This window comes from Mauremys reevesii, linkage group 6, assembly GCF_016161935.1.
Source record: "Mauremys reevesii isolate NIE-2019 linkage group 6, ASM1616193v1, whole genome shotgun sequence".
NCBI lineage: Eukaryota > Metazoa > Chordata > Testudines > Geoemydidae > Mauremys > Mauremys reevesii.
Window position 1 is genome coordinate 80289555 of NC_052628.1, and position 144179 is coordinate 80433733.

Sequence of the window (144179 nt, forward strand, 5' to 3'; positions counted from 1 at the left end):
CCCATGGAAAAGCTATCCCCAAATCTGACAGACTCACCCTTCCTTCTTAACACAGGATGGCTGCTGGCCCCTGTAAATGAAGCAGGTCCAGCGTCCCTGTGTCAGAACAGGTGCTGCTAGTCTGTAGAATTAAGAGGGTGGGGCTGCACCTGGGGCTATAAAGAACCACGGAGAGCCTGAAGTCTGGTCTAGACTACAAAATTAGGTTGGCTTAACTACATGGATCAGGTCTGTGAAAAATTTCATGCTCTGTGCAATGTAATTAAGATGACCTAAGCCCTGCTGTAGATGCCTCAGGATTGATGGAGGAATTCTTCTGTTGACCTAGTTAACACCTCTCAAGGAGGTGGATTTCTACAGTGACAGAAGAACTCCTTCCATCACTGTAGTAAGTGTTCACACTAAAGTGGCACAGCTGTGCCACTGTAGCAATCCTAGTGTAGACATACCCTGTGAGGGGGAAGACTAGCTGAGTCAGAAGTCTGTGAAAATCATCAAGAAAAGGGAGCTGCCTGAGAGTCAGGAGACTCCCTCCCTCTGCTATTCTCTCCCTGAAAGGATGGAATTATCAGGAAGCTAGAGGAGGGGGCTAGCTTGCTGATCCCTCTGAGCCAGAGAACCAAGGGCGGAGAAGGCAGGTGAGAACTGAAGGCTGAGAATAGCAGAGAGAGATGTCTGTTAGCTCTCAGAGCTGAAGGATGAGAGGGAGGCAGTACTGCAGAGCTGGGGCATGGTGAGGGCTCTACTTGAAGTACAGGACTACTTAGACTATTTGGATTACTTCTAGGGGCTCTGAAAGAGAGCAACTGAGTCATACATGTCTGTTGTACCCTGGCTAGCTGCGGCAGGGTGCTCCAGGAAGGGATGCCTTCTGACACCCCCATTCTGAGCAAGGTGCTAAAGTCAGCTTGGGCTCAAAGATGAGTCAGCCATTAGCAAACTGGGCCATTGCTGAAATAAGAGTCTGAGCATGGAGTTGAGAACTAATACATTACATCTCACTGTCAGTTTTTCCTAGTATTTCTGTACCCAATCTTGCTCTTGTTGAAGTTTAAAGGAATTTTGTTTTTGAAGGAAGAGTAATTGGAACCCCACTCAATCTTGCTTTTCCTAATTTAATTCCATTATTTCTTGTTATTCTTTTTACTATACAAGCCTAAATTCCTGTCTGACCTTGGTATTTATACCTTTCTGGTATTGATTATGTCCCCCATTTAGTTCATTTAACCAAAGTATACATATTTAGTGTTTTTAATAAGTACTCCTTGTTGTTTTTAGTCTTCTTTGAGCTCCCTACAGTTTATCAATCTATTTCTGGTAATAACTTGTTCTGGAACTGAATACAATGTTCCAGGTATGGTTGCACCAGAGCTGTACAATAAAGGATCATTTATTCTGTTCTTTGTGGCAATGCCTGTGTATGTATAATATTGCATAACTGTACTGACAATTTTGCTGCCATATCTCACGGAAACTTGTTTAATTTACTGTTCGCTATGACTATGAGATAATTTTGAGTATGGCTCATTTCCAGGTGCCTCCCTTGCATTGAAGATCCATTTGAAATCTCTTTCTCTCAATGTTGCATCTTGCATTTTTCATGTTAAATCTCTTTTTTTTTTTTTATCCTTCCTATATTTCTCAACTTGTTAGGTCCCTTGTGGCTCCCTGCCTTGTCTCAGTTGCTAGAGCTGTCATCTTTTGTAGGAGAAACAGAGAACCTTGAATTTATGTCTTGGAACCATTAGCAATGATCTTTTAGAACTCCTTGAGGATGGGTGAGGCCTCAGAGGACTGAAGAAGGGCAAGCAATAGTACATATCTTTTAAAAAGCGGAACAAAGAGGACCTGAGGAATTATAGACCAATCTGCCTAACTTCAATACCTGGAAAGATACTGGAAGAAATTATTGAACAATCAATTTTGTAAGTACCTTCAGGATAACAGGGATATAAGAAATAGCTAACATGGATGTGTCAACAAAAATGCCAGACCAACCTAATTTCCCTCTTTGAGAGGGTTACTGGCCTAGTGGATAAGGATGAAGCAGTAGATGTCATGTATCTTGATGTTTTTAGTAACGGTTTGACACAGTCCCACATAACAGACTCACAAGCAAACAAGGTAAATGTGGTCTAGATTAAATGACTAAGGGTGGGTACAAAACTGGTTGAAAGATTCTAAACAAAGATTAGTTATCAATGGCTTGCTGTCAAACTGGGAGGGCATATACAGAGGTCAGTCATGGGTCTGGTACTTGTAAATATTTGTATTAATTACTTGGATAACAGAGTAGAAAGTATGCTTATAAAATTTGTGGATGACACCAAGCTGGGGAGTGTTGCACGCCCTTTGAAGGACTGGATTAGAATTCAAAATCCCCATGACAATTTGGATAATTGGTCTGAAATACGATGAAATTCAGTAAAGACAAGTGTAAAGTACTTCACTTAGGAAGAAAAATATCAAATAATTGACTAGCTGGTAGTGCTACTGGAAAGGCTCGGGTTATAATAGATCACTGTTGACCTATATTCAATTTATGTGATGCAGTTGCAAAAGGCTAATATAATTCTGGGGTGTATTAACAGGAGTGTCATATGTTGGACACAGGAGTTAATTGTCCCACTGTACTCAGCAGTGGTGAGGTCTCAGCTGGAGTATTAGCTCCAGTTCTGGTTTCCACACTTTAAGAAAGATGTGGACAAGTTGGTGAGAGTCCAGAGGACAGCAACAAAAATGATAAAAGGTTTAGAAAACCTGACCTATGAAGGAAGGTTGAAAAACTGGACATTTTTTCTTAAGAAAAGACGACTGAGGAGGGACATAAGTCTTCAGATATGTTAAGAGCTGTTATAAGAGAATGGTGATCACTTGTTCTCCATGGCCACTGATGATAGGAAAAGAAGTAATCCACTTAATCTGCAACAAGGGAGATTTAGGTGAGGTGTTAGGAAAAACATCGTAACTATAAGGATAAATACTGGAACAGGCCCAGGTCTACACTAGTGGGAGGGTCGACCTAAGATACGCAACTTCAGGAAGGCTGTGTAATCCCCATCATTGGAAGTTCTTAAAAACAGGCTTGACAAACACCTGTCAGGGATGATCTTCATGTACTTGGTTTTGCTGAGCATAGGAGAGTGGACTAGATTAGTGGTTCTCAACCAGGTGTCTGGGTCCCTCAGGGGGGGCCACCAAGCAAGTCCAGCATTAGACTCGCTGAGGCCCAGAGCAGAAAGCTGAAGTCCTAGTGCATGGGGCTGAAGTCTGGGTCCCTGAGCCCCACCATGCATGGCTGAAGCCAAAGCCTAAGCAATGTAGCTTTGTGGGGGCCGTGTGACATGGGGGCCCCAGGCAGTTGCCTTGCTTGCTACCCCCTAATGCCAGCCCAGGCTTTTATATGCAGAAAACCAGTTTTTGTGGGCTGTGTCATTTTTATAACATGTTTGGAGAGGAGTGGGGGGCTCAGAAAGAAAAGGTTGAGAATCCCTGGACTAGATGACCTCTCAAGGTCCCTTCCAGACCTACATTTCTACAATGTCTTCCCCCTCCGCCCTTTTTTGAGTCATTCTATATAGACATCTGGTTGAAGACTTACTTGATGGTGCTCTTCTAGTGGAGAACATCTACATACTTTCAGGGTATATAGTAAACCTCTGTGCAGGAATAGTCTGAATTTAATAAAAATTAAGCAATGCATAGTTCAGCAACCATTCAGACAAACTGATTCAGCTAGCTGTATAGGTATTAAAACTTAATGCCTTTGTCTTGTTTTTAGCAACATATCAGTGGAGTTGTCATGGATACTGAGTTGAGCCCTGGTTTTGCAACTTGCAGATGTGTTGAAAAATGTAGGGTTTTTTAAATTTTCGTTGTTGTTTGTTGTTGTTTGGTGTGTTTGGTCTTTCTTTTTTTTTCTTTCTTTCTGTTCTAGTCCTACAGTTATCTCAAGGTTATGGGCTTGTTCCAAAGTCCCCTGAAGTAAATGGAAAGATTGTTCAACTTCAATGGGATTTGGATGAACAGTACAATTCTGCAAACTTACTATTTTAGGGTAATTCCCAGAGATCTGCCTAGTTTTACCATATCTTATTCCACTTTTGGAGTACTAATATTTTTTATCTACGTTCAAGTCTTTAGTGACAGGAGTTCATGAGGGGGAAGCATCTTGCTGTACTAGAACATCCCAAACTAAAACTTCTGGCATAATGAATTCTCTGTAGTACATCTCTTCCCCTGGTCCCTCATGTTATGTTCTTATGGTCCCTCATCCTTTCTACAGTAAAATATGCTCCACTACAAGAGGGAGGCAAACTTACCTAGTCATGAAATAGCAGCAGCAGTGTCTGAAAAGTCAGAGGCAAGCATTGCCAGATTAAACCTGTACTTTGATGAATGACTTGATTTCCCCTTCTCCCCCATCCTACCTTCCTGCAAATACATCTTGTGTTATGACTCTTAACCAGCTATATAACTAAAGTTCCTTAGGGCTACTTTCAGGAAAATAAGGCCAGATCTTCCGGAGCGGTGCACTGTGGGTAGCTATCCTGCCGCCCATTGAAATTCTGGGTTGAGATCCCAATGCCTGACGTGTCAAAAACATTGTCGCGACTGGTTCTGGGTACATGTCGTCAGCCTCCGCCCCTCCCCATGAAAGTAATGGCAGACAGTAATTTCGAGCCTTTTTTCCTGGGTTACCCGTGCAGCCGCCATACCACGGCAAGCATAGAGCCCACTCAGCTCACAGTCACCGTACGTTTCCTGGGTGCTGGCAGACATGCTACTGCATTGCTACACAGCAGCAGCTCATTGCCTTTTGGCAGCAGATGGTGCATTACGACTGGTAGGTGTCATCGTCGTCTCCTGGATGCTCTTTTAGCTGACCTTGAGAGGTTGGACAGAGGGAAGGGAAGGACAAGGCCACACTTCACTTTAAAACTTATTGAATGCCAGCTTTCTGTTGCTTGGGCAGTCCTCTTGGGTGGAGTGGTTGGGTGCCTGGAAGCCCCCTCACCGCATTCTTGGGTGTCTGGGTGAGGAGGCTATGGAACTTGGGGAGGAGGGCGGTTGGTTATGCAGGGGCTGTAGCAGCAGTCTGTGCTCATGCTGCCTTTCCTGAACCTCAACCATACACCGGAGCATATCCGTTTGTTCCTCCAGTAGCCTCACCATTGCCTCTTGCCTTCTGTCAGCAAGCTGACACCACTGATCATCTTCAGCCCGCCACCTGTCCTCGCGTTCATATTGTGCTTTCCTGGACTCTGACACTGTCTGCCTCCACGCATTCTGCTGTGCTCTTTCAGTATGGGAGGACTGCATGAGTTCAGAGAACATTTCATCGCAATTGCGTTTTTTTTCCCGCCTTCTAATCTTCACTAGCTTCTGGGAAGGAGAAGATAGTGTGAGCATTGCAACATTTGCAGCTGGTGGAGCGGGGAAAAAGGGAGAATGGTAGTTAAAAAGACACATTTTAGAGAACAATGGGTAGACTCTTTCATGGTAAACCTTGCTGTTAACGTTACATAGCACATGTGCTTTTGGTACAAGGTGGCATTTTGCCTCTTATTGAGGGTATGCCAGTTTGGTGTGAGAGATCACTCACACAGGGCCAGGCAACAGAATTTGGCTTGCAGGCAGCCATGGTAAGACAGTCTCTTGGCTTCTTTAACCTTCATAATGGGAATGGTTTCACACAGCAGCACCCTCATTTCCCATACCAAGCAGCCATTGGGTGGGCCATTTAAAATGGGTTGGCAGTTTAAAAGGAGGGGCTGCAGTTTTTGGGTTAACGTGCAGCACAAACCCAACTCTCTCTCTCACACTCTCTCTCTCTCTCTCTCTCTCTCTCTTTTCTCTGGGATGATCACTTTACCACTCCCCACACCGCATGGCTAACAGTGAGGAACATTTCTGTTCATCCACACGCAAACAGCCCAGCACCTCTGAATGTCCCCTTAATAAAGTCAACTTATTTCAACCAGGTGACCATGAATGATATCACTCTCCTGAGGATAACACAGAGAGATAAAGAACGGATGTTGTTTGAATCCCAGGAAACACCAGGCCCATATGCTGTGTTATGCAATGATTCCAGACTATGTGCTACTGGCCTGGCATAGTAAAGTGTCCTACCATGGAGGATGGAATAAGGCTGCCCTCCCTAGAAACCTTTTGCAAAGGCTTTGCGGGTACATCCAGGAAAGCTTTATGGAGATGTCCCTGGAGGATTTCCGCTCCATCCCCAGACACGTTAACAGACTTTTCCAGTAGCTGTACTGACCATGAATGCCAGGGCAAATTAATCATTAAACACGCTTGCTTTTAAACCATGTCTAATATTTACAAAGGTACACTCACCAGAGGTCCCTTCTCCACCTGGCAGGTCCGGGAGGCAGCCTTGGGTGGGTTTGGGGGGTACTGGGTCCAGGGTGAGAAACAGTTCCTGGCTGTTGGGGAAAATGGTTTCTCTGCTTGCTTGCTGTGAGCTATCTTCAATCTCCTCCTCCTCATCTTCCTCGTCCCCAAAACCTGCATCCCTGTTGTGTGCTACTCCACTGACGGAGTCAAAGCACAGGGGTGGGGTAGTGGTGGCTGCACCACCTAGAATGGCATGCAGCTCATCATAGAAGCGGCATGTCTGGGGCTTTGAGCCAGAGTGGCCATTTGCCTCTCTGTTTTTTTGGTAGGCTTGCCTCAGCTCCTTAAGTTTCACGCGGCTTTGCTGCGGGTCCCTGTTATAGTCCTTCATGCCCTTGGAGATTTTTTTCAAACGTTTGGGCATTTCATCCTTTGGAACCGAGTTCTGATAGCACAGATTCGTCTCCCCATACAGCAATCAGATCCCATACCTCCCATTCGGTCCATGCTGGAGCTCTTTTGCGATTCTGGGACTCCATCATGGTCACCTCTGCTGATGAAATCTGCACTCACTTGCAGATTGCCACGCTGGCCAAACAGGAAATGAGATTCAAAAGTTCGTGGGCCTTTTCCTGTCTACCTGGCCAGTGCATCTGAGTTGAGAGTGCTGTCCAGAGTGGTCACAATGGAGCACTCTGGGATAGCTCCCAGAGGCCAATACCATCAAATTGCAACCACACTCCCCCACCCTACCCCAAATTTGACCCGGCAAGGTCAATTTCAGCGCTAATCCCCTCATCAGGGGAGGAGTACAGAAATTGATTTTAAGAGCCCTTTAAGTTGGGAAAAAAACTGCTTTGTCATGTGGATGGGTGCAGGGTTAAATCGATGTAACGCTGCTAAATTCGACCTAAACTTGTAGTGTAGACCAGGGCTTAGACAGCCAAAGGATGCATACACCACTTCGTATTCTGATCTCTTCAGATATAAAATGCAAGGCTGCAGGCCGACATGTATAGGGAGTTTTGCTATGTATAAATTTAGCCCATATTTATCAAGTGTAATACCTTCCTTGTCTTATACTGTGAATATGCAGATTCATGTGTACACATTGTCTCATTTTGGACCACATGTTTAATGGAAGAGAGGATCAGTAATACAGCATTGACCACATCTTATGAATTTTGCCCCCTAATTTGTTGTTGTACATAATGTTACTGTTTATTGTTAGAGCTCGGGTTTTCAACATTAAAGGAAATAGTAAAAGATTATGGGGATACCCTGTCTGGTACTGCAGGAAGGTAACTAGGACCTGAACCCATCTGTTTGTATTTATTCTGAAATGTTGGATTCGGTGGGGTATTACCACTGTCAGTTACTGATTTGATGGTGTGGAGCAGGACTTTATATGTTTTTGGTTTTTTTTGTGTGTGTAGTGTAAATAAGAGATGGGGTTGGGCTAAATCTGAATTACAGCATTATTGAGAACATGGTTGACAAATTTGTTCAATAAACCACTGGACCATTTGGTTTTGCAACTTAAATTGTTCTCATCAAGCATCTAATATAGATCACTTTTTTAAAATAGCTTTAAGACATGACATTAAAATTAAACTCTCTTTGGAAAGAATTGGGGGTAAATGTGATAACTGCCATTGGTTTATAGCTGTAAATTGTAAAAATTGCAGCTTAAGATTTAAAAAAATACATAGAAGACACTGAGCTTGTCTTGAGAAATACAAATTGGACATTACGCTGTCAAATCTGTCTGGGATGACGTCATAAACAAGATTTTGTGGTATTTGGGTTATTTTCAGGGTACTACATAAACTAATTGTTACCACAGATGGAGCACATGCAAATATATTGGTTCACAGATTTCTACCCCAGTGTTACCAAAAAAAAAAAATTTTAAACCAAATATTTGGCAGTTATTTCCTCCTTTACTAACCTGTTCCATTCTCTGTATTAGAGATGTCACCAGCTATTGTAGGAGAAACTCTGAGCCCTGAATTCAGGTCTTGGCAAATAAAATGCTTTCCATTTCATGTATGAACTTTGTTTTCTTTTGTAGGCTTGTCTATCCGTTGTCATGTATATCAATGACAGTATAAATAAACAATAAGCCACAATCCTATTGAAATCACAAATGCAAAAGTGGTATTCTATATAAAACATTTGTATTTTTAGCAGTGAAAAGCACATTACATTTCTTCAAAGAAGAGACTGTTTAGAATAGCATTTCTCATATTAATGAACAACTGACATTTGCTCTACAACATTGCAAGGGGTAAATGCAAAGTCCAACTTCTAGCTTGAGTAGCTTGGCCAGGAGGAGGAATCCTTCCTCCAGTGGTTCCACTTGGCTGAGATAGACACTGTGGGATCTTTCATGCTTTTGCCTGCTTCCATCCAAGTAGATCCTCTAATGTCATCTGGCCAGACTAGGTTCTGTTTCCTCCTCTCCATTGCCACGCTCTGCCACTGCTAAGGGGCATTTTGTAAAGAACAGGACTGGATTTGCCTTTAAATAACATGGGGAGTTGTGAACTGGTTGATGAGCACCGAGCTGTAAAGCCTAGCCATCAAAACTGTCAGTTCAAGCCACTGCAAGTTCTCTAATTTTATTTCAAACTGAACGATTTAATACATTTTAAAACACAAAACTGCATTTTATTAAAGAAAGCTAATTTTTTTCACTACATTGTCTCTTTAATTTAAAACAAAAAAACTTTTTTTTCCAAAGTAATCCTGCTCCAGGGTGTTTTTCTTACAGTTTGTGCATGTTTGTATGTCTTACATTTCAGGCTTATGAGGCATAACTATTTCTTCAATACGTGTTATAGCATAGCAAGCGTTGCCATGGTACCTTGTAACATTTTTTCAATCAGCAGATGGAACTACATGGAGAAAAGTGTTTTGCTGGTGCAGAAATTTGGAACAGAATAATGCTAAAATAAACTTGTTACAAAAATTATGCCTCATATGATTGATACATTACTGGATTATTTGCTTTAATTTATCATCTGGCTCTTAAACATGTTCCCTCATTTATCTGATATTACATCAGAAAATTCAATAAGTCAAAATTAATACCAGAACGAATTACAAGCTCTTCTTAACCCTAAACAGCTTCCCCCAAAACATTTCTGAGAGTGTAAAACCTTTTTTGTCCCTACCGATGAAGTTAAAAAGTATAGCTAATGAACTGGATGGATGAGGATAGCGGTAAGAGAGAGCTTTTTACATATAGGTCAGTTCACATCCAGCTCAACTCAAACTGTCTGGAAATTTTAATCTTATGGCTGTTTGGTGGTCATTTCCCATGGGACTGGGACCAAAACTAATCCCTACCAAAATTAGTGCTGTTACCTTTGTTGGCAGTGTCAGCAGAGAGATCAAGATCTGAGTGGGCCTGGAGAATTAATTACTATTTTAAGGTACTCCTATGTCTCAGTTTTCTCAGGACCATTGTACAATTTTTTATGTGCTGTTTTGGTGTCTCAAGAACTTTTTGGGATGACCTGGTTTTTCATAAAATTTATCCAAAAGTTTGGATATTTATAACTACACAATGCTACACCACTATAGAAACTTTTGTATGTGCTGTTTCACTCTTGTTACATAGTGAGCAGGTGTTTTGAACCATCCGTTGTTCAAGGCCAAAGCTTGTCAGGCACCAACATCGCAAATTGTAACATGAGTCAAGGACACAGGCTAGCCAGTGCAAAACCCCTCCTCTGGACCCGCAAAAAAGATGGGGAGGGAGTTGGAGAGGAAGGTCGATAAGCACCTGGCAGTCCTTCTGTATCTCACTTTTTTTCTTTTTCATGGTCACCAGAACCAAAGATAGTATAGAAGTGAAGGACAGAGGTAGGAAAAAGGAGCGCCGAGCAAGAAATCAACCTTGCCTTGATCTATTCCATGGCTCCAGTTGGAGCTTTTTCTACCAGGTGAAGCAGATCAAAGGAAAGAGGCAGAATGCAGAGCACTTGAGTATTTTGTACCTCTAAAAAATATTGCCATGAAAGTGTCCTGGATTTGAAAAAAAAAGTCTCCTTAATCTTATGCTTGGGGTATGATCCTTTTAGGTGAGGGTTGAGACACACTGTCACATGATGCAACTTGCATGTTGCACTGACAATGTTAGGTCTCTTCTATGGTTAAATAGAGGATTTCAGTTTCCAGGGCTATCACTTAGACACCTTTCAAGAGCACTAAATATACACATGCACACACATTAAATGGAAGAGGGTAATTGCAAAGCCATAAGCTTTGCTTTGTCTTCAGTACCAAGAAAAAATGTTGGAAGCTGTTTGGATTGGAGATGAGACTGTCAAAATCAAATGAAATAGACTCAGTGCTTACAGAGACTGGCCACAGCTCTCTAACCTTGTTAAGATTCACAGTCATGAAATGCTAATGGCATCTCAAGTGAGGGAAGCCCTCCTCACCAGTAGCTGTGGAGTGGTCTGTGGCTGATCCGCTCTGCCCATCCCTCCAGTGGCTGAGTCCATGACTCTTCCCCTTGACGGATTCATATGGTAGAGGCAGGGACAGTGCTAGCCCATTGTGGGGACCCTAAGCAGGAATATTTTGCCCCCTCAGAACACATGCTGATAATTAAAAGATGTCTTCCCCACAACATCCCAACATGGAAGCAGGCTCCTTTGTGTCTCTCCACCAGGGAGACCCCAAGGGCTAAGGATGACCCCATCCAACCAGACCTGGAGCCACATGAAAGGATCTGCCTCTTGAGAAAGGAACTGGTTGATCTCTTCCACAACCCAGGCAATTGGGAGGGGGGAAACCATCACATTTTCCACTTTCTCGACTTATCCAATTCCCCATCCTCCAATTAAGATTTGAATGTACTGCCTGAACCCCTCACCATTCTCAGCTGTCCAACCACTTGGTCCCACTCTCTTCCCTAGATATGGATTTTAATTTGGGTTATTGCTGCCCTTCTGTGGATCTCTTCTGGATCTCTCTTCTGAAAAGTTCAGGGTCTGTGGAGACCTGCTCAGGTGCAGATCATTTGAATAAGTTGTCTGCACCCTTCTGGATCTTCATGAGTCTCTACTGCACTAGCCTGAGTGTCCTCATTAAATGGATCAGGTCTCTGTCGAGCTTCTGCTGTACAGGATTTATTTATGATTGTAAGCTATTTGGGGCAGTGACTTTTTGTTCGGTTTGTACAGTACCTAGTACAATGGGGTCCTGTCTAGGCACTACCACAATACAAATAAAAATAATAATAATTATCAGGATTGGGCTCTTTGTGTTTCTAGTTCTAATTTTTCAGTGACTTTTAGTGCGTGTGTGTGTTGCTGGATTGACAGCCCTGGAAAGTGATGTCCTCTTTTCATCCATAGTACAGGTGCAGAAAGGTGTCTGAAGGACAAGCTTCCCTCACATTGCTCTTCCAATGAACATCAACCCTGTCCCTGACCTAGGGGACGAAATTGAAAATGCAGGCTCTGAATCTCCATTACCTTGCACCTTGTATAGTCATTTGCACCTGGGTAAAATGAGGCATAATGATTATAAAATTCTACCCAATGAGAATAGGAGCATCTTAAACTCACAGGTGTAAATATCTATACAAAATTAAGGTACTGGAGAATCAGACCTTGTAGTCTTTATGCCCAACTATTCCTTCATCTCTCTACAGAAATGGCCTACAAAGCTGCTAATTGTGACAGATGGCTGAAAAAATGATCTTGTTGTTTCCTCAAGAGGGTGGCCAACAAGAAGGCTAAGGGTCTTTACAATGTAGTTTAAAAAGAAGCTTTCTAAAGCAAAAAGGATTCTGGTAATCCTTAAACAGTTTGTGCATCAGTGTCACTTTAATTGACTTCATTGGAATGATTCCTGACTTTAAGTGAGATGAGAATTAGACCTAAAATGTACTTGTTCCCAATTTTCATTTTTGCTATATTTTAAGGGAAAGTGTTCTTTTTCTGTTGTAACCCTTCTGCCAGTTAGAGCTGGCAGCAAGGGCTGGGTTCAGTATCTAGGGGTTCCTTTTCAACAATACAACACAAAACTGGCTCGAGCCCCCACGCAGTGACCTGGGACAATTACACACCACCCCCTGGGCACCTCTAAGTGCACTTCCTCTCTCACAAGCACAGAGTCTGAGTGTAGCAAAAAATCTTTTAACGAAAGGAGAGAAATAATGTGGCATTAATTTGGGGAAACACCACAAACAGGGTTCATAAACATAAACCATGAGCAAAAGACCCACCACCAAGTAAGTTGGGCAGTGCACTTTTCCCCTCAGGTTCTTAAGTCCAGCAACCCCAAATCCCTTTAACGTGCCTGTCCCTTCTCTGCATCGCACTCACAGTTGCTGTCCTTTGGACTGTGCAGACCTAGATTTCAGAGGTGCATCTGCAGAGTTCACCTCCCACCCTCTGTGTGTGTGTGGGGTGGGAGGGGGATAAGGAGGCACCTACTCGCTCTGGTGCTCAGGCACTCACTCGCCACAAGGCTCTGTGGGGCTCTGCTCTGGTACTCTCTGCCAGCTGCCCTGCTGGCCGCACCAAGGTGTCTTCAGGGTCCGCTACTTAACATGGCTCTCAGTGATTTCAGTGGATAGCGGAGGAGCCTCACTGCTGGTACACACTGAGCAGTCTTTTGCATCAGAGACACTGTCCAAAGCAGGTCTAATACTTAGACCTAGGTGTCAGTGAGTTTATTACTCCTGCCCCAATAACAAGGAGACGGGGGATCCCACACTAGCCAAAAGTGACCATTTGTGCAAGCAATCCCATCTTGCTGAGCACCTAGGCAGGGTGGGTGTGCAAATGAGATCAGCTCCTGAAGTCCCTTTCTGCAGCTCAACCTACAGTGAACTGTGTACGGAGCCTGACTAAAGCCATTGGGTTTCTGTGTGAGTATGTGAGTCCACCTATGCATAGTTTATCGCAGGATTGGGGCTTAACTACATCCATGATACAAGAGGAGCAGGGGGAAGGGATTGATAGGGGTTATAGCTGTGAGAGTATGTGGTATTCAGTAAGGGCTTGTGTAGCATGGTAGGGCAGGATATTTTTTTAATATCTAACCGTAATGCCCAATATTTCTTACGGGCACTACATCAGAAGTTGGTGTTGAGGATGGTTTTAAGGAGTAGGTTAATCTGCATAGACTATGTAGCTCATCTAGAGCTCGAGCTGTGATGAATATATCCTTTCATCATAGGAAATTCACATTTTTTTCTTTAGAATATAAATTTGAGTAGCTGGATAATTCCAGTGACTTAGTTTATCATGAGATAATTATATCTAAGGATGTTAGAGTTCTGCAAGTTTTTGTTTCTTGAAGAGGCTCAGGGCTGTGTTAACAATAATCACAATCACTATTTTTGCCTTACTGTCTAATTATAAATTGGCTAAGAAAACATGTATTATATGCATCAACTGGTTAGTCTCCAATATTAATATTTTTAAACTGTTGGTAGGTGAGTAGAATGGGTATAAAATATGCTTCATTAAAGTTCAATATCTCTTGTTTCTTTCTTCTCATCATTTTCCAAGACTGGCGATACCATCCTGTATCCTGTAAAACAATTCAATATAACTCCCAACAGGCTGTTTGTCAGAGGTTCTTCAGACCCTTTCAATAAACTCTGTGGCATAAAGCTAGGCAACTGGTGGTGCTCTTATTTCCTGCCCTGTCTCTTCCTAGTGGGTGGGGGTTGAAGATCCCGGCAGATCCTCACCCCTAGAGTTCACTGGTCTACTGACAGAGGTGGGTGGACAAGCCACTCACCCATTTGCTTGCAGATACCTCAGAAAAAAGTTAAACAGGTCTACTTTGCCAGTCTCCCAGAGAAGCAAGGAGCTCATCACCAAGTTGCCACATAAGGAAGAGATAATGGGAAAAACAGTCTTCTCTTGAAGACAATAAACATTGTATGGAGAGGTGATTTAGAAGACCGCTGGGCTGCTTAACTAAAGAGAAGAGTGTGTGGGAGGGAGATACTGATATGAAGGAGGATAGTATGATAGCTCATTTTACAAATTGAATGGGATTTATATGTGGTGTTCTGAATATTCATATATTTGGACCCCAAATATGAAAATTATCTGAATCTGAATTATGGATTAGGAGACAAGCTCTAACAAAATAACAGAAATACAAGGTGAGCTTTGAACCTGGAAACCTCCCACATGCAGCATGTATATATAGCAATATGTCAGACCTGAGTGGACCTGGAGAATGAATTACTATGTAAAGAGATCCCTTATGTCGCAGTTTTCTCCATTCCACAGTTTTTTATATGCTGTCTTGGTATCTGAATAAGATTTTGGGATGACCTGGTTTTTCATTTAATTTATCCAAAAGTTTGGATATTTATAACTACACAATGCTACACAATGTATAGATTTGTATGCCACAAAAAACAGGTGAATTTATCTAGTGTCATCGGGACATCTGGATTATTTCCCAGTTGCTTTGGTCTAAATCTTTTAGATAAGAAAATCAATGCACTAAATTTATATTTCAATCCTGTTCGATTTCCACCCAGCATTTATTGGGGTCATTATGGTGTCAGGTTGATAGTGAACTTAACTGAGCTGACAATAAATATTTTAGTGAAATAGGTATTACCAATCCACCTTTTAGAGCGAGTCTATAGGAATTTTTCCTATTTGCTCTTGGGAACTTATTGCGCTATGCAAGTTTAACCATTCTTGTTTGAATTTCCTTTAGAGTTCTTTCTGGTATCCATATTGGTAGGGCCTGAAATAGGAAATTATTTTTTGTCAGCCAATTCATTTTTACCACACATATAGAGTCAGGACAAGACAAATATAGTTTTTGTTCTGTTCAAAGAAATCATTTTTCCATTTTGAAATAATGAAAGGAAAATACATTTCATAGAACCAATGGAGGTTAGGAGAAATATTCAGTCCTAAGTTCTTATTTGTTTGTACCACACAAACTCAAATGTATTTTGTAGTTATTTAATCATACATTCTTCCAGTCCTACATTTAATATTTCAGATTTAGTATAATTTTATAACACAATATAGCACTGAGTTCATTATTAACATTCTGAATGCAAATCATACATTGTAGTGGATTGGTTTCCATTAGAACTACATCATCTGCCTACTGCTCAATTTTATGTTCTCTTTTATTAATGGTACCCCCACTATGCTATTATTCTGATGTATTCTTGGGTCAGAGGTTCAATAAAGAAGGTGAACAACAAGGGACACAGAGGACAACCTTGTCTGATTCTTCTTTTTATTGGTAATTCTTTGCCCTATTCTCCATTAACTTTTATCCTAGTAGAGAAAGAAAGTCATACAGTTACCCAAGTTGTCATATCACCTCCAAAATCCATTGTTAAATGCAGTGTCTTTAGGAAAGACCACTCTACTTTATCAAAGTCCTTCTCAGTGTCAAAGGATAGTAGTAGTCCTTTTTTAAATTCTGTATATCATGAATTACTCTCATAATTTTTCTAATGTTTTTAATCATTCAGTTTTCTGTTAAGTTTGAACCCTATTTGACCAATGTGTATTGACTGAGGATGGACTATGTCTATTTTTCTGGCAAGAGTCTTTGAAAATATTTTCATGTCTACATTAAGAAGCGAGATAGCAGCTTGTCTTTTGTAGCTTTGGTGGTATTAATATATCTGCCTCTTTCAGTGTATATGGAACCTCTTTATTCTCTACAAATCATTACCTAGAGTAGTTAATTTACCTGCAGTGATATCTGATATCATTTTATAAAGCTCTACTTAGGACGCATCTGGTCCTAAGAATTTTTCTGTTGACATTGATTTATTCACCTCTATAACCTCTTCTTCTCCTATTTGTCTTTCTAACTCAATCAGTTGTTTCTGAATTAACCCTGGGATGTTATCTTCATTAATATTATATTCCTTAATTTTTTCCATAGGCTCTTTATAGTTGAAGATATAAAGATTTGTATAAAACCTTCTGAATTCTTCAACAGTCTCTCTGGTCTTACATTTTCCTTTTTTTTTTTTTTTTGTTTACTTGTTTGTTTGTTTAAGATTGCTTGAATTTGACTTTTCCTTTTCTTTTCTTAATCTATAGGTGAGGAATTTACGAGCTTTATTCCACTGCTCATAATACTCTGTTTTAGCCAGCTGAGAGGCTCTTTAGTTTTATCTATAAGAATGGCATTTAGTTATCTCTCTGAGGAAGGGGAGAGGTGTTTAATATACTTCTAGACCCAGTTCTTGTATACAAAGGTTGAACATTTTCAATTTCTTGTGTTTTTGCTTTTTCTGCTTCCCTTTCTTTTTTCCTCTGGGATGCTAAGTTAACTAATCTTCCTCTTATTTCTGTTTAATATGCATCCTGGACAATGTTTTTAGATGTTTGACCATTATCATTAATATCAAAATAGAACTGAATTTCTGTTTATTACAGCATTGAAAATAACTGAATCTTTCATTGAAGTTATTCAGCCTCCAAGTCTTTTCTACAGGATCATCATTATTGATTTTTAAATAGGGTTGCAACCATTGCATGGTCTGTCCAGACTTGGGATATAAAATCTACTACCAAAAATGATGGAGCTGGATGTAGTCGATCCTGTTATCTAAAACTGCATAGTTAGGGGGGAAAAAAAAGTATAATCTCTCAGAGGGGTGCTGGTGCCTGTGGGTATGTCAAAGCCTACCTTGATGATATTTTTCCTTGACTTTTGGTACTATATTATAGCTTTTTAAAATTTGTATTAGCTGATTTAGTCATGTTTGGGGGGGTATTTCATTTTTTTTTACTTTGGTTTTAGAAATATGTAAGCAAGCAACAATTTTATCTGGAAAGACATACCATCAACCTCAGCCTGGACCACACAAGAGATCCACTTCCTAGACACTACAGTGCTAATAAGCGATGGTCAGATAAACACCACCCTATACCAGAAACCTGCTGACCACTATACTTACCTACATGCCTCCAGCTTTCATCCAGACCACATCACATGATCCATTGTCTACAGCCAAGCTCTAGGATACAGCAGCATTTGCTCCAATCCCTCAGACAAAGATAAACACCTTCAGGCTCTCTATCAAGCATTCTTAAAACTACAATACCCACCTGGTGAAGTTAAGAAACAGATTGACAGAGCCAGAAGAGTACCCAGAAGTTACCTACTATAAGACAGGCCCAATAAAGAATTTAACAGAACACCACAAGCCGTCACCTACAGTCCCCAACTAAAACCTCTCCAGCGCATTATCAAAGATCTACAACCTATCCTGAAGGATGATCCCTCACTCTCACAGACCCTGGGAGACAGGCCAGTCCTCGCTTACAGACAGCCCCCCAACCTGAAGCAAATACTCACCAGCAACTACACACCACACAACAAAAACACTAACCGAGGAACCAAACCCTGCACAAACCCTGGTGCCAACGCTGTCTGCATATCTAATCAAGGGACACCATCATTGGACCTAACCACATCAGCCACACCATCAGGGGCTTGTTCACCTGCACATCTACCAATGTGATATATGCCATCATGTGCCAGCAATGCCCCTTTGCCATGAACATTGGCCAAACCAGACAGTCTCTATGCAAAAGAATAAATGGACACAAATCTGACATCAGGAATTGCAACATTTAAAAACCAGTAGAAGAACACTTCAACCTCCCTGGTCACTCAATAACAGACTTAAAAGTGGCAATTCTTCAACAACAAAAAAAACTTCAAAAACAGACTCCAACATGAAACTACAGAACTGGAATTAATTTGCAAACTGGACACCACCAAATTAGCCCTGAATAAAAACTGGGAGTGGATGGGTCATTACAAAACCTAATTTTACCATACTAATCTCCCCCTACTGTTACTCACACCTTCTTGTCAATTATTTGAAATGGGCCACCCTCATTATCACTACAAAAGTGATTTTTCCTCCCTTGATATTCTGCTGTTAATTGAATTGTCTCATTAGACTGACCCCCCACTTGGTAAGGGAACTCCCATCTTTTCATGTCCTATGTGTATATATATATTTGCTACTGTATTTTCCACTCCATGCATCTGATGAAGTGAGTTCTAGCCCACAAAAGCTTATGCCCAAATAAATTTGTTAGTCTCTAAGGTACCACAAGGACGCCTCATTGTTTTTGCTGATACAGACTAACACGGCTACCACTCTGAAAAAAGGGATATGATGTATCATGTCAAAGATGGATATCAGAATGAGTAAAAGTGGTATATATACCATGGAGTATATGGAGAAAAAAGGAACTATTTAAAGGACAGGAAGACTTTCAGCTTTTAAAAAGACCCAACAGATGATTTTTAAAGCTGTAGTGCTAAGGTGCCTTTTTACAGCTTTTATATTTTACAATATAAGCTGCTTTTAGATAATATTTTCTCTTCATTTCTGTGTGAATTATTAAATAGATTATCAGCATCCATCTGTTAGGTTGGTTTTTTAAAAGTCTGGAAGAGACTATTTAATCACAAATTTAAGAGACAGGTTAAAAGAGAGGGAGAGATTTCACTTTAAGGCTAATATTTGCTAGTCATATTGTAGAGTATGAAGAAAAACTATGACAAAGAATATACATATTTTTTTATGAGCAGCTTCAATGTTAGTCATCAGAACTGTAACTCATCTCAGTATAACATTAACCACAGGCTATGTATACACCTACAGGGCAGCATTTTGTTCTTGTGTTTGAAATATTGTACTGGTACAGTTACAGTTATTTCCTTCTTGTCTCTAATGCAGTTCAGTTCAGCACTGGATGCTGCAGTCTCCTATTGTGGTGCAGGTCACGTAGCAGTGAATGAACAAGATTGCATGAATAATGCGCTCTTTATTCAGCGATTGGGTAAAAATGAATGCCCTCAACACCTACGTACATCCAATCTTCACTGCTTCCTGTGTGCTTATTCTTTCTGAAGCTTTAATTATTTATCCTTGGAGAGAATTTGACAGTTACAAGTAGTCACGACTCAGCAGATTAACCCTACAAGCACTGACTTTCATTTCCATATCAAGCAGACTCAAATGTCTCATGAAATCAAATGTTAGTTTTGAAATGACATGATTCCTAATTAAAATGAAAAACAAGGCAGGCTTTAAATGCTAGTTATTTGTAATCTACCAGCCTGCCTTTGATGAAATTAAAACTGATTTAATATTATTGCTAATTTTAATGTGTAGACTTTAAAGAATTAAAAGTTTAATATGCTCTAAACACTATGGGCATTCTGCAGTAAATATGTATTTTAAGGAAGTAATGGTGATGTAATGGGGAAAGCAGGGTTATATTTACTATTCAAAATATATACACAGTTGGCTGTCATACAGTACTAAATATTAATGAGAAAATAAACTGGATTACAGAGGAAAATGTTCACTAATTTTGCTATTCAGCTTCTTGTAATCTGAGATCATAGATCACATCTTCTATCAAGCTATATGTATAATAGAGTCAGTTAATCAACATAGCTTAAAAGGAAAAGCTCTTAGAAATAAACTGGCAATATACTTTTTTAAATTGTATGTATAGTTGTTTGATGGTTCTCTCACTCAAAACCAACAGTAAATAACATGGTCTTAAATGCTAACATTTTGTTTACCACAAGGATTTATTATATGACTGCATTTTAAAAACCGATCCCCTAAAATGCTAATATTAGAATACACCGCCACAGCTCATTCTTTAGCAATAATACAGTTTTTTTCTCCAATAGTGCTTATGATACTTTCCGAAAAATTTCTGTTCATTCTTTAGATAAGGCTTCCATGTTTGCATATAAAAATCATAAGTATTACTGGTACATTAAATGCCTTGATATACAGTAATCAGAAAATAACAGTAGTACAGTAAAATAGCACACATCCAAAACAAACACAGAGACTAGTATGCTTTTTTACTTTTAGATTTTGTCCAAGTTCTGTTAACATAGTATCGTCATTCTTCTGATGCAGTTATATGAATCACTAGATATACATCATTCTGCGCCATATATCAACAAAATATTTTCATATTAAAATGTTGCAAATACAATTGCCTCAGGTCATATTTTGAAGTCATATTTTAGGAAGGTATACATATAAACAATAAGAATGTAGCAATTTATTGGGGAACTAACCACTGGAAAATTTACCAAGGGCTGCGGTAAATTCTCTATCACCGGCAATTTTTAAACCAAGCTTGGGTGGGTTTTTTTCTAAAAGAGATGCTCTAGTTCAAGCAGGAATTACTTCGGGGAAGTCTTGCATTATGCAGAAGGTCAGACTAGATCATCACAAGACTCCCATCTGGCCTTGGGATCTGCGAATTGAGAGTACTGAGGTTAGGTTTTTAATCCTAGTGCTAAACTGTTGACTATATAATATTAATCATATTTTGTTATTAGAGAACTTTTTCTTGCTGGTAGTCAGGTTGCCAGCAGTAATGGAAGTGTAACTGGATTATTGACTGGGTTTTGCCAAAACACTAGAGAATCCTGAGGTCTGAATATCAAATAACAACAGTAATCTTAGTATGGTTCTATGGATTTTTGACTGCCAGACAGAAATGGTTGGTAATAACTTTAATATGTGGAACTTTGGGAACACAGAGTGCACAGTAAAGACTTGTGCACACGAGGGGTTTAAACTAGATTAAGTGGAGTGAATCTGATTTGAAAATGCTTGTGTACACATGCCACAATTCAATATAGTGCAGATCCTGTGCTTTGACATTGCAGGACTTGGTGAATGGTGCATGTGGTCTGTCTTCTGTGGGTTATTTGACTGTTTGTTTATTCTCTGAGTACAGGCACTGATTAGAGTGATCTGGATTGCTTGGTAATCTGGGCACAAGTGAACTATATGCATTTTAATACAGCTAAATGTAAAAGTATACATCTAGGAACAAAGAATGTCAGCCAGACTTACAGGATGGGGGATTCTATCCTGGGAAGCAGTGACTCTGGAAAAGATTTGGGGATTGGGGTTTTTAATCAGCTGAACATGAGCTCCCATTGTGGCGCTGAGGCCAAAAGAGCTAATGTGATCCTGGAATGCATAAACAGGGGAATCTCAAGGAGGACTAGAGAGGTTATTTTAACTCTGCATTTTGAATTGGTGCAACTGCTGCTGGAATATTTGTGTTCATTTCTGGTGCCCACAATTAAAAAAGGATGTTGATAAATTGGAGAAGGTTCAGAGAAGAACCATGAAATTGATTAAAGCATTAGAAAACAGACCTTATAGTGATAGACTCAAGGAGTTCGATCTATTTAGTTTATCAAAGAGAAGATTAGGAAGTGAGTTGATCACAGGTTATAAGTACGTACCTGGGAAATAAGTATTTAACAATGGGCTCTTCAGTCTAGCAGAGAAAGATATAACATGATCCAATGGCTGGAAAATTAAGCTAGACAAATTCAGACCAGAAATAAGATACAACTTTTTCACTGTGAGAGCAATTAACCATTGGAAAAATTTAACCAGGGTTGTGATGGAGTCTCCATCACTACAAATTTTTAAATCAAGATTGGATATTTTTGTAAAAGATCTGTTCTAGGAAGTATTTTGGGGAAGTTCTATGGCCTATGTTATTCAGGAGGTTCAACTAGATGATTGAAATGGTCTCTTCTGGCCTTACGATCTATGAATAAGGTTAAGATTTTGTCACAGTTATTTTTAGTCAAAGTCAAGGACAGGTCACAGGCAATAAACAAAAATCCATGGAAGTCTGTGACTAAAGATAACTGTGAAAGCCCGAGCCCTGCTGGAGAAGGGGAGGGGAGGAAGTCCAGCAACTGCTGCTTTGGAGGTTGGAGCTGCAGGGGGCTCCCCACCACCAGGGGTGTTGGAACAATTTATAGAATGGGGCTGCTGAGAGCCATTGAACCAAACTAAACCCTGAATATGATGGAAACCACTTCAAGTCCGGGGTGTGACAGCACCTGCAAGCACCCCTAGTTCCAGCACCTACGCCTGGCCACCCACCTGCAGCAGCTTGGAGCCCCGGCCACTGCCTGGAGCAGCTGAGAGTTGCAGGAGCCCCCTGCCAGCTGACAGCTCCAGCCCCACCACCCTGCAGCTGAAGCAGAAAATGTCATGGAGGTTGCTGGAAGTCACAAAATCTGTCACTTCCGTGACCTCCATGACATAATCTTACCCTTATTTATGAACTCCGTATTTATCGCAAACTCTTGAGTCTTCTTTCAAAGTGAACTAACTTTGCTGCAAATCAAATTTGTTCAGTCTATTGTTCATGTGTATGCAATGGTGCTGTGCAATTCTTTGGCAGTCCTCCAACGTATATCCAATACTGCTTTATGGGTGACCATTACAGACCTGTCTGTTTACTTGTGTGTCTTTCTCTGCTCTGCTGTTAGGTTGAGTGGATATCTCCTCCTCCATTTAAAAGCTGGCATGGCAGTACATTTTGCCCTTTTGCTACTTGATTCTAGTATGGCACAACTGCTGCAGTATTACTTCAGAAGCCCAGAACAGGGATACTCAGACCTCAGTGGTTCAGAAGCCAAATTAGCGATCAACATTACCCAAAAAAGCCACAGCAGTGTGAATTCATTGTTTAATTGACTATAGTACTATATATTCATATTCTAACAGTATGACAGGGAAAATATTATATTTCAATATATATATTTCTCACAGCAAAATGACTGACCAAGTATTATTGTTTTATCAACTACAATTGGTGTATAACATGGTAAAAGCATCTTGATTGGTTAATAACTTAGATTGGTTAATAATTAAATCACACAGTGTTTTAATATCATGTACTACAAAGAGGCAGGGTCAGATTAAGGCAGGGGCTTTAGGGGCTGGAGCTCAGGGCTGCGGCTCAAGGGGGGCTCCGTAAAATTAATCACAGGCAGCAATCCCCAACTCTGGGCCACGGCACAGCAGGGTGCTCAGGCGGGCTGCCTGCATGCCGTGGCCCCACGCAGCTCCCGGAAGCTGCTGGCTGCTAGTATGTCTCTGCAGTCCCTGGCAGGAGAGGGGGGAGGTGACTCTGTGTGCTGCCCCCACCCCCAGCACCATCCCAGCAGCTCCCATTGGCGGGGAACTGGCCATTAGGAGCTACGAGGGTGGCGCTGTGGGAAATGCACAGAGACATGCTGTCCCCTTCCCCCCCAGGGCCGCAGAGATGTGTTAGTAGCCAGCCGTTTCCAGGAGCAGCGTGGGTCCACGGCATGCAGGCGGCCTGCCTGAGCTCTGCTGCACTGCCATCAGGGAGCCACCTGTGGTAAGTGCCTCCCAGCCTGAGTCTGAACCTCGCACCCCCTTCTCCACCTCAAGCCCCTGCCCCAGATCAGAATCCCCCTTCTGCATCCCAATCCGTGCCCCAGGTCAGAACCCCCTCACACACCCAAACTCCCTCCCAGACTCTGCACCACCTCCTGCACCCCAATCCCTTGCCCCAGCCCCTTCCTGCACCAAACTCCCTCCCAGGAAAAAGACTTGTATAAGGGGCCCCCACAAAATCTAATAGCCCCGGGCCCACAGGAGAGTTAATCCGGCCCTGGCTGCAGGAGACACATTAAAGAGCCACTTGCAGCTTGCGAACCTCAATCTGAGTATCACTGCCCTAAAAAATTCTTTGTGCAGCCACCTGGAATCATGCCAAGACCAGGGCCGGCTCTAGACCCCAGCACGCCAAGCGCACGCTTGGGGCGGCATGCCGCCGGGAGGGTGGCAGGCGGCTCTGGTGGACCTCCTGCAGGCATGCCTGCGGAGGGTCCGTTGGTCCCGCGGCTCGGGTGGACCTCCTGCAGGTGTGCCTGTGGATGCTCCACCGGAGCCGTGGGACCAGCGGACCCTCCGCAGGCACGTCTGCAGGAGGTCCACCGGAGCCGCGGGACCGGTGACTGCCAGAGCGCCCCCCGCGGCGTGCCGCCCTGCTTGGGGCAGCGAAATTGCTAGAGCCGCCCCTGGCCAAGACCCTAGAGCTCTGGGGAGAAGCATCAGTACAGGAAGGCCTTGCAGCCAGCTATAGGAATAAAGGTTTGTTTGAGGACGTTGCTAGGTAGATGTCCGTGAGGGGTCATGGCTAGAACCCCAACTACTGCTGGTTAAAAAGCAATCGTGCTCAGGAGGACCTACATTAAAACCAGGGACGCAAGGAAAAATCCAACAGGAAACATGGATCCTGTGCATTTTTTTGAAGAGTTAGACCAGATTTTGCATGATTACACAACCACCCAATCCAAGAAGATTGTGGAGCCTGCTACCTTCTCTCTCTCTGCACCTCCATGACCAGTAAGACTCATCACAGGCTAGGCACAAGGAGGCCAGTAAAGAGATCTCCCTAGAAAGCCAGGATCTCTTCAGGACTCAGGACCCTGTGGCCAGGCAGGTAGAAGGCCAGCCCAATCCCTGCCCCGCCAGCAACCGAAGGTGGGACTGAGGAGGCACATCCTATGGAGGGAACCTTGACATGTAAGTATCTGTCTTTACAGTTTATTATTATTGTGCTATGCTCCCATGCTAGCTTCTGTTCTGGGTGCCCCACGTCTTCAGCCATTTTAGGTGGATGTGAACTTGGAGCCTTTCAGACTCCTAGGTCCCCACCTTCCTCCCTCCCTCGTCCCCACACTATCCATTCGGCACCACCATACATGTTTCAAAAATGGCAGTTGCTCTGGCTGGGCAATTGGCCTCTGTCTCATGCTAACCCCCCCACATTTGACCATTTTTAGGCCTATGACATGTAAGGCATATGCCCATTTATCTGTTTTCCTTCCCCTGCCCTCTTCTGTCCCACCCAGCAAATGCATGCCCTCCTCCCCCCAACCCTGTTCATCAGTTCAAAATGACAGCTGGAAACATGGCACAGCTGCAGCCTCTACTTCACCCCCTTAAATGGAATCACAATTTTAAAAACAATGGGACAAAGGTTTAGAGATATGGTGAGGTATATCCAAATCAATTCTGTTTAGCACTTATAGCAGACTTATCCAAGCCTTCAAGAAGACAAGTAGGGGTAAAAACAATTTTTTAAAAGATTGCCATATTTTATCAGCTAGATTATTAGCAATATTAGGATTTTAGAGCAAAGGAGTGAAGTTTGGGGCCCCAACATTGTATCACAACTTAATGCTGTTTAGACCCTTAAATCTGAATGCAACTTGATGTCACGATGTGGTGTCACCACATTGCAACTCCATGACAACACAGCTCATTGTTAACCCTACTGGCCATATTGCTGATGTATTGTAACAACAGTCATAGGACTGGAAGGGACCTCAAGAGGTCATCTAGTCCAGTCTCCTAAACTCATGACTGGATTAAGTATTATCTAAACCAGGGGTGGGCAAACTTTTTGGGCTGAGGGCCACATCTGGGTGGGGAAATTGTATGCAGGGCCAGGACAGGGGGTTTGGGCGTGGGAGAGGGTGCGGTGTGCAGAAAGGGGCTCAGGGCAAGGGATTGGGGCAGATGAGGGATGTGGGGTGTATGAGGGGGCTCAGGGAAGAGGGTTGGGGTGCAGGAGGGGTGCAGGAGGGGGCTCAGGGCAGAGGTATGGACTGTGGGAGGGGGCCCAGGGCAGGGGGTTGGGGGTGGGGTGCAGGTGGGGTTCGGGATGTACAAGGGGCTCAGAAGGGGTGCGGGGTGTACAAGGGGGATCAGGGCAGGGAGTTGGGGGGTGGAGTGCAGGTGGGGTTCGGGCTCTGGCCCAGCGCCGCTTACCTAAAGCGGCTCCAGGGTGGCAGTGGCACACACCGGAGCCAAGGCAGGCTCCCTGCAGGGCTGCCCAGAGGATTCAGGGGGCCTGGGGCAAAGCAATTTTGGGGGCCCCTTCCATAAAAAAAGTTGCAATACTATAGAATACTATATTCTCATGGGGGACCCTGTGGGGCCTGGGGCAAATTGCCCCACTTGCACCCCCTGGGCAGCCCTGGCTCCCTGCATGCCTGCCCTGGCCCCACGCTGCACCATGCCACTCCAGGAAGCACTGCGGCCCCTGGGAGGAGGGGGGCGGGCGGAGGGCTCCGCATGCGCTGCCCTTGCTGCGCCTCCAGGTACCTCCCCCGAAGCTCCCATTGGCCACAGTTCCCTGTTCCCGGCCAACGGGAACTGCAGAGGGTGGTGCCTGGAGGCAAGGGCAACACATGGAGCCTGCTGCCCCACTGCCCGGGGGACGCAGGGAAGTGGTTCCGGCTGCTTCTGAGAGTGGCGCGGGGCCCATGGCGCCACGGGGGGCAATCCCGTGGGCCAGATCCAAAGTCCTGAGGGGCCGGATCTGGCCCACGGGCCGTAGTTTGCCCACCCCCGATCTAGACCATCCCTGAGAGGTGTTTGTCTAACCTGTTTTTAAAAATCTCCAATGATGGAGATTCCATAACCTCCCTAGGTAATTTATTCCAGTGCTTAACTATCTTGACAGTTAAGACGTTTTTCCTAATGTCCAGCTTAACCATCCCTTGCTGCAGTTTAAGCCCATTGCTTCTTGTCCTATCCTCAGAGGTTAAGGAGATCAATTTTTCTCCATCCTCCTTGTAACAATCTTTCATGTACTTGAAAACTATTGTCATGCCCCCTCTCAGTCTTTTCTTCTACAGATTAAACAAATCCAATTTTTTCAATCTTCCCTCATAGGTCATGTTTTCTAGACCTTTAATCATTTTTGTTGCTCTTCTCTGGACTTTCTCCAATTTTTCCACATCTTTCATGAAATGTGGCATCCAGAACTGGACACAATAACACAATATTCCAGTTGAAGCCTAATCAGCACGGAGTGGAGAAGAATAATTACTTCTCATGTATTGCTTACAACACTCCTGCTAATACATCCCAGAAGGATGTTTGCGGTTTTTGCAGTAGTGTTACACTGTTGACTCATATTTAGCTTATGATTCACTATGACCCCCAGATCCCTCCTATAGTACTCCTTCCTAGGCAGTCATTTCCCATTTTGTCGGTGTGCAACTGATTGTTCCCTCCCAAGCGGAGTATGTTATATTTGTCCTTATTGAATTTCATCCTATTTACTTCAGACCATTTACCCAGTTTGTCCAGCTCATTTTAAATTTTAATCCTATCCTCCAAAGCACTTGCAACCCCTCCCAACTTGGTATCATGCACAAACTTTATAAGTGTACTCTCTATGCCCTTATCTAAATCATTGATGAAGATATTGAACAGAAACAGACTCATATCTGATCCCTGCAGGACCCCACTTGATATGCCCTTCCAGCTTGACTGTGAACCACTGATAACTACTCTCTGGGAACGTGTTTTGAACCAGTGATGCACCCACCTTATAGTAGCTCTATGTAGGGTGTATTTCCCTAGTTTATTTATGAGAAGGTCATGCGAGACAATATCAGAAGCCTTACTTAAGTCAAGACATATACACATCCTATCCCTTATTATGTATCTCACCTGGGTACCTCAATGGCTGTGAGTTTTTTGGTAGAGGTAGGCCCACCCACAGTAATAGAAAAGAAACATCTTTATAAAAAATGGAAGCACAAGAGGAAGGAAGAAAGATGGTAATGTAAGAGAACAGTCATTGAAGCAAAAATGCAAGAGGAGGGCATGGTGGCTAAAACACTAGGAAGAATAATTATTTTCTGCATAAAAAGGATCAGAGAAGGAGGTTGAATATTATTTCAAGACCATTCATTAAGATTCAAGTCAAGGAAATGATGGAATTGTCCTTATGACTAACTTCAGGACAGGAACATTTATTTATTTTGAGCACATTCTTGTTTCAGAAAAAAAATCTGATAATCTATAGAGTAAGTGCAGGTCAGATTAAGGAACCGAGCAACTGTTTAAACAATATTCTGTTATTGGGTAATTACTTTACTAAAACTACTGACACGACAGTAGGGCTGGACTACTTTTGGTAAACAACATTTAATATTTATTATTTGTATTACCATGGTGCCTAGGAACCCTAGTCATGGACCAGGACTAGCCTATTGTGGTAGGCACTATACAAATAGGGAACAGAAGATGGTCCCTGCCCCAAGGAGCTTACAGTCCAAGACAAGAGACAATAGAAACAATGCGACAATATTGGTGATAGGCAGTGGTCACAATACACCAGCAGCCTAATCATTGTCAAGTTTTTGTAAGCAACATGGCAAAGAAGAGTTTGAGGAGGAATTAGAAGCGGCATACTGAGGTAGCTTTGCAGACATTTATTGGGAGCTCCTCCTAAGTGTGAGGGGCAGCATGGGAGAAAGCATGCAGGAGCTCATTTGAAAACTTAACAAGTGATTCATGGAGGCTGGCATTATGGGCTGATTGGAGGGGGAGTCAACAGCTTGAGGTGAATGAGAGAGGATAAGTTGGGTGGGGTTAGACTGTAGAGGTCCTTGAAAGTGAAACAAGCAGTTTGTTTGTTTGGAGGAGTCTATGGAGGTATGCAAAGAGGGCATGCCTTTCCTTAGTACATTGGCTAGTTTTGAATTTAAGACAGTAGGAGTTGAGGGTGCTCATAAACTGAAGTGCTTATTCAGGTAACAAACGGATAAAACAGAACTCTTTCTCCCTAAGTTCTTCCCTCCTTTCTCGGTCACCGTGGACAACACCACCATTCTGCCTGTGATTCAGGCCTGTAACCTTGGTGTCATCTTTGACTCGGACCTCTCTAGGTGTTTGCATCCAGGTGCATCTAAATATTTTAGATTCTTTCTGCATAACATCTCTAAGACATGGCCTTTCCTATCCATTCACACAGCTCAACCTGTCATCCACTCAGTTTGAGTCCCTCCATGGGCTCCCCTTCCTCTGTCACACCAAACATAAGTGACTTATCTTCAGTTTTGAGGCCCTTCAAAACCTGACCCCACTCTACCTATTTGCTCCCCTGCCTCTGACTGGCCCACAATACCAGCCTCCATCACCCACTTGTTAAATTTTCAAACAAGCACCTTTGTGCTTCCTCCAGTGTTACCCCTCACATTTGGAAGGAGCTTCCAGGGAACATTTGCAAAATTAACTCATTATCTATCTTCAAATCCTTCCTCTAAATGCTCTTTTGCCATGATACCTATGTGACGTTATTGACATAAACTGCAACCACTGTTATATATTTGCAGCAAATATTGTACAAAGGTTGTCGTGTGAGGTGTCTATAAAAAGATTATGACTGATTATGCTATCGATATGTGTGTATCATTTTGTATTTGAAGTTATGAATTTGGCTATGTACTTGTATCTCAATGTGTTTTGATTCTAAGTAGCCTCAGTGAAGCATTTGGTCAGCTTCTTGAGAAAGGACTATTCTCAGTAAGTGCCAATCAAGAAACACTTAACTGACAATGAACTTTGGGAGACTCCAATCCACATCTAAGCTTTCCTAGGAATGTTCAAACTAACATGTAAACAATGGTGTCAGCCTGCAAAGAACTGAGTCATGCATGGACATGTGACTTGCCCATGTGACTCCAAATTCCATCCTGCTGCTGTGATCTTCCACAGGGCAGAGAATATAAAAGCCTTAGAAACCTCTCTGTTTTGTCTTCAGTCCTGCTTCTGACCTCTGGAGGGACTTTGCTACAAACTGAAGCTCTGAACACTTTAGATTTTAGATTCTAAAGGACTGACAACAGCGAGATTTGTGGGTAAGATCTGATTTATATATTGACTTAGGTCTGGGGCTTGGTCCTCTGGGATCAGGAGAACCTCTTTTTTTCTTTTACGGGGGCACTGGTTTTCATAACCATTCGTCCCCATAATGAGTGGCACTGGTGGTGATACTGGGAAACTGGAGTGTCTAAGGGAATTGCTTGTGTGACTTATGGTTAGCCAGTGGGGTAAAACCAGAGTCCTCTCTGGCTGGCTGGTTTGGTTTGCCTTAGAAGTGCAGAAACCCCAGCCTTGCACTGTAACTGCCCTGCTCTAAGCAATTTGTCCTGAATTGATACTCTCAGAAGTGTCCCACCAAGGGCAGCATTGTTACAGAAATGCTCTTTTGCCATGATATCTACAAAATACATGACCACAGTTAGGCTATTGCTGTGCTAAGACTACTGCCTATCATATTGATCAGTATTGTCTCATTGATGGGGGAATACAAGGAAACAACCTGTCTGTATCCAGCTGTCTCTTTATACTTGGATTGTAAGCTCCTCGGAGCTGTCTTTTTGTTTTGTTTTTACAGAGTATAGCACAATGAGGTCTTGGTCCATGACATGGGCTTCTAGGCACTACAGTAATACAAGTAATTGATAATACTAATACACCTTTAACCAACAGACCATTTCTCTCTTAAGGTATGTTCAGGATGACATTTTAGCTAGTCTTTGCTCCTAGCAGGGAGTTAACCTACTCTGTAGCTTGCATGGTGTAGCTAGCTGCCAGTATCCAAGCTTAGGCAGCTAGCCCCATCCACCACCAGTGTTGCAACATCCATACTGAGGGTATGTCTACACTACCCACCAGATCGGTGGGTAATGATCTATTTATCAGGGATCAATTTATCATGTCTAGTGTAAATGCAATAAAATTGATCCCCGATCGCTCTGCCATCGACTCCGGAATTCCACTGCCGCCGTCCTCATGGCCAGGTAAATCGACCTAAGTTACGCCGACGTCAGCTACGCTATTTGCATAGCTGAAGTTGCGTATCTTAGGTCAACACCCCTCCCCCCCCCAGTGTAGACCTAGCGAGACTTTTAGCACTCTAGTTTGAGTTGAATTAGCACAAGTCTGTCTACCTGTGCTGGGAATCGCACCTCCCAGCTGCAGTGTAGACACACCCAGTCTTCCTATGCTTTCTTCCTCCTTTTACACAGCAGAGGGAGCAAGTAAGTCTTCTATGTTTTTATAAGTTTATTGGAATATGGAATGTCATCTTTTATCCATGAAAGGGAAGATGAAAGCACTGTTTTCTATTTTTGTGACTTCTGTAGGATGAAAACAGTTAAATACAATCTGCACCTTTTTTTGCAAATACCATTGCCATCATAGTAAAATAATTTTTGGAGTAACAAACTCTTTGCGTTTCTTTTGAAACAAAGACATTTTTGGTCAGAAAATGTTAAAACAGAAACTAAAATTTTATTGGCAAAGGTAGAAGGAACGGTGATTGTAAATGTTGCCAGTCCACCCACACATCACAGCACTAACCCCTTTTAATGTGTTTCCTTTCCATTAGATGATTGTGATGATGCACAATGTACATTCACAAGGTTATTTGAGTGTCCTGTCTCTGTGCATGCACTACACAGTCTTGTGCACCCAACCATTTTATATCTGACAGCAACCATGATTAATACTCATTTTAGCATTGTTGTTTTCCCTGCTGTTTAAAGTAAAAATAAAGCTGCCTTCCATAAAGGATTCAGGCTGAAATGAGTAACTGAGGCTCTTTTATCTGAGTCTAAGAGGAACTTAGAGCAGGAATGAAAAGACATAATTTCATAAATCCAAAGGGGAGGATGCATTATCAGAACTTTCTGATGAAAGGAGAATGATGCACGTGTGCAAAATCGCACACATTAGAACATTAAAAATCAGACTAAGCATATAGTTATCAATAAAGCTAAACCTTTTGAAAAATGGAGGTTACGAGGGGAGATGCTAAATCAGGGTCCAGGTGGTCTGCTGAGGATAGATAGGGACTCAGCCTATTTACAGGTATTAAAATGTGAGCAATCATGTTGATTATATAGTCAAGCAGGAGACAGGCTCTTGTATCTCCATACTGACATTTTGTTAATTAATATGTTAAATGTCATTATTGCTCTGATACCATCAAAATGCATCTATCACCAGTCATAGATTATTTCTCAATGAACTGGGCCTTGGAGCATAATTTTATACCTTAGGCAAGCACATAGGAATAATCAAATGTAGCACATAAATGCTAGTCCCTTTATACCTTTTACTTTTATTGAAACAAAGGATTTGGGAGAAAAATAACAAGTTACCAATATCCTGGATCTTTCTCAGTCAGGCTTTTGGAGAGGGCATCAGACAGAGAAAGCACTTGTTACTCTGGATTACCTCCTCCTGTCCAAGAGCTGTGATGCCATTGGCCACTCGGTAGTAGCACCAGAAGGAACACTGTAAGAGTTAATGCTATTTTCGCTCCTGCACAGTTTAAGAGCTCCACAGGACAATTGCTTCCCCCTTCTACATAGCTCTTACCCTGGGGGGAGTGGGGTGGGATCTCTGTTCTAATGCAGCTTAGGTTCTGGGAAGGAGAAGAAATCACTGCAATCATGTGAAGCTCCTACACTGCTCACGCTGCACTAGAATGGTACGTCCCTCCTGGGAGTCTTAGCTCTGCATGGTGGTTTATTTCTGCACTCTAAGCCTCTCCTTCTCCATCCCAGTTCACTAATGCTCTCACTTCTTCTATGATCCCTACCTGTTCCTTGCTCACAGATCCACTTAGGAGCTTTGAGCACCTCTTCCTTCCTTGGCACAAACATTCCCTTGTAGCACAGCAGATTCCTCCTGCTCACTATCTGTCCTTCTAACTTAAAGGAGTGTCATCCCCAGTCTCTCTCATGATCCCTCAGCCAACCCCCATAGTTTCACACTGGCTAGGCATACACCAGACAAAGTATCTCTACCACATTGTAAATGTGCCCTGTTAATATTTTCATATTGTGGAGTATTTTCAGAATTCCATAAAAGTGTTGTTGTAGTTGTGATGTTCCTAGGATATTAGAGAGACATGTGAGTGAGGTAATGTCTTTTATTGGACCAACTTCTGTTGGTGAAAGAGATGAGCGTTTGAGCTTACACAGAGCTCTTCTTCAGGTCTGGGGAAGGTACCGAGAGTACCTGTGAAAGCTCCCAAAACTTGTCTCTGAATGCAAATTCAGAAACGTTTAAAATTTCTGTAGTTGTTACATTATTACAACACTAATATTGGTTGGGGAAAAAGACCCAGGGTGAAATCCTGGCCCCATTAAACTAAATGGCAAAACTCCCATTGACTTCAGTGGAGCCAGGATTTCACCCCCAGTTTTAAAAACTATACCAAATAGACCTAGACTAGTTTGTAAATATGTCAAACGACGTTTCAAACAAAAAACAGGCTATAAACACAGAGGATAAAGAAAGTAAACAGGAATAGAGCAATGAAGCAGAAAAGGGAATTACTGAATTATTTAACATATTTAATAAATAAAAAGGAATTGAATTATGTGGACTTGACTACCAGAGAGTTACTTTTGTCACTCTACTTAATCAACAATAACCAGACTGCAAATATAATCACCTAATAGTTGCTTTTCTCACTAAGCTAGTTTTTCTAAATCTAGGACTTCTCAAATTGTTTTACACCAAAGTGGTCATATTGGAGCAGAGTAAGCCTCTGCCCTGGGTTTCCAGGAGTGGTCTGGTTTCAGGGACATGTCTTAGCTGTGAGGCAGAATTTTACAAAAATCTAATGTTTTGTCTCAGTTGCCATCTTGCATCTTTTTGGCTTCTAAATTTCAATGCAAATCTGGCAGTGTGAGCAGTACATGTCCTGTCTCTTTGATGATTGTGACAGCGGCTGATATTTAGCACATGAATACATATCTGCCCACATGGAGCTACAATTTCCAGCAGGGTAAGAGGCTATGTAAGAGCAGGACACAGAATATGGGGTCATTATGGGGTTGTAGGGTGCAGCACAGACTGTGACCTTAAGCTTATGAGTATAATGGGAGGCAATGTGGGAGGAGAGACTGGAAAATCTGTGTTGCAACCAACAGCGCTCCTGTCTAGTCTTAGATATCAACTTGGAGCCTGGAGCAGCAGACTTCTGAAGTCTATGGAGTCTTGACTGGGCCTGCCCTTGGAAAAGAAAAGAAGATAATTTGAAAACTCATAAAAACAGGAAGACACAGTATAAAGGTCAGAACTCAAGAATTAAAAAAAAAAGGGGGGGGGATTTAAGACCAGTAATGGAGCAGAAGTAGGACCTATGGGGAAGGTGGGGGTGGGGGGGGAAATATCCCCTAATGGGATTGGACTGAGGAAGTAGGGAGAGAGTCCATTAAGGAGTTTTGAGGGATGGAAGAAGACTGAGGAAAATGTGATTGCATCTTGTGGTTTGATTTTTGAAAATACAGTCTCCCTATATTGTTGATTCTTTTTTCTCCCCTCAATGGAGCATGTAAGAGTTAAGAAAATAAATTAATTCTTTATCAGAGATGGGCCTGTGCCACAAAATGCAGATTTAGAGCGAGTTCTGGCCCATCTCTACTCTTACCTTTTTACATAATAATGGTTTTTAACAATAGGACAATAAGAGAGGATCCCTTAGTGGAGAACAATGAGTTACAGCTTTAATTTGCTTACCAATTTTCATAAGTCATCTCACAGAATTACTTGTCTTAAGAGTAAAAGTATTTCAATATCTTGCAACAAGAGCATTATCATGTAAAATAATATTTTTTAGGAAACACACTCTGTATAGGAAGGAGAGCGATACTAATTTAGGGCCAACTTCTGATCTCAGTTAGACTGGTTTAAAATTTGAGTAACTCCACTGAAGTCAGTGAAGGTATTTCAAATTACACTGGTGCAATTGAGATCAGAAGCTGACCATTAAATAACAATATTTCCACCAACCTGGCCTTCCACAGGATCAACTTACAAAGCTCTACACAGTACTCTGATGTATTCACAGGGTCCAACCTTAGCAACAAGGTTGTCATGGAAACACAATGAAACTCTGGGAGGGGTGGGGTGAGTTTGCAGGAATTTTTCATTGAAGCAATTGAGTTTGAATTTGTGAAATAGAAAATGCAAAAGGATATTTTTTGCTCTCATTCTCTTTTGGCATAGGGCAATATAAACTTGATACTGTATTAGCTCTGCAACCACCAATGCTCAGTATGGAAAATCTAAATGATATGAGCCCACTCCATGTTTGTTTCCTTCAAAATGAATTGAAATGGAGTACAGTCACCAGTTATTGCTTCCAACACTGCTGGGGATTGTGATTTCTCTGAATATTTACATCAACTATCGGATTCTCCTTTGAAATTTCATAGGGCCGTGTGTGTGTGTGTGTGTTTGAGAGAGAGAATATGCTACATCAGAGCTATTTCTTAGAATAGCTACATTGACGTTGTTGTGGGGTTTTTACTTTATTAAAAACGCTACTTCATTTCCCAAGAAGATGAGATCATAATAGTCTTTTTCTTGGCTATAGCCGTGCTACCTTAAGTTGTGATCTCATAAATTAAGTAGGACTGAACCTGGTTTGTATTTGGATAAGAGAGAGCTGATAAAATCTAGTTAGGGTAGAAAATGGATTCAATAGGTGGCATTTTTCCCTCTTATTGTGAACCAATATCCCCATAGGGTGCCAGAGGGCCCGGTAGCATTGGAAGTGCTGTCTTTTATTTGAGAAGTGAAACTGAGGCATTGATCAATCATTTGTGGTCATTAAAAGTCCCATGAGACATTTTGCAAGAGTAGTGTGGGGATGTTTAAAAATGAACTACAAGAAAAGAACTCCAGACAGCAGATGTAGACACAATTTTCACTGAGTTAAGAGATGAAAAGGAGAAGAGAGATCCTGTGGAAAATTTTAGGAGGAGGAAGAGTCAAGAGTGGGTTTTTTAAGATAGGGATTATGCTGGTACTGGGGAGGGGAAGAAACCTGAAGTGAGAGATGTGGTGTTCGGTAATCAGTTAAAGCCATACTTGCAGATAAGAGATGGGCCCAAAGTCTTTGAAAGAGACCCTTGTTATTCAGTGAGGCAGTTCCAACTCCCTCTGCATAACAGCAAATGGGCTTCTGGGAAGCTATACTTCCAAATATAGTTCCCAATACCACATCTGCCTTTTGCAGCCAAAACTCTAACAAAAACACTCAACAGACATTTATTTAACAGACAATTCCAAAAACGTCTATAACCAACCTACTAACTAAACTTACTACCAATGTTTGATTGACCTCTGAAGTGCCTTGCACTGTTGCTTGGACTTTCAGGTTTCCCTTGAAATATTGGTATTACTGTTGTCAGGCGCTTCCATTTGTTCTGGTGCTGTCATGTCCTGAGGCTTGGTTGTTTTGAACTGTTGTGGTTGTTGCCTAATTGAGACCTTCTCAGGCAAAGGGGCAAACTCAGTGCCCCTTATTTCTCTTCCTTTAGGAAGCTGGAGAAGGCATTGCCTATTCTTCCTCAGTACATGCCCGTCTGGATGACAGTATTGTAAGACACTGGGTCAACCTCATGTGAAACCACTGCTGTTTGTGACCACTGATTTCCATCTGAGATGCACACTGCATTCTGATCAAGAAGTGCTAGCTCCTGGAATTCTAAATCATGTTCGGTTTTTTTGTTTAGCTGTATCTGTCTCTTATACTTCTGCACATCCCCAGTTCTTCTGATGTCAGTTTCTATCTTTACAGTTATTCTCATTCTCAGTTTTCTGTTAAACAAAATGTCTGGAGGTGACCAACCACATTTCATTGGCGCTATCCTGTACAATGCTAAGTACAGCATAGATCAGAGTTTGACTGCAGCCATTTTTAGTAGCACTTAGTTATTTTAATATCACTTTTCACCAATCCATTGAACTGGGGATAATGGGGTCTTATGGTTACATGTCTAAACACAAACTTAACTGTAAACTTCTTAAAATCATGCCCACTAAACTGCATCCCATTGTCACACATTACTATGTCAGGAATATGTCTTGCAAAAACAGGTGATATGCTTGCTCACCTATTTAGCCATAGTATCTTCTAGAAAGACTATCCCAGGAAAGTAAGAATATTAGTCTAGAATGAGTACATATTTTTTTCCAAACAACATAAACAAATCTACACCCAATTTGCTCCACAGGGCCAATTTTTCCTATACCATTAACATAGTCTCTTTTGATTGACTTGGCCCGTATTTTTGGTATATGTAATAAGCCTTAATAATTTCCTCAAGGGTGCTGTTCATCTGAGGCCAGTATAAAACATCACTAGTCCTTCTTGTAGATTTTCTGTCTTCAGTGGCATCTATTTATCCTCTTTAACATGTTTCGTCTTAACCTTTAGGGCTCACCATCTGGTGTCTAAACAAAATCCCATCTAAGGTTGAGAGCTCCCCCTTGAGTTGGTGAAAGGACTGAGAACATGCTGTTCCACCTACTCTGTGCTAATGGCCTTACTCCCTTTCTGAATGGTCTCATCCTGAACTGTTGCAATCACAGTCAACATTTTGTTTGAGTGGACAGTTCTGTTAAATCAAATTCATATGTTCACTGTCTAACTCTGAACATTCCTCCACTGCTCTTTTGTCAAATGTTTTACAGTGTGTGTCTGCAGCCACCAAATCTCCACCAGGTTTGCATTCAATTTGCAAATCATAAATTTGTGACTGAAAGAATATCTATATTCTCAGAGAGGTGTTTGTTAGGCCCCTTTTGGCAATGATAATAAGTGGCTTATGCATTGGCCCATTGGCTGGATCTGGCCCAGGGGATGATTCTGTCAGACTCCCATGCATGGTGCCATTCTGTACAAAAAAATGGTGTCAGGCTGCTTGGAGGACACCATTTTGGATCACCTAAGACATGCAAGCGAATTGTTGCATGCCTTACTAAAATTGTCCTGGCATGCCACTGGGTTTTTGGTCAGAGCACTGTCCACTCTCCATAAGTTTCATTCTGGACTGAGTGAATTCCATTGGTTGGCAAATTCTAATTGCCTTGTCAAGGTTTAACTCTGGGTCTCCCCGTAGACCTCTCTGAGGTTTTGAGGATTCCAATCAAAATCCAGTCTCTTATCATTAGGCTTGCAAGGGTTAGATTTTTATTGGTAAATGTTGATTTCACCATCCACACACAAACTGATGAAAAAAATATTTTTGTAGGTAATAATTGAATTTTACAGATAAGCAAAGTAAGAAAAAAGGCTGCTTGAGGAGTTATTAGAATTTGATTTAAGGCTATTTTCTTTGAATATTTTGACATATGATGTTGATAATTTGTTTTTAACTTTTACACAGCTTTAACTTTTTTGAATCCTAATGTCTACTGTCATTAAATAATTATCTGACCCCAATTCCAAATGAAATTGGAATTCTGCCAGACTACTTATCATGCACTCAGGTAGCCCCTTCCCCCCACAAAAAATTCAAGATTGGTTATTAATCCATAAATCAGTAAGAAACTCTTCTATAGTTTCACTTTTCTTTTTGCCCTCAGATTAAAAAAAATCTCCCATATGTTTTTTTCCCACTCAAGTTTTTTTTCTTTAATTTCTGTTTACTCCCAATAGCATGTGGTGTTCAGTAATCACATTGGGACTAAGGTGCTTGAAAGAGAACCTCTTTATTCTGTGATGCAGTTTCCCAACTGCCTCTGCATTGCAGAATGTGGGCTTCTGTAGTGCACTCCCAGAGACTTCCTGCCTGGTAAGCTAAACCACTTTAAGGTACAGTTCCCAACATCACGAGAGATTGAGGAGAAAAGTAAAAGATTGGGTGATAGCAGGGGTAAGGGAGGTTAGAAGATGAGAGGGGATGGGGCCACCTGGGCAGAAAGAGGGGGTGGAGGAAAATAGTGGATCGGAATTCTTAGTCAGTAAAAGGAGAGAAGGAAGGGCATGTACTAGGGGAAAGGATAGAAGGGGAAAAGTGGAGGGAGAGGTCATGCTGGATCATATTAATTTTTTCTTTAAGAAATCAGCAAGACCCTTTGCAGAAGGGGAGGCTGGAATAATATGTGAGTAGGGCATGAAGGGAGAGTCAAACATGTGAAGAGTTGTCTGGGGTTGTAGGTGCGTGATTCCATAAAGGAGAAGTAGAATACTTTGCCTAAGAAGATGGAAGAATTAAAGGGGGAATAAGTGTAATTTTAGTGGAGAAAGTTAGTCTCCCAGTTTGTTTTTTGGGGTCAAATGAGCATATCAATATTTACTTTCAGAGTTCTTTTGATTCTATATATTGTCATCTATCCAGAAGACCCTCTCCTTCTGTGTGGTTTTTGCACAAACATTCACTCTTTGTGAAGAGTGTTTTTTGAATATTAATTATGTTCTCACCCCAAGTGGTTCCCATGTTTATTCAGTCAGAAATATCAGACATTCTAGATGACCTCCTGAGGTCCCTTCCAACCCTGATATTCTATTATCCTGATTTTTATACACACACAAATTAAATTATTCATTGCTGTTTGTTTATCAGACAGAGATGATCTGTGCCTGCCGATGGGCGGGAGCAGAGGGAGGGCAGCTGGCTTCAGCAGTGTTACTGAGCATGCTCAGTACAAGCCAAGCAGCAAATTTAGGGCCCATGCTCCTCCATGTGTCGCCACTGATATCAGGTATGATTCACATCAGAGAGTAGCTCACTGACACAAAAGTGAGTTGGAGCACATCCCTGGAGAGTTCTGGAAACTAGGAGGGCAATTTAGAAATGGATTCAAAGGTGAATAAGAAACCAGTTAACATGTCAGAGTATGCAGACATACCAAATGTCATGCATCTTGTGTGACACTCACTTATACATTGAACATCACCATTCAGTTGTGCTGTGAGTATGCAGAAGAGCCAGGGCTGTAATTTATCCTGGTTGAAGCAAGGGGACACTGTGGTGCCCGAAGAGCAGGCAGCCAGATGTATCTTTCTTGTCTGTTCCTCACTTTTTCTGCCGGTTCTCAACCAGGTGGAGCCTTGCCAGTGCCCCAGCATGGGAGGTGAGAAGTTACTCGGGGGAAAGGAGGGACAAGGGTTATTAAGAGGAAGGAAGGTGGGGCAGGAGCTACTGCCACTGGTGGGAGCTAAGTGAGGAGCAGAAGCCCTTGTGTGGAGCAGAGGTAAATGGGAATAGCAGGGGAGACAGAAGAGGGATAGTAACTAATAGAGAGGACCTGAGCTAAAGAGCCTAATGCCATCCCTTAGCAGCCACTCCCCGACCCCCAGGTTCCCTTCTGCCCAACATCTGCACCTCCTCACTCTCCTTAGGTTACCTCGAGTTTCCCCCAGGCTGCTTCTGGTTCCCGCCAAGTCCTTGCCTCCTCCTTTTGAGGGGTGCAAGGAATAAGGTCCTGCCACCCACTGTCAGGGAGCCCTGTAAGGGAAATGTACTCTCAATCCAACACCTTTCACTGGCACTAAAGCCACACAAAACTGATGTTTGTGGGCATATGTAAATTATCACACCTGGCACTCCATAAAATGTGGCAGGTTATGAAGATGAGGGTAACAGATTACTGCTTCCTGGAGAGAGAATAGTTTAAATCAGTTAAACCATTAAACAATTATTAAGGCTTTAGTCTCATTTACAATAAGATTCCATTACACTGCTTTGTAAAGTGGTCTTACCTTAATTTTAATTGTAATTTATGCTCACTTGAAGGCCTCTTTATAGCATGGCCAGGGCAGTATACAGGTGCCTTAGTGTAAATGAGAATAGACCATCCTTCAGGAGTGACTTTTGATGACTATTCACCTGAACTGGATTTGAACCAATTGTGTGGTTGAAAGATTTATACAATTATCAGTCCCAGGAGCTATGTGGGGCCAGATTTTCAAGTGCTCACTACTTACAATTGAGGCCAGATTTTCAAAAGGGCTCAGCTCCCATTCAACACTGAAATAAGGGCCAGACTATTAAGTATTCAGCACTCAGCAGCTCTCAGTGCAGCACTCAGGACCAGATTTTCAAAAGAGCTAGGTCTTCATTAGTTGCTTTGGTAGCATTTTCAAACCCTCTAGGTCAGTTTCAGAAAAGGATCTGCAGTCAGTGCATTAAAAGTCCATAAGCTCTCACTCTCTACCCTTTCCTCTGCCTCGCTCTTTCACTGGACTACAGATGACACTATTTTAAAATACCCAGTTTGCCAAAGGGTTAAATATTTAGCGCCATCTTTTTTCAAAAGGCTAATACGAACCAGAGGATCTCTGAAGGCAAACCTGTAAAAATTGGAATCTGACAATGTACATTTGTAGCAATCAAAAAAATCAAACAAAATGTGCACATTCATGTTGCTGTTCTTGATGTAAAAGAAACAGCTGAATGAATGTCTTGGGATGAAATACATGTTCAAGAAAACAGTTTTGCTAACACCCCCTTCCTAATAAAAATCCTTTACATTTAGTTGTGAAATATCTTTACTGCAAAACAATTGTGTTAGTCATCTTTAGATCATTGTAAGCAGGCTTTTTTTCTCAGGTTGTTGTATGAAAGATCCCGCCTGTGTTTGAAATGGAATCTTCCACTATTTAGCAAGCCTTTGTTGAATGAGTCATCCAAGCTGTTTCTTATTGGCTGGGATGGTTAGCACCCAAGGGATTGCCTGGCAGAGGCTGCAAGGCCTTGCTTCATTCACAGAAATGTTGGTATGCTAGCCAGTCCTTTCATTCACATACACAGAATTTCATTCACATTTTGCAGGGTTTTTTTTTTATCTGCTTCTAATGAAGAGAGCCATTTGGAAATGACAGGGTTTTCTGTGCATTAGAGAACAGTAGAAATAATCTATGATGTGTATATTTGCTGTTGCTATGCTAGCAGGATGGAGAGAAAAATGAATGCTGTGTGGATACTGTAGCAGGTTTGCAGTGTGGTGATGAAAGGCTATTCCGCAGATCACTAGAAATCTGTTTTTACACTGAATAGGACATTTCCATTATTCATTACTGCTGGGATAAGAGGTGCTGACTTAACTTAATGTGTCATAAATTATGCTAATTAAATACCTGTATTTAAAGCTGTTTTCGTGTATTTGTACTTCATGTACTGCAGCCTTATTCCTGGGGGAAGGAAGGGAATCCCTCAAGATAATTCCTTCAAAAATATGCTGTAGCTATACTGATTCTTTTAAGAGCACTTGAACCGTTAAACTTCTTTTGTCTGAATTTGCTTTCTTACAGTGCAGTATAATGTCCAAAATCCATAATTTGCAAAGCAGACCAACTGACAAAAAAGAGCCATATGGTTTATAATCTGAATTGTATTTTCATTATACTGTACATTTTGGATTTTTACAATAAAAGGGAAAGGAGATGTAAATTTCAGTATTTATACCTATTTTCTTATTCCTCCTAGGTGTTTTTGACTGGCATTTATGCTTCACAAGAGCTAGTGCATTTTATATTCTTTACTGCAGGGCATCAGTATGCTGCTATAAGGACTTTTGAATATTCCTCTGGTATTTCTTAATTTTTCAGAGCTAAGCCTGTACTGAAGATCCATTTTACAGTTTTTGCTTTAAAGTGAAGATCAGTATTGAATGAAGGCATATTTCGTAAGCCTGCCGTACATCAGAATTTTCTTTTTCTTCAGACCCAGGTACTTCATGTAACACTGCATTAAAAACAGAAAAAGCTTGCTCTTGAATAATATAGGGCAGAAGGATTTGTTTCTGTATAAAAACTGTGATGTAACAGTTTTTGTGAGAAATGGCATTGGCACAAAGGTATTTGTTAAGGCTGTTAGGCTGCTTTTGTGAAAGAAAATGAGTATATTCTTTAGTGTAGTATGTCCACCCAATTTTTTTTAATGCTGTTGTATGTCAGGATTTTCTGAAAGCCTTCACGATATCTGAATTCTATTTTGTTTGTATATGTTGAAGCATTGTTATAATATCTGATACCTAACTGTGACCTTTTTATTTTTTTTAAACAGATTGACGAATATGTGATATGGAAGAACGTTTTAACAGAAGAATAGAGTGGAGTATTTTTTTTAAGTTAATACAGATATTTAGAGGTATTTGTGTTTGGTAACGAAAAGGGGAAAAAATAAAGATTGGAAGGAAATATCTGTTTGAGAAGACAGGAAAAGGAAATTTGAGAATTGATTGGTGCTAGTGTGCTGTAAGTGGGTGGATTTTTTTTTTTTTTTGCTACAGGAAGTGATTTGCAGTGTTCACTGAGCCTTTTGTTGAAAAGGGTCCTTCTCATTTGTGTGAGTCATGCTTTTGCTGTGAGCGACTTGGCAGCTCTAAGCAGGACTGGGATCTCTGTCATAGAAAACTGTTACTTCACCCAACCTTAACGTGGAACCATAAATTTATTTAAAATTTTTTTTGCACTTCCTTATACTCTTTATTCTTTTTAAGCCAAAATTTACTCTCTGTCCTCATTATTATGAATCGCCTGCTATGTTAGCACAGGCATCTCCTGCATTGGCATCAGATTTGCCAGAACATATGCAGGAAACCAGATAGAAGGGCATGCTTCAGCGTACCAAGTATAACCGCTTCAGGAATGATTCAGTGACATCAGTTGATGATCTTATTCACAATTTGTCCATGAACAGCAAAGTCTCAGCAGTTGCTACGACCTCAACAGCACCTTCATACCTGGTCTCGCCTGAAGTTCTCCGCAAAGACCACGAAGATGGACCCACCACCTTTTGTACCCTCATCCATAAGGTGTCCCACTTGAAACTCTCCAACACAGGCAGCCTTTTGGGTATCAAAAATCTCTCCTCTGCAGTGAAGGAGCTTGCTGTCTCCAAATTGCAGGGAAGCTCGAGTGCTTCTAGCTCAGCAGCAGGGGCTTCAGAAAACACATGTAACCTTGTCTCTGCCACTCCGTGTTCTCAGCAGGACATGAGCAAGATGAGTACAGGAAAAAAAACACGGTCAGAGGAAATGCACCTGGGAGGTGAAGACTGGAATCAAAGTAGCAGCTTTGTCAATAAACCCTCCCGAGGGTGGCTGCACTCGAATGAGAAGATCCTGGGACCTGGTGTGACGTACATTGTGAAGGTTGGTCTGCTTTCCTTCCATTCTCTTCTTTTAATCAATGAAAATTTCTCGGCAGGTTTTGATGACAGACTAGTGAAGCTGAAAGGATCTCTATTTGTATGTTCTTTTTTCTGTGGAATGCATGGAATGTAAATGTAGAAAGGCAGGATTAGAAAGCAGTGTTAATTTGTTATATTATAGAAGAGGAAACAGGCACATTGGCTCTATCTGTTAGCATGTTTTACAGCTATGTAGAAATTTTTTTCTCAAGATAAAAAGCTGATTTTCTTACATTCAGTGTTTTTCTTAATTCAGGTTTTTGGTTTTATCTGGTATATTGTGTATGTCTCTGACACATAGATTTTCAATATGTCTGGTGCAATCTGTAATACAGGAAGAAGGAGAAACACCTTTGCGTGAGACCTGTTTATCATGCACCATATTTCAAACTACAAATTACTTCAAAGAAAAGTGTGCATTTTTGAGTGAAGTTGTATTTACAATCTCATGGTGAGAAAACCACAGATTACCGTTTTTGTCTCATTCCATAAATAAGAATATTTATCTCAGTAGTGCAGGCAAAATGCAGACTCGTTTTACATAACAAGGATTTGGCTACCCTAAACGTTATTTCTCTTTTCAGTTTATGCTTTGTGTCCAGAGCAGTGAACCATAAATGTCCAGGCTGATACTGTTGTATTTTTGAAAGCATTTAAAATGTACAGTAAAAAGGATGGTACCTTTGGTAAGAAGGGGGTGCATGCAGCATCTCTGTCATGGAAGATTCCAGTTGATGTTTTCAAACATAGCATATAGTAGGTATAAAAATAATTATACTGTTCAAAATTCCCTCTTAAATCACAAATTCTTACATATGTAACAGCTCTGATGCTTAAGAGTTAAATTACTATGCAACAGTATTAAGCAGAATGTAGATCTATTTTTATCTCAGTTTATTCAGCGTGTAAAAAAATTACAGCATAAAGTTTAATCCACAATGTTTTAAATGAGTTAAAGCTACATTGAATTTAGAATAATGTGAGGTAAGCAATGTTAAATAAAACAGAGCACTTTTTTAACAATTGGAGTTTTGAGAAATAGCTTTTTGATTGATGATAGGTTTAACAAGAGGTACAGTTCAAAACCCTTTTTAAAAAGTACTGTAATTCTTTGTCAGTCTCAAACTTACCATGCAACATAAGGGAAAATGAATTAGTATCACCTTTCTGAATGCACAATGCTTTTCTGGTACTCTGCAAGAAGTCTCTTGGTAAAATTGACACCTGGATGTTGGATGTTAAAGTAGCGGGTCTCTGTTGTTCTCTTGTATGACAATATTCTGGTTAACAAAAGGTCATATACTGTCCTCATCTTAGCTCATGAAACTTAATCCATTTGTTTTCTGCTTAAGATATCATCAGAAACATGCAGTTACTGGCTTTTGGAATTCACTGTTACAAGTACAATCAAAAGTGATAATTATGAAGCAGAACAAATACAACTTATTTTCTTGAGCTAATATGTAGATTGATTGACCACAAGCATGCTAGAAGAAACTGAAAAGTTTGAGTTTGATTGAAAAGAGATGAAATAAATGATTTTTTTAAAATAAAAGTGAATTCTCAAAAACTAACCAATATTTAATGTTGGAACAATGCAAAGATTTCTCTCTATGCAGCTAGGGTCACATGCTTTAACCAGTATGTTGGGATATTTTAAAAAGATAGCTTCAGCATTAAACAGCCTATATATCAGTTGTGTTTTATATGTAATCAAAATGTATAACGTTATGATGATTAGCATTTCTATTAAAAATAGGATGATGAGATCTTAAACTTTTTGCTGTCTGGAATACTCACTCATAGATAAAAATGTATTGTAAATGTCAAAAGAAAGTTTAAAAATAGTATAAAAAACAAAGGATAATGTGTGAATGAAATTAAAACCCATCATAGTTAGTTAATAATTTGCCTGTTCATTAAGTCTCTCTGAATTTTTTTCCTCAGCAACTGCGGCATTCACATAGATAAGAACAGAAGTGCAGTTCCCACATCATTAAACACTGTTAGTTCCCAGGGCTTTTGTGCATTCAAAACATCAAATCAATACATAGATAATGTACATTGAAGGGAAACAGTCTTTGGGTACCTCATGGCTATATTGAATATCTGGGGGACTTGTACAGTGTTTAATTAGTACCATATGCCTTGCTGAGCATTCCATATGCCATTAGTTAAATGAAACAAAAATTAGATTTGCTGTTAACCAGTAAAGCTTTTATCATTGTATGTGTGTATTGGCATAGGGTTAGTATTTTTCATTAACTCACATCAGAAATGTGGAAATTATTCAAGGAGGAGGGCAAAATGTCACCAGTGGACAGTTTGATGTAAACCATGTTGGAACATCTCCAAGAACAATGAGCAATATTTCTATGTTGACTGGAACTGTATGTGTGTATTATATGCAATATAAAATATATGCCCTTTCCTCGATTTGCTTTTTTTTAAGTCCACAATTATAAACAATATATTATTTGCAAAAGAGAAATGGGCAGATATTTTCCTCAGTGATGACAGTGGCCATTTTTTTTTGCCAGGCTTTATTGCTATCCCAGTTTTTTAAGCTTGTGCACATTGTCCATTTTGAGATGGACAACGTAAATGCAATATTTAAAAATGGGTAGGATTTATATTGCACAGGATCTTTTGTTGCGGTGGAATTTTTTTGGACCTAAAACTACAGGTGCTATCTATAATCTGTTTTTCCTGTGAATTTCATGTGGATTATGGATATTTTATATTAAAATTTCATCACAAACACAGTGAAAAGGTTGCGTAACAAATTATAGTTCAAAATATATTTGACTTTTTAGTTCATTTTCTTGACATCAGACATGTATGGAGACAAAATACTGAAGGGTTCTGGTATTCTACTTACACCACTGGTGAACAATTTGACAATTTGTGAATTAATGAAAAAAATGAAAGAGAAAATGGCTTGTAGTAATGGATGTCCTTGAAGATCTCAATGGTTTCTGTTATAGAGCCTACGTTTAATATAGAGTGATTATAAATGTTCATGTTGTTAGAAAAATAAATCCATGTAATAAAACAGTGTAAAACTGCATAATCTAACAACTAACAGCAGTTAAGTGTTTCAATGAAACTCATTTGTTTCAAATTATAGAAGTCTACTGATTATCTTAACTGTGATAATGGCATAGATGTTTTATTTATTTGTAGATTTAACTGACAACACAGTCAACAATCTTGATAGGAAGTAAATAGATGTTAGCCTTTAGATAACCTGTGGTTTAGTCTTGTAATAAGTACCGATGAGATTAAAATAGTGGCCTTCAGCAGTTTTAAAGTAAAAACAAAACAAAAAATGCTATAATATTGCAATATAATCCATTCTTATATTCAAAACATTTCATGCAGTGCACCCAAAAGTGCTTTAATAGGCATAAAATCAAGCCAGTTAATGTGGATAAACCATAGAAAAAGCACTATGTAAACCAGGTCTTTAAAAAAAACCAAGCAAATATATGATCAGTCTTTCAGATCAAGGGACAAGAGTTCCAGATATAAGGGATCAGAACATGAAACCACAAACAAAATTTGAATGATAAAACATTTAAATCATATTGCAAAAATACATAAGTGCAATGCCTAATTGGCAATGATATCTAATAAATTTGGTCACCACACTCACACTGCAGTCTTGAGTGGGAGAAAAATTTTAAAACTGATATGGAAACAGGTGAATACTTTTTTGTGTAGCAATTTGAGAATGTAACCAAATTTAGGTCCCAATCCTATGCACGCTATTACACACATGCTTAACTCTACTTACAGGCGTGGTCGTAGTGAAATCAACATGACTACTCTCATATGTAAACTTAAAACTATGTGTATGTGTTTAGAGGAGAGGTAATGCTTATGCGTCATCATCCATTTAGATCTTATTGGAGGATCCATGTCAGACCACAAGCAGGTTATACGAGATTTTAACAGCATTCTGCAGGCAGTTGTTGAATTTAGGAAATTGTTTCCATCTTTTGGGACTAAATCAGACCTTTAAGTACAGCTCTGAAAAGGGATTGACGTGTAAACTGAACCACTCATTTCATTTCCATGGGAGGCGTTGTACTTAAGGGCTACACTTGTAAGGAACAGTTCCCCCTCTTCTTCCCCTATGCTATAGTGGACAATAATTTGCTACTGGCCTACACCAGCAGCAGATAACAACTTCTGTACCCGTTTAGTTGTTCTGGTGAGTCTTTGCCCACCTACTCTTAGGAAGCTTAGGCAGCGAGGGAAGGGGTAGTCTTACTCTCCCTTACAGCCTTGCAGGGGCATATAATCAAAGTCACAATCTAGCCCTTAGTTTTATGTGTAGAGTAGTAAAATTGAAACACGACTTTTTGGTTTGGTTTCGTTTGTTGCAGCCTGCTGCATTTGGCTGATGCTAAATTTGTTTTCCTTCTTTATAACAGTATTGTGTGGGGTGGGTTTTTTTGGTCAGCTTTTCATTGCTCCTTACGTCCATCACGATGCACCTGTACTAAATTCAGAGTACCTGGTACTAAGCATGTTAACTATAGATCCAGTTTTCAGTGGCAGCCTCTAAATTATCACATGCCAAATGTGGGTATTTGTGTATTCAATAGGTATTTGTACATGTAATTCAAGTAATTAAGCATACAATTCCCAAATATCCAATTTGCAAATCAAAATGTGGGGGTTGTGTGCATGTTTACAGGCCAAGTTTTAAATTTATCCTTATGATAATAACAGGGATGAAGGTGAATTTGTTACATTTAAATTCCACTATTGCCTCCCCCTAAGCTTTGAAAAATCATGAGCCAGAACTCAAAAAAAATAAAAATAAAATAAAATAAAAAAATAAAAATAATGAGATTGGCTTCAAAATCATGAAATTAAAATATATTTTGAGTTCTTTTTGTCTTTGTCTTTTTGAGTCTTTAGCGGGGTTTCTCAAACAGGGGTCACCGCTTGTGCAGGGAAAGCCCCTAGTGGGCCAGGCCGGTGTGTTTACCTGCCCCGTCCGCAGGTCCAGCCGATCGCGGCTCCCATAGGACGGGGCAGATAAACACCCCAGCCCAGCCCGCCAGGGGCTTTCCCTGCACAAGCGGTGACCCCTGTTTGAGAAACCCTGGTCTTTAGGGTTCATGTTTTCAAGTTTTTCTCAAAACCATGAGAACTAGAAACTTACGTGAGAATCTCAGCTTTCATTTAAAGAAAAATGTAATCACATGACTCCAGGTGCTGGAGCTTTACGAAAAACATCAGAAAGGTGGCAACTCTGTTTTGTTTTGTTTTCTGAATTAAAAAACTTGGGTAGGGGATAAGGCAGAATTAAAAAAGATCTACTTTGATCTCAAAGATTAATTTTTCTAATATTCTACAACCCTTTTGTGGTCAATCTGTAGCCTTCAGTTTTGCTTGAATGGTAAGACTGTCTACAGTTAAGTAAATCCTGTATTTCTTGCTCAGTCCAAATTCCCATTGAGCTTATTGGTTCTGATCTAGTGTCTATGGACCTGATATACAGATTATTGAAGTCAATGGAAAAATGGCCACTGAGTATGGACAGAAATTCCGATGATAGTCCATAATGGTAATGTTGTTTTTATTCCATCAATCAGATATTATTACTCACTAGGGACCTTTGCTAGCAGCCATTTAGGTCAAAAGCATCGACTTCATTAATGCAGGATCAGGCCCCCAGTGAGAACTTTTGATCTTCTCTAGATTCACAAAATGCAGTAGAAGTTTCAGCATGTTTCTTCATATTTATGATTCTTTTATCAGATGGTGTTAATATTTATTTGATTAGTGAAGTCTCATTTATATATGTTTAAAGAAAGGTCAGTATGAAATCCTGCTGATTATTTACAATATAAACTATCCAAATAAAACTAACTAGTTTAGGTGGCAAATCTGCACCCAGATGCCCTTTTTTTTCCCTTTGGAAATTAGATTTTTGATTACTTTTGCTACATTCAGATAACATCACAATCACAAGAGCAATTCTGTGCAGGTTATTTAAATATCTGTTACTAAAGATTAAAAGAGGCACAGTCCTTATATGGATGAACCAAGATCTTTAGGGATATGGACCTTGGGGCTTTCATGCAGTGTCCCTTACTTTCCTCAGTACTACTCAAGGATCCATGCCCTTGTCCCCTGGCAACATACCCCATTGAGGAGCCTACTTCGATTGGCAGACTACCATACCCTATTCTCACTCCATTTTAAGGCATAGAGTGGAAGCTAATGCTGAAAATGTCAGTGTTAAATCCTGCTGACATTTCCAGTGGAAACGCTACAGGTTTGCCAGAAGATGGTATAACACAGTGCTGATATCTCCCCAATGCTTCCCTTTTTTCAAAACTGACACAGCCTATCCTGTCCATGGAGAATCAACTGCATGATGCTACCAGGGAATGAATTTCAGAGGTTTGAAGGAGAGTAGGTTGGCACTGCTCCTACCTCCACCCATTCCAGCCAGATCTAGTGTAGATTCCATTCATTCTGTGGGGTGAAGGTCTGATCTGGCCCAGTATAACCACATTGCATGTGTCATTTTGCTATGGCTTAATATCTGACTAACTATTTGGAAAGTTTGCTTTCTTTATAAGGGGCCTAAAGGAATTAGGAGTCAATGGGAGTTAGGTGCCTAACTTCATCAGCCTGCTTTAAGAATCCCAGCCAGCACTGAAATGTATATAGTGAAATCAGTGTAAAGATTTAAAGATCGCTACCTGCACAGCGAACAAGATACATTAAGATAAAGGGCAGTGAAAGACAAGGAGCAGATCCAAAGATGATCATGTAAGAGATGATAAGAAAATCATTAAAAATCTCTTCCCCTCGACACCATTACATTTATACTTGCACAGAAGTTAGGTTTTTTTGTTTGTTTTTAATTTTAAATCAAATCTGGGAAATACTTCCTGGATTTGTATAATTTAATGTAAGAAAAACAAGAACAAAAAAGAAAATAAATCCTGTCTGTTCCCTGAAGGACTTCTAAATGCCGTATACTGTATAGTATGCATGCTGCATGTATCTCGATGCTGATCTGCTTTTATTACCCTTTTATTTGTTAGTACAGAATTATAGACCAAGAAATGCCTTTATTGTTTGTAAAGTGTAACATCTTCACTATCTCCGACACCATATCACCACAATGAGGTAATTGTAAAAAGCAAAACTCTTTTTGTTGACTCGCACAGGAACCTGTTAAGCAGCACAGATATTGTAGTCCAAGCATTTTAAATAGATCCTTTTCTCTTCACCTCCTCAGAAACCCGAATGACTCATACTGAGGGCAGATGCCATGTTTTATACTAAAATAAGACATCAGCCATTTTAACTTAATACTATCTAAAATGTAAGCAGAAGTCAGGAGAAAAGATCAGACAATTAAACTGCATGTCTGTGAGCCTCCTTCCAAAAAAAGTTATTAAATGAAGAATTGTGTTGCAAGTACTATACAATGTAGTTGTTAAAACAGTGACAGCTTGATGTTGTGTTGAGTACCAGAACCCAGGTCTTCCAAGATTTAATTGACAGTGCTCTAGCCATTAGGCCACAGTGCTCTCTAAGTTTTCTTATGCTGCCAGCGCAGAGTAGAGTGGTTTTATTGTAAATGAGACTCAGGCCCAAAGATATTCTCTTGGCAGACAAGGAAAAGCTAAATACTTCTAGTATTTGACTGAAATCTGAATTAGGTTTTGGCCCAGGATAGATAACTTCTCCTAACTGTTATTTATTTTAATTTATTTAATTCATGTTAAGATCAATTTTATTTGCACATCTCTGTGTGTGTGCGTGCGTGTGCTTATGTGTACTGAAAGCACTTGATTGTTAGCATATCAGACTGATGTTGGTGTAAGAGCTGGTGACTAGTTCTAACACATCGAAAAAGACAAGAAGGCAAATTCATCCCAGCCAGGGTGGATTTGATTGAAATCAAATTGATTTAAATCATGATTTAAATCACTAGTCAGAAAGACTCGATTTAATCATGGATATCTACATAAAATTGCATGCTTGTTGGTTGTTATAACCTTAATACATATTCTTCCCAACTCAGAGATAGATGTAGGTTTCATTTTTAGAAGGTACACACTATACATTTTTAAGTGATTTATTTTGAAAACTTTTCAGATTAGTTTTACAGCTATATCAGAAAATGAATGATCGTTGGTATTTCATTTACCGAAGGTAATTGAAGCATATACTTATGAAATCATAAGTGGGGAGGTGAACTATCTCCAATTAAACAGGTTAATCATTAATATTTGGAGGATTTTCTTGCCATGCTGTATTAGGAGGAGAACATCACCAAACAGACATTTAAATTGTTTTATTTAACTAAAACAACAACGTTATGTATTCTGAATTTTTTTCTTCAACAGCAAACATAATATTTTAACAAAACAATCATATAAATTTTTGAATTTAGTTAAACATTCAAGTTTTTTATATCATGTTTGTTTTTGTTAAAATTGTTTTTAACTAAAATAGTTAAATGAAATCTTTTTAAAAAAACACAAAAATTAAATCGACTATGTCAGCCAAGTCAACATGAGAAACTTAAAATATTGGTTTCTGCAGCTAACTCAGTCATCTTCACCTTCATTTTCCTGTTTGTTCATAATCTGAAAAAGAAAAACAAGCTTTCCTGCTTTTTCAGGTCCCAAACAATCTCTCAATTTGGAATGAATTAGTCCAAAGGAAGAAAATATTCTTTCTACACGGGCAGAAGAAGCTACTGCTGTTAAAAGTGAGATTATCATTTCAACAGTCTCTGAATCGAAGTGCTTAAGTGACTTCCACCAATTCACTGGTGTGACTTTCTTTAAAACATCATCAGCAAACATATATTTCTTGAATGGTGTTTTTCATTTTAAATCAAATCTGGGAAATACATTCTGGTTCATCCTTAGCTCTGAAGTTTATTATAGTTGGCATTATGGAGGGATGATTGCTGGATGTCCATGTCATAGCCAGCTCCTCTTCTTCAGCAGTTAAGGTTTGACCCTGGTACCGAGTATTGAGAATATTTGCAAGAAAATGAGCTGGAGATAGTGCTTGTCCCATTTGTTTTTTTAATGCTTGTAATTTAACTCTGTCATTGCATATTTCTCTTTTTAAGATCTCACTCAGTTCCTTCCAAATTTCAACAGCATCAGCAATAAAACAGCAATTTCCCTGCATTGTGTTCAAGGCTACAGAAATAGGCTTCCAGGTACTAAGCATGTGTTCAACATTTCTCTTAAGCCCAATGTTGAGAACTTTGGCTGTGACAGTGCCGTCTATTTTTTCACGATTTTGTTCACAAACGGTCATCATATTAGGCCAGTTCTTGATATAGTGCTCAAAACAGTCCACCACTGAGTTCCATCGCACATCTTGTGGGAGAGTTAGCTTGGTTCCTCCCACTTTTTTCAGAGCAGCTGCTGCAACGTGGTTGTTACGGAAGTATTTTGCAATTTCAACAACATTAGCCTTTATTTATGGAACACTGAAGTCTTTGGCTAGGAGGTACATCAAATGAGCACTGCAACCGTATGTTATTAGCTTGGGACTCTCTTCACTCTCTTCTAAATATCTTCTCATCTTGGATACATTTGCAGCATTGTCTGTGACCAAGCTGCATACTAGACATTTGAATTTTTTTTCACAGTTTTGTATAGCTTTTACTGCTACTTCTTGTAAGTATTCTGCTGTGTGTGCATTTCCTGAGGTATCAATTGTTTCTGTAAGGAAGACATTCCCTTCTTTTGTTGTCAGACAAGCACATACAACAGGATCATTGTGGACATTGCTCCACCCATCAAGACTCAGGTTAATAATTTCACCCTCTAGATCTTTTGCACACTGCTCAATTTCTCTTTCATACACTTTATCCAGCATTTTGCCTGTGACATCTGCTCTGTTGGGTGGACTGTATCCTGGTCTTAATGAAGTTTGGGTTCTCAATCATACAGAAAGGAGAGTTTGTTGCATAAACAAACCGAGCAATTTTTTCATCAATTAGTTCTTTTTGTAATCTGCTGGTTCTTATCACAAACTTATCTACGGTTTGTTTCTGGATGATAGAGATGTTTTTTTCTTTTTGCTACAGGTGATATACTGTGGTGATATACATGTGACATACATTATGTGACTGAAACACTACCATCGGCAGATAACTCTGAAACTATAGAAAATGATGGTGATCTTGAAGGTGGATAGTCTTCAGAATCTTTTATGTTGACAAAATAAATCAATGCAATTATTTAATTATTATTATCATACTGCTCATTTAGTATTACTCATTGCATTCACTGACAGTACTACTTTAAAGGTGAAATTGTAAAAGGAAGATCTGCCTATTTCAGCTATTTATTTTTTATCACACCTGCATCTAAAATGATAATACCATAGAATAACAACTATATTTTTTGCTCAAACATGAGAATTCAAGAATAGTTCAGAAGGAAGACAGGCAGTCCTTAAGAAAGAAGTATGAAATAAAAAAGTTTATCAACCTGAAGATCCTGCATGTTCAGACATGTTCCTTTCATCATCTTCAACGCAGCTTCCTCCTGAGCTTCCTCATGATGTTTCAATCGGGCAACCAGGCCTTGCATTTCTTTGTTGCACTGTTTGCATTTTGCACACATGCCTGTCTTACCCACAGGGAGAGAAACTTCATTAAAATATTCACAAACTGGGTCTCTTTTAGGGCCTGCTGCCATTATAGGTTTTCCCTGCTAGTGAGAGAATGATATGGTAGATCACAAATCAATGAATGCTACACACCGAAAGACCTCAAGACTTCTGGAATATGCTGCTCAAGCAGTTTCACTTTTTTGTTTCTACTGCTTGTCCCTCCCTTCTCACATTTATCTCCAGACTTCTTCTCCTTGTCCAAATCTGTTCCGCCCCCAACAATCTTCTCTTCATTGAGCTTTTGGAAACTTTGCACTTTTAGAGAGAGGTAAGGGATTGACTCTGTGTACACAAATGTGCAGATGGACAATAGGGTTGAGGTCTGTTATTTCTCACCTCTCTATATTAATTTATTTATTTTAAAACATTTTTGCTATTAACAAGCATATTATCTCTGGAGAACAGTAAAACTAAGCATCTCTGATGGTATCTTCTAGACTGAGCACTGAGTCCCATTGGGTAGATAGAAAGATTAACCTAAATAATCCATCCAGAAGCCCCTGGAATCCCATAAGATTGGGTCCCTAATCCATGAACTATTGGAACTCATTTACAAAACTTTTCTTAAACATTACATGAATATATTGTCTCATACTGTAGAATTAGAATTTATAATCCCTATTTCATGATGAGATATCTTTGAGCTATAATGTATCTTAATTAAAACTATCTTTAGATAGGTTTTTTCCTCAAAAATAATTTTATCAAAAAAATCCATTTTTTTAATTAAAAAAAACCAAACCATTGATTTTTATCCACCCTGACTCCATCTTACTCTAGCAGTGAATTTGGCCCAAGGTATACAGCCAAGTTGTTGTGATCTGGAACTAAACTTTTTGAGTGCCCTACATGAGTAACACATTAAAAATGTGTGCACACTAACAATTTTTGGTTTTGCCAAATGAAGAAAACTGACAAGAATTTTGCAAACCATCTGAAGTATGAATACAGGTTGGATTTACTATCTACATTTGAGCTGCATCTATGCTGGCACTTTCAGGATCCAAAATTCATGATGACCTTTGAAGCTACATTGAAAGTAAAAGTGGGAGAAGTTTTAGCACAGATAGGACTCAGGCATTTTGCCACTGTATTGTCTGATGATGTTCAGAATAATTTAGATGAGAGCAAATTCCATCTTTTTGTTTTGTCTTTGTACATCGCCCACCACAATAGGGTCCAGGTCCATGAATAGGGCTGCCTTGTACTGCGGCAATACTATTACTAAATAAATCTAGATATATTGTACACTATTTGTGGTTTAACATATGTCATTAGGATCTTCTATTGTAGCAAAATGTTTTGGTTGCAGAAGTTTTTGCATGTTCATATTAAAGGATTTCTGATGCGTGACACAAGCTTCTCGAACTAATCTGCACAGTGCTTTTAAGAAAATGTATCTTGTCAGAGATGGTTGATGGGCAACAAAATACTCTGACAACTGTGGCAGAGTAGTTCTTATTTAAGTATGCATTAATGAAGAATAAACAATACATTGCTGCTACAGTATTACATAGTGCATATTTTTACATTCACACTCACTGATAATTAGAGTGACTTGAAAATTGCATCAGAAATTTGGTACACTAGCGTTTTTTGCATGTGCAGTTTTTCCACAGGTGATATTTGTGTAGAAAAACTTGGATGCATGATGCAAAATGCAAAATAAAATAGGTAGATCTATAACTATCCAATATGTGCATGTCAAAATCTACACTAACTTTTTGCATGCAAAAGTGGGTGAAAAAATTCACAAACAAAAGTTTGCACATGTAAAATTGTGAGTGCAGTTATAGAGGCAGCTAGTGAAATTGTGACCCACTGATTTTTTGTACTGCATGTGTGTTTTTGAGCTATAGTGATAGTGATTTTAATTCATATACACAAGCATAGGAAATACAAAAAGATTAGAATCGGGTTCTGAAGTGTTCACACCAAATTTATTTTGAACATATATTTATCCACACTAATAAAGATTAGAAATTTTTCAGAACTGGGAGCTGAAATTTGCTTCTTAGCAGTACTTCATCTCTAACATGAAATGAAATGAAACCTTAGTGTTGACTTAGAGGAATTGCTCTTTAGGGATGAGACGAAAATGTACTCTCCGTCCATTAACTGACTCCATGGCCTCTCTCTTTTAAGTGGTACTGAATTATCATTATATGTGTTGGTTTTGAGATGGTGTTAGACCTTTTCACTGGGGACAAATCTAAAGCCACTAACTCATTATAAAGACCTGAGGTTGTGGTTAGAGTTGCAGAGATATATACCAGTTGGTAAAGGGTCTCTGCAGTTCTTCTTGAGGTTTACTGGATAACCCTTTTGTTCCTTGATGCCTCTGCTCGTGTGTTATGTAGTGACTTCCGTAACCAGTCTGTTCTCCACTGTCTGCATCTGCTGATACAAGAAATGAAGGACAGGATTTAAATTTCAGCAGTTAAGAGCACAGCCAGGTGTGGAAGAAATGGGTAAACAGCCTGACAACATGAGGGAAAATGTATTCAAATGTATGGTGAAAATATTCTACATCACTGCACAACAATTCTTCTGGGACCTCTTCCCCTAGTAGATGAAAAGGTTCTACTGCATTAAATCCTTTATGCCTGATTATTCATGAACCATATTACCAGACATGAAAAGTGTTATTCACTGAGCATACAAAACTGCCACTGGCATCTCCTGTTGACATTGAACTATGTGCTGTACCTACCCCATTATTATCCAGTGCCCAGTTCTGTGAGGTGTGCTGTATTTTCAGGGAGAGTTAGTCACTCAGTACCTTGCAAGAGGTACTCACTTTCTCCAGTGCACACAGTTTTACATGAATTACCACCTACAGTGGAGAGACTGTACAAATTAGCTAAATTCCATGGAAAAACAGAGAAATTTTGAGCATGGTTTTGCATCCCTGCCCATCCTGGCTAATAGCCACTGATGGACCTATCCTCCATGAACTTATCTAGTTCTTTTTTGAACCCTGTTATAGTCTTGGTCTTCACAAAATCCCCTGGCAATGAGTTCCACAGGTTGACTGTGCATTGTGTGAAGAAATACTTCCTTTTGTTTGTTTTACCTGCTGCCTGTTAATTTCATTTGGTGATCCCTAGTTCTTGTGTTCTGAGAGGAAGTAAATAACACTTCCTTATTTACTTTCTCCACACCAGTTGTGATTTTATAGACCCCTTAGTCGTCTCTTTTCCAAACTGAAAAGTCCCAGTCTTATTAATCTGTCCTCATATGGAAGTTGTTCCATACCCCTAATCATTTTTGTTGCCCTTTTCTGTACCTTTTCCAAGTCCAATATATCTTTTTTGAGATGGGACGATCAGATCTGCACACAGTATTCAAGATGTGGGCGTACCATAGATTTATATAGAGGCAATATGATATTTTCTGTTTTATCTATCCCTTTCCTAATGATTCCCAACATTCTGTTAGTTTTTTTGTCTGCCGCTGCACATTGAGTGAATGTTTTCAGAGAACTATCCACAACGATTCCAAGATTTCTTTCTTGAGTGATAAAAGCTAATTTGGACCCCCATCATTTTATATGTATAGTTGGGATTATGTTTTCCAATGTGCATTACTTTGCATTTATCAGCATTGAATTTAATCTGCCATTTTGTTGCCCAGTCACCCAGTTTTGTGAGATCCCTTTGTAACTCTTCACAGTCTGCTTTGGATTTAACTATCTTGAGTAGTTTTGTATCATCTGCAAATTTTGCCACCTCCTTGTTTACCCCTTATTCCAGATCATTTATGAATATGTTGAATAGGACTAATCCCAGTACAGTCCCCTGGGAGATACTGCTATTTACCTCTCTCCATTTTGAAAACTGACCATTTATACCTACCCTTTGTTTCCTATCTTTTAACCAGTTACTGATCCATGAGAGGACCTGCCCTCTCTTCCCATGACAGTTTATTTGCTTACTTTGATCCTCTTTAGGGTTTTAGTAAATCTTGATATCTTCTTAATAAGTGGATATCTCACTTGTTAATACCAAGAGATAGCTTTCTCTCAAATATTAAGATACTTATGTATATGTATGTCTATTTTAGAAGGACAACAAATAGTTCTTTTACTCACAAAATTTTTCTTAATAAGCTTCTTTAAGATCCATGACATCATATGTGTGTGTGTGTGTGTGTGTGTGTGTGTGAAGTCCATATATTAATTGAAGGAACTTATTGTTTATTTATGATAACTTTTTGCATTGTCATAGGAGGCTGAATCTTTTTATCGTTTAAACAACTAAATACACAAGGTTTGTATGTTAGGATAAAATGGTTGTCATTCTTTGTTCAGAAGCTGATTCGGTAGATTAGCCCATAAGGTAGATTTATCTAGACAAAAACATTGTATAGTCACTCAGTAGCTATTATTATTGATATTATTCTTACTGAATATTTATATTCTAGTAGAGCCCAGAGATCCAAGTCAGGATCAGAGCCCAATGGTACCTGAACAAATGCATATGAAGACAAGGTTCCGTTCAAAAGAGTTCACAGGAAATTAATTGTAAAAGCTTTTAAGCTATTTAAAGCACAGCCTCAAATAATATGCAGTGACTCACAGTCATGCAGTGAAAAATTTAAAACTGGCCCTGTTTTTTTTTTAAAGAATTTGCACACTGAGTATTAAACAAATACTAAAGTTCCTAGTGCTGTTGTCTAGATCGACTGTTTTATAAAGTGAGTTTAAAAAATATCTTGGACTGATTCAAAGAAAATTTGGAATCTCTCTTTTTTTCCCCTGAAGTCCATTATGAAAATGCTGTCTAATTCTACTGTGCTAATTAAATCTAAAGCTTATGAAGCATACCTCTTTTCCATAACAATTTTAATATGTTAGCAATGACCTCATTATCAGAAAACCAAGCAGACAGTTCAGAGAACAAAATGGAGAAAGTGCCGAATTGTAGACTTCACGGAAAGCCCAAATGAAAGTAATGAGGTACCATTAAAAAAAAAAAAAGCATACATACACTATGGAATGTTTGCAGCAATTGATTTTTTTAAAAGTGATTTCTGGGAGGCATTGAACTCCTCCATAGAAAATGCATCTATGTCCCCTAAATCAATTTGCTATTACAGTTATGCAAAACTATCCTGGCGTTCAAATAGAACGTGGCAGTCAAACAATAGACTGTTATTCACCAATTAAGGATTAATAAAGCATATGCCATATAGATTACATTTACATTTGTTCTACCTGTAGTTAGCACAAGCTAGTAATTGTATTATGTACAGCTTTAGTTAGTAGTAAAAAACTAGTTAACTAGTTCCCCTTTTCCAGAGCTATATCATCTGTTAGCTGACTGCATTTTTGTGATCATTTTCTCCATTTTAGAGGCATGAAAAACTATTGACAATAATATTTAATAGCGGTTTAAACTAGTGTAGATGTTCTGTACTGCAATATTGCTTTATTTGTTTGGAGCAATTTGTGACAATAAATTCACAGCTGAAGGGGTCAAGTAATTTGTTGTTAAACTGTAAAGACTTGTTTTCAGATTTTCTGTTCCATTTCTATTCAATTAATCTTAACTTAGAGTTTTCTGTCTGGGCTAGAACATGCATTCTGTATAGTCCTTAATGAGAAAAAGAAAATGAGAAATTGACTTTTGAACTTTTGTGTATAATTACATATTGCTATAAGATTTACCAAAAACTGCAAATGTTTGGAAACACTAAATAGTACTTTTTTGCCTTTTCAACTATAGTGTGTTACATGCTATTATTTTTATACTGTAAATATATATGTTGTTGGCACTTGTTTTACTATTAAACAAGACCAAGATAAATGGTTTTATCTCACCCAGAGTGAACATTTATTAATGAACACAATATTAGTGAGTGTATGACTCAATGAGGTGCACAGGGAGGGAATGGGAATGCACAAGAAATCTCCCCCAGCCTGTGCAAGAGCCTGTCACAGTGTAGTCCCTATGCTTCCCTCAGTGGAGTCTGTGGCACCCTGTGCACAAGGAGGAAGTGGGGCACAGCAAAGCAGCATGAGTATGCTGCATTGCCTGAAGGAATGCAGCAGCCGGCTCCCTCTCCGTGTAACCTCAGTAGTTGCAGGGGGAATTCTGCCTGGAGCTCCCCTGGACTAGATGCCCCACTGCATCACCCTCCAGAGCACAATGTGAATATAATGCATGGCTGAACCCTTAGAAAATATGCTGAAGTCTTGATGTGAAGACAAAAAAAAGTCAAGTTAAAAGAAGTTGTTACTAATCAGCTCTCTTCAAATTTATACGTTTCTTTACACGAGGCACAGCGCATCTTTGTGAAGGGGGACCATTAGAAGTCGAGGAATCTAACTGCATGAATACTTTTTGTTACTATATAATGTACAATGTTATATGTACATAATTGGACTCAAAATAGAGGAGGCTTCAATAGCCATCTCACTTAGAACCTAAATAGGACATTTAAAGCCAAATATTTACATCGTAAAGCACCAGAAAAACTAAATTCTAAGTGCTGAGCTAAAACAGTCTGGCTATTACTCACTTGCATTTACTTCCTATTCTCAGACCTCCACTGTTACCTGCAGTACTTTCTAGTATCATTACCTGCTGTATGCTAAATGACTCAATCAGTCTCAATAGGTCCATTCACAATGTGGGACCAGGCCCACTTTAAAACATCCCAGATACAAATGCCTCCTAATTGTTATAGGACATTTGTTTCTGTTCCAAATGTAGCACCAGGTTGTGTGTGGGTTCACAAATGTGGGAGGTAAAGAAGAGTGCAGGGAGTTTCTCCCCCTTATGCCTTGTGCATGGGCCAGTCAGAATGTGATGTAGAGTCATTGTTCCATGCTGCCAGTGGTACTAGCCACGACGGAGTCTAGTGGCAAGGGACAGGGTGAATTTGAGGCAATGCCACCTACTCCTTCACCATAGGAGGTGTAGCCAGATGCAGTGGAGTGAACACTATCCATTTAAGGTGTGACAAAGTGTTGTTGCATCATATGTTCCCTAAGAATCTCAGGAGGGAGTCTGAATGAGTTAGCCAGAATTCTTCCTGGGGTTCCAGCTGCAGCATAGCTCCTCCATATCTCATCCAACTCACAGACGTGCCTTTTAAGGCACATTTTAGCTCTGAGGAGTGAGAGGACAAACCCTGACTTCCGTAGGAGGTTGCCTAAGTAAGAACTTCACAATTTACCCGTTAAAGATTATTTCCCACAAAACAGATCAGAGATTCTCCTATTCTGCTTTATCTGGAGTGCCTGTAAAGCACGAGTTCTCATTCTAGGAGTCATGACCAATCTCTCTTTTTACACTGGCTGGATGGAAGTAGGATCCCAAAACTATGGAGGGGTAGGAGAGGGAGGCCTGAAACGTTCTTTTCTTATAACAGGGTCACAGCATGGAAAAATTGAGGAGCCACTACTTTAAGGCATATTATGAGGGATCATCTGCCAAGAAAAATGTATCTCAAATAAATTAAATAGTTTGGGATAATCACTTTGGCCTGATTTCCCCCCCTCCCATGTCACAGTGAGTAATGCTTTAATTCATGTGTCATCCCATTGACTTAAATGGGACTAATGCCAGAATAAGTTATTACTCAAGTAAGGATAGCAGACGTGGCCACGTAAGAACTTAAAGCAATTGCACATTTATCCTGGAGACAATGGTGTACTCCCGAAGCTCTTTCAATCTGGAGTGAAAGAGGTATCTATTTTTATAACTAGAGCAAAATACCCTGCAAGGAATAACAAAACAGGTCACCTTTTTGCTAATTATTTCAAATTCTAGAAATCCATTTCCAATATTATTGCCATCAAAACTGTTAAAGGATATATTGGCACTATGTTTCTTTAGACCAGTGGTTCCCAAACTGGGGTTCACAAAATGTTACAGGGGGTTCTCGGGGAAAAAAATCCCTAATGGCGGACAGAGCTGTCCCTAGGAACTCCAGGCACCATGGGGCCAGCAGCCCGGAGCCCCTGGACTTCCAAGAGCTAAGCAGATCAAAGCAAGCATATCACACTGAGGAGTAGGGTGACCAGATGTCCCGATTTTATAGGGACAGTCCCGATTTTGGGGGCTTTTTCTTACATAGGCACCTCTTACCTTCCACCCCCTGTCCTGATTTTTTATACTTGCTGTCTGGTCACCCTACTGAGGAGATTTAAACTTCAAGACTCCTTATAAAAAATGGAAAGGGAGGTGGATATTTTTTGCTGTTTTTAAAATTAAATAGGCAGCTAGTGTTGTTTTTAAAATTATTATGAAGAACAAGTTTAAGCTTTGTTGTAACCTGTGTTGTTTGCCTGGACTGCTCAAGACCTGAATGCTTGTGTAGGAGGAACTCTTTGAGTTGGCTTCTTAAATACTTTCATGCTGGTTTCACATGATACTCCTTGATGAAACATAGGAGCCTTGTCTTATAACAGGCTTAATCAAAGTGATCCAAGATCTCACTGTCATAGCTTGTAAGAGTGTTGCCGTTTTCATAATGTAATAAAAATACTGTAATGATAAATAATAATTAATAAATAGTGTGCAATAAGCATGTCATAAAAACAAATTTTATATTTCCAAGATCGCTGCTTTTATAATTTATACTCCGGTAAAGGAGAAAATCCCTGGCAATATTCATTTTTAGGAGGGGGTTTGTGAGACTTGACAGTTTAGTGAAAGGGGTTCACAGGTTGTTAAAGTTTGGGAACCACTGCTTTAGACAAACACCGCCTAGTGGCTTGTTGACATATCTTTGAAGGCCCAGTCTTCTGAGGTTCCCAACAAGCTGTCAGTCACCAGGCCTAGGACTCCCATATGCATTGGCATGGATTGTATAACCCAAGAAGTGTCTCAAAATATGGAAATCAATGATTTCCCCCTAATTCTCCACAGAAGTTTAATAGCAATTGCTATAGAAGGGTTATGTAACTAAGACATCATTAATTTTACAAATTCAGAGTTTACTAGAAAGATATGGCTATGAAGTATCATAGGTATTTGAAATTACGCTATGATCTGCTTGTGAAGTAAATGACCAAATGTATTTTGTGATGCATTATCTCTACTTTTTTATGATAGATTCTTACTAATTGGCTAGATTCAGTCACTTGCAATGTATTTTCCAATTGCCATCAGTACAAATTAGTGAGCTGCTCAACATAATAAATGTTCAGTTAAAACAACAATTTAAAAACATTAATTACCAAAATGGCTTTGTGGCTTGAGTACTAAAAGGGTAGCAACCTGTTGACTATGCTTCCTTGGTGGTGGTCTAGGCAGGATGCACTGTAAGTGCAGTTGTATTATGAAAAGAGACTGTAAAAATGGCATTGCAGGGCAGTAAGCTTATTGTTTCTCAATGATGTCAAGTACAAATATGCTCATTATACAAGATGTTTGTAACTGCCAACCCTGGAAACTCAACCTGGGGCCTGAGAATCAGTCTGGGTTCTTTTATGATCATGTATCAACATCAGCTGTAAAATGTAAACTGCCCAAATTAGGCTCTCAGTTACAGCTGATCAACCCTGCCCCTTTAATGACATTTTCACAATCCCATTGCCTTTTAGCTATTAATGATGGTCCCTGCAGCTAGAATTTAGTGAACAATCTTGTTCATGCACAAACAGGAACCAAATCCTGTTCATTCACTCTTAGTCATATTGTGTAGTACTAATAAGAGTAAAATGCAGCACAAGCTCAATTTAATAATGAAAGTCAAGTGATATCACTTTGACTACACACAAGGAACAGATGTGGTGAGTTGATATGTGCCATTTTTACATAGTTACTTTCCAAAATAGAAATATACTTTAAGCCTGAGCATCAAGAACTTGTGCTTCTAGTGGGCTTATTACAGAGTATGTTCCAATATATTTTAGACCATTCTTCTTTCAAATATTAGATGTATTTCAACCCAGAACCCAAGAACATTGAAGCTACTTCATCACAGAGCTATCATCAGTAGTTTACACAACAACTATATCAGCCTTTACATGTGTTAGGATCTGAAAGGTTACTTACATGGCAGGTGCACGTCTTATTTGCTAACACAACCGTGCTATCTCTGACATAGTTTGTACATGGTGCTATGTACTGTTGGTACAATCTGTAATGTCATGAGCTATGGGACTCCATTGATGACAATCATCTTGTTAAGCAAATGTTGCTAGTCCATTTTAGCTCATTAGGAAGACCTGTATAGTACTGGTGAGCTAGGTATTGATGTCCCAGTTGCTCAGCTGCAGAGGTTGGGAGTTCTAACCTTGTTTCAGACTGATTGAAGGGGTTTGCTCAACATTTGTGAGAGAGATATGTAATATAGTAGTCTGGCTGGATTCCCAACTGCTATTCGAAAATCCAGTAGCAGCTATGGGCAGGTAAGCTTTTTCCATCTATGTATGGACAGGAGGCTCTGGTATTTCTTTCGGGTGCAGATGTTGCACCTGTCATCCATGCCTTTGTCACTGCCAGACTAGACTGTTGCAATCCACTCTACGTGGGGCTACATCTTTGTACATTTTTATTAGCAATGTTGGTATTTCTTTAATGCCAGATTCTGACTCAGCAGTAACATGTGCATATTTCTTGGAGTGGAGGATTTCTTCTAGAAATGTAGTGTGATGAATAAGGCTACTATGAAACACTGAACAATAATTTTTAACATTCCCTTTGAGCAAAAACTGGCTGATAGTGCTTACACTCTTCAACTTTTCTCTTCACTCCAAACACTTGATTACACTGAACACTCATTCCATGGAACCATTTGTTCCCCGTAAACACAGAGAAAATTCTATCCTGTCTATCAATAACTATACATTGACTACACATTTTCTAGATATTTAAAAAATAACACTGATGTAAAAAAGGGATACTTCAGGTGGCCTTTAGGTGTTTGGCTCCTAGAAAAATCAGGCCACCTGCAGAGGTACCTAAATATAAATTTAGCATATTAACTTTATGCTCTAAAGCCTGAAAATGTTGTTGTAGGTGCCTGAGTTGCACATGCAAAATATGTGGATACAAACAGGTAATGGCACCTGCAGAAACATGCAGTTGGTCTCTCAAATATATTTTGCATTTTTAATTTTAGGTGGTTAGGCCAGATCCTCAGTTCGTGTAAATCAGTGTAACTCCACTAACTTCTGTAGAGCTGTGCTTGTTTAAAACAACTGAGGATCTGACCTTTAAAGTTTGGCTTCATATTTGCTGACGCCTTTTGCATCAAGATTTTACAAACTTCAAAAACCAGAAGGTGAGATACAAGGGAAGTGTAATGGTACAAAAAATAGATATTGAAACAAATCTATCCCCCAAACTGTAGTTTCTTATACTACAATAACAAAAAATCAACTAACTCACAGTAGTCACTCAATCTTTCATTTTCCTCAATCTTTAATATTACTCCAAGATATAATGATTCCAATAACCTTTTATAGAGATAAATTAAAAGACAATATATGCTGGATATATGAAAACAAACAAGAAACTCTCTAAACTTGTATGCTCCTTTATAAGACACTTTGTCAAGATTCCAGATAATATAACAAGCAACATAATAGGGCTGTCAAGCGATTAAAAAAATGAATCACGATTAATCGCGTGATCAATTGTGCGGTTAAACAATAATAGAATATAATTTATTTAAATATTTTTGGATGTTTTCTATGTGTTTAAATATATTGATTTCAATTACAACACATAATACAAAGTGTACAATGCTCACTGTATCTTTATTTTTATTACAAATATTTGCACTGTAAAAAACAAAAGAAATAGTATTCTTTAATTCACCTAATACAAATACTGTAGCGCAATCTCTTTATCACAAATGTTGAACTTACAAATGTAGAATTATGTACCAAAAAAAACCTGCACTCAAAAGTAAAACAATGTAAAACTTTAGAACCTACAAGTCCACTCAGTCCTACTTCTTGTTGAGCCAATCACTCAGATAAAAAAGTTTGGTTACAATTTGCAGGAGATAATGCTGCCCATTTCTTTTTTACAATGTCACCTGAAAGTGAGAACAGGCGTTCGCATGGCACTTTTGTAGCTGGCATTGCAAGATATTTACATGCGAGATGCACTAAAGATTCATATGTCCCTTCATGCTTCAACCACCATTCCAGAGGACATGCATCCATGCTGATGATGGGTTCTGCTCGATAACGATCCAAAGCAGAGCAGACCGAGGCATGTTCATTTTCATCATCTGAGTCAGATGCCACCAGCAGAAGGTTGATTTTCCTTTTTGGTGTTCAGGTTCTGTAGTTTCTGCATGTGAGTGTTGCTCTTTTAAGACATATGAAAGCATGCCCCACACCTCATCCCTCTCAGATTTTGGAAGGCACTTCAGATTCTTAAATCTTGGGTCAAGTGCTGTAGCTATTTTTAGAAATCTCACAATGGTATCTTCTTTACATTTTGTCAAATCTGCTATGAAAGTGTTCTTAAAGTGAACATGTGCTGAGTCATCATCCGAGACTGCTATAACATGAAATAAATGGCAGAATGTGGGTAAAACAGAGCAGGAGACATATAATTCTCCCCAAAGGAGTTCAGTCACAAATTTAATTAACACATTATTTTTTTAACAAGCATCATCAGCATGGAAGCATGTCCTCTGGAATGGTGGCCACAGCATGAAGGGGCATACAAATGTTTAGCATATCTGGCACATAAATACCTTGCAACACCTACTACAAAAGTGCCATGCGAACACCTGTTTTCACTTTCAGGTGACATTGTAAATAAGAAACAAGCAGAAGTATCTTCCATAAATGTAAACAAACTTGTATGTCTTAGTGATTGGCTGAACAAGAAGTAGAACTGAGTGGGCTTGTAAGCTCAAAAGTTTTATATTTTCTTTTTGAGTGCAGTTATGTAACAAAAAAAAATCTGCATTTGTAAGTTACACTTCCACGATAAAGAGATTGCGCTACAGTACTTGTATGCGGTGAATTGGAAAATACTATTTCTTTTGTTTATCATTTTACAGTGCAAATATTTGTAATAAAAATAATAATATAGAGTGAGCACTGTACACTTTGTATTCTGTGTTGTAATAGAAATCAATATATTTGAAAATGTAGACAAACATCAAAAAATACCAATTTAAATTTATTAAATATTTTACAGATAAACAGTGCGATTAATTGTGATTAATTTTTTAAATTGTGATTAATGTTTTAATTTAATTATTGTGTTGTAGGGCTGTCAATTAATCGCGTGAGTTAACTGCGATTAATTGACAGCCCTACAACACAATAATCCTTTAATCAGAAATTCATAACTTCACTACAAAAAATTTCTTGATTAGACTTTGGGACACCCATCTCTCCATTATTCCAAAGAATGCTGGTCTAATTTTCTGCTTTGTTACACCCAGGGGCGGCTCCAGGCCCCAGCACGCCAAGCGCGTGCTTGGGGCGGCATGCCGCGGGAGGCGCTCTGCCGGTCGCCGGGAGGGCGGCAGGCGGCTCTGGTGGACCTCCTGCAGGCGTGCCTGCGGAGGGTCCGTTGGTCCCGCGGCTTCGCTGGAGCATCCGCAGGCACACGTGCGGGAGGTCCACCAGAGCCACAGGACCGGCGACCGGCAGGGCGCCCCCCGCAGCGTGCCGCTGGGCTTGAGGCAGTGAAATGGCTAGAGCCGCCCCTGGTTACAGCGGTTTAACAGCAGCATACTTGACTTCACTGGAGTTACACTGGTGTAAAAACAATGTACTAGAGCGAAGGATCAGGCCTGTTATCTATAGATCTCTCTCTTTAACTATGTATTTTGTATGGCTTGATTTTCAAAAAGTCCGGTGGATAATCGTGCACCTAATGTCCATGTGCTGAGGAGGTATTTGTTCACGCAAAAAACTAATTATAGAAGTGGATTCTCCAGTCTGCTAAGGTCACTTTACTGCTTGTGCAAAGTAGCTTTAAACTGGCCAGAGCTTTGCAGTGGATGATTTCCCCCTGCATAGGGGGAATTTATAGCCATCTCTCACCCCTGCTCCCTTTGCACTCCTAGCGTAAGCAGGACGAAGAGGCATATTGGTGTGGGGCAAGGTGGAGTTGTGGTAGAACTGAGTTCTGTCATGCTCAGTCTTCCACTGGTGGGATAGAGGTTGGACCTAATGGAGAATCAAGGCATTTATGTCTAACTGGTCACTTGCACATGGAAATACCTGATGTAAGCTTATAATAATTTGGAGAGTTTTCATGTACAATTACATACTTTGCTTTCAATCAGGTCAATAATACTTTTTGCATTTGTCTGAAAGTGATCTGCTTGGCATGACCATTTCCTAGAACAATTTCGAATTCCACCTGTTTTATTTTTTCAGTTAGATTTTTTTTTAACATGACAGCAAGGCAGATTGTATTCAGACAGCCATGTGTTAGAATCTGCTTGAGTAAGATATTTCTAATTTTGCAGGATTATCTTTAGAACAATAGATAGATGGCTGTCCATATGTCTTTTCAGGGGTTTTCTGAACTGAATTTACAAGCAGTTGATTAAAGGATTAACATGTTGCTTTTCACATCATCTGCTTTATAAAGAACCCCATATCTGTGACCCTATGATACTTAGGAGTTTGGGGAAGGGCAGATAATGTGCACATCCACTTATTGCAATTGCATGTGCAGATCAGATGTTTCCACATGCAAATACTCAATTGTTTTTCTCACTGACCATTTACTCTTTCAAATATCTGATTTGGGGTGTAGTTACATGCAATTGTATGCCTGACTTTTTGATAATCTGGCCCGTAATATATGGCTTTGTTTATAACAAATTTATGATAGACATGACAATATCTTGGCATATTTTTCAATTTAACTCCTTTTTATATTGATATTATTTGTATTTCTTTGAATATCTTCAAGCCTAGTAAAGAATATGAATGTGAATGAACTACTAAGCAGTACATTATGTACTGTGTATTAAGATGAGATTAGGCATAAAAAGATATGTTGACATATACCTAAATTGTAACTAAAATAGAACAGCCCTGTGACCCAGAGAACCTAGTTCTGAAAAGCTAGCTTACAAATGATAAATCAGATGTAAAACAAAGATTGCACAATAACTTTTCTTGATTAATTGTTTCTTCTCCTAGAGGTCAGCAGTGCGTATAATACATACTTTATAACTTTTCTTTCTTCCTGCAGTACTTGGGGTGTATAGAGGTCTTGCGCTCAATGAGATCTCTTGACTTCAATACAAGAACACAGATTACAAGGTAAGACTTTTTGCAAATAAATTCACATAGTTAACTCTTGTATTATCTCCAAACAGTCAAGCATATGATTGGAGAAGAGCAAATATGTAACCAAATGTTTAGACTCTTTGGGCCCATTCTTATATTTTGCATTTAAAGGTGGGCATCTTAAATTCGTGTAGCTCCAAAGGAACTTAAAGAGTATTTTCTGCATGTTCTTCTGTCCTTTCAGGCTCCACTTCAGCATAGCATTTAAGCATCTGCTTAAGTACATTCCTGTTCAGCAAAGCACTTGTTTAGGTATGTGCTTAAGTCCCATTGAAGTCAATGAAACTTAGCACATGCTTACCGTTAAACAAATACTTAATACTTCACTGAATAGGGATGGACTGCTGAATTGAGGCCTCAATGCCTGAAATGCTAAAAAGCCTTAAGGAATTTTCTGTGTATATATTTTTAATTTTTCCTTCTGAAACCACACAAAAGAAGGGTTAATATTTTTTAAAATTAAAAATCCATAGTACAGAAAATATAAATGGAAAGAAATCAGTAGAATGGCAAATACAAGCCTATTATTCGTTCTGGACAATCCATAATAAATAGTAAACGTATACTGGGTAGACATCAGAATTTCTAAGCACAGCATTTTTTTTAATTCATCACTAAAAGATTATACTGCTTTTAAAACATTCTCCATGTATAATTTTATTTATAAAGAAATTCTTTAGGGAGAAATACAGCAAATGTTTGTTTGTATACATTATAGTTTTAGGGCCTGATCCCATTCACTTTGAATCAGGCCTCCAATGTGGCAAGATGCCAGTATCTTCTAGCATTTGGACAGTATAGCTTCCAAAAACCATAGCCAAATCAGATGTGTCAGATCCATGGCAATAAATCATTCTGTTTGAAAATAAAAATATAAATGGGATTAGTGGAGAAGACTGTTGCCTTTTTTAATTCAGGGAGATGGGTTGTAAAGGGTGATTCTGGAAAATACCTCCCAGTTTCTAGTGGTCTATCTCAGTCAAAGAAGACATGATACATCTGTTATTAAACTAATATCTCTCATGCTTGGATGTCATTCTTGTAGATTCCATGGACCAGATTCAGAGCTCTTGTACAGGGGTGTAATTTCACTGACTTAAGAGAGTTGCACCTGCATGCACCAGCTTTGAGTTTGTCCCCATGGGTATGACTGCACTGCAGTTGGAAGCCCACTCAAAGTAGCAGTATGGATGTTGCGACTTGAGCTCTCAAGCCCATCTGACCCCTGGGTCTGAGCTCAGGTGGCTAGCCGGAGTTTTCGTCAGAGTCTCAACTTCTGCACTGCTATTTTTAGCATGCTGGTTTAAACTGAAGTAGCATGAGGCTTGCTCCCAGTCCCAGCTGCAGTGTAGGCATACCCTATGAGTCCTTTAACTGGGTGCTCAAATATTATGATGATGAGGGGGATAGAGAGAGAGAGATGACAGAACATTATAATTTCCTGTCAAACATTCTAGGCTTTAGAAGACATTTGAGAATATTTCTTGTAAGCTGTCTCCATGGTCTCTCTGTATGTGTTTCCCCAGTATTCACAATAATGGCCTTTTTAAGTGACTTCATGCCAGACAGAATTTTAGTTCTGACACAGGTGGCACATTTGTACTTACCACTTGGAAAGTTAAGTGACACTGGCTTATAAAACAATTTGTAATAGTTACTTGCTTTAGTATTTTATATCTGAATATGAAGCACTTATTTTTTGGTATACACTTTCCTTGGTTTAGTATTGCTTTTTTCTCCAGTAACTAGTTGAAAGACTCACTCTGCCCCTAAAACTCAACCTTATTTGCCAATCAGAAAGCAGTATACTCTGCAGTCATTTTTACGTGCAAAATGTCACTGTTCCAGTGTTCTCTGAGCTCATGGTTATTTTTAGCTTTAACTGTGAAACATTCATTTGGAAAATGACATTTTTCTGTTGACGTTGTAGCATAGCTGATCACATGCTGGGCACTTCCTTGGCTCATATTCTTTTGACCACATCTAAAACATAAGAAAAGTTGCAGGCAGAAAACCTTATGTTGCTTGGGGATTCTGATTTTTTTTAAAAAAATGATGTCACATAGACTCACTCCTCGGATCCATTCATAGGGTCTGATCCAAAGTCCACTGAAGTCAGTTGGAGCTTTGGATGAGCTTTGAATCAGATGCTAGAACCTGAATCTGCATTTCACTAACATTAGAAATAATCACGGACTGTAGAAATGCCTATGGCTTGGGTTATGGTTAAAGCAATCACCACAAGCAGTCTCTGCCTCACTTTGTAATTTTGTACTTCACATCATACAAGCTTATGTTTGATTAAGAAGTCATGTATTTCCCTAAACTCACATTTGAGCTTTAACCTTCATGGTAAAATGTCACATATGCACAACTGGTTCCTGCTGACCTCACTTACAAATAGAAAACAGAAGTCTCTAATAAGTCACATTTATTTTAGGATAGTAATAATTCTATAGTTCATCCGTAATCAGTGCCAAATGCTCTGCATCATTGTTCTTGATTCTTCTATAAATGTTGTATACCTGCTGTGCTACTGGGCCTGCCAAGTGAGGCATTATCATTGCTTGCTTGTTAGCTGATTTCTCTGCAGCTCTTTCACCAATGAGAATCATTTGAAAATTTGAAAACCTTTGTGTAGTGGATCATCAGCAGCAGGGATTGAAGCTGGTACCTGTGGTGCCTTTACTGCCTGAGCTAAAGAGCCCAGGTTCCACAAATTGCTCTATGACTAGCCACTGGAAGGGGACAGAGCGTCACACTGTGTAAGCATGGCTGCACCACTCCTCTTGGCTGGAGAAGCAACCCTGAGCTTCAGATGTCTAAGCAGTTCAAATCCATGTATGGACCTCTAGTTATAATGCAGGCGTCGGCAACCTCTGGCACGCGGCTCGCCAGGGTAAGCACCCTGGCAGGCTGGGCCGGTTTGTTTACCTGCCATGTCGGCATGTTCGGCAGATCGCGGCTCCCACTGGCTGTGGTTCGCTGCTCCAAGCCAAATCCCCTAAAAAGTATTGAAAACCATCCCACCTATTATTATTAATCAGGTATTTAGATACCCAAATCCAAGTATATGCTTGGGCAAAACAAACACATGAAAAACTGGCTGCAACTTTTGAAGGCTCAGAATAAATATGATTTGCTTAGGGGTCTTCCTTCTCTTAAGGTCACTTGTGAAAAATGTAAGCTATTTTCACTGTGTTCCACTTGGCGCTTTGCGTGTCTAACAATTAACTTGAATTGTTTATCATTCTTAAAAATTAAAATGTTAAATATTTAATAGTTAATGTACTTTCTCCTTAAGTGAAATCAATGAGCAGATGCTTCCATTTACCATGCTGGTAGTAGAAGGGTATCAACAGTTTCAGTGCTACCCAGAAAAAGGTGGTATTATATTATTCTGTGGCTATGGCTTATGGAGAAATTAAAAGGTAAGTATAAGCTGAATGAGATTTTTCCTTGATTGTTGTGAAATATGAAGTTGCCAGAGGCTTTTACTACAGAACAAAAGTGAGAATTAGAGTGCTATTTATTGTCATTTGTATTGTACCTATTATTTTGTAATCTCCATGTGAATCTTTGAACGTTTAAATGAAAGTGCAAGCAAAAAAGTCAGCAGGTACAGATAATGGTAAAATAAAAGCCAACTGAATCCACAAATTGCATAATTAACTATGCATTGGCAATTCTTGGCACACACATGAAGTAATGCTAACTTGCTTGGGCAGCGGGATGAACAGAAGTGTTTCATTTTCAACGTAGAGGAGGAGCCAGACAACTGAACTAACTGCAGCTGGCAACTGGTCCTAAATTCATCATGACTCCTTCCACCATCGCCACTGAAAGGGGCCACCTCTAAAGTTTTTTGGCCAGCCCATTTGTGTCCTCAAACTTTTTATTTAAAAAAAAATCAGGTAAAATATTTTTGCAACATGTGCAATGTTTACAGTTCATCTAATACACAAGTGTCTACATCTGTGTGCTTACTGTTAAATTTGTTATATTATAATGAGCGTTAGCTACCATGTTGCATGCATGGACCGAATTATAATTATGCTGCATGTACAGTTTGTCATACTACAGGTATCTGGATTACAAGCCTGCATGTTCAGTGTTGTTGTTAGCTAATTGAGTGCAATTACTTTAGTGCATGCAGCATCTGAAAGCCATCTCACCATACCAAGTGAAACATTATGTTGCATGTTCTGTTAATAAGTAGATCACAGAAGTGGAATAACTTATATTAGCGATGGGCCTGAATACAAATCCAGATCCTAGTCTCCCATGAACTTTGTGGGGATACGGTACTTGAACCCTGCTCACAATCCAGATCCAGATCTTGTGGTTGGACCCTACCTTCATAAGGGGCTGAACCAAAACCATAAATACACACTTTTCCATCCATTTGCGCGCCCCCCACCCCCTGACTTTTGGAAAGGAGGTATTCAAAATCCAAATCCAAGGTATAGAACTATGCTCAGGCCCACCACTAATTTATATTGATGACATTTCAATTCATATAGTATTTCTTTACATATTTTGTATTCTTTACAGAAACGTATTGCCAGCAAAGATCACCTAGAAGGAAGGAAGACATTGGGAGGGGAAAAATGGTTCCACTATAGCTTATGAAGAAATTTAGGTAACATGTATTTCAAACAATGTCTTATGTAGTCACTGAAACTCCCCTCCCTCCATCAGCTACTTGGAAAATATTACTTTTGCTTGGAAAGCACCAGGGTTCTATAGTTCACCTATGGTTAATGGACCATGGATTTTGCCACCTGGATGGTACTGTAGGTAGTGTGTCATACATAGACTCAGATTGTAAGTAACCCCAGCACACCCATGCATGGACAGAGGGATGATCAAGAAGCTTTTCTCTCTTTGAACAGCTACACAGGGGCTGAGCCATGGGGAGCACAGGGACTGCTTGCTAGTGCTCCCCTCTTCAGGGCAGGGAAGAGACAGGGCTGTGCTCAGAACCTGTAACAGCAGGCTGTGGAAGGAGAGCAATCTGCCCCATTTTTATGCAAGGCGGTGCTTTGGTTCTCCTCTTGGGGCAGTGCAGCTCCAGACAGACTGCCCCTGCCTCAGGTCTGTGACTCAAAATTTACTGTCTAGCCCATGCTTCACATACTCTGAGAACCTTCAATGGAAGGCAGATTAGTAGTAGAAGTAATAATTTATTGCTGTTGAGTTTCATACCAGGAAATGTGCCCCGTAGGTGAATAACTGCTACTCATATGCACCAGAATTATGAATAATACCCGGATAACTAATAATTTATAATACCTGATACTCATGCTTAACAGAGTAACAAATACTGATGGGGAATAATTTACATCTGCCCACTTAGCTGCCATAAAGCAGCATGCAAATGTGTTGGAACAAACAGGCTTTTTAATGTTCTTTACATTGTAAGCATCTTGAACCCTGCTGGAAAATGGAAACATTTTCAGTAGTGTTGGATTAATTTGATTGACCTATGGTAGTCCAACAATAATGAACAAAAGTGGACAATAATGATAACTTATTAAGCCCGGGCAGCCCTCCCTGTCTCCTTCTGCTAGCCTCTTGAGTAAGAACTACAGAGAGGACAGGGTTGAGGGAGAGTTGAAGGCCAAATTGCCAAAGACATGGAGCTGGCAACTCTCCTATGGATGTAGCTGCACCCTGCTCTATCAAACAAGAGGTTGATGAACCTGAGCAATTCTGTTGGCTTTTCTTAGCAGAGATAAATAAATTCAGTTCAAGAATAACTGTGTCTGTACTGCAGTATAAAATACAAATTTTGTCCTGTCTCTGAGATATTATGAAAATGTCTGTTTGTGTAAAGTTTGGAGTTTGTGGCAACTGTGGATTTAGCCAGAGGGAGGCAAAAAGAAGTGAGACTTCTCAGGGCTACATTTTGAAAGTGGAACATTTTACTGGAGCAAAAAGTGATAAAAACTGGGGACTCATTTAGTAGTTAGTGTGAAGCAGAGGGGTTTTATTCCTGCTTTTAAAGGCAAATTTCAGTGCAAAGTTAACTGTGGAGTCATTACTTGACAATTAGGAGACTGTCAAATTTTTAACAGCAGATGGGTCATGGGACTTCAAACACACAGAGAAAACCAAGGTGTGGAGAAGCTGAGTGACTTTTTTACACCATGCATAATTAGTCTGTGGAATTTATTGCCACCGGACGTTGTTGAAGCTGCAAACTTATCAGGCAGCAAAGAAGGGATTGAACATTTATATGAATAATAAGGCTAGCCAGTTTTATAATCATTAATTCAAAAACAAGAGATTTTGGAAAAGTTGTTCTTTACAAAAAGAAAAGCTCATGCTTCAGGATTTAAGATCCTCTCTAGCAATTAGTGAGAGAGTCACCTGGGGCAAAGATTATCCCATATCTGCCTACCAAGGGCTCTGAAGTGACAGGTGTTGTCTGCTCTTAGAGACAAGGGACTAGATGAGACAAACTTTGGGTCTGATCTAATATGACAATTCCTATATTCCTGTGCTCACTGTCACACTGTGAGCCGATGGCTGAGCTAGGAATAGAGCTTATGTCTTCTGTGTCTCAATCCATTGTCCTGTTCACTGGTCTACACTTCCAGAGGCCATGCTGGAATAGAGAATGGAGGTTAGAGAATTATGGCTTCTTAACTAAACTGATCTAGACTTAGGTTCTTCCTTTAGTTTGTTGGCATCACTGAACTCATCTTCCAAAAAAAGAATCCCTGTTGACGTGTGCATGCAAACACAGGGTTTTTCACACACACTATTTGTGTACACGAAAAGGTGTTTTTAGAAGTTTGTTTTGAAAATGTACTCTTTGTACTGGAAGGGCTTTTAGAGTCTGTATGATGCTTGAACATAAAGGGTATTGTCAGAAATATGCACACAACTGTGTGCACAAAAATGGAGCTCTGCGTCTAATTGGCATGTATAGTTGCCATAGCTGTGCACAAACATCAGATGTGTTTGCTCCTAAGATGCTAGTTAGGTGCAGAACTGACCCTGTTTGCATGCAAATTGTGTGGTAATAAATACAAATTAGGTGTGTAATTGAATGCACAATTCCACATTTCTGAAAATCAGAACATCATTGGAGTTTTAAATTAGTTTATTAGAAGTAAGATTTAACAATATGTAATTCTCTATGCTGCTGGTGTATAAAACAGTAGGATTTTCTGGAGCTCATATAAGCCTAAAGACATTGGTTTTATAAATCTGCATTTTATTCACATTTTGTGTGGAATTTAGTAAATATGTGAATAGATTCCCACAAAGGCTTGATAGGAGTGAAAGGTACTGGTTGTGCTAAGATATTCTGCCTGGTGTGTTGCTTAATAAATATGCATCTATGGAAGTTTTGAAAATAACTGAACACCACTAAACCAAATCAATGGGTAATAAATATCTTTGGCAGTGAAGGGATTAAAAAAGCATCCATGAATTGTTGATGCAGGGTGCTCTGAAATAGCCTAAGGCTTGAGTGCACTGACTTCTGTCATTAATTTAGAAAACACTTTTCAAATGCATATAGAAAACTCTGAGTTCAAGAGTATTAATTGTACCAATGCACTTGAATTACTATTGTGTAGTTCAACATATATCTAACCATAAGTTATGTTCTGTAGCTAATCATTGCCAAAGATGTATTTCTCTTATTATAGTGGATTACACAGTCCTGATTGTGTATACAGTTTATAAAATGTGTTAAGGATAGAATGGCCAGCTTGTTTTTGTTTCCCCCTTACAGATCTATCACACATAGAGAGAATCCCACATTGCAAGAAACAAACTGAGAAGCTGAAGGGAAGAAAAAGAGGAATGGCTTTATATCTTGCTGTATAAGTTTATCACAATTTGTTTGCCATTTTCATCACCACCAGCTTATTCTATAAATCCGCCCCTCTGCTCCATGCTTTCTGTGACCTGGAACAAGTAGACTAGTTCACATTCCTCTTCTGTAAGTTCACATCATTAGATCCTTTCACATCTTGTACAAGCAGCTCTGCTCCAGGATTACTCATTGCACCGTTATATCATGAGACCTGTCCACCATCCTTTCATCGTTCTCTTCCGTACTCTCAGTTCTATGTTCATTAGCTACTTTTTCATCCTCACTTCTATCAGACCCCACCCATTTGCCTCTCTGCCTTTAAGGCACCACTAACTATAATATGTGAGCACTAGTCTTTAAGGCTTCTTAATCCTCCCTTAACCACTTCAGACACTACAAATTTACTGTGCCTGTTTTGTAAATGAACAAATATTCTGATTATTAAATATATTTCTGAAAGTTTACTTTTGGCCTCTGTGGGATTTATTCAGAATTAAAGTGTTAATATTAATTTTAATATAGGCCATTTTTCTTCTTGGCAGGTGGTAGCTATGTAATTTGTTTATTAAAAGGATTGGCAAAGATAGAGTGTTCAGAAATAAATAGTATCAGAGGGGTAGCTGTGTTAGTCTGTAAAAGCAGCAAAGAGTCCTGTGGCACCTTAAAGACTAACAGACGTATTGGAGCATGAGCTGTCGTGGGTGAATACCCACTTCATTGGATGCATGCAAGTGGGTATTCACCCACGAAAGCTCATGCTCCAATACGTCTGTTAGTCTATAAGGTACCACAGGACTCTTTGCTGCTTTTACAGAAAATGAATAGTGGCACACTCCTCAATTTGTCCAGAAATGTGCAGTTCTTTTTCTAAGTAAATTCATTGAATGTTTGTTGCATACAGTAGTTTGTCTCTTTGTTTAGGCTTGGCAAAGAGATAGATGGAAGCGTGGAATAACATGGATAGACAAGAGAAAAAACAGCAAGTTTTATGGCCATGGCATGCAAGTCATTTTGTGTGTGCAAATTGGTCAGGGTTTCTCGTCTCAAAATTGATCTACCAGTTTTTTTCTTAAAATTCAATTGAAAAGTCAATGCAACTTTTACATGTCTGTCTTTTCCCACAAAACAATAGCTTCAGTACTCTTTTTCATAAAAAGTAATCAATTACAGGAGTTAAATAAATTTAAAAAATCTAAAATAAAACAAGCAGAGGTACATTCATGTGATTGTCAAAACAAAATATTTAATAAAGAAACAGTTTCCAGCTTCCTTAGAGCTAGAAGTGTGCACAAAGTATGATGGTTAAAGTTATGAAAAACAAACATCAGAACTATGGCCTTTAAATGGAACATGATGCCAATGTGATGCCAATGCTTTTCTTTCTCACAATAATGTCAGATCATCATGGAGCACTGTAGGTAAGACTGGAGAAATTCAGTATTGCATATAGACAACATTTCACTCGATACACTTGCCATTTGAAATCTATACTGAAATCATAGTGTGTTTTCTGCTGTGAAAATTACTTCAGATATGACCATCTGCAAAGCAGAAAATATTTCGGGCCAGATTTGGAACTCAGTATGTGGTCCTTACTGCAATCTGCACACAAACAAATTTTACAAGCTATCAAGATAGTGCTGCACTATGTGGTACATACCTGAGATCAGTGCTTAGTTACTGTAAGGGCATGGGGTGCAGAAAGTTTTAAACATATTACTGACAACCACTTTTCCACAACAAGCAAGAAATTACATTTATGTCCAAATTTTCGAAAGTCCATGCAATTGATTAGTCATGCAAATGTGCCACAAACCTCTGTATTTTCCTGTTCAGATACATGTTTGTATGCACAAGTCAGATAAGTGCATGCTCAAACTAGCAGCGGTATGCACAGTTAATCTGGTTTGATGTGTGCCTATACAGGGAATGGTGGGTGCAAAATTGGAGTGGATGATGATTAATATGAGAATCAAAAGGTGGGAAAGAAACTGCTTAAAGGGGACACTACAAAACTACGAGTCATGCTGAAAGGAGCACTGTCAGGGTGGAGGGAGGTTATTGGTGGAATTTCTTAGGGTCTGGTTTTGGGATCAGTCTTATTTAATATTTTCATTAATGCCCATGGCACAAAAAGTGGAAGTGTGCTAATACAATTTGTGGATGACACAAAGTTGGGAGGTATTGCCAATACAGAGGAGGACCAGAATATCATACAAGGAATTTTGGCATAATAGAAATGGGATGGAATTTAATAGTGCAAGATCATGAATTTAGGGACTAACAATAATTTTTGCTGTAAACTAGGGACTTATCAGTTGGAAGTGACAGAACAGAAGACCTTGGTGTATTGGTCAATCACAGATTGACCATGAGCCCCCAAGGTGATGTAGCTATGAAAGAAGTCTAATACAATCATGCATCAGGCGAGGTGTTTCCAGTAGATAGGAAGTGTTGTTACCATTGTACAAGGCACCAGTGAGACCTTGTCCAGATGAGGAATACTGTGTACAATTGTGGTCTCCCATGCTTAAGAAAGATGAATTCAAACTGGAACAGATGCAGAGAAGGGCTACTAGGATGATCAGAGGAATGGATAACCTTTCTTATGAGAGGAGACCTAAGGAGTTTGGCTTGTTTAGTGTAACAAAATTAAGGCTATGGGGAGATATAATGGCTCTCTATAAATATATCAGAGGGACAAACACCAGGGAGGGAGAGGAGTTATTTAAGTTAATGGCCAATACTGGCACAAAAAACAAGAGGCTATAAACTGGCCATCACTGAGTTTAGACTTCAAATTAGATGAAGGTTTCTGACCATCAGAGGAGTGAAATTCTGGAATAGCTTCCCAAGGGGAGTAGTGGGGGCAAAAAACCTAACTTGTTTCAAGACTGAGCTTGATAAGTTTATGGAGTGGGTGCTGTAATGAGGTGGCAATGGCATATGGCCCATCTGTGACTGTTGTTAGCAACTATCTCCAATGGCTGGAAATGAGACACTAGATGAGAAGGGCTCTGAGTTACTACAGAGAATTCTTTCCCAGGTGTCTGGCTGGTGGGTCTCACCCACACTCAGTCTAAGAGTGTGTCTACACTACGAAATTAGGTCAAATTTATAGAAGTCGATTTTTTAGAAATCGATTTTATACAGTCAATTGTGTGTGTCCCCACTCCAAGACCATTAACTCGGTGGAGTGTGTCCACAGTACCGAGGCTAGCGTTGACTTGCGGAGCGTTGCACTGTGGTTCGCTATTCCCACAGTTCCCGCAGTCTCCGCCGCCCATTGGAATTCTGGGTTGAACTCCCAATGCCTGATGGGTCAAAAAAATTGTCACGGGTGGTTCTGGGTACATGTCGTCAGCCCCACCCCACCCCCACCCCTTGAAAGCAACGGCAGACAATCGTTTCGAGCCATATTTGGAGTCAGGAAGGAATTTTTCAGACTGGCAGAGACCTTGGGGCACAGGTGCTTAATTTCTAATCTTCCGGGGGGTGCTCCTCCCCCAGCTCTGGCGAGGCCCTGCCCCCACTTCACCCCTTCCTCCAATGCCCCAACCCCTCCCTGCTTCTTTCCACCCCATCTCTTCCCCACGTCCTAGGCCCAAAGTGGGGGTGACCAGCCAGCTGTTTTCTTTCCATCTGTTTATCTAATCAGGGATCTATATGAGCACCTCAGTACCTGAGCTCCTGCATGCCTTCTAGCAAATTAAATGCTACACCTTTTTGCAGCAGCTGTAAGGATCGCTGCTGAGCAGCTGACCCCAGACTTCTCTGGGCCATCCTGTCTTGCACAGGCAAAATTGCTTGGAGAACTTCTTCTCCAGCTCCACTATCTTCACCAGCACACTTCAAAGATAAGCTAGTATTTCATTCAAAGCTCCTAATATCCCTACCAAAACCACTGTTAACTTTAGAGCTGATGTTGCTCTAGTGTATTTACTGAAAATCGAGGAAGTCACTAGTTAAAGAAATACTACGGTCCAGACTAGTTTCAACATGTCTTATCAGCTCAATATCATAACACCCAAATGCACTCTTGTCCTCCTGAGATCCACAGCACACTCTCTTTCATTTCACACACTCTCACACACAACCTCAACTCCAAGCTCAGCAAGGTTAAGGTGTTTTATGAACAGATGTACCTGCAGTTGGAAGTCTGCAGTGTGTTATTACTGCCTAAGCTGATATGCATCCTGGCTCCCCAGCTGTCCTCCATCCTCCTTTCCAGATTCACTTCCCAGCCAAAGTGTGCAGTGCTTCAATTGGCTGGCTGTTCCAACAGGAGGCTGGTGATACAGCCAGCCAATCCTTCGAGCTAGGTTTCTTCCTCTTATTCCAGTACATTCACTTCCCCAACTTCAGACCTGATAAGGGTAGCCAGCAGGAGTCCCAGTCTGATGGATGGACTGAGTTTCCTTAGTGTAGGGCTCCTCTCTTGACACTCAGTAGCTGGCTGGCAGAGAGGCCAGGCAACCAAAGACATGCCAACCCCAGCTCAGCATCCGAGATGGAGATGTCTCCAATGCAAAGATGCAAGCTGCGCTTGTCAGGAAAATTTGCCTGCAATCTCTCCTTGCCCCCTCTATGCCTTCTGTTGCTGATAGTAGCTGGGAGATTGTGAGAGCAGTCAGGGAGAGTTGCAGGAAAATGTACCTGATAAGCAGTTTGTATCTCTGCAGTCAGAGTGGATGAGTAGCTGAAGAACTGCCCAGCCCAGCTCTGAAGCACACTGGGTAGGGATGGGGAGTAAGTCTGAGGAGCCTGCCATGGGCGAGGGAGAAGGACTCCCAGCTGCTGCCCAGTCTTCCTCACTGTTTTTGCAGGATCCAGGGCTTGCTGGGAGCCTATCTGAGGAGCCAGGGGTGCTCATGGCTGGGCAGCAGGGCTAAGGAGGCAGCATTGGATCATAGATGTATGTGTTGGCTTCTTCTGGGGTTAATGAAAACACATGTTATGAACAAGGGGAATATTTTTTCTGTCTGACATTACATTTTCAAAAGTAGCCTCAGTTTGAGGTGCAGGGATGATGACTAGGAGTGGGGTGTTTTGTTGTACTGTGCTTGTGAGTCATGTTAGGTCTCATTTGCCAACTGGCCTGATTGTTAACTGCTGTATCTGGGAGAGTTAGTAACAATTTTACACAAAACACATTGCAGAAAATTCATCGGGGTTCTGAACTGGGGTAGATTTGGAGACTAAATTCCATCATTGGTCAGTGAAATGGAGGGATTTAGTCTTGCTTTAAGGGCTTGATCCAAAATCTGTTGAAGTTAATGGGAGTCTTTCCACTGACTTCAGGTTCATTGGTTTGGGCCCTAGGTGAGAAGTGCCATGCAATTTTAACCAGGGGCATGTGCAAGGGAGGCAAGCAGGGGCACCACCCCCCAGTCAACAAAACCAGGGTACAGAACTCCTCTGGGGCAGGGAGAGTGAGCTCCTCCTGCCTGGGCCAGGGCAGGAGATCCAACTCCACAGGCTGCAGGGGGAGGGGAGGAGAGCCAGCTCCGCCAGCCCTGGGGCCATGGGGGAGGAGGGGAAGAGCCTGCTCCTCTAGCCACCAGTGGAGAGCGAGCGCCACAGGCCCCAAGACTATGAGGGGTTGAGGGGAGCCAGCGCCTTAGGCCGGGGGAGGCACAGAAAGTGCCCCTCCAAAAGTGGCCAAATTTTTATTTCTGTGCATACTCCAGTCTTAACTATGGAGTCACTACTGATTCCTCCATAATAAATCAATAACTTCATTTGTTAGGCCATTGTCTGTGTGTGCTTGCACATACATGGGCAGCCCCTCCCATATGCACACTGATCACATACATTCACATAGACTATGGGTTGAAACAGTAACACAGATATTGTGTCAACGTAGAATTAAAGAAATATTTCGGTTTTTAATGATCCTTTAGGTTGGCTTTGAGATTTTGGTTATCTCTGGCTCTGTGGGCTTTTGAGTTTGTGGTGGGTTCCCTTCAATTTTGTTATTTTTAAAAATATTTGGTTGTGTAAAATAAATGTCATTTGTCCATTTGGAAGTATACACATACTATTCTGTTAATAATTTGAAATCTCCCTCAATATTTAATACTGTTAAAGAATATTTTGCAATTTATCTTTAACAGTCCCAGTGGAGCCATTACAATGTATTGCATCAATCGAGGCTGATCCATTACAGCACTGATATTAACATGACTAAGAAGGACTGTGCATGCACGTTTACATATTTTCAAGAATTAACAATTTGGTTGTTGCATTTGACCTATTGTTTAAAACCGATAGGGCCTAAAGACATTCACCTGCAGCTGCATGATCAGCAACATTTCATTTTGAAATACAATCATATTCCTCATTCAAATTCCTCCTGAGCGTATGTTTCTTTCACTTAGCCTGTCAGCATTAATTTACCAATGACATAAGTCTGATTAGGAAAAAACCCATAATGTTTGTGATATAAAGATATTTGTAGTGGTACGGTAATGCCACAAGTTATGTGGGTCATGATGAACAAATACCAGTAAAATCCTTACACCACAACACTCTCATATATTTTCTTTACAACATACATTTTGCAGCAAAATGACTGCAGAAATATTTTAGAGAGTTTTGATACTATGTGAAACCAGGCTGGCTCGGCTCTGCACAAGCCTCAGAGGGGGAGGAAAATAACTGTCTCTATGTTCTAAATTTAGAAAAAAAACCAAAATAAATACAAATGTTAAAAATGGTCTCAAACGGTGTTTAATAATTAAGAGTAGCATTGTTTTAAGACCTGATATCTCACTAGGATAAAAAAATGAGACGTGCAGCATATACCAGCTCTCCAATGGTATAAGGAACCAATTTTTTTCCTTGATGGTTCTCCAGTTATTGCACCTTGAACCAAAATTGAGTATTGTACCTCAGAGCAGAGTAGTCCAAATTTGGAGAAAATTCCACATTTGGGCAGGAAGGTAGTAGGGAAATGTTTGGGGCAGGTTGTATTTTTTTTAAAAATTGAGTCTGTTTTAAAGCTGATCAGAGATGATATCTTTATTAGTGAGAAAAGAACTAATTGACTCACTAGTTATCGGGTCTTCACTTGTGACTGAATGCCATAAAGAACTAAGTTGTCAAATATTCCCCTTCAGTGCAATTTGAACATATAATGAAGAAACCAACACATCCATTTGCTATAAAGCTTATTTTCTGTCTCCACAGGGAAGCAATCAGCCGTGTTTGTGAAGCAGTACCTGGAGCCAAAGCAGCCTTCAAAAAAAGAAAGGTATTTTTCTTTCTTTCTTGTCAGTGACCCATATTTCCTTAGTTCAGCATAGCGGAAACCGGACGCAGTGGGCAGGTGTGTTTAAGTCAGCCTGAGAACTGCAGGTACAGAGTTTTCCAAAGTCTTGTCTATGTGCAGCCACTGTAGATTGCACCTACTGCCCTTCCGGTCAGCATTGCTCATAGGAGTTCAAAGTAAGAGAGTGTAAGGATACTCCTTCCTCCCCTGCCTGGGATATCCATATCATGGCTAGTAGCATAGCTGGGTGGGGAAGTGGCTGGAATCTTGGCTCTGCCCCCACGCTATTGGCCACAGCAAAGGGGGAAGTACACTGTGCTAGGTATACGGCTGACACAAACTGTTGCCTTCCTGGAGCAAGGAAAGAACCAGCCGGACACCATATTGTGACTCTGAGATGGTGCCTGTACGATCCTGGCTCTACCTCTGGAGCAGCACAACTATGAACTGCCCCTGACTCAGGGCTTGCAGCAAAGCCACAGTTTAGCTCTTAGGAAGTCTAGTTTGCAGTGACGTGAGCTTGTATCTGAAATGGATAACTGCTGTACTATCAACAGAAATAGAATATATGAGGGAGGATTCAGAACAAGAACCCACTCACGTCCTGGCTGAATCTGGCCTTTTTCTTGTAGCTGAGACCCATGTAATATATATTTAGCTCTCATGGTCACAATGGGTGTACTGTATTTAACTCCCACTATGCAAACACTAAAACAACAAATACCACAGTGACAACAGAATCTGCTTCAAAACAAAATTGTTTTTTCAGAGAATATCTTCCATATTCAGCCTTTTTAATGGGGGCTTTTAATCAGAAAGTAAAAGAAAGGCAAATGTCTTATTTCTTGAAAAACACAATGCTACAAAATAACACTGGGAAAATGGATGAAAGGAAGTTCCTAGAGCCCAATGAGCCATCTTGCTGAATCAGTGTGTCTAAGAGCAGTATCTCTTGTTTAGAGATTAGAATCTGAATACTTGGGTACATTACTCATGAAAAATTGTAGAGATTTGGTTGTGGAAAGCAAAATATATCAATGAGTGGAGATTGTCCCACAGTAATTGAGAATTAGGTAGGTTGTACATTTAGAAAATAAAATCCATGAGGAAAGTATTTCAGTTACTTTCCTGATTGTGCTTCTCATTGGCACTCCAGCTCATCTCTCCTGGTATTGCTGTTGTCCGGTGATGTGTTCTATGTAGATGTCCCTCAACCACCTGATGGCGTCCGACACCATGAGTTGCTGCATCAGCTGAGCGTAGCGTTGACCAATTCTGCATTCTCTCAGTACTTGCTCGTACTGCTTTTAAAACAAACCAACCCTTTGGAAAGGGAAAGGGTGCTGGTAGCAGCACTTCAGCTAAATCTTAACAACAGCAACAAAAAACACGTGAACTTTTGCAGGTCCGTGTCCCACCCTGTCTTCATGGTGACTCATATATCTTAATTTACATGGCTAGGGCCTATTCTCATCTCTAGTCTGTAATATGGATTTATTACATATGAATAAAAAATTCTCCTATGTGAAGTACACTGGCTTAGTATATGCAGTTATATCTCCTTCTATCGTTAAAGAGAATAAGGCTTTGCTACTTACTTATAGCTAACAAAGTTATTCCTTCATCTCAAGTATTAAGACTATGTGCTTTTGGTGTTGTAAGTCTAGGGTTTGATCCCCACTGAATATTGCACAGTAATAATGCTTTGCAACCTGGGGTTTGACGCTATATTCCACACTTATGCTTTCACCATTTTGTTAATTGTGTTATGAGGAATGACCTACAGAGAAAAGTAGCTGCCCAAAGGAAGTGATCACTAGTGTAGAGTAAAAGTTGTCGTTCTCGAAAAGCAGCTCCTAAGGTGTCAGCTGAGCCTGCATGAAGTGTGATATGTACACCTTGTACGGGGAGGTTGCAGGGCTGCTATGAGCAAGTCAGGCTCCTGTACTGGGTACAGACTGGCTACAGAGCTCCCTTCTCAGGGTACGTCTTCACTACCCGCCGGATCGGCGGGTAGCAATCGATTTCTCGGCGTTCGATATATTGCGTCTCAGCTAGACGCGATATATCAAACCCCGAACGCGCTCCCGTCGACTCCGGAACTCCACCGGAGCGAGTGGCGGTAGCGGAGTCAACGGGGGAGCCGCGGACATCGATCCCGCGCCGTGAGGACGGGTAAGTAATTCGAGCTAAGGTACTTCGACTTCAGCTACGCTATTCACGTAGCTGAAGTTGCGTACCTTAGATCGATTCCCCCCCCCAGTGTAGACCAGGCCTCAGAGGTACACCAGATATGAGCCTTCTATAAGATTCTTTAATGAACTGCCAGGAATGGCTGAGGTTAGCTTAAATGGGATTTGTTACAGTGTCCCCACATGGCTGAACAGTATAATACAGTTTAGCAATCCATTGCAGTGAGTTATCGTTGCGAATCAACTACAATGTATTACTTTACTTCACAGCCACCAAGCAAAGTTCTCTCTAGCGTCTTGGGAAAGAGCAATCTTCAGTTTGCAGGAATGAACATAACTCTGAATATTTCCACCACCAGCTTAAATCTAATGACTCCTGATTCAAAACAGGTTTGTGTATAAAAATCCCTAAGTCCATTGATAAAGAGCATATCGTGTAATGTTTGCTACTTAATAAAATGCTCCTGTGCTTAAAGTGTTATTTCTTTATCAAATAAAAAAAGGAATGCAAATGTAAAGTGCAATAGATTAATTAGTTTGGTTACACATTTAACATAGATTGGTGAAAATCATGTTTTCACAGTAATTCTGTCATTACTTCTCAAAAGGTCCACTTTACAATGTGAAATGGCTTTTTCTGGCAGAAAAAGGTCCGGTTCCAAACTTGGGCTGTGTTTGGGTGGAGGTATTTTGGTTCTGACCAATCTACAGAAATGAATGCCTATCCACCGTGGTTTTTCTTTTCTTTTTCTATATATTGTTTTAGAAGGCATTCTATTCATAAGGTGATGTTAAAAATCCTGCTTTGGGGGTTTGCACTTCAGTGAAATGTCTGCCTTTCAGAAGGAGGAAGCCTGTGTCAACCAACCCCTTTATTCTTCTCCTTTGTGCTGAAAGTATATACTGACTTTGGGGAATCACTGCAGTGGGTTGTGAATGATGTATGAGATGAGAAAAAAATCTTGCTCGCTATGTATATTGAGAAAGCTGATAGTGTTGCATAATCACTGCTGTGCTATTTGCTGTGAGCTACGTCCCTAGATGTGCCTAGATACAGCAAGGAAAAAAACCTGCTGTGCCACAAGATAAAAAATAAACTAGAAACATACACACACACCTGAAAGGTTTCTTACTTTTTATTTGTCTTTTCCCCACCATCTTATAGATAAGCTGCTGTAGTCCTCTACAGGACTAGCTCAAGCAGTGTAATAACAGCACTATGGCATGTTGTAGTGTTTTGGACCATTATTAAAGAATCTGATAGTACTTTTTATAAGGGCAGTTGTCCCCAGCTTTCACTACTGGCACAAGGAGCCTTCCCTTAGTATGACCCATCTGCAAAACATACCAAAAACTGAAGACATTTTAAATAAAGGGCCAGAGCCTCAGCTCTGTGTAAAGCAGCAGAGATTTGGGGATGTCAATGGAGCTATGCTGATTCACACCAGCTGAGGGTCAACCCCAAATGTTTTGGCTTCTCTCCACAGTATAGTCTCATTTAACTGGAAATAGAAGAGATGACTGATATCGTGTGTATCTATATTCACTACACATGCTATGATGATGGAGGCAGGGCCGGCTCCAGACCCCAGCGTGCCAAGCACGCGCTTGGGGCGGCGTGCCGCGGGAGGGCGGCAAGCGGCTCCGGTGGACCTCCCGCAGACATGCCTGCGGACGGTCCGCTGGTCCCGCGGCTTCGGTGGAGCATCCGCAGGCGTGCCTGCGGGAGGTCCACCGGAGCCACGGGACCAGTGGACCCTCCGCAGACACGTCTGCAGGAGGTCCACCGGAGCCGCGGGACCGGCGACCGCCAGAGCGCCCCCTGCGGCGTGCCGCCCTGCTTGGGGCAGCGCAATTCCTAGAGCCACCCCTGGATGGAGGACTGGGAAATGAAGGGGTCTTTGACAAACCAGCACTCTGGTGGAGGTTTCCTTCCTTTCTGGTTTATACTAGGAGTGCTGGATTACCCCAGAGAACATTCCTGGAATGTATAAAAATGTGGTCTGCTTTCTGTGGCACACCTTTCAGAATACTGAAAGCAAGGTTGGCCAAGTGGCTTTGTGATTAGTTCTTTATGGTGCTATCCAAGAAAGACAGGCTTGATTCTTGTTGCTAGTCTCTTGTTCGTGGATCAGCTTTGGACTGGAGAGAATTGAAAAACAGCATTCTTAGTTTGGAGTAGGGAGGTAAGGGGCCTGTTGAGTCACTCCATTGAGCTGACCATGTTAGTTAGGAGTGACACTGAGACATGGAGTGAATTACTGTTCAGTCCTCCTGGTACAAAGACCACCATGATGCAGGTCTTTGAGCAATAGTGGGGAGAGAAACCCTTCCTTGGGGATAAAGAGGAATACAGTCCTCCACTGAGAATAAAAATAATGAAAGATCTATTTAAAGGTTATAGTTGGGTGAGCAGATGGAGCTGGACGTATTATGAAGGCAGCATGCGTTACATGGAAGAAGCACTTCACCTTATTCTCTAGTGACCCCTTCTGACTCAGCGAAGGAACTCCAAGAGAGCCTTTTTCTCAAGAGGGAGGTACTGCTAGGCATGGTCTTTCAGGTGCAGGAAAGAAAGGGGAAAGGAAAATTAGTCAGCTCAGGGAATGCCTCTCTCTATGACCCCCACTCCCTTTCCACTGCTCTGACAGTTAACTCCATTGAGCCAGAGAGACTATCTGGTGTCCACAATGTTCAAATCCACAGGAGGTCATGGAAGCCCCTAACATTTGCCCTCTGTAGCCATGCAGGATATGGAAGCTCTGTATTTTGGGTGAAATGTGCCCTTTTGTTACATTCATCACTACCTGTGACAAAAACTCACTTCAACAGATTAAAGTTTCTCCAAAATATCTTCAGGAAACTATATTTTCAGAAAGCAACAAACAGTCCTGTGACACCTTATAGACTAACAAATGTATTCGAGCTTAAGCTTTCATGGGTGAATACCCACTTTGTCAGACGCATGACTACCTCTCTGCAAAAGAGAATCTACTGACTCATACTTTTGATTTTTTTTCTGATCCAAACAGATCATAGCAAATCATCATATGCAGTCTATTTCCTTTGCCTCTGGAGGTGATCCGGTAAGCATTTCTTTAGTCATTTTCTTCCATACGTATTGCTATAGGAGGACCTTATGCCAGGATTTATCTCATGTCTTACTCAAAGGAAAATATAAGCTTGATAGCTTCTGTTTCTTATTTTGTAAGCTCTTCTGGACTGTTGCCATCAAGCTCTTTTTGAGGGAAACCACTGACAGGCAGTCACAAATCCTCCTGTATGAATGAGTGTCAGGAAAAGTGTCAAAGGGCCTAGAGCATTTCATATAAATCTTATAAATCCTGTAAGTAGGACCCTGTGGTTTTCAAAGGAAGCACAGTATTTTCATATGGATATCCTTTTACTTTTCATCTTGATTGTTATCCATTTTGCCCTTCCTGCAGTAAAGGACTGAGGATGTGGCTGTATTTCTAGCCTGGTAGGTCCAGGTAACTTTTCTTTCCTTTCTTTTTCCTCAACTCTATCTTATGAAAATGGAGAACCAAATACTGCCCTCAGATATGTCCATTCCACTCATATGTTTGAGGAGAGGATGTGCCTTTTAGGAGAAGCCCAGTTCTGCATTTCTACACTTGCCATGTTTAGTGTTCCTCTCCGATGCCTCTGTGCAACTCACATTCAATTCAGAAGGCAGATCTGGGCTTTTTACTGATCTACATATTTGTTTGAGCTATCCTCCCAGTTTCATACTAAATACGCTTCAGAATATGTTCTATCGATGAAGAATTGAGAGAATCTCAAAACAGTAAAAGTCCCTCCTGAGTCTTGAAAGCCTTTACTCTAGATTGATCAACCCAGTCCCTGTTGTCAGGGACAGGTCCACTTACATGGCACATATAGCCCTCTTTATGAAATAGCTCTCCCACCTCAACTGCAAGATGAGTTAACTGCACCAGCTCTTCAGGGCAAAATATCCTTGACATGTTTGCAAACTGATTGTTATCAATATGCTAAATGGGTCAAATTCATCCATGATGTAACTCTGCTAAACTCAATGGGGATACAGCAGGGATAAATTTGGGCCATTGTAAAATAATAATTCAGGGAGTAAAAAATTGATCAACAGCACCTCTGAAATACCACAGATTGCAATAGATACTGGAAATGAACAATTCCTGCAGTGGGCAGAGGTGTGATTAGTACAGTTGCCTGCCTCCATAGGAAAGTTTTTTGCCACCCCATCTGCCATCCCACATGCTAAGTCCTAGAAACACCCCCACCCATTGGCAGAGTGATTTACCAGGAAACAGCATTACCAGCAGCAGCAGTAAGAGATTTGAATTGAAATAAACAAGGTCTATCAAATGTTGTAGTGAGATGAAAGTCATGCCACTGAGTCACTGAGAAATCAAATCATACCAAGTACAGGAGCCAACAAGAGCTGGTGGAACTATAAAGTAGCATTCACACAACAAGACCACTGCATGATGATCTCATTCTGGGGGTGGAGAGGAGGGTAGGTGTGAGCATCCATTGACATTCAGCAGGCTTGTCACAGTAGGCTCCTAGTTGGGAGAACTTTAAATAAAAGGAAGAGCTTGCTCATGTGGTTCCTGTCTCTCACAGCTAAACTTAATTACTGCTTGATACACCAAACATACCAAACCAGCCTAGCATATATCCCACTATAAATGTATTCATTGTTTTCTTTCCTCTTCAGGAGTGAAATCCACCTCCACTCCCACAAAAGTCATTCCCCCTACATCAGGTCACTGGGAGTATTAGAGATGCATGAACAGAGAGACAGGCTATTCTGTTCTGTTCTATACACCTTCTTTTACTACCTTCATCACTGTGGTATCTGAGTGCATTGCAGTAGTGCATTAAGTGATGTGAGTGTTACAGTTCAGGGCAATTGCACCAGTATTCCCTCAGAGTGGTCCCTTGCGGGCACCCACTCTAAACTCCCAGCTCCTCAGCCATCACCTCTTTTGGGAAGAGACCCACATCTCTCTCCCTCCTGACAGTGATTATTGGAGGCTGCACAGTTCCCTGCCTACACTGTGATATTCTCAGCAAGCCAGACTGTGTAAACAGGCCAGAGTCTGCACTTTGCTTTCTCGCCAGAGGATATGAACAGTCGGAATTACCAGCAGTCACAAGTTACTACTCGACTCTTTCTACGCAAGCACATTTATTCTTAAGGGGAAAGCATTACAGAGAAAACAAAAGAACCTACACACATTCTAATAAGTTTGCCAGAGTTCACCCCTCCCAACTCCTTGAGGGGAAAGCAGTGGATGTGTTATTCCTTGACTTTAGCAAAGCTTTTAATACGGTCTCCCACAGTATTCTTGCCAGCAAGTTAAAGAAGTATGGGCTGGATGAATGGACTATAAGGTGGATAGAAAGCTGGCTAGATCGTCGGGCTCAACGGGTAGTGATCAATGGCTCCATGTCTAGTTGGCAGCTGGTTTCAAGTGGAGTGCCCCAAGGGTCGGTCCTGGGGCTGGTTTTGTTCAATATCTTCATTAATGATCTGGAGGATGGCATGGACTGCACTCTCAGCAAGTTTGCAGATGACACTAAACTTGGAGCAGTGGTAGATATGCTGGAGGGTAGGGACAGGATACAGAGGGACCTAGACAAATTAGAGGACTGAGCCAAAAGAAACCTGATGAGGTTCAACAAGGACAAGTGCAGAGTCCTGCACTTAGGATGGAAGAATCCCATTCACTGTTACAGACTAGGGACCGAATGGCTAGGAAGCAGTTCTGCAGAAAAGGACCTAGGGGTTACGGTGGACGAAAAGCTGAATATGAGTCAACAGTGTGCCCTTGTTGCCAAGAAGGCTAACGGCATTTTGGGCTGTATAAGTAGGGGCATTGCCAGCAGATCGAGGGATGTGATCATTCCCCTCTATTTGACATTGGTGAGGCCTCATCTGGAGTACTGTGTCCAGTTTTGGGCCCCACACTATAAGAAAGATGTGGAAAAATTGGAAAGAGTCCAGTGGAGGGCAACAAAAATTATTAGGGGGCTGGTGCACATGACTTATGAGGAGAGGCTGAGGGAACTGGGATTGTTTAGTCTGCAGAAGAGAAGAATGAGGGGGGATTTGATAGCTGCTTTCAACTACCTGAAAGGGGGTTCCAAAGAGGATGGATCTAGACTGTTCTCAGTGGTAGAAGATGACAGAACAAGGAGTAATGGTCTCAAGTTGCAGTGGGGGAGGTTTAGGTTGGATATTAGGAAAAACTTTTTGACTAGGAGGGTGGTGAAGCACTGGAATGGGTTACCTAGGGAGGTGGTGGAATCTCCTTCCTTACAGGTTTTTAAGGTCAGGCTTAACAAAGCCCTGGCTGGGATGATTTGGTTGGGTTTGGTCCTGCTTTGAGCAGGGGGTTGGACTAGATGACCTCCTGAGGTCCCTTCCAACCCTGATATTCTATGATTCCTTCTGGCTCTGTTAAGAGTCAGTGCTTCGAACCCCACAATGGAACTTTTCTGTGGTTACAAATTCATAACAGCCTTAACTCAGAACTACCACCCCCACAAACAGGTTAGTCTTTCCTGTATGCAGCTTGGGCCTTTGATCTTGAGACTTCAAGAACAGGTAATCTGCAGATAATGGCCCTCTCCTCAGGGTGGAACTTCAACAGGCTGGGTTTTTGTATAACTGGAGATGGGGAATTTTGCATTCATCTCTCCTTAGAGATTCCTCAGGTAAATCACTTGACAATGTTTGTCCCCAAAAGCCCATTCTTACACATTGTTCAGTACAGTTCTTTGAAGTTCATAACACTTCCCACGGTTCACATCATATCTACCTCTAGAGAGGTTACATACAATCCCGGACCATGATAATACATAACCTTTGCATTTAATACAGTGGACTCAAAAGAAACTTAACCCATTAAGGTTTTCAAGGATATTGTAGGAAATTGCCATATCTGTCACAGGGACTAACATCTGCCACATGAGGTTTGTTCTTGCTCTCATCTTCTCCCCAGGAGAACTGTGTATGCAATATAATGTTTTGTTTTGGTAGGCGAGGCTGAAGAAGTGTGAGTCGTATTTGGAGCGGAAGGTGTTGAAGTCTTTGATACCTTTACTTCTGTGGGATTTTGTTCCACAGTCTCAGTCCTGGTCTACACTAGTGGGGGGGGGGGGGGGTCGATCTAAGATACACAACTTCAGCTACGCGAATAGCTGGAGCGAATAGCTGGAGCAGCCCCAGCACACCGGGCATACGAGCAGCACAGCTGAAGCACCTCCAATCCCAGTGCCCCCAGCCCGGGCCTTTTGCACATTGGCCCCAGCCTCTTGGCCACAGAAGAGCAGGAAGGAAACTGGAAGCAGGCAGGAGGGGGCTTCGGAGTGGAGCATGGGCAGGGCCATACCAGGCTGTTTGGGGAGGCACAGCCTTCCCCTGCCTATGCTACCCGCCACTCATGGCTTCAGACAATCTTTTAGATATTGAGTGTCATGGACAAGACCCTGAGTCTTCTCTCAATTGAGACCTAATCCAAAGCCCTCTGATGTCAATGTGAGTCTTTTAACTGATTTCAAGGCTTTGGAAGAGGTGCTTGCACTGGTGTAAATTAAGGGTAATGCTTTGGAAGTCAGTGGAGTGAAACCAGAGTGAGCGGGATCAGAACCAATCCTGGAAATGTTTTTGGAATAAAACAAGAGTTGCTTTTGCACATGCTTGCCAGGTGTCTGAGCTGTAGGTGTTCAAACAGGATATTAATATGGTGCTCAACAGGGCATAGTTAGGCCCTGTCCACATTAAAATTGAACAGATGCCAGCATTAGCTGTGCTTAAGGGCAAGATGGAAGAGCTTTTTAAAAAGGAATTTGCTTATCTGGCCAGCATTCCCTAGCCTTATTTATCAGTTAAAGGTAGTCACAAAACATAAAAAAGTAGCCTGGAAGACGTAAAATAAAAAATTATTTTTCCTTATTCCTATTTTATTTGCATCCTTGTGTTAGGTTTACCTGAGAGTTAGTCTGTAGCATGGTTTTATATCATGGGTAAACTCACATATAAGAAAGGACTGCAAAAACTGTCCACACTGGTCAGGGAAACCATGCTGGAAGCCTGCTACAGACTAGCATGCTTAACCGTGGATATTGATGGCACAGTGTTAACTGTATTGTGAACATGGCCTTCGGAGTGATTCCATACAGAGGATGCACTCAGTCATATTGCTGTGTGTAAAATGGTGGGTTAGCTATCTGTCCCACCCTCACCACCAGGCTATCACTTCGTGGGAAATACTTATGTGATATGCTCTGCTCTTTTGTTACAGTGCAAAAGCAAATTCAAATATTCATTATGTATATATCTATTTTTTACAGGATACAACAGACTATGTTGCATATGTCGCTAAGGACCCTGTTAATCGCAGAGGTAAGGTGTTTTCTATATTTGATGCCTTCCATTTAAAAATATAAATTCATATTTTCAATTTATTGGATTTTTCCAGAAAAAGTAAATGCAACACAATAAAAAGTTGACATTAGGGATGATCACTGGAACAATCAGCACAGCAATAATCAGCAGCCACATATGTTAGTCCAGCAGATTTTTTGCCGTGATTAATATATTTCAAATCATCTGGATACTCCTCATGCCTGGACTGGACCTTCCTAGCCTCTTTGCTGAATGTTGTGAGGAAGGAGATCGTAACCCTCTTTGACTCTCCCCATGAAGGTACTTAAGCATTGTAATTAAGTCACCTCTCAATCTTCTTTTTGATAAACTAAACAGACTAAACTCTATAAGTCTCTCACTGTCAGGCATTTTCTCCAGCTCTCAAATCATTTTGTGTCTCTTTTCTGCACTCTGCAATTTTTCAATAATCTTTTTAAAATGTGGACATTAGAACTTGACACAGAATTCCAGTATTGGCCTCACCAACACCATGTACAGGTGTAAAATTACCTCCTCACTACTCCTTTTATTATACATCTGTAATGGTGCGTTCTCATCTCAAGAGTGCCCCCTTGTGTCAGGGGTCAATATAGCAGGAGTTTTCATATCCAGCATCCTCTTCAGCACCTAACCCTGTGGGTGCTTAAGCTCACTAGTCACCTAACTTCCTTCTGTAAAAGTTTCCTAGCTGCCCAAGTATTCGACCCTGGGGTATATGCACTGCTGCCTCCCTTTAGGTGCCCAGGTGCCTATACTGTGTAAGCCCCAGAGTGATTCACGAATCAGGGGAAGACAGGCATTCAGCTGCCTAAGTCACATGCAAAGCCTAAAATGAGGCCAATAACTGTTCCACTGTGGATAAATACTTGAATAGTCACTGGGCCAGAGAGAAAGAGAGAGCCCAGTGGTTAGGGCACCCACCTGGGAGGAGGGGAGACCCAGGGCCCAATCCCCCTGCTCCAATGACTCTCTCATTATTTGTCCACAGCTTCAACAGGTGAGATTGAGGGAGTCCACCACCATCAGAATATCCCATAGCTGAGTGGCTAGAGCACCTACCTGAAAGGTGGGAGACCTCTGTTCAAATCCTTTCTCTCTTTATGGCAGAGTGGGGACTTGAACCTGGATTGCCCATGTCCAGGTGAGTGCTCAACCAGTGGGCTACATATTGTAAGTAAGGTGAGCACCACTGCCCCCTTTTCCAGCCATTTTTTATGGAGCAAGGCAGGCACCTAGCTCATTACCACAAGTAAACACCTAAGCCACCTGACTCCGGGTGGCTGGTTCCTATTTGTGGATCACTAGTGGAGATAGGCACCTATCTCAGAGAGAGGGGCAGGGCTTAGAACACATCCCTGTTGTCAGCATCTCCCATTGGCTAGCATAGGTGGCTTCCTACCTAGCATACTGGCTTTTGTGGTTCCCATTCTTAGGCTCCTATCTCTCCCCTTTCATTGTATAGGGAGACCAAGGGCCTAACTTGGCTTTGTGGATTGCAGTGTTATTCCTGTGATTTTCAGTACCTAAAAGTTAAGCACTGCGATGCTGAGGGTTGCAACACCTAAGTCCCTTTGTGGATCCTGCCTCTACTTCTCACCTGCCCAGAAACTATCCTTGTATCTAAGGAGACAGTTTATTCATTATGTTATTTTTAATATGACTTAAGTTTCTTTTCAGCTCCCAACAGGTTTAGCAGCAGGCAACATATTCTCTTTAAATACCCACTTCCACTATTGCATGCATGCATATTATAGTCCTTTGTTCAACTTCACTTCTTTCAGTCCACACGTTTGGAGACATCTGCACATTGCCTAGGGAATCCCTTGGTGCTGAATGTCTAACACAGCTGGTCATACAGTTTATTCATCTAAGGCAAATTCACTTCATAAGCCAGTGGTGTCAGTCTCAGTCTTTATGCAGGTGAAGTATGCTGGGGGAAAAAATCCATCTGCAACCCAGGGCCAGGAACATTTGCCCTGCATCAAGACATCACACAACTCTATGGGCAGGAATAGCAGCCACTGGATCTGCATAATTGCAGATCTCATGATGTCCTACCCTGGTCTAAGCACAAATCCTTCCTGTATGCCAGCCTGTGTGGGATCACTGTGTAGATGCTCTTCAAGTGCTGTGTGACTGTTACTAACAAAATTGTACAAGCACACACAAATGTCAGCATCATTCCTAATTCGTATTACATTAGTCCCTAGAAGTCCCAATCAGCTTGTGCTAGGCACTGGACACGCAGGCTTGCCTACATTGCAATCAGGAAGTATAATTGCAGCTTGTGTAGACATACTCCAGCTATATTGCAGGCGCATATTCTTATTGCTCAGTTAGTGGAAAGGGAGTGGGTTTGTCAGCCCCTAGCAGGTGTAGAAATGGTGTAGCCAGCCTCCCTCCACACAGTTCCAGAGTATCAGCCTGGAAGAGTGCAGAGAGGGGGTCACTGTTGAGCTGATGTATTGGCTGTATGCCACCCAGGGATTTTCCAGATAGCCAGTTATGCCAACACATGACACCTTTGCATCACTGGAGCCATAGCAGGGCCAAAGATCTGGTTGGTATCCTGTATATGAATATCTCCCTCACACCTCATTTTGGGGAAGTTCAGAACCAGTTGAAAACTTTGTCACACAGGCACTCATCAAGATAAGTAGATTAGAAATCAACTAAAATGGCAATAAAATTATGGAAAACAGATTAAAGAGAAATAAAGGTAAGTTTAATTTGGAATGATCTGAAAATGTTCTCTAGTGTTTCTCTCTTTATTTTAATAGAAAGCTCAGAATTCTCCTGTAACTTGCTGCACGCAGTTACAGTCAGGTGATAATGAATGACATTCATTAAGGTTTCTCTTCTTGAAGGAGTTTTTCAAATTATGGGCCCTGATTCTGGTCTCACTTACACCAGTTTTACACCGTTGTATGATAATTCCATTGGATTGGAGTGGAATCACTCCTGATTTCAGATGGTGTAAGTGAGAGGAGAATCAAGCCAATGTCTTAAGTTAGCTGTAGCTAATTGCTATTTTTGTTCATTCCGATTTTAATAAAATCTATATGTCATGAAAAGAACAACTGTCCTTGGCCTGGAGGTCCTTGTGCCATTAATTATTGCATCACAGTGAAGACTGTATAAATAATGGTGTGTAAATGTTGGCATCTTTCTTTCTTTCCTCTAGCGTGCCATATACTGGAATGCTGTGATGACCTGGCCCAGGATATTATCAGCACCATAGGGCAAGCATTTGAACTTCGATTTAAGCAATATTTACGGTGTCCCTCTAAGATACCTGCTCTCCATGATAGGTGAGTAACATTGCAGTAGAATCTTTTCTAGTCCCTCAGTTTCCTTCACCAGCTGGTAAAGTGAGGGGTGAATCTATGGCTGTGCTGTGGATGAAACTGTCTTAGAAGAACTGGATTTTAAACACACTTCAAAACAGGTTCCTGATAAATGAGTGAAACATGGTTTGCCTGACTAATGTGGATGGGCCATAATCATTTTAAAATCACGTTTAAACATGGCCTCTAGGATCAACTGTTTTAAAATTATAATTTCCTGCCCATACTGGCTAGTGAAACACTTGTTAGCGATCAAGACAGGTGCATAAATTCAGAGGTGATGTGTGCTATAGGAGACATATTGCACACCACTAAGTGAGACTAAGGGAGCCTAAATTGGTATAATTTACATAGTGAGTGACCAGAACAAGTTGTAAATTACACCAGCTAAGAGTCATCTCTATATTTGGCCCCAGGTAAAAGCACTATTTTAAGCATGGTTTTTAAATAGCTATGCCCTGGCCCATATCCACACTGAAGGTCTTTAAGCCATGTTAGCTTAAATCTGTTTAAAATTTGTTTTTAAATCCAGCTTTATACCCAGTGTGGATGGAGCCTTGAAGTAATGCAAGTGGAGGAACTTCCCAGGAAGGTTGGAATCTATCCTGCAGGGTTTCTTTGTAAAGACATGAATGTTCATGACAGATTTTGGTTTGCTTGTTTTAGAGATTTTTCTTTTTGCTGCAAGTCATAAAAATCATCATAACCCTTACTTAAAGTCAAAGAAACAGGCTTTCTAAAAACACATACATAGAGGTCAGACTGCTCCCCCATGAAAAAAAGTGCACATGGAAGGGCCGAGTAGGAGGAAACCCTATGTGAGATTGTTCTAAAAGGGGAACTGGATTTACCCCCTACCAAATTAGCATATGGTTCAGCCTTCACATTGATTTTCACATCCCTTTCCCCCACCTCAGTCTCTGTCTACAGTAACATTTTTCGAAACTTTCCCACCAAAGCTAGCACCATATCAGCTCTATTGGTGCGAGCAACATTTTGGTCGGATGTATTCCTGAGGGTTTCATCACATGACATAATCTTTAATTAAAGATTAATCTTTAATTCCTGGAGACTCCAGGACAATACTGAGTTTTGGCAACCCTACGCATAGTGAGTATAGAATGCTACCATTCTGATTTGGAAGAATTTTACCTTCCCTTTGCACTGGTGTAAATGACAGCTTGATGTGCAGTGAAACAGAGAATCGGGCCTATAGAATTCACCAAAGTCATTCCTGATTCACACCAGAGTTATTTAGATCAGAATCAGGCCCCAAGACATTATGAAGGAATCCTTTTTTTTTTCTATCAGCCAATCAATCACACAAATAATACTACAAATAACATGGTAAATGTAACTAGGAAAGGTATTGTAAAGAAGTTTTTAATGGTTGTCATTAATAGGGGTATATAGGACCTGATCCAAAGCTCTCTGAAGTCAATGGAAGGCTACCATCAACTTCAGTGAGCTTTGGATCAGCCTCATTACAGAGTTGGAGTGCTGCTTGGTTCATCCTATTTTACTTTGTAAATGTCGCTTAATTGTCAAAGGGCTGGGTAGTATATGGCCCATGTAGCTAGTATTATAGCACTTCGAGTGCTGCAAGATGAGTAACATAATCCCTTTCTACAGGATGCAGAGTTTTGATGAACCTTGGATGGAGGAAAATGGAGAGCCAGCAGAACATCCCTATTACAACAGCATTCCTAATAAAATGCCTCCTACTGGTGGCTTTATTGATGCTAGATTCAAAACTAGGATCCCAAATCCAGCAGATACTGCTCAGGTCAGTGAAACGTTACCTGCTTAGCTCTCTGATTCAATCAAAAATTTGAAAGCAACATTTTATTTCCAGATCAATGCACTGACAATGTTAAATATCTTGTAACTTTTCATATATGGCTGAATTATACTGTGGCACCTTATTTATTGCTGCTTCGTATTCATTCATGGACTTGAATAAGAAATGAAACATGGCTCTGTATTGTTTATTATTAAATTCTGGCTCGTCCTGCAACGGGTATGCTGAGGGAGAAGAGGCTGAAGATAACCTCTTACCCATTACAGTCAAGGAATTATGATGTAATTAGAATAACAGAGACTTGGTGGGATGACTCACATGATTGGAGTACTGTCATGGATGGATATAAACTGTTCAGGAAGGACAGGCAGGGCAGAAAAGGTGGGGAAGTTGCGTTGTATGTAAGAGAGCAGTATGACTGCTCAGAGCTCCAGTATGAAACTGCAGAAAAACCTGAGAGTCTCTGGATTAAATTTAGAAGTATGAACAACAAGGGTAATGTCGTGGTGGGAGTCTGCTACAGACCACCAGACCAGGGGGATGAGGTGGACGAGGCTTTCTTCCAGCAACTAACAGAAGTTGCTAGATCACAGGCCCTGGTTCTCATGGGTGACTTTAATCACCCCGATATCTGCTGGGAGAGCAATACAGCAGTGCACAGACAATCCAGGAAGTTTCTGGAAAGTGTAGGGGACAATTTCCTGGTGCAAGTGCTGGAGGAACCAACTAGGGGAAAAGCTCTTCTTGACCTGCTGCTCACAAACAGGGAAGAAATAGTAGAGGAAGCAATAGTGGATGGGAACCTGGGAGGCAGTGACCATGAGATGGTCGAGTTCAGGATCCTGACACAAGGAAGAAAGGAGAGCAGTAGAACAGAGACCCTGGACTTCAGAAAAGCAGACTTCGAATCCCTCAGGGAACTGATGGGCAAGGTCCCCTGGGAGAATAACATGATGGGGAAAGGAGTCGAGGAAAGCTGGCTGTATTTTAAAGCATCCTTATTGAGGTTGCAGGAACAAACCATCCCGATGTGTAGGAAGAAAAGTAAATATGGCAGGCGACCAGCTTGGCTTAACAGTGAAATCCTTGCTCGTCTTAAACACAAAAAAACAGCTTACAAGAAGTGGAAGATTGGACAAATAACCAGGGAGGAGTATAAAAGTATTGCTCAGGCATGCAGGAGTGAAATTAGGAAGGCCAAATCACACTTGGAGTTGCAGCTAGCCGGAGATGTTAGGAGTAACAAGAAGGGTTTCTTCAGGTATGTTAGCAACAAGAAGAAAGTCAAGGAAAGTGTGGGCCCCTTGCTGAATGAGGGAGGGAACCTAGTGACAGAGGATGTGGAGAAAGCTAGTGTACTCAATGCTTTTTTTGCCTCTGTCTTCACAGACAAGGTCAGCTCCCAGACAGCTGCACTCTGCAGCATGGTATGGGGAGGAGGTGACCAGCTCTCTGTGGAGAAAGAAGTAGTTCAGGACTATTTAGAAAAGCTGGACGAGCACAAGTCCATGGGGCCAGATGCACTGCATCCAAGGGTGCTAAAGGAGTTGGCCGGTGAGATTGCAGAGCCATTGGCCATTATCTTTGAAAAATCATGGCGATTGGGGGAGGTCCCAGATGACTGGAAAAAAGCTAATGTAGTGCCCATCTTTAAAAAAGGGAAGAAGGAAGATCCAGGGAACTACAGGCCAGTCAGTCTCACCTCAGTCCCTGGAAAAATCATGGAACAGGTCCTCAAGGAATCAATTCTGAACCACTTAAAGGAGGGGAAAGTGATCAGGAACAGTCAGCATGGATTCACCAAGGGCAAGTCATGCCTGACTAACCTAATTGCCTTCTATGATGAGATAACCGGCTCTGTGGATGAGGGGAAAGCAGTGGATGTGCTATTTCTGGACTTTAGCAGAGCCTTTGATACAGTCTCCCACAGTATTCTTGCCAGCAAGTTAAAGAAGTATGGGCTGGATGAATGGACAGTAAGGTGGATAGAAAACTGGCTAGATGGTCGGGCTCAACAGGTAGTGATCAATGGTTCCATGTCTAGTTGGCAGCCGGTATCAAGTGGAGTGCCCCAAGGGTTGGTGCTGGGGCCGGTTTTGTTCAATATCTTCATTAACGATCTGGAGGATGGTGTGGACTGCACCCTTAGCAAGTTTGCAGATGACACTAAACTGGGAGGAGTGGTTGATACGCTGGAGGGTAGGGATAGGATACAGAGGGACCTAGACAAATTAGAGGACTGAGCCAAAAGAAACCTGATGAGGTTCAACAAGGACAAGTGCAGAGTCCTGCACTTAGGACGGAAGAATCCCATGCACTGCTACAGACTAGGGACCGAATGGCTGGGCAGCAGTTCTACAGAAAAGGACCTAGGGGTTACGGTGGACGAAAAGCTGAATATGGGTCAGCAGTGTGCCCTTGTTGCCAAGAAGGCTAATGGCATTTTGGGCTGTATAAGTAGGGGCGTTGCCAGCAGATCGAGGGATGTGATCATTCCCCTCTATTCGACATTGGTGAGGCCTCATCTGGAGTATTGTGTCCAGTTTTGGGCCCCACACTACAAGAAGGATGTGGATAAATTGGAGAGAGTCCAGCGGAGGGCAACAAAAATGATTAGGGGGCTGGAGCACATGACTTATGAGGAGAGGCTGAGGGAATTGAGATTGTTTAGCCTGCAGAAGAGAAGAATGAGGGGGGATTTGATAGCTGCTTTCAACTACCTGAAAGGGGGTTCCAAAGAGGAAGGAGCTAGACTGTTCTCAGTGGTAGAAGATGACAGAACAAGGAGTAATGGTCTCAAGTTGCAGTGGGGGAGGTTTAGGTTGGACATTAGGAAAAACTTTTTCACTAGTAGGGTGGTGAAGCACTGGAATGGGTTACCTAGGGAGGTGGTGGAATCTCCTTCCTTAGAGGTTTTTAAGGTCAGGCTTGTCAAAGCCCTGGCTGGGATGATTTAGTTGGGTTTGGTCCTGCTTTGAGCAGGAGGTTGGACTGGATGACCTCCTGAGGTTCCTTCCAACCCTGAGATTCTATGATTCTATGATTACACCTGCTCAGTAGACAGGCAAAATCATAGCCTTCCAGATCACAGAATGGTAGGTGGGAGTGGTCACTGGCCAACATTCATTGTCCTCAGTAAGGACATAGCTAAGTAACTAGGGAGGAATTATAAGGTCCCCAATCTCTGTTAACACACAGAAGGAAAGATAGTGTGCACTGTTCCCTTTTGGACCAGCTCTATGGAGCTTTCTGAAAGCCCTAAAGACTGGACTGTAGAATGATTTTTCCTCTTTCTCTGTCCCAATTAACATTTAATTATTCAATTATATAATTTCAGTGGAATAACTTCACTAAGAGCTCCTCACCAGGATATCCTCTTGCTCAGAGCACTTACCTAAGAAGTGGCAAATCCCTGTTCAAATCCCTTCTCTTCATCAGGCAGAGGTGACTTGAACCAGGGGTCTCCCACATCCCATGTGAGTACCCTAACCACTGGGCTAATGGTTATAAGAGAGGTTCTTCTCCTCCACGTCGCCTCTCCCATTGTTTTGTGTGGAGTTAGGTGGCCTCTGAGCACACCTAGTGGATTGGGCCCTTCATGTTAGTTAGGTGGAGTAGTGCCTGTCTTCCCCTGGGCTGTGGATCACTAGCAGAGCTAGATGCCTCCGTGCAACCTGGGTTTAGGCACCTATCTCTGTGAGGGGACGGGGCTTAATACCCATCCATTTTATCAGCATCTCCTATTGGCTAGATTAGGTGGCTTTGTGGGTTGTCTTCTAAGCTGCCTATTTCTCCCCATTCATTGAATAAGAGCCGAGGTGCCTAACTCAGCTTTGTGGGTTGCAGTGTTGTTCCTGTGATTTTTCTAGGCACCTAACAGTTAGGTGTTGTGATGCTCAATGCACAGTTCCTAAGTCCCTTTGTAGATCTGGGCCTAGAAGCCTGCATAGGGATGGAGAGCTATTCTCTTGGCTGGCCTAGGCAACTGGATCAGGTGGGTCCTGTTAGCTCCAACCCATGACATAAAAAGGGTTGAGCCTCTGTATGAGGCACAGGCAGCAGCAGCAAATCCAGAAATAGCCGAGCTCAAGTGCATGTCCTGATAGAAGGTTTATTTAAAGAGGTACCATTGCCTTATAAATCATATTTCTCCCTGTCTTCCCCCCCCCCACACACACATTATTACATGGAACACCTAAGAATGCTATGACTGAACATGCTTAGGGAGGAGAATTTTTTACACATTATTCCATTTGCTTGCTTTGTGCAACTGATTTTTCGTATATCAGCTTTACTATTTCTCCTGTACAATCACTATCCCCTGCTGTATGTATGACTTTTCCCCTCCACAGCAGGGGAGAGAAACATTTTTTGAAACAGGATACTTTGATTCTATCCAAACCAATTGGCAGAGGGGGGAGGGATAGCTCAGTGGTTTGTGAGTTGGCCGGGGTTGTGAGTTCAGTCCTTGAGGGGGCCACTTAGGGGTCTGGGGCAAAATCAGTACTTTGTCCTGCTAGTGAAGGCAGGGGGCTTGACTTGATGACCTTTCAGGGTCCCTTCCAGTTCTGTGAGATAAGTATATCTCCACATATATCAAGCCACAGGGGTAGCACCTAAAACTACTTTTACCTAGGTTTTAAATTGACTAATATTTCAAGCTGGTGGTGTTCTCTTAGGTTAACAGTAAAGGAAACCCCAGGAAAGGGTAGTTTGGATGCCATCCAGTTGTTTGTGTGCTGGATGTTTGTGCACTTCGTTACAGGGCCAATCCTACTGTTCTCATTCAGGCAAAAACACAAGGATTGGGCTTAAAATCTGTGCTCCTTCAAGCTGGTCCATGAAGACAAGTCCTGCACCTATATGGAGTCCCATTGACTTCAGTGGCACTGAGAAGCTATAAAAGGCTGTCCATATAGACTCTACTGAAATCAGTGGGGCTCTGCTGGTCTGAGTGGAACAGCACTCAGCATCTGAGCCAAAGATAGTGTTGGCAGCACATCTCTATTTAATTCCCAGAGATATCTTGTCTGATGAGAACCCCCTCCCACCATACAGTCAGTAGGTACCAGTGAGTGAATCTTTCTGTTAATCCTTTTGAACGCTTGCTCATTCTTGTATTCTAGCATCTGTTTTCTGCAGAGCATCCTCAGTAGGTTGTCAGGGTTTGCCAAATAAAGAAGGCTGCATATTGTATAGAATAAAAACAGGAAAGAGTGAGGTTCTCATGAAGGTCACTCACACTGTCATTCCCCTACACCAACACATTCAAGACAGAATGCTCAATCACGGTGTCATGCATAAGGAATGAAAAGAAGACTAGGTGTAAGTAGAACAGAACCGAACAAAGCCTCAAAGATGAACAGTGCATCACAGTGTTTTAAAGGAAGGAGTCATTGAAGAATTGTTGTTTGTATGTCCACTCTAGTCTGCAGCAGCAGCAGGAAGAGAACAAACATACTACCAGAGTCGACACTTCGGAGACAAATTCAGTGAAGACTGGCAGCATGCTCCTGTTAAACAAGGTGAGTTAAATTTTAAAGTAATTATGCTTCTCAAAGGATATGTCTGCACTGCTGCTGCGGGGTTGCTTTTTTTGTTTTTGTTTTGTTTTTTTGTTGAGAGTCTCAGCCTGGGTCAACTGACTCAGGATCATGGGGCTTACACTAAGGGGCTAAAAATGACAGTGTAGACGTTCCTGCCTGGGCTCTGAAACCTGGCAAGTGGGGAGGATTTCAGAGCCTGGACTCCATCCTGAGCAGGAACCATCTATGCTTCTATCTTTGATCTTGCAGTGCAAGCCCCGTGAGCCCGTCAGTTGAACCAGGCTCTGAAACTCACTGCCGTGTTTTGTTTTTTTAGTGTAGACATTATATAGGCCCCAATCATAGAGTTGGATTCGATTGGGTGGATTGGGGCCATATGGTGAAAGTCTGATACATGGAAATCTTGCAGCAAGACACTATAGTTAATTGATAGTTTCTTTTCTTCCTTAAAGTGAATTTTAGCATCAGTGTTTCTGAAAGGTATTGGATAAACAGCTCTGGGAACTGAAATCCAATATATATTCTGAAACACATACATGAACACACACATGTGTGTGTGTTGCAGAATATATTTTGGATTTCAGTTCCCAGAGCTGTTTGTTTAATAACATTTAAAAACTGCTGGTTTTCCAACCCCTTGGAACTCCCTTTGTTTTCTGCTTAAATGCAAATTAAGCAGAGCACACATTCTTTTATTTGAGACAGACCTGTTTGCCATTTTCTGTTTGGGCAGGGTTGTGGTTTGGAACATGTGATAATAACACCATACAGTAGCATTGTATACACAATGTTGTTCAGGACAATTATTGACCCCTAATTTATGAGTTTTTAAAGAATACCTTACAAGGCATACTTTGTACAAAGATTATTACAGTAATAGTCAAAAGGTGAATACAGGGGTACAAGCCATCACAGTGTCTGTCCATGCACACATGTACATCTATGAGCTGAGCTGAGCTGAGCAAATTATTTGCAACAAATAATTGATTTCTAAAATTTTCCTGTTTTGCTTTTTGTGAACGTCATGAGCAAATCATAATATTCTGAAATATATTCATTATTCAGAAATTTTTGCATGTCTTCATGAAATTTCCCCTTCATTTGGCTACTTTGCAGTGATGCTTCAGATATTTGATATTTAAATTTCAAAGCTGATGCTGTGTTGGTTGGTTACCTAAGCCAGATTAGCTTACTTCAGTTCTCTGATCGCATGACATAGGTAACTAACCAATGCTGCCCCAGTTTTGAATATTCCAATAAAATACATCCAGTATTTGTGCTAGTAAACAATAGGCAGAAAGTGAAGACAAAAGGGCCATGAATGCAGTCAAATCAAAATCAGTTTTGAATTTGAATGACTATTCGAGAACAATTTTTCCCCTGTGCCAAGCTCTAATAGACAGGCATGTTGTTTGTCTTTTCATCTCTCTTTCCAGAGACTGTTGAGTCTGCACTTTGGTTAGTGACATCTCCTATGTTTATTCTAAACAATACTGCTTTATTCTTCCAAATGCTATGTTAAAGAGAGGGGGAAAAAAGAAGTATTTTGAATTTTCCAGGGTCCTTGGACATTTACAGCGTGCCAGAAGGGAAGCCTCAAGTAACCCCAACAGGAGAGGTGCCAGCTTATGTGAACACCCAACATATAAACATGGAAGCTCTACTTGCACTTCAGGCAGATGCTGCATTCAGTGGAACAAAAGAGTGTACCAAAGACAGCAGTCCAAGAAAAGATCTGTTTGATATGAGTGAGTTCCCTTTTAACTCTCACCTCTAATGACAGACCCTACATAATTAGTATTTTATTTTGGACCAATAGAATTGCCATTTATTCATTCCTGAAATGGTTTGAATTAATGAAGGTGATTCATATCTTTCTGGGTTTGAAATTATTGGTGCTTATAGTTTTGAAGCTAAATCAAGGTCAAAGGTCCACACTGCATCTACACTAGGAAGAAGGTTGGGATTAGGTAACATGTGTTAGCTCACACTGATCTAACCTAGACTTCTTTTCCTAATTTAGGATGTAGACTCATGAGTTTATCATAGTATGTAATTAAACATCAGGGATCTTTGTTAAATTAATACTCTGTTTTGAAAAGAGAGCAGATATCTGTGTAATAAATATGACTATGCAGATTAAGCATTTTATTTAAAATGAAGTCCTCCTAACTTTGTGGAGGAGGGATAGCTCAGTGGTTTGAGCATTGGTCTGCTAAACCTAGGGTTGTAAATTCAATTCCTGAAAGGACCATTTAGGGATCTGGACTAAAAATCTGTCTGGGGATTGGTCCTGCTCTGAGCAGAGGGTTGGACTAGATGATCTCCTGAGGTCCCTTCCAACCCTGATATTCTATGATTCTAACTAGCCAGACAATAAGAGAGCTCTGATCCTGTCCAGAACATACAAATATGTGACCATTAGCAATTAGTCAAAATTGTCTCTGATTTTTAATATATTTGTTTACAAACAATATTCTCTGTGTTCTTAATATATTATATAAACTAGTGGGACTAGTAATACACCATACTGTGTTTCTTCTTCTTAAGGATAAATGGAAGTTGCTATTACAAGAAAATAAACCAGGGTTAAAATGACTGGAATTGTATTTTTTTGTAATGCAGTTTACCTGTGAGTGATCTTGCACTTGTTTCTGTGCCTGTAACCAGAACCTTTTGAAGACGCTCTCAAGAACCAGGCCACTGGGCCTGCGCTGAATAAGGCTCCCTCGGTCGAGTGCACCAGTCCTCCATTACCCAGAGCAGCTAACTGCACTATAATGAACGAGCTGAATACAGAGCCTTGGTATCAAGGAGAGATGAGTAGGAAAGAAGCAGAACAGCTGTTAAAGAAATGTGGAGACTTCCTGGTCAGGAAAAGCACCACAAATCCAGGCTCCTATGTGCTGACTGGTATGCACAATAGACAAGCCAAACATCTTCTTTTAGTGGATCCGGAAGGAACTGTAAGTGTTGACTCCTGGATGAGAGTAAAAAAGTGTCCGACTCTATATATTTTCTGTAAGCCAGAAAATGAACCCTATTGATAACAATTATTTGTTATTACAGGAATTTGTAAGGTTCCCGTCACCTAACCTTAAATCTCAACTCACGATGCTTAGCTGAAGAGCTGCTGCAGCATTTCTACATGGCGAGGTAGCTCTGAGGCCACTTCCTCTAGTCTAGTCCTCAGTGCAATACGGGGCAGTCAAAGGTATTAAGTTACTTTTGTGGCCCCCAGATCCCATGGCTGTCTGGGGAGCAGTCTGGTCCCTCGCATTAGTTAGAACAGCCTGTGCACTGCTCTTATTTCCACCCAGCTGCCTGAGGCTCCAGTGAGTTGTTCTGATAAGAGTGATCTCCAGAGCATAGGGGCGTGACTTCCTTCTCTGGGAATAGGCTCTCACTCAAGCCTGGGAGAGAAATGGCATACTCTGTCTCTCTGCTACCTGAGGATTCCCTTAGCTGGTTAAATTGGCTTTCTAGCAGCAGAGCAATATAAACTAGCCAGAGCTGGGCATGAAAACTGGTCCTTGGTATTTTTGTAGCTGCCCATCTCTGAAAAAGTAAGCAGATGACACAAAAATAGGGGGAGTGGAAAATAATGAAGAGGACAGGTCATTGATTCCTCTTCATATATATATATATAGGAACAAAGAACATAGGCCATACTTACAGAATAGGGGACTATATCTTGGGAAGCAGTGACTCTGAAAATTTTTTCAGGGTTGTGGTGGATAATCAGCTGAACATGAACTCCTAACATAATGCTAGGGGCAAAAGATCTAATGCTATCCTTGGATGCATAAACCAGGGAATCTCGAAGAGGAGTAGAAAGGTTATATTTGGCACTATGCAACCACTGCTGGAATACTGTGTCCAGTTCTGCTGTCCACAATTCAAGAAGGATGTTGGTAAATTAGAGAGGGTTCAGCGAACAGATGCAAGAATGATTAAAGGATTAGAAAACGTGCCTTTCAGTGATAGACTTAAGGAGCAAAATCTATTTTGCTTATCAAAAAGAAGGGGTGACGTGGTTGCAGGCTATAACTCTCTTCATGGGCAACAAATATTTAATAATGAGCTCTTCAGTCTGGCAGAGAAAGATCTAACATGATCCAGTGGCTGGAAGTTGAAGCTAGACAAATTCACTGGGAAATAAGGTGCACATTTTTAACAGTGAGAATTACTAACCAATGGAACAATTTACTAAAGGTCATGGTGGATTCTCAATTACTAACAATTTTTAAATCAAGACTGGAAGATTTTCTAAAAAATCTGCTCTAGGAATTATTTTGGGGAAGTTTTATGGCCTGTGTTACAGAGGAGGTCAGACTAGATGATCACAATGGTCCTTTCTGGCTTTGGAATCTATGCATCTGTGAAAGTTTGTGAAGGGGCTCCACCTGGTGTGAGAGGGTGGAAAGCAACATATTTCAGTTCCGTTTTCCTAGTGGCTAAACACTCTGGCACTTAATATAAGACTTTCTATTCCTGTGTAAAATGTTAGTTTAAATAATAAGAACCAGAGCAACAGGTTCCTGACAAACTAGTGTATATGGTATACATACAGAAGGACTAATCCTGTTGGGCCTTACTCCTGCTTACTTCAACAGAGAAACTTGCAAAAGGGCAGCAGGGTTTGATTCACAAAAGCTTTGACTAAAGAAGGCTGCTTTATATGCTGTCATTGTATTTGCCACAGGAGGGCAGTCAAAGAATATTATTAAGATGTTTTCCATTATAACCGGATTACTCCTGAGGTTACATGTGCTTGTGTCAGCCTCGGCAAGCCAGCCGGGTGCTGAATCTCTGAGATAGGAACCTCTTCGACTCGGACTGAAAGTTTACCAGTGTTTTGTGACCCTGCAGAAGGGCCTTTTGGTTTATCTGCAATACACATACAAATAGCTACCTCTTGAGTGGGGTGCCATGAGGATTAAATAGTAGGGTCCTATCATACCTTTAATGCACAAGCCTGCAATATGGCTGTTTCAGAGATGCAGTGTCCTGGCTGGAGTTCTGGTAGGCAGGGAGCATGGGGCCATTGCTACATAGGGGTGCACCACATATTCTCCTCTGTGCCCAACCAAGATATTGGCCTCACATCCCTCCACTCCTTCCCCTTAAGACAGCAAGAACCTGATACCCTCCCTGCATGAGGATCTCCTTGCATCACCTCTCTCCACTTGAGTCCATTTGTAATGCACCTCTGAGTCACAATGGCTACGCTGCTTGCTCCTTGCTCAGGGGCTGGGAAAGTAGTAATTTGCTGGTGGCCTATACCAGTATTTAGCAAATTACAGCACTCGCCCCCAATCCCACCCCTTTGCTCAGTGCCAGGCAGCAAGAAGTGATGGAAGAGCCAAGGATCCTGCCATTACCTTCCCAACATACCTCCTGGGTCAGCCAGCTCTGTTCAGGTAGCCCCACTCCATTACACTTACGTTGAGCATGAGGTTTAAAAGGAGGAAAGCCAGTGGCTGCTTGCTGGCTCAGGAGGCGATTTCCTGAGCTAGAGATGGGCCTTTCCAAACTTGACTCTCCAGGCGGGAGGCCCTGGGAGTTGCTGCTTGACAGAGAGTGAGAGGCAGCTGCAGAGTTGCAGGTGGTAAGAGCGTGGCAGGTAGTAGGAGGTGCCTGCAGCAGAGCCTTGGCTATGTGGGAGGGCTCAAGCCTAGAAGCTAGAGGCAGAGGGATGAAGAAAGTTGAGCGAAATGAGAGAGTGCTGGGCCCTCTTCTGGGGAAGAAAGGACTGCAGACAGGAAGACAGGAAGGTTCCTTCTGGGAAGAGCAGAGACAGACTCTAGCTAGAAGGGGCTGGAGTGGCTACTTGATAAAAAGCAGGCTGGGACTGAAGAAGTATTCTGGCCTTGCAGAGGTATTATAATAATAGACTGTATTTTGGGATTGAGGTCAGTTTGAATTGTTTATGTTAATAAACCCAGATGCCAAGAAGGGGAATTATTGGCCACAAAAAACCCTCTAGTGGAGTTATTGAATGAGGGGCCTTGACTCAAGGGAAACTGAGGCAGGGCACACACACACACACACACACACAAGTTCCCTGAAGCCAGAAGGGGGCACTCAGGAGGCGGTGGGCCCTGGTGCACCCCCTCTGTGTTCTGTTTATAGGCTTGCAGTCCAAGTTGCAATCTAGCCCCAGAGTTTTCAATACAAATGGAAACATCCTCCACCACCACTTCCCTCATTGCAAAGCATCATTTTACACATTTCATACTTCACATACTTATTTATCAGATTGTGGATCTCCACATAGAAAAACACTGATACTTTAAGGATGGAGGGCACTGTGCTGAGTGGATAGTGTTTGGCTCTGTGCATTTATCACCGTTATCACCACCTACCCACACCCCTTGCCTTCCAACAAGCACCATGGCTGTATCGCTTTCTCAAAATGCCCCCCACACATTAAATAATTTAGCCTCACACAAATAAATATTATTGGGCTTGATTCACCCCTGTGTTTCAATGGGGCTCCTGCACTTCAGTGGGGATTCACTGGGTGAGGTGTTTGCATGTCCAACACTCGTGAGGCAGCTTTAAACTGCAGCTGAGTTCCAGACAAACAAATCAGCTAAACCTGTGAGAGAACTGGCCATGCCCTCTTGCCAGCCATCACCTCCCACCTTTGGGGTCACATTGGCCAAGTCAGGGCATAGGGGTCATGCGCATCTTGCACAGCTGCAATTCTCCTCCAAGTGGGTTTTTTGTCTTGCATGTCACTTCAGGAGCCATCAGCAATTTCAAGGACCTTGCTCAGTGAAGAGTCACCTCAAGGAGGTATTAACTGCAAGTTACACTCCACTTGAGAAATTTGCTCCCATAGGAGCAGCTTGCCTATTTCTGTATTTAGACTTCACTGTGCTGGCTTTATGATTTGTGAGCCACTAGCTCAGCCCTTTGGCAGCCTGATTTGTGGCTCGTCATGAGCATAGCTAACAAAATGCAAACATCTTGCAAGCCTGAAGAGGCATTTTTCCACAGTGTGCATTTCTTAGACATACTGAGGTCCACATTTTCAGAATTATTTGAGATAACTGTACATACAAACAGCACCCAACAGGTCATTTGTGTGCAAATTATTCAGGGGCCTATTTTTAGGGTTTGTCTTCATTGTGGTGTGGCCTTAAGATCTAATTTGAGTGTTACCTCTAATCTGACTCCCACGTACACACACAAATCTCTAGCTCAAGTTAAGTGGTGTTTTAAATTTGAGCTAGCTGGCCATCAGGGGATATGGATGGAAGCTTGAGTGCTGCTGATGCTGGAGAGTGTTGTTTCACAATGTGACTGGTTTCATTTGAGTTAGGCTAACTCAAGAGGAGTTGACTTGAATGCAGATAACTCAAGCTTGCAGTGAAGACAAGCCCTTAGTTCTGAAAATATGGGCCTGATAGGTTACATAAAGCTGATGTTTCAAAGCAACTAGCGGGAACTGAGGTTTTCCTCCTAGATCATATTGTACTTGGAATGCTAGCTGGACTCTATAAATCGTAAAAATCTGCAGATTTTCTTCAGCAGTGTTATTGTTATCAGGGCCGCCCAGAGGATTCAGGGGGCCTGGGGCAGGGCCGGGTCTTCGGCGGCAATTCAGTGGCGAGTCCCTCTCGGAGGGAAAGACCCGCCACTGAATTGCCACCGAAGAATGAAGCGGCAGTGGTAGAGTGGCCTACGTGCCGCCGATCACAAATTTTTTTTCCCCCCCACCGCTTGTGGTGCTTGTACTCACCCAGCGGCGCTCCGAGGCTTTGGCAGCACTTCAGCAGCGGGTCTTTCACTCGCTCCAAGTCTTGCGCTGCACTGAAGGACCCACCGTCAAAGACCCGGAGTGAGTGAAGGGCCCGCCGCCGAAGTACCACCGAAAACCCGGAGTGGCTCACGGGGCCCCTGCAGGGCCCGGGGCAAATTGCCCCACTTGCCTGCCCTTCCCCCCCCGGGCGGCCCTGATTGTCATAGGCAGAGCTGGTAGCATTGCTATTGTTAAGGTTGCCTGGCACTTCCCATTATAAGAGCCTTTTACAACTTTGCAAAACTTCAACTAAATATGCTGGGTGTCTGCATCTGGATTTGTTGACCCCCAAATAGGGAAGCGAAAAGAAAAAATAAATAAAAAGGGGATCTACCGCAGGATGATTTTTTTTTTAAAGGAAAGTTTCAGCACAATTTGTTCAGCTGTTTCTGAGCACGAGATTAGACAAAATACATAGTTTTCCCCATTTAAAAAAAATTCTTACAACCATCTGGGGCTCCTCACTTTGAAGCAGGGACTTGAAATTTGGCAAGAGCTTGCCTATGTGTCAGGGATGTGCCTTTTGATGTTCCTGTGAAAATCTGCCCCAAATTGGCTAAGTTATAAGTCTTTGAAAAATCTCAGTTCACACAAATGATGCAGGAGTCCTCGGGGGAAAAATAGTATGTCATCATGTAATTAAAGACTATTGTAATGCATACGCACAAGAGCAACCTTAAATCTGGCATTGTCTAACCTTTGAGTGCTTGACTTTGCAACCTTTTAGATTTTTTAGATTTTTTTTATTTAATTATTGAAGACGCATGGCAGTTGTACAGAATATTGGTAAAATGTGCTAGACCAGTGGTTCTCATACTTGTTCCACCGCTTGTGCAGGGAAAGCCCCTGGCGGACAGGGCCGGGTTGTTTACCTGCCGCATCCACAGGTTCGGCCGATTGCGGCTCCCAGTGGCCGCGGTTCACTGCTCCAGGCCAATGGGAGCTGCTGGAAGCGGCGGCCAATATGTCCCTCAGCCTGTGCCACTTCCAGCAGCTCCCATTGGCCACTGGAAGCCACGATCAGCTGAACCTGTGGACGCGGCAGGTAAACAACCCGTCCCGGCCTGCCAGGGGCTTTCCCTCCACAAGCGGCGGAACAAATTTGAGAACCACTGTGCTAGGCAAATAACAGGTTCCTTTCTCTGAAGAGCTTACAGTCCAAAGACACAACTGGGTACTATGCAGACCAGAAACATATATAGAGCCAAATATAGATAATGGTCTTTGCAGCTGGAATATTTCCTTGAGCAGGTTTTGAGACAGAAGAGAGGGAGGCCACTGACATCTAAGTAGAAAGTGCAGTATGAAACATGCAAGTGTATGAAGGATAGGGCTAGGGTCTGCTACCTTTACTGACCTTGAGGGACACCTTTCTCTGGGATTAACCTCATTTAAATAAGTGAGGCTCCTCATGTGGTAATAGACAACTTAGGGTCTACTCAGGATGCAACTGGTCAGAAAAATGGGTTTTTTGTTGACAAACTATTTCATTAGTATTGCCTACATTTTCAGCAGACATTTCTTATTTTTTGATGAAAAACCAAAAGCCAAATATTTTTCAGATTTTGGCAACAAAAAATGAAAAAAATTGGGCCAAAAATTGCCTATCCCCAGCAGGTTTGGATTTTGTTTGAAATGTTTTGGTTTTCAGTTTTCCAACAAAAAATTGAAAGTGTTTGTAGAGAGCAAATACTATCTCCAAAATGTTTAATTTTATCAGAAGGTCAGTGTTCTGTTGAAAAAAGTTGTGATGGAAAATCTTCAACCCGGCCTATTCAGTGTGAGAAAAGGTGGCCAGTAAGAGAGCAGGCAAAACAGAAGTTTGGAGAGAAGTGAGGGGGTAGGAGGTGAAACAACTAATTTGGAGATGACAAAACCTCCATTGACTCTAATGGGAGGTGACTCAGACCCTTAAAAGTGTTTGTGTGTATGTGTGTACATGAGCGCACGTGTATACAGATATAAAAGGAAAATATTTTGTCTTATTTTCAGTTAACTTTCGTTTAATGGTAAAGGAAAGATTGGTCCGTATTTAACCTTTACTTTTCCATGCTCTTCTTTTAAGGTTCGTACAAAGGATCATGTATTTGACAGCATAAGCCATCTCATCAACCATCATCTTGAGAACAATTTGCCAATAGTTTCCGCTGGAAGTGAACTCTGCCTCCAGCAGCCAGTTGAGAGGAAACAGTGACCCATGGTGACATGTTCAGCATTTGTAAGCTATAACCACTGCAGTGGACACTGCAAACCTGGAAACATGTACATTAAAAAATACACACATCTATCTATCTATCACCAATATGTTTTCTTGAGCTTTAAAAAGCCCCATCTCGTATAGTACCACTTGACATTTCTTACTGCTCTATGCAGACATGAAGTATGATTAAAAACACAGACAGATTTCTGAAAATGTAATTTCAATAAAATTATTCTGATTCTTTAATGTGAATATTGACAGTGTACATACACACATTATATATAAATACAGTAATATATTTATATTTTTCAAGTCAGTCTGTTGAAGGTATGGAACTAATGTTCTGTGCCATGTGTTTTTAACTGAAAAAGATGCCCATTGTGATTGTTCAGATAAAAATAGAATTCAACAGTCTCATTTCCTTGAGAATACAATATTAGACGTCTTATTTGTAGTTTTATCTAATAAGCACAATTATGGTGAGAACACAGGCGGATTACATTGGTTAAATACCAGCCGAGGGGATTAAATTCAGCAGCTCGTATTCTAACATGGAAATTTAGCTTGAAAAAGTTTTTAAAAGCATTATTCAGTGTCACTGAGTTCAAAAGCATTTTCTCTTTCTGATGTCCAGTTTGAATTCTTATATGATGCTACTCAAGATATTTGTAACTTGCTTTGACAATGACTTGGTGTGATCTCTCTGTGTACAAGGTGTATGCATTTGATTTTTCTAACAATAATATAATTGAACTAATATTCTGCAGCTTTGATTTATTGAATTCAATACTAAGATTATTTACAAATAGTTCACTTCTTGTGCTAAAGAATTAATTGTTTTTGACTGCCAGTCACCAATGAGATGTCATACATTGACTAAGAGGGTTCAAACTGCTTGTTTTTTAAATATATTTGGTACAAAATGCTTGTGGTTGGTCAAAGACACACACAAAAAAGGTGGGTTTTTTTTCTCATAGAAACCTTTTTTTCTCATAGAACAATGACAAAAATGAATACCTAGAATATTAGTCCATTTAAATGAGCTAACTTTGATTAACTTAATTTTTATGTGCCTCTCCCTAAAGTACAGCTTCAAGTTAACCTTTAGGAAGTGATTGTTTTTATACATTTATTGGTTGTTTCTAATTAGTGTGGAAAAAATAGATATACATTAGAGTTGCTTTTTGGGCAGATATTTCATTAACATTTGGTATTGGGAAGTGTACATTGAAAAGTGCATTCTGTCCCACATACACACACAAAATTCATTAATTTGCCTTTCTTTTGGAATGGACTTTGTCTTTCAGTTATACATATCTAATTGCTGGCCAAATTCAGCTCTCTGTTTAACTGATGCAACTCCCATAGACTTCAGAGAAGGTTGCACCACTGTAACTGAGAGCAAAATTTAAACTTCAGTATTTCTAAGTCAGAAATTCAAACCAAGTTTCAGGATTTGATTAATAAAGGCCCTGATTAAGGAAGGTACTTACACTCATGTCTACCCTCAAGTATATTAGTTCAATTGAAGTCAATAGGACCTGTCATTCCTTAAAGTTAGACATGTGCCTAAGTATTTTGCTGAAATGAGGCCAAGTTGACTTCAGGATTTGCTTTAGAATCCATTCCTAGGATGGCAGTTTTAAAACTCCCAAATAATGTCCTCCTTGTGCCATGGACTACGCAAAGGTCATTACTTTGCAAGTAATGTCAAAAAGGAATCCCACCGCTGGTCTAGAGCTCACTACCTGAAAAGAGCTATCAGAAGAAGAACTGACTTTCAAAGGTTTTTGAGAATTTAAAATTCCATTTTCACCTCTAATCTCCCCATCTCAGCATGTCTCACTTCCCAATGCATTGCCATGGGACCAGCTCACAGCTAGCCCCTATCTCCCTGTCAACCCAGTCACATGAAACTTCCCAGCCTTCCTGAAACTCCTTTAGCCATTCAAGACTCACCCTAGCTGGCATCTCACACTAAATCACTCATCTGGTTTCTCTCTTGGATCCCCACTAACCACTCCCTGACACATCTTTACATCTAGGCCGCAGAGGCCAATTATCACCAGCACTTCCCCATGCAGCAGTTGGACCTTCTCCCCATCAGACCACACCCAAATCTTCTTTCTCCCCCCTTCCCTAGATGTGGGGGGAAGTAGTTCTTCTTCATGCCTCCTAGTAGGCAGGGAATTATGGCTGCATCCTTCCCTTTTCCTCCTTGCTGTGATAATACAACTGTTTGCTTCAGTTCCCATCTCCTCTGCACAGAACAGTAGGTTTGGGTAGGAGCAGAGAGCACAGGAAAGGAGTCAGATGCATCATAACAGTCCCCCATGGCATGGATGGAGATCTTCAGATTAGGTCTGCCCTATTCCATGCTGGAATACAGAAGGCAGAAATATGGAAGTGCTTGAGTAGCACCCTGTCTGGTATCTATGACAATGATTTTAGGAAAGAAAAGCCTTGTTTTGCTTTTTCTGTGATTATATTGTGCAAAGTGACTGTAATATTGGCATCTTGTGGCTAGGGCTAAATTAAGGCAATCCAAGGCCTCAGGCACACCCTCCAATGGGTTCACTTGCTACCCTCTTTAGGGTAGCAGCAAGTGTCAGAATGAAGATGTATGGGACAAGCACACCTCTGAGAGTTATTGTTTCAGGCTCCATATAGACTCAGACAGGCACTGGTTACTTTTGGGTCACAATTTCAAGCTTTTCTTAGCATTCATGAGGGCTATTTTAAAAATCAAATGAAAGCTGAGATTCTGACTTCATTATGTCACTCTAGAAGCTGGGGCATGAGACATACCCCTAATAGTGCCTACGCTTTAATCTGGCACAGTCTGTGGTTCAATTTTTATTGTCTCTCAATAATTCCATGCCACATTTGTGAAGTGTATTAGTAAAACAATGTTGTCTCTAATTTGTAGCCCTGCAATCTCTACCTGAGATTGAAAGTCAAACTGGATTATTTCTGGTCTGTGCATCACCACGCGTAGGAAAGATTCAACAGTGAAAATGGTTGAAACTTTCTGATGAAAATTTTCATGTCAGAAAATGTGGTTTTGTCTAAATTTCTGCAGAAAAATTTAGAGTTAGACAAAGTTTTTTTGAATTTATGATTGGGGGAATCAAAGGGAAAAAGTTCACTTTCAGTTAACATGTCAGAATGAAATGTTGGTTTGAAAACTAAAAATGCCATTTCAAATGTTGATTTACTTCATTTAAATTGAAATTGTCGAAATTCTCTGTTTCAACATTTCCGATTCAAACCTTTTCAAAATTTTTTGTTCCATGAAATTTTTTGCTATTTTGACTCTGTTTGTGCAGAATGGAAACTTATTGTGAAATATCAACATTTCCTGAGGGATTTAGTTAGAATTTAGCTAGCAATTCTGTTTGGTTTATTCTGCTATAACAGAGTGTAACTAACTATAAAAACTAAAGTTGTTTGTACAGAATTTGAAAGGAAAAACATGGACCCCAATCCTGCAAACTTTTAGGGCAGGTCTACAGTACCATTTAAGTCAGTGGTTCCCAAACTGTGGGTTGGGACCCAAAGTGAGTCGTGACCCCCTTTGAATGGGATCACCATGGCTGGCTTAAACATGCTGAAGCCCAAGCCCCGCTGCCCAGGGCCGAAGCCAAAGCCCCAGGGATTCAGTCCTGGGTGGCAGGGCTCAGGTTGCAGCCCCCCTACTGGGGCAGTGGGGCTTGGATGGGCTCAGGCTTTGGTCCTAGGGTCATGAGTAATTTTTGTTGTCGGAGGGTGCAAGGAAGTTTGAGAACCCCTGGTTTAAGTTGATCTAACTTACATCGCTCAGGGGTGTGAAAAAGCCCCCTCGCCCCCATGCAACCCAAGTTTTGCACTGTCCACACCAGTGCTATATCAGTGGGAGATGCTCTCCTGCCGACATAGCTTCTTGCCAAAGTGCAGTAATTATGCTGATGCTCTCCTGTCAGCATAGCACATCTTCACCAGACACTTTACAGCATCGGTGCAGCTGCGCTGATGTAGCACTGTAGTGTAGACTTTCCCTTAGTTATGTCAGTAGCACACAGGAGATAATGCATGGAGACTACTTGCATAAATGAAGACTAATCATCTGAGTAAATGTTTGAAGTTCAGACTTCTAGTTTATTTAGCTTTTTAAAAAACAGTCTTTTCCTGCAAACCAACTGAATAGCAATCCATTTTTACATATTTATTTATTATTACTACTGCCGGGACACTAAAAGACTTTTACACATTTATTTCACTGTATTTAAAATGCACCGGGTGTGTCAACACTTCATTCTTTAGGTCTTAAGGACTTTGTGTGAAGCCACAACACTTTGCACTCAGTACTTTGCACAAGTGTAAGATGATTGCAAAAGGTGTAAGGCTATGGAGAATCAGATCCCACCTGCCTCCAGCCACCTCACAGGAGACTTTTAGCATGGTACAACACAGGGAGAAAAGTGGCTTCTGTGGTACTTAAAACACACATGATTTCAGAGCGAGGCACCTGCTTCCGTGATTTTGAAAATCCCATTAGGTGTCTATCTGCATCCTTAGCTGCCTATATACCTTTGGAAATCTGGCCCACAGAATAAAGTGACAGGAGATGGTGCATGAATGAAAGCATTTTAAACGCATTAGAATAAACTTGTAAAAAACTCTTATGCATTGTCCCATCTGTAGCCTTCAAAAACTGGCAATCAATCAGCTGCATGTAACAGACCCTTTTCCTAACTTACCGTTTTTAGATCACATGGGTACAGTGAAAACGTGAGAGATTTGCAGGAAGTTTGTAACCATGTAATTGTAATTGCACACAAACACAACCTTTACTTTATGTTTTTAAATTGTAAATGGGCCCTCTGAAAGCTTTAACACATGCTTTGGAAATCAGCCTTCAGGTAGGTGGCAAGGAGACACAGAAAGATGGAGCGCTTTTACTGAATTCTCAAGAATGTGTTTCATGGGCTACATCTTCCACTATAATTAAGCTACTTTGAGCAGCTCCGGTGGCATGAAGAAGCTGGAAATGTGGCAAATCTGCCCAGCTTACAATTTCCCTAGGTGAGGTAGTACTGGGGTAGGGAGAGTGACTGGAGAAAAGGGGGCGGTGGTGGCTCCATTGTTCCTGTGCTATGGTGATTCCCAATTCCTGGAATAGTTCCTTGTGTGATCCATCACCTGCTCTTGTTGCTGCTAATTGGATTTGGTCCTGTTTGTGAAAATAATAGAATGAGGATATAAATATATGAACGCAGGATCCAGTCCTGCTCTCATTAAAATCAGTGATCAATTTGCTAATGACTTCTGTGGAGAGAGGCATGATTAAGCCCTTCATGTTGGGGAGTTCAATCCTGTGAAGTGTTGCCAACCCCAAACATTCAAAAATTATGAGTCAGGTCCAAAAAATCAGGATATGGGCTTAAAATTATGAGATTTAAAAAAATCATAATTGTGGGTTCTTTTTATTTTCTTTCTGGTGTCTGAGGCTTTAGGTTTCATGTTTTCAAGCTTTTTTTCCCCCTGCAGCAACAAAGGCTACTTTTTAGACTGAAAGCTGAGATTAGCACATCATCCCATGACTCCACGAGCTGTGATTTTACAAAAACAAACCAAACAAACAAACAAAAGAGAGCCAAATTTGCAAGACACATGATAAAACTATGACTATTGCAACACTGGAGTGTCCTCCGTTCCTTCCTAAGGGGTAGTTGAGGATGCTCAGAACTATGTAGGAAGCTACTGGTGCCTTGCAGTATCAGGCCTATTGTCTAGACACATTCCAAATTGTGTGATGACAGCTAGAATCTGCCCATCAGTTTGGTTTGCATTTATGTTACAATTGTATGAACCATGTGCAATCAGGGGCGGCTCTAGCAATTGCGCCGCCCCAGGCAGGGCGGCACGCCGCGGGGGGCGCTCTGGCGGTTGCCAGTCCGGTGACTCCGGTGGACCTCCTGCAGACATGTCTGCGGAGGGTCCGCTGGTCCCGTGGCTTGGGTGGACCTCCCGCAGGCATGCCTGCGGATGCTCCACCCGAGCCGCGGGACCAGCGGACCCTCCGCAGGCATGCTGGGGTCTAGAGCCGGCCCTGTGTGCAATAGACATGCCTTAGGGCCATGTTACTAAGACATTCTTAAGTAAACCAAATGTTTTGCATTACTTTTACTGTAGGTGTGCAAGAGTTATTTGGTTGAGATCAATGCAAATTTTTCAGTGAAGTTGGCCGTATTAGTTCTGGCAGCTGAATTTCATCTTTGTTTCCAAAGTTTCAATCAGACATTTTGTTTGCTGCAGAAATTTCAAGCATTAGATGGCACAATGAAAACAATAAATATCATTAGCTCTTGACTTCAATGAGAGTTCTGCTGGAAAAGTACTCCTGTGATCATCTTCAATAATGCAAATGTGCAAGAGCTAGGCTGGCCATGTCTGGGTGGGGAGCACAGAAGGAGAGCCAGCTTCCATGGCATGCTGCCTCCTTGCCTGGGGAAGACCCTCAGCAGAGCGGAGACTTTGTAGGTCAGGTGATGGTGTGTGGCACAGGAGAGGGCAGAGTCAGTCAGCATTCCACACATGCTGTCCTGCAGACCACACAGATACCACCAATGGGAGTTAATGCTGTCCCAAGCAGCACTAACTGCTATGGCATCTGTCCTAAGGTTTGTGTTAAGGAGCTGCATAGGAAGCAGCCACTGGTGCCATTGCTCCTGGGATGGCTGAGCCAAAGCCCATTGAAATCAATAGGGTCAGCCTGTAGGTTTGGAGACACATGCCTTTTGCCTCTTCTATAACCCCCAAACCCTTCCCCTCTGAGGAGAGTATTAGAAGGAAACTCCATAAGTGTCCCATCATGGGGTTGTGTGGCCCTCTCCTATAGGTTTTCTATGGGAGATTGCAATTTAGGACTGAACAAGGACTATAATGTATGAATAGAAAATAAAGCAGTGCACGAAGATGATGTAGGTACATACTAGAAATCTGCCAGGTATCACCTGCCAGTTTTATATATTCTGTGCCTGGGGTTTATTATTTATTCCCCTCATGGAATGGCATTCTCATATTTCTTAGTGTGATAGTCTCCAGGGTCCATGCTGTGCAGTTAGGAGAGGAGAATTAATATTTATACCCTTGGACAATTATTGCTGGCAGACAAGATGCCAGCTACAATTTATTTTCAATGGAATTTATACATATTTATATATTTGTAAGTAATAAATGCCCCATTTTAAAGCTGGCACATTTTTGCAGCATTCGGGAAATTTGCAGCTTTCTATCAGGACTTTGCAACTTGTGACTGTTTAATAACATTTAGTTACAAATCCATGTCCCAAACTTTTGTCCAGGGCATCAAGGCATAGATCCTCAAAGGTATTTAGTTGTCCAACGCTTAAATTACTTTTAAGGATCTGGACTCCAATGTCTACTTGACACAGTGAATAGAGCCAAATATGTACAATAAGTGTAAATATATATAAACAATGCTGTACACTAAGGTGGAATTTTCAGACATGCAGCCTTCACCCAACTCTGCTGTCACTAAAGTCAGACTCCCACTGATTTTATCGGGAGCAGAGTTAGGCCAATGCTCAATCCTTTTGAAAATCCCACACCACAAATATGAAATAAAAGAGCTCACCTCAAACACTTACCAACAATATTGAGTTTTTACTTCACATATTTTGCCAGTTAGAGTTTTGTGAAGGTTATTTACCTTGCTGCTGATTCAAAGTAGGGGGAACTGTTCACTAAATCATATATTTGACTCTCACACATTTGACTGTACAGCGGCTTATTTAAAATGTGTTAATGCCTAACATGAAGATCTATTCTACGGCTTTCTCACCCAGTTCCTCCTCTATCTTTAGTGAGGTAAAAATAACCACCCAGAAAATATTCATTATAAACCAATTAAAGTACATTATAAACTAATGAAAAATAATTAATATAGTTGGTATGGGAAATAGATTGTTTCCCCCTGTGACTAGATTTGTGTAATTATGGCTTTTCTGTTCCAAGTGAAGTGCTCTAGTCCAAACAGAACTTAAATCCTGGCACAAGCTGTGTTTATTTGAAGATGAATATGTTTCTTTCCATCATGAATTTTTTTTAAATATTCAGTATTTATTACTCGTTAGAAACATTTTTGATTGAGAATTGCACAGACTGGTTTCTCTGTAAAGATGAGTGGTGTGTGGAAATACTGTGGTTGTTTATTGTCCCTGGAACTTTTGTGAATCCAAAATGAAATCTATCATGAAATGTTCTACTATGTCCCAAGTTTTTACTAGTCCACTGCTAGTGGCCACTTTGATTTTAGAGCTGAATTGACTCTTAGGAAATCCTTCATCCATGGAATTTAGTCACCTAGCCCATTTTTGATTTTCCAACTTGCGTAGGAAATAACGAACTCACCGCTACTTTTATCAAATCTAAGGACTTGTGTACATGGCACAGCAAAGCACTCTAGTGAGAAATAGTGAATAGTGGAGTGCTGTAACATGTGGTGCTCTAACTGCCCAATGTAGACTCTTCTAGCATGAACTAAAAGGTAGTTGATTAACTAGGTACCTTTCAGTGTGTGCCAGCACAGCCTGTATGGGGTAGTAAGAGCACAGAAGATTAGACCACTCTACAAAAATCACACCCCTCTGGAGAACTTGGCCACACATACAGGCAAACTTTAAATGTAGGCAGTGAGCCTGATTCTTATCCCCTTTATCCAGGTTTTCCACTCACTAGTTTAACTCATTTTTTACTTCATTGAAGTCATTCCTGATCTAGAGCAGAAACAGAGAGATCAGAATCAGGCCCAATGTGAACCAGGACCAAATTCTACAGGGCTTACTTCACTGAGGAGGCTGACTGATGTCAATGAATTGCTCATCTCAGCAGAGTAGGTGGAATTTGACCCCAGTTATTTTAGATTACAATATGCTAGGGAAATAAAATGACACTAGGGCCAAATAATATGTTATGAGTTGGCCTCAGTTACACTGGAGTAGCTCCATTTGCTCCCACAGAGTTATTGTTGATTTATAAGAATCCATGTGAGAACAGAAGCAAACCCCATTAATAAGATTTTGCCAAATACCATTTTCATAACACAAATAATTGCTGCTATATGTCCTGATTCTGGGCCAGATAATATCCTGGTCTGTGTGCTGAGATTTTCCCCTCTCGTGTGCAAAAGAATGGAGTTGGTGGGTTAGCCAGCTGTTCCTTTCTTGGACACTATGGTGAGCACTCTGAGGGGTGACGTTCATGCAGGAAGAAGGGCAGTGATTGGGTGTGCTGCGGGGTGGGGAGTGGGTAGCCCCATGTTGGATCACTGCACATCAACCCAGCCTCCATCTGATCTCACAGATTACTTGAGAAAGGCAATACCTTGTATTAGCTTTCTTGTAGAATTTCCCTCTTTAAGGGGAGGTCAGAAGTAGCTGTGGCCAGGTATGCTCCTTGCAGCCATGCCACTAGGGAGTGTGGATGGGGGACTGGAGCTTTAGAGACAGTGGCGGCAGCACTACTGTAGATGCTAGGGGAATCCTTAGGTTTGTGGGCAGGCCCACAGCTCAGTTCATTCTGTGTCTGGGCAAACAATACTGGCAAAACTCTCCTTGAGTTTTCTTCCAATTTAGCCTGCTTCCATGCGCTTTACCGTTGGAAAGGGCTGTCCAGGCTCCTGAGAGAGGCTGAACCTACAACTCCTGCTGAAGTCAATGGATGAAATTGTGCTCTGATTACATTGGTGGACATCCTACTTATTCCATTAAATTAAATGGCGCTACGCCAGGTTTACACTGGTGGAATTCAGCTCAAAGAATATGGCCCCTCTCAGGGGTTCATAGCTTTGTGGATTTTATGATAGCAGATGGAGTTGTGTGAACATTATTTGTTTTCATTTTCATTAGTATGGCAGATGAAAATAATGGACTTTTGGGCAATACTGCACTTCTAATTATAATTGGTTACTGGGAAATGTGCCTTTATTATGAAATAGCATAATTCTGCTAGTGTAGCAAACCCTTAGAGTATTTAACTTAATTACTAAGGATCTGAGCCTGTTCCCATTGAAATCAGAGGACAAACTCTCTTTGACTGCAACAGAGTCAAAGCCTATCATATTTGGTTGACATTTTGTTTGTGTAGATACAGCGCTTTCAAGCATGACGTTTATAATTTAACTAAGTTTGCTATACAAATACAAATCCTTGTTCCATTTCTTTGAAAGGCGACTGCTACATCATAACTTTGGTTCAAAGATTTGAGATTTAAAAAAAAGTTTTCTAAAATGTTTATGGTACTTAATGATTTTAAAATACTGTAATGCTGTAAGACTGTTGGCAATAAAACTCTTGTGAAAGCTCTTTTCCTTAGGTGGTTTCTTTTGTAGTCTGGAACAAAAAATAAAGGCTCCAGTGTGTATCTCTTTTGTGGATTTTCCTCTGTGTACAACAAATCAGCTACAGACTGAGGGTCTGATTCTGATCCCACATAAGTGCAACTCTTGGCCCAGTGCAGACCCAGCTATTTGGGCTGCATTGGAAGATATTCTTTGATGTTTGGGGTGAAAGAATCAAGGATGGATTCCTCCATAGCACCTGTATTCCCATCATCTCTGCCAATCCCCTAGTTTCCCTGCCCCTAAATCCCCACTCTGTTTGCACTGCCAGGTGGGTTTCCTAAATCCAGGCTCCCCTATCTACAGTAGAGCCATGCTGGTTCTGTTGTGGGCAGTACTCTGAATTCCCATGAAGAACAGAGCTAGATTTATCCATTTGTGTATAACTGCCTCATATAGTGTAATATTGGCTATTGCATAGGCATGCACAAGCTGAGTAGCTAGCTTTAAAATGAGCACAGTGCTGAGCTGCAGGAAATGTGAGTTTGAATGATGAGTTTCCTCTTCATAGGAATCCCCTGCCAGAATGAGGGGGAAAGAGCAGGGTTGAGTGGAAGGTCGCCATGTCAGCCCAGCACCATGAGGCCCCAAACAGTGGACTGGCTTACATAACTTGTTGATTGGGCTAGCTCAAATAGTTTCTTAGAATGGAATTGGGCTTTTAAGCTCAGGCTTATGGACATGTATGTGGGCTTTGGCTATGACAGTAGAACCTCAGAGTTATGAATACTAGAGTTACAAACTGACCAGTCAACCACACACATCATTTGGAACCTGAAGTACACAATCAGGCAGTAGCAGAGCCGGGAAAAAAAAAGCAAATACGGTATAGTTCTGTGTTAAATGTAAACTACTAAAAAAATAAAGGGAAACCACATTTTTCTTGTGCATGGTAAAGTTTCAAAGCTGTATTAAGTCAATGTTCAGTTGTAAGCTTCTGAAAGGACAACCATGTTTTGTTCAGAGTTACTAACAACCTCCATGCCCAAGGTGTTTTTAACTGAGGTTCCACTGTATGTATTCTTATTTCAGATCTAAGTATGGAGACATACATATAACATTCTTAACTTGAGGCATGGGGTGAGTTTCACTACCCTGCACTTTAAGCAATGTGGGGAGGGTGGCAGGGTGTTGTCTGGCTGGCCAGGAGAAGAGGGCAATGCTTTCTGGCTTTTTGGGGGGCGGGGAGGAGGAGACAAAACCACTGGAAAAACAGTCAGCATGGTGGATGACTCACCGCCTAGGAATGAGGGGTTTAAAAAGGTCAGCCTGGGCCTGGACCCTCCACTCATCACTTGCAACAGGCTAGGCAGCACCCACTCTCCCTCCCTATTTAGGTCAGAAATATGCCAGGTGATTAGCTATATCTGTGGTGGGCATTACGCTAGCTGCCCCATTAATGGGGGCTGGGAAGGAATTTTTCCCTTATGACCATACTGGCCAGGTGCAGTGGGTTTTTTGGCCTTCCTCACAGCAGGTTCAGGTAGGCTCTGTTCATGCATAGCATGATGGGCAGTAGGCCATACGTTGCAACTCTTTATTTAAGTGTATAGTGGATGTTCAGTGCAGGTACTCCATAAACTAAGGCACAAAAGAACAGATAAATGGCTTGGAAAAGGAATTAAGGTGAGGTGCTTGGTAATTGAGTGAGCTGGGGGCAGTTGGCTCCCTGCTGTACCAATCAGAGGAGTCCCCAACCCCCCCTCATTACAGTCCACCTTACCCCCTCCTACGAGGGGGGAGGGGCGGTAAGGTCCCAGCAAGGGAATTGCTGGAGAGACCTGGATGAAAAGGGAGGGGGGAGCTGGTGGAAGCCTCCCTCCCCTATAATTGGCTGGAATTGGAGGTTCCTTGCAGTGACTGTGCTGGAGGGACATGAACTGAAAGGTCGGGGAGGGGGGCTGAAAAAAGCACTCACCCCCCGCAAGTGAATTGTGGGTGGGGGTTCACCTGCACTGCATATTTTATCCACCAGGTTAGCCCCAAACATCTAATAATGAAGTTGTGGCCTGATTAAACCCATATCTAATGTCTCCTATTATTCTTTCCGCATAGCCAGACAACAGCCACACTGCTTTCCCTCACACTAATGGGAGTTGAGTTGCTAAAGCCCTTCCTGTTTACAATAGCTGCGAATGCAGCTTTTGGGCTAGGAGAAGACTGGTCATTTAAACAAATCAAACATTTAGACGAACCGGGTAAAAGAAGGACTTTAGCAAACATTATTAATGACACTCATTTCAAGAGAGCTGTCCAAGACTGGAGAGTATAACCACACATCACGCCAAGATGTAAAGAGGCAAACCATGAAACTACAATACAGCCACAGTTCAGCTTATAAGGACATACAAACCCTACAGCTTTGATCCACTTCATAGCCACAGTTCAGTCTCCTATGTCATTACACTTGTTTTCTTGCCACTCTTTGCCAAGGTTTTCTTTCAAGTGGCTAATAAATTATAACTCACTGCTTTGGGCAGTCTCTAGTTTATACAAGTCATTTCATATTTATTGGTATCTTCACAGTTGCTGCAAAATCAGCCTCTTTCTTTTTACAGCTGTCAAAAGACTACTGCTGACATTTTTAACACGTAGACTCTTATCTTGCACTTGACAATGAAAAGGCAAAACAGTATATGTTGAAAGGCTTTTGCTACATACATTACAGGGTTTATGCACTATACATACTTGGACATATTCTTTAAACACAGCTGCTTTAATTAAGAGAAGAGAAAAAAACTAAGCACCAGTTTTTGTAAGTTGTGAATTAAGAAGAGTTATGATTGTTTGAGGATTACGATACCTTACTTAGTGATTTCCTGCCATTGCGGGAGCTTCAGGCAGTGGTGCACCTCTTCTTTCCCTATGGCACATCATAGTCTAGTCTCCTGTGGACTATAATATTTTGGTTGTTGAATTTAATGTGTGGGTGCTGGGTGTGGTGGGGGACTGTGATATACAGGCACTGAGACTAGATGATCTGGTGGTCCCTTCTGGTCTTTGACTCTAATGCTTGGTTTGATTCATTTAAACTGGGATTTTCAAATGGGTCCAATAGGTGCTCAAGTGCTATTGAAAGTCAATGGGAGCTAATTTGAGCACCTAATTCACATAGGTTCCTTTGGAAAATCCTAGCCTTAAAGCACAATTCATTTATACTTGTGTGTGAATCAGGCATGCTGCACTGACTTCAAGCAAGCTATGCTGATTTAGACCAGCCAAGGCTCTGGGCCCATATATTTATGAGCTGTTAATCACAATGGACGAGACTACCTCCTCAAAGGAGAATGCATTTGGAAGGGGACAGTGGGGCAGGAAAAGTCTACAAAGTCCTCAGAGGGGATAGATTTGGGGTGCCAAGGTGGGTGCAGAGGGACTGGTCCCCAGTGGACTCATGGGCAGTAGTCATTCCACATCCAGACGAACAAATTCTGATTCCCTTCTCTTGTGCAGCATGACTCCAAATGAACAGTTCTGCATGATCTGGATCTGTTCCTAGAAGATGTTAATACAGCTGCACGCTGTACTAACTCCTGGATGGAACTCCAGAGGTTCTGAAAGTATTTTGTCATGGGCCATTGCCTTTTAAAAGGAAGCCTGCTTTAACTGTAGAAGAATGCCACTTTGTAGAGACTTTCACAGGTTTGACATACTGTTTGCAATATACAGTATTTAAAAATGTAAGTAAAAATACATGCATTGAAAAAGTACCTACACTTGATATATGTGTGAATTGTTAGATCATATTTTAACTACCTTGACTAACAAACATATATACTCACTGTCAGTGGTTATCTGCTACAGTTTGCTTAAAATAAACTAAAAAAATTTGGCCACAGCTCTAGTGATCATACTGTTATTATGTAAACATGAGCAATCTGTGGTTACTGGTTGCAAGAAAAAGTACTGAGTAGACATAGCATTTTCATCTACTCAGTTCAGGATTACTACTTCATACATTTTCAAACATACTATTTGAAATTTCTACATACTTGTATAATCTGTATTATTGCATTATATACTGTAATACTATGCGTAGCATAATACAAACGTTTGCCATACAATTACTATTTAATAAAGAAATGTACAAATATACAGTTATTTATACCACATACATGTAAGGCTATTAACATAATAGCAAGATATGTATAGAGAAATATAATGCACTTTGTATAATGTAAGTAACCTTTGTCCCAATTAACAATAAACAGGTTAGTGGGATATGTATAATAGCTGATGTTTCTTGTAGGTGATGCAGATGTACTGTAAGATCAGACTTTACCACATACTTTGATGTCATACCTGTCATCATGATACACAAGGATTTTATGCAGACTGTTGGGTAGTAGAAAAAGCTTTCCTGAGTCAGATCTTTTACAGAATTAAAACCCAAACCAAAACAAGTCATGTGATAAACAGACACTCAGTTAAATAAGTGGTTAGCATTTTCCCCTATGATTTAAGTTATGATTTAAGTGCATGAAAATTGAAAGTTTGTAATTGACTCCTAAAAAGCCATAGATGAGTCCTTGACTTGCTGAGTCCTTCATTTGCACAAGTTTCCATTCTGAAATGGTGATTTATCTTTTTCAGTTATGCTTGAGGGAACACTAGTCTGTGGGAAATCATCCTTTGGTTTCTGTGCATTGCTACTGCTAGACTTACTTCGGCTTTGATCTGGAGTGGGCTGAATAGGCAAAGATCTAGACACATTGGTCTTCACTAGACAGCCACAAACAAGGCGAAAGAAAGCCCGACGCATTTCCTTGCTGGCTAAAGTGTAGATGATGGGATTCATCGCAGAATTGAGGACAGCCAAAGCAATGAACCAGTCAGCCTTGTATAAAATGGCACACTCTTTTACTCTGCAGGCTACATCTATAAGCAACAGAATAAATAATGGAGACCAACAGGCAATGAAAACACCAACTACAATAACAACTGTCCTAAGTAGTGCCATAGATCTCTCTGAGTTACTATGATTAGTGACATTACGGCTACTGGATTTTACCAGTATGTAAATACGTGCATACAGGATAACAATGGCCACCAAAATGGCTATGAAGATACTTATGCAAAATACAACATATTTCTTGGAATAAAGAGGCAAAATTGTTGAGCAGTCTGGTAAATTGTTGATACAGTTCCAGCCGAGGATTGGTAAGGCACCCAGGGAAACTGAGATAAGCCAACATGTTCCAATAAGAAGGAAGACTCTGTACTTTTTATTTGCATCATAAGGCCGCATTTTAATCATAGTTAAATGTCTTTCAATGGCTATGGCTAATAAGCTTAAAGTGGAAGCTCCTAGGGCAACAAACATACTTCCTTCCCTAATAAACCAAATTGTGTAGGACAGGCTCAGAGTTCTTTTTCCAGACATAAGAATGTTTACTTTGTAAACAATTCCAGCCAACAGATCACAGAGAGCTAGATTGCCAATAAAAAAGTACATACGGTTGTGAAATTTGTTATTTTTCCATATGGCAATCAACACCATCAAGTTTTCCAGGACTATAAAACTGCATATGATCAGAAATGAAACAGTTGTTAACCCTATGCGATCAGTCGCCTTTTCTCTTAGAATAAGTTTCCCTGTATAATTATAATGTAGCACGATTAGAGAGTCAGATTCTTCATTTCCTGGAGGGGTGAACGTAGCAACAAATGGCATGGTAACTGTTGCCATAATTTGTTTTGTTTTTTAAAATCATGAAAGTTTAATTCCAATATCTTTCCACAAGAGGGAGTTCAAGTCACATTCCCTAACGAAGTTCTCTGAGTCGTTTGAGGATGCCCCAGGCTTCAGTAGTTGTTGCATGTCAACATCCAGCAGTGGCAGTGAAACCAAGAACCTGGTGGAGAAAAAGAGTCAGTAGAGTCAATATCACTGTCTTTATATAAAGAAAATCCTATGTATATGCCTTGTAATAATATATACCGTGGGGAACATTAAATATATACCAAGGACTAGCATTACAGTGGGTTTGATCATTTGGTATCTGAAAGCCAACCACCTACTAACTAAAACTTTAAGCATGTACTTTGATTATAATTCTACTGATGGAAAAAAAAGAGGTAAATGGAGGGTATTGACTCCTTATGTTGTTGGATCGAAAATATCTATTGCTGAGTAAACAAAGTACTGTATGTTGAACTGAGGAGTAGGGAGGAAGGTTTAGCACAAACACCCAACCAATCTCAGGGAGTTTAGTAACTACCTCATTTTGACTCTAAGCAGGAATAAGTGTAAGTAGTTTTACTTAAAATCCTCCAAAGCCAACACAATTTTTAAGATAACAAATCAGATCCTCAGCTCCTGTTATGCTCCCTGGGCCACTGAAGAAGTACAAAGTGACTTTGCACCATCTCTAAAGGGTTGATGAGCATGGGAGAATCCAGAGGGGATGATGAGGCACCTTGGGATAGGATGGGGATATTCTGGGACAGGTCAGGAGTGTGACAGGGTCTAGGCAGTGGTACTTGAATGCTATGTGCTCTGCTGATGTCTAACCAGTGGAACATCCCTGTGACTGTTATAAGTGGCTGTGGGAGCTGTTTTGGTCCCTGGCAGCCCTAGGATTAAGAAAGGTATAAAGGTGGATTTTAGCCACTTGTGCTCAACTTGTCAGGTGCCCAGGCCCCAGCTGATATTGTAATAGATGTGTTATAAATGACTAAAATAGTTTCTCTCTCTAAACATGGCAAAATTATACTATTTATAGTTAAGTTGTTGTCTGAAAACCCATGAGCTCAAAGACAATTCTACTAGTTGGTTGTATTAGGTAACTTTTCAGTACCATTACTTTATATACAAATTAATTCCAACCTTTATTTGTACCATCTAATGAAAAGGAATCAGTAGTTCATAGCATGTAACTTCAGACCTACATTAATTTCTCGATTTAATTATACGTGAAAGATTAATCAGACTTAATATTTTACTAATACTTTTAAAAACAGTTTTGATTTTTCTTTCTCTGTCATAACTTTGAATCAGCACTAGTTTTTTCCATGAACTTTGATGTAATATAAATTCACAATAGAGTCGCTGAGACTGATTTTTTTTTAATTATGGCATACAAATACTGCAAAAAGACTACATGACTATGCAAAAATAATATGTGATGATGTAAGTATGGTGGTGCTTCAGCCTTATGATTTTGCAGGAATTGTTAGAACTTAGATACTGCATGGTCAGACTGGTACCAACACTTAGTTATTAGGTACTAGAGAAAATACATATACTGTTGAATAAACACTATTACAACTTGGGCCTGATCCTTTTCCCACTGAAGATGGGAGGCAAAACTCCCATTGATGCCACTGGAATAGGATTGGACCATTAGGTTGACAATAGTTTTTCTGAAGCCCTATAAATCTGAACCTTTTAAACAAAACAACTTTATTCTAAGCAGAGGTTGACTATCGTAAATAATTTACAGCCTGCACACTGTATTGCACTGAAACTTTTTGGGTGATTCTTCTTCACTATAAAAGGAATTTCACATTATCCACATTCATTGTAAGTGCCTTCTCACTATAATACATTCTTATGTGTGACCATAGAAGAAATCAGATAGCCATAGTTAGATCAAGCAAGGATGTTCATCACTGGGCACACAACAAAATGATTAGTTGATGTGTGTATATATATAAAGTTGTATTGTGTATATAATGGAAACCTACTTACTGTATCACATGCAACAAAATAAATATTTCAGTAGTCACTATTTTGTGAGCAGAGCTGTCATTTTCTTATGTATGCTCTATTATGTAGCTCTATTAAAGTCAGTGTAGCTGCACCAATTTACACCACCTGACGACATGGACTATATATTTAATCAACAGAAAATACATAGGATATCTTCCATTGTTCCTAACTACCTCTTGTTACAGTTATGATCATATGGAGTATCACAATCAAAGTAAACCTTTGCTTGCTTTGGACAGTGTATTGGACCATCAACAATAGAGTTTCCTGCTGAACAATGGATTTCGTCAACATGATCTAAAGAAAGCAATATTACCTGCTAGGACCTACAGAAAATGAATCTCACTGATGAACCTTTTCAATATTTATATTAACAATAATGCAATAAATAATTTAAGAAAATGCTGGAAAATTAAAATTTAATCTGGAAGCAACATTTTAAAGTAATGTTTTGGACCATATTATGCTATTGATTTTTAAGCAGCACTTCCTGTACTATAGCACTACAGATGTAGACATTCTACAAAATGTCTTAATGCCAGTTACATACAAATGACTGGTCACTGCTTACTAATCCTTCTGTTTCTCCTGTTGTCCATAGACTGTTCCAAGTTAAATAGGGTAGATGAGACCAACTTCTAATGTAACAAAGAAACAGGATCTTCCCACACTCACTTCCTCTAAATAAAACAAAAGCCATCCATGTCTTCTTCATACATCATAAATTAAAAAAAAATAATCACAAAACCCTAATTTATTTCCAGGTCTCCTTTAAATTGCCCTAGCAGAAAATTGTTTCCAGCTAAACAATAACAGCAGAAAAGCTGTGAAACTTCTCTCCCTCCCATCATATTCACAACAATATGAATATGAAAAAAAACTGCATCTAGAGGTTCATGTGAATGTCTCACTGAGAACACTCAAATATCAAACCTTCATCTACATGTCTGATTCAGCTGTTCTCAATGCAGACCTCAAGGTAGGGGGCAAAGGTGGATGTAGATCACCTTTACACCTCACTTTCTCCCCCAAAGCCCAGCGCTGCTGGGGCCCAGTTTGTCCCTATACAAAGTATAGCAGCCTCCTTGCTGCTCTAACTCACACCAGCAGAAATGGCCCCCCCAGCATCCACTAAGTTGGTCTGGGATCCCAAAGCAAAGCAGCGCTGCCAATATGCTCTCTATGCTGAGATCAGAGGAAGTAGTATAGAGTCAGTAATGTGGCTGTGGTAGCTGGAGATTTTCCCATGTCAGGGAAATACCTAACTGCCCAATTAATACATGTTGTGGTCTCAGTGTGCTGCGGGAGTGGTGCATAGGCTTGTATGGAAGCCAAAGATCTACCCCAACACTGTTGGCTCCAGTCTTGCACCACTGAAATCAATGGAGCAGGAGCTGGGCCATTACACATAAGTAATGTATAGGGTCTATCTTGCAAAGCGCTAAGCAACTCCTGGAAGACTCCTACCGGGAATTGAGGGGCTCTCAGCATCACACAATAGACACTCAGCAACTTGCAGTAGACTGAAGAAATAGTCTTCTAGGAGTTATGTTATTTGGAACAACAGAGCGACGTTGCTCTTAATTACACCCACCCTGAAGGCAAAGAGGTTTTATGGGTATAAAGGAGAAAAGAGTTTGGCTCATTGTTTCTATATGCTCCTTCTTACTTTTGTCTATACAAGGGCATATATATTACACAGTCACATTGGTAACTGAATTATATCTCTATCCAGTACACCACTGGAACTGACCTTTCCCTACATTCCAAGCAGCAACAAAAATAACCTCTTGAATAAAGGGACTGGAGAGTCCACACATTCCAGGTCTCCATCCTTCTCCATATGTAGCCATTTACTTTACCCACAAATGACAATTTTCAGAAAGGAGAGGGAAAAGAGAAGAATGTGTGTACGACGCCAAACTTTCTTCTATTTTATTTATTTTAAAAGCTTTTCCAGATGATGAGTAAATGTGTGTAATTTGTCAGGCACGCCCTGGTGGCATTAAATTTAAGAATACAAAAAGATTTCTGAGAACATAGGTGAATTTGAATCTACATTCCCAATTTGAAATTGAATGGCTCTAGCTGCAAATGGGATTTAGACAACAAACATCAGCTGCAGAACAATATTTCTTGGAAAGCACAAACAAACAAAAATAAATGTAAACGTTTTTAAAATGAATGTGCTGGCAGTTTTATGGCTTAGGTCAAAACCTTTAACAAAGAGTTATTTTTCTTGGCTTCTAGCTTTTAGACAACAGCATTTTTGCATTCGTAATTCTTCCAAGTAGCAAGCATGTAACTCTCATACAGGAGCTCTGGGTGTTTTGAATCTTGGCTTTAAGAATATTGGCAAAAGTTATCTTTACCCCCTTTCTTCTCACTCCCTCTAGCTGCCCTCCCTCCTGGGAAAGAATCCACTGTTCAGTTTCCAGATTCTAAAAAGTTGCAGTGACCCCAGCTTTCACTCACTTGGGTCAAAGCTCTTTCTTTTCTAAACACAGAACTAAAGGTATGCAGAGAGTCACTATTCTAAATAGGAAGTAATTTTCTAACCTGGAACAACTCTCATGACTTTACCTGTTTAACCAATCTCTCAAAAATTCAATCAGTGTGACACTGAGCCTTCACTTTACATATCAAACTAATTTCTCTTCCAAGATCTTTCCAAATAAAGTGGCAACAAATAAATCTAAAAAAGCAGCAAGTGGCACCAACATGCACTTTTTCAGGTTATCTAGTACAGTATAAGGAAACCTTAAAAATTACATTACATATAATACATAGGACAAAGAACTGATTATAAAAGCTGACATGGGAATTGTATAACTTTAAAAAAACCTCCAAGACTGACCACCACATGAGAGTATTGAGGAATAAAATATGACAGGTACTAAAATTTGCGAGAAAAAAAATGAAATAACTTTTAATGCAATGACCAGAGAAATGCAGGGCTCGCAGCATATAACTTTGCCTAAGCTAATGTAACAACCAGCTGGAGGTGGAGATCTAAATTTGTAATTGACTCCAATACTACACTGCTCTTGGGTTGTAAGGCTTGGGAATGATGATATTTTCAGTTTCAAGGAACTTGGTCACCAACTTGATACTTTACTAGCACTTCCAGGACTGTTCACTGGAACTGCCCTATCACACAGCCCGCCCAAATAGTGTTCTTAGCACAATGGAGGTAAGGCTGCCTGGTTCTTGACTACTTAGGCATATCCCTTCAGGTGAAATTCGTATAATTAATCAACATGAAAATAGGAGAAAGAATATGAGGTCTTATAACTGGGACTAGCAAGAGTGATGGACTCGTACCACAATTCCAGTCCTCTGACTTTTGGTGAAACGTTTAAACGCAAATCGGTCTAAAAATCATGACTAAGCATGATCTGTCCAAACTAGCTGATCTATCTCTCACACACACACAATCCTTTCCCCGCAAAGCACATCGCAGCCATCAGACTAGTGCAAGTGACCTGAGCCCACAAACAGCAAAGCTACCTGCGTGTCCTTCTGGCACAATACACCCACCCATGGCGTAAAGGTCAGCCCCTGACATTCAGGTTAAGGGTAAAGGACTTGATACGCCACGACCCTGCTAGCTCCAGCTAGCTCAGAAGAGTGAGGTGCCAGTGAACAAGAGGCGGCATGTACGGTTTAGTTGTTGGCCCCACCTCTGTAATGGTCTATAATGTCTAGCTAGGTTATTTCTGTAAGCACCACTTTATACATACGTGCCTCCCAGAGTCCTGTTTTCTGCATCTACCCGTCAAAACAGCACGCTCCGCTTTAAACCCCCACTCCGAGTCCCCTGCCCTCTGCCCGACTAGAATCTACCCCGCGTCGTGTCCGGCTCGGGCTGGAGCCACAGGCGTGAACGTTCGGATTCCGGAACGCGAGGGACCAGGTGATTCGCGAGCGGCAGCCGGTGGGTCCCGCGCTCCGGAGCGAGACCGCTCGCTGGGCTCACTCTCGTGCGTTGGTTAGAAGCCGACACGGGCTGGAAACCAGGCAGCTCGCACCGCGCCACCTGCACGGATTGCAAGGAGAAGTGAGACTCGTTAGAAAAACGCCAGGCGAGCCGCGAGCTTCCAGGAAAAGCCAATCGGAGAGTCCCAAACTCCCCCAAACTGCAGCCGGCTCTCCGCAAGGGGAGGACTGGATGAACTCCCAAAGCCCGGTGGGGGATGTGCGGAGCTGAATTCCAGGCAGGAATCAAGCATGACACACACACACAAGCTTTTTAAAAACTCCCCTCCCCGAACCAGCGCCAAATAATCCAACCGGCCAACAGAAACCTCACTAGCGACCTATAGCCGGGCAGTTAAAGACGATCGTGACTCGGATTGTGAGTCCTGTAGTTATTATTATAGGCACCGTTTGACTAACAGCCCCCGCAGCAGGGAGCTGAGCGTAGCCAGGTTTCTAAAGAGAGTTTCCTGTAGCTGAAAGGTGCGGAGATCAGCGCTTTAGCTTTGCTTGTACTCACGTTCTACACCCGAGCTATTGCCTGCACACTCCCAGCTCGCCTCTGCCGCTCGGGGGCATTCGGGGACCCAGCATCCTGGAGAAGATGGGGTGTCTCTGTGGGTGTCCTCCTAGTCCCCTGCGTGTGGGTGACGGGTCTGGCGCGCCTGCAGCTGCGCTGGTCTCAGGCAAATGCCCCCGAAGCCGCTTCTTTCTGGCTTCCTGCTTTCTCCACTCCCCGACTCTGTTCCGGGACAAGCAGGGACCAGCCAGCAAACGCGTCGAGTCCAGCTGAACCTCCCCCCAGCCGCACCGTGTGACTCTCCCCTCCAGCGAGGCAGCGCTCTGCGGTGTCTCAGAGATGCTCAGCAAACTTCCCGGGCTGCCTGGGAGGAGCCGCCGCGCACTGCCCCGCTTCACAGCGCCTCCCCTCTGTGTCGCCCTCCTCCCATTCCCAGCTCTCTAGTCCTTCCACTCCCTTTTGTCCCTCGCTCTCAGCCTCTGTCCATCCCCTTCCTCTCTGCTCCTTCTACCTCCTGTGGCCCACTCCTACCTGAGCCTTCCACCTCTTGCCATTATTCGATTCCCTCCATCCCTGCCTCTCTTTTCCGCTCCACCTGTCCCTCCTCTTTCTCTTTCGGCCAGCCTTCCATTCCCTGATCCTAGCCCTTTCCCTTGACTCTTTCTTCCTAGGCTGGGCTTCTTGTTCTCATTTCCCATTTCTTCCCGCCCTTCCCCTCCACTTCTTTCTCCCTCTCAATTTTCCTCCTCTGCCCTTCCTCTCCTCTTTCCTTCACCTCCCTCCTCCTCCCTTTCCTTCCAAATCCCATTTCTAGACTTTTTCTCAGGTTTGTCTCAATATTGTGCTCTTGTGGTGAGGACTGAGGCTGGCTGGCTGCTGTCTCTATGATCTTACTGCTGGCACTACCAGTCTCTGATACAGATGCCTGTCGGGGAAAGAGGAATGGGAACAATAGATGTAAAGGAGGGTGACAGAGAAGAGCCTTGCAGCAGTGATCTGCATTGGAATCAAACATTTTGGAGCAACAAAAATGCTAATATTTTTCATTTTTTAAAAATATTGGATAGTCTTTACTATATTGGAGCTTTTGGCATTCTTCAGTCAGAGTCATACTCTCCTTTGCTCAGCCTGTCTATATCACTATGTTATTTGTATTAGAGCAGCACCTCCTGGGACAAATACCAGCAACCACACATCACACAACAAAAACAATAACCCAGGAACCTATCCTTTCCACAAAGCCCATTGCCATATCTATTCAAGTGACACCATTATTTAGGGTGACCAGATGTCTCGATTTTATACGGACAGTCCCAATTTTGGGGTCTTTTTCTTATATAGGCTCCTATTACCACCTCCATCCCAATTTTTTGCACTTGCTGTCTGGTCACCCTACCATCATAGGACTTAATCACATCAGCCACACCATCAGGCTCGTTCACCTGCACATCTACCAATGTGATATATGCCATCATGTGCTAGCAATGCCCCTCTACCATGTACATTGGCCAAACTGGACAGTCTCTAAGCAAAAGAATAAATGGACACAAATCAGACGTCAAGAATTATAACATTCAAAAACCAGTCAGAGAACCCTTCACCCTCCCTGGTCACTCAATTACAGACCTAAAAGTCTCAATTCTCCAACCAAAAAAAACTTCAAAAAACAGACTCCAACGAGAAACTGCAGAACTGGAATTAATTTGCAAACTGGACACCATTAAATTAGGCTTGAATAAAGACTGGGAGTGGATGGGTCATTACACAAAGTAAAAACTATTTCCCCATGGTTATTTTTCCCCTATTGTTACTCATACCTTCTTGTCAACTGTTTGAAATGGGTCATCCTGCTTATCACTACAAAAGTTTTTTTTCTCCTGCTGATAATAGCCCACCTTAACTGATTAGTCTCGTTAGAGGTGGTATGGCAACACCCATTTTTTCATGTTCTCTGTGTATATATATATATCTTTCTACTGTATTTTCCACTGCATGCCTCTGATAAAGTGGGTTTTAGCCCACGAAAGCTTATGCCCAAATAAATGTGTTAGTCTCTAAGGTGCCATAAGTACTCCTCATTCTTTTTGCTGATACAGACTAACATGGCTACCACTCTGAAGCTCTTCTCTATGGAGGCTCAGGCAAGGACACTACACTGTTTGTCTCTAACTTCCTCTACAATAGGTTCTTAGACGAGCCCACACTGACAATGGCAGGGATACTGACTGAGAAAAGGGAGTTCTGGGATCACAGAAATGTAGGACTGGAAGGGACCCTGGCAGGTTATCTAGTCCAGTCCCCTGCAATGAGGCAGGATTAAGAATTAGCTAGACCATCCCTGACAGGTGTTTGTCTAACCTGCTCTTAAAAATCCCCAATGATGGAGATTCCACAACCTCTCCAGGTAAAAATTTGTTCTAGTGCTTAACTACCCTTACAGCTAAGAAGTTTTTCCTAATGTCCAACTTAAATCTTCCTTGCTGTAATTTAGGACCATTACTTTTTGTCCTATCCTCAGTGGTTAAGGAGAACAATTCATAGCTACATAACTTCTAGATGGCACTATTAAAATATGTGGAAGCAGCTGTTTTGAAAATATGCAAACATCCGGTCAAAAGGTGCTGAGTACTTTAGTGTATCAGGAGTTCCAAAAGTACAAACATGCTTGTAACAAGTCTGTGGATACATCAAAACTGTTCTCCCAAAGACAGCATTGTTAGGTGAGCGTGCTGAACTTGTAAGAATGAGTGATGCAACAAACCACTTCCGTCAATCAATTTCCCTGAAACGGGTCCATTGTTAAGTGCGGACAGTCCTGTACGGTTGCCAACTCGTCTCAGCTACAGTAACTCAGTATTTTTCTTGGGAGTCTCCTCCCTGGAGTTGAGCAAAGCCACCCTGGGATTTGTGCTACATGCTCAGCCATGCAATACTTAGGTCTGTCATGTTGCTTGCAGTTTTGTTACTGAGAAAGTAGAAAAGCAAATCCTTGAAGAAACCAGAATAATTTTCAAGCATTGAGAAAGCTAGAAGCACAAACAGGGGTAGAGTGGCAGAACAAATGGTCTTTTCAAAGTCTGATTTTTATTTTCTAAATTGGTAAAAAAATAACTTTCCTCTGACACTAGGCACAGTAACCCTTTGGGGTAATGGGACTATACAGCTGTGCTTATATTTGGGCTCATTTTTTTCACATTACACAATATTGAAACAATATTTGTTCCTCATCTGATGGCCTGCTACTTAGTCATTGTTTCTTAAGGCCTTACCCTGCCTCCAAACAGAACATTACAACTTAGGCTCTGATCCAGCACCTGACTTCATGTGGGCAAAACCTTACACTTTTTGTGGAGCCTCACTGATCTCATAGGGCTCTGTGGAGGTGCAGGGATCCATTACATAGTGTCAGTTGCTAGACAGGGGCGTTAATTGCTGAAGTGAAAATCCCACCTATCCTTCCTCTCTGTCAACCAATCCTTTGGTCATTTCTATGGGGCCAATGGTAGTCAGGGGCGACTCTAGTTATTTTGCCGCCCCAAGCACAGCAGGTTTGGCGGTTTGCCTGTGGGAGTTACCCGGTGCCACGGATTCGGCAGCGTGCCTGAGGGTGGTCCGCCGAAGCCGCGGGACCAGCGGACCCTCCACAGGCATGCTGCCAAAGGCAGCCTGCCTGCCGCCCTCGCGGCGACTGGCAGAGCACCCCCCGTGGCTTGCCGCCCCAGGCACGCGCTTGGCGTGCTGGTGCCTGGAGCTGCTCCTGATGGTAGTTCATTCTTATTTTCGTCTTTTTGCCAGTCCCACACTGACAGCCACAGTCAGTGACTGACCACTCAATATCCCCTCAATATCCCTTCATTTATTCACTCAAGACTGGGTCCTAAGCTCTCATTGACTTCACTGGACTTTGGATCAGGCCCCCAGTCTCAAGTGATAAGGTCAGGAGATGTGGCAATCACCCTTTAAGGCTATTATAAACTTCAGAGCAACCTAAACCCACATTTCTTTCCACTATCGGTATCAGACTTACATCTTCCACAGACACCACAACAAACATCCTTTCATTTCTAATGTAAAACTACTCACACTGCACTTATCCAATGCCTCGAAATTACATGGAGGTATATAGACTTAACTAGGACTTTGGATTTGTTAATGTAGTAATAATACATGCCCACTTCTGCAGGGAATTTGTATTTCTCAGTAAAATATCTTAATCTCATGGTGGCCATTGTTAAGGTTGTCCATTGGAGTGTGATTTAGAGGAACTGAATACGTCATTGTATATTGGAAATGAAAGGAAATCAATGCCAATTTCCCTCCTTTGCATAAGAACACTTCTCCCTACGTCTCTTGATTCATGGAAGAATGGAGCATTGATGAAACTTCTTGTGTCTTTCAGCTTTTTAGGGCAAAATTAAATTTGGTTATGACAAATTATAGCACTACTTTTTAAATTGCATTATTTCAACTCTCAATGCCGAGCCAATGTCTGAGAGATTCTAAAGATGAGCTACTGGCTGAAAATTGAAGCCTCTGTAACCTTTATCTTTTAAGTTAGAAGAACCCAAATAAATGAAAGGAAAAGGGCAACATTTTAAAAAGTGAGCATTTAAAAATCTTTCCTCTGCAAATGGGAATGAATATTAAATTGTCTCTTGGAGAGTTACCGTGCCAAATTTGGAGACTGGGTCAATTTATTAAAGTATAATCAGAAGGATTTTAGTTCTGATTGAAGTGGAAATTTCAATGCAAATGTAATTCTGAAGTTACAGTTGATGTCTCTATAATATACCACACAGGTGGAGGAGATAGCGAAGTTTATCACACAACCTGGACTGCATTCTGCCCACTAATCCATCTCTCTAGCACTTAATCTAACATTCTAAACTCCTCAAGCATATCATACACTCCCCATTTGAGAAGAAAAAAAAACTGCCAGAGAAATGTTTTCTCTTTCTCCTGGTATACATTTAGTCTCACTCCTCAGAATTACACTGGCTTGTTGCCTAGGATAGGTAAAACTCTCATTGGCACCAATAGCAGATTTGCTATATAAGCAGGCCACAAATTTAAACTGATCTAAGGATGCTGGAGGATTATAAACAGGTGCTTTCTCCCATTTAGTGGT

The 144179-nt window shown here is 41.1% G+C and overlaps 2 protein-coding genes and 1 long non-coding RNA gene across 8 annotated transcripts; 2 read left to right on the forward strand and 1 right to left on the reverse strand.

The window, feature by feature from the left end:
• The first annotated feature begins 458 nt into the window (after positions 1 to 458).
• On the forward strand, positions 459 to 116578 carry SHC3 (SHC adaptor protein 3). 3 transcript variants are annotated; one of them, XM_039542779.1, is made up of 16 exons: positions 459 to 638; positions 1654 to 1925; positions 42450 to 42570; positions 42907 to 42952; positions 43543 to 43996; positions 69888 to 69958; positions 85014 to 85077; positions 87558 to 87677; positions 90320 to 90373; positions 95655 to 95706; positions 98915 to 99041; positions 100710 to 100863; positions 106307 to 106403; positions 107984 to 108172; positions 109095 to 109390; positions 116303 to 116578. In XM_039542779.1, the coding sequence occupies exons 4-16, from the start codon at positions 42924 to 42926 to the stop codon at positions 116429 to 116431; spliced, it is 1836 nt and encodes a 611-aa protein (XP_039398713.1). In that variant the 5' UTR covers positions 459 to 638; positions 1654 to 1925; positions 42450 to 42570; positions 42907 to 42923; the 3' UTR covers positions 116432 to 116578. The 3 variants fall into 3 exon arrangements, with proteins under 3 accessions (XP_039398713.1, XP_039398711.1, XP_039398714.1); XM_039542777.1 differs by lacking the exons at positions 459 to 638; positions 1654 to 1925; positions 42450 to 42570; positions 42907 to 42952 and having other exon boundaries at positions 43071 to 43996; XM_039542780.1 differs by lacking the exons at positions 459 to 638; positions 1654 to 1925; positions 42450 to 42570; positions 42907 to 42952; positions 43543 to 43996 and adding an exon at positions 44054 to 44092.
• Positions 73646 to 78231, forward strand: LOC120407262. The gene is made up of 3 exons (XR_005599863.1): positions 73646 to 73899; positions 74540 to 74627; positions 77739 to 78231. It is a non-coding gene; the product is annotated as an uncharacterized LOC120407262 (long non-coding RNA).
• A 12778-nt stretch (positions 116579 to 129356) lies between the features above and the next one.
• Positions 129357 to 139374, reverse strand: S1PR3 (sphingosine-1-phosphate receptor 3). Of its 4 annotated transcripts, none has more exons than XM_039545967.1 (3): positions 139052 to 139374; positions 138533 to 138592; positions 129357 to 132694 (listed from the first exon to the last, which is right to left on the reverse strand). In XM_039545967.1, the coding sequence occupies exon 3, from the start codon at positions 132526 to 132528 to the stop codon at positions 131386 to 131388; it is 1143 nt and encodes a 380-aa protein (XP_039401901.1). In that variant the 5' UTR covers positions 132529 to 132694; positions 138533 to 138592; positions 139052 to 139374; the 3' UTR covers positions 129357 to 131385. The 4 variants fall into 4 exon arrangements, with proteins under 4 accessions (XP_039401901.1, XP_039401899.1, XP_039401897.1 ...); XM_039545965.1 differs by having other exon boundaries at positions 138400 to 138592; XM_039545963.1 differs by having other exon boundaries at positions 138297 to 138592.
• Positions 139375 to 144179: the final 4805 nt, after the last annotated feature.

What these genes read in the sequence shown, in the direction of transcription:
- SHC3 (XM_039542777.1), top strand. Translation starts at nt 43,457, where the DNA reads ATGCTTCAGCGTACCAAGTATAACCGCTTCAGGAATGATTCAGTGACA. An exon ending in GTGTGACGTACATTGTGAAG is followed by an intron (nt 43,997 to 69,887) that starts GTTGGTCTGCTT and finishes TTCTTCCTGCAG; the next exon opens with TACTTGGGGTGTATAGAGGT. An exon ending in ATACCTGCTCTCCATGATAG is followed by an intron (nt 99,042 to 100,709) that starts GTGAGTAACATT and finishes CCCTTTCTACAG; the next exon opens with GATGCAGAGTTTTGATGAAC.
- S1PR3 (XM_039545966.1), bottom strand. Translation starts at nt 132,528, where the DNA reads ATGGCAACAGTTACCATGCCATTTGTTGCTACGTTCACCCCTCCAGGA.